The sequence below is a fragment of the Heterodontus francisci genome, chromosome 2 (assembly GCF_036365525.1).
Source record: "Heterodontus francisci isolate sHetFra1 chromosome 2, sHetFra1.hap1, whole genome shotgun sequence".
Classification (NCBI taxonomy): domain Eukaryota; kingdom Metazoa; phylum Chordata; class Chondrichthyes; order Heterodontiformes; family Heterodontidae; genus Heterodontus; species Heterodontus francisci.
Genome location: NC_090372.1, coordinates 7311603 through 7455781, shown reverse-complemented (window position 1 = coordinate 7455781; position 144179 = coordinate 7311603). Strand labels below are relative to the sequence as shown.

Sequence of the window (144179 nt, the reverse complement as noted above, 5' to 3'; positions counted from 1 at the left end):
GTCACCCTCCTAGGGCTGCAAGTAACAACCACTGTTATGGCATCAGGAAGCAGCAATGTTGTGACTGTGTTAAGAAACCTGCTTTCTTATACAAAATTTAAGGGGTGACACCAGAGATTAGACATAGTGCAAAAACAGAGCATTAGTAAGTCATGGGTGCCTGCTGCACCCAGCAAACGGTGAGTGGGCTTGGGATGTCTCCAGATAAACCCCTCAGGTGCTAAGGCGAATATGTTGGAATAGTCACGTACGCAATATTTTTCTTTTCGAATGAAAGTCTTTATTTCTTCAGAGTACAGAGCCTACCCAACATACATTGGCTTGTGCAGAGGTTAGATGGCTACAGAATCACAGACACACAATCACCTATTTTTATACCTTTGCTGTGGATCTCAATCCATCAAACCCATTAACCAATCACTGGTTTACCACCAAAATCCCATCATCCAATCATAAAGATCTAAAAGTGCTTATATTTCAATTCAAATAACCCACTACACCATTTGTTTTGTCCATTTGGCCTATTTTATCGGTACAGCTATTTCTAGGCCACAGAACATATTTCCTTACCAAGAAATCATAACATCTCTAGCCCCTGAGAGGCACCTATTAACCTGTCTTCCAGGAGATAATGACCCTTCCTCATGTGTTTACCACATTCCATCCAATGGGCCTAACTTTGGTACCTGCTGCATTCATCACTTTCCTGTCTCTACCTTTGTGTGTTTACTGCCCATTTATTGCCCATCCCTAATTGCCCTTGAGAAGATGGTGGTGAGCTGCCTTCATGAACCATTGCAGTCCATTTCTACCTATGCAGTCCACTTATACAAGTGAATTTGGAATACACTGCCTGATGGATAGTGGATACAGATTCAGTTGTAGCTTTCAAAAGGGAATTGGATAAAGGATTGATGAGAAAAATTGTAGGGATATGGGGAAAGAATGGGGGAATGGGACTAACTGGATAGCTTTTCAAAAGAGCTGGTGCAGACTCGATGGGCTGAATGGCCTCCTTCTGTGCTGTACTGTTCTGTGATTCTAACATCTTACCATCAATACCCAGGAGACAACACAGTGCCCTTTATACTCCTAGATTTTAATCTGGAAGTTTCCATCACTTACGTGCAATTATCCTATAACTCTCAGATGGAGCCTTTTGACTTTGTACCTGCCCTAGTCAACACACCCATTGTAGATTTAATGAAATCATAGGACACCGATTTGCATGTATTAAAGGGATTTAGGGAGGGAATTCCTAAATTTCAGATGAAGCATTACTGAAGAAAGACTTGCATTTATATAGCCACTTTCTCAACACTTTCAGGACATCCCAAAGCACTTCACAGGTAATGAAGTGTAGTCACTGTTGTAATGTAGGAAATGCAGCAGCCAATTTGCACACAGCAAGATCCCACAAATAACAATGTGATAATGACCATATAATCTTTTTTTAGTAATGTTATTGAGAGATAAATATTGGCCAGGACACCAGGGATAACTCCCTTACTCTTCTCTGAAATAGCACAATGGGATATTTTGCACCCACCTGAAAGGCCAGACAAGGCCTTGCTTTAACAACAATGCGGCACTCATTCAGTGAGTATCATATTGGAATATCAGCCTAGATTGTTGTGCTCAAGTGTTTGGAGTGGGACTTGAACCTACAAAGATTCTGACTCATGCCTGGAAGGAGAAAAGAATATCTCTGTTTTCCACTCTTGATTGGTTTCCAGTGTGGCTTGCTGGACTCTATGCGGATGTCAGATAAGGGCATGATTGGGGATGCTGCCCACAGTTGAATAGTGAGACAAAAATCACTCTCTGGCTTCATGAAGAATTTGACTCGGTCATGGAGATTTTTCTGGACTGCTTCTGCACGATGAATATTGGAAACTAGGGCCGGTCAGAGCACGGCCCTGTAAAGGAACCCGTCTGATTTTCCTTCCATTTAAATTAAAGAAGGAAGATTGGGTGGGCTCCTTTACATGTGCTCTCTGACCCTGCCCCTTCCCCCATTGTCTGGTGTATACTGTCCCCGTGTGGTCTGATGTGCCCAGAACCATACCTAGGAAATTCTCTTCTATTATACTCATTTACACCCGCTGCAGATGTGTGTTTCCAAGGCATCAACAATTACTAATTTTCATTATGATTTTTATCAATCTCAGCACAACTGTAATTTTTGGATACATTTTTGATGTCGATTACTCATCATATCCAGGGTTAGGCATAGCTCAAGATTATTGCTGAAAATAGAGACATTCTGTTGAATCTTTTTGGCTTCCATTCATCAGGACAATTCGCTAGAATACCAATGTAAGGGAAACAATAAATTTATACTGTATGAGAAGAGAGTGCTGATTGATTGGCAAGTGGACTCTGCTCAAGATCTTGCCACCTTATTCTTCTCTCTACACCTTTTCAGTGAGGTTTTCTTATGCATGTAGTCCCACCATCTCAGCTTCATACTCATGTCTTTTTTCTCACTTTCACCTCCTCAGCAATATTCCTCACATGTCTCCCTGTCTGTGGTAATCCTCTCATCATAGCACACTCTGTCACTGCATTCAAGCACCCACCTATTGGTTACATCACTATTGCTTAGCTGGTTCCCAGTGCATTCCTTCATTAGAGTTTTCCAAACTATGAGGATGGAATGGGCGGGTTGTCTTACGAGGAAAGGTTGGACAGGCTAGGCTTGTATCCGCTGGAGTTTAGAAGAGTAAGAGGCAACTTGATTGAAACATAAGATCCTGAGGGCTCTTGACAGGGTGAATGTGGAAAGGATGTTTCCCCTTGTGGGAGAATTTCGAACTAGGGAGTCAGCGTTTAAAAATAAGGGGTCGCCCATTTAAGACAGAGATGAGGAGAAATTTTTTCTCTCAGAGGATCGTGAGTCTTTGGAATTCTCTTCCTCAAAAGGCAGTGGAAGCAGAGTCTTTGAACATTTTTAAGGCAGAGGTAGATAGATTCTTGATAAGCAAGGGGGTGAAAGGTTATTGGGGGTAGGCAGGAGTTGAGGTTACTATCAGATCAGCCATGATCTTATTGAATGGGGGAGCAGGCTCGAAGGGCTGAGTGGCCTACTCCTGCTCCTAATTTGTATGTTCGTATGTATTTCATCCACAGTTTTTGCCTTTTTTGATTCACTGTTTTTTTTGTTCTATTCTATTCTGGTTGAGCCACAACTGAAGCTTGAGGTTCATCTTTCCTCTGCTGTCCCCACAAAGGAAATGATGAAGGGTCACTGACCTGAAACATTAACTCTGCTCCTCTCTCCACAGATGCTGCCAGACCCGCTGAGCATTTCCAGCATTTCTTGTTTTTATTTCAGATTTCCAGCATCTGCAGTATTTGGCTTTTTAATTAAAAATCTTAATTGGAATGGGCGTCTTCTGCTCGTTTAGCTTTTTCCTGGTGGGAAAGCCATTGCGACCTCCCAGCTCAGCCCAGGGTTTGAACCGTGGTCTAGGCTCGATGATGTCATCAGACCCCAACCTCCCTATTTAAAGAAGGACCAGGCCAGCTTTGGGCAAGTACCTTTGGCGCTAGCTCAGAACAAAAACGACAATTTGTATTTATATAGCACCTTTAACATAATAAATCATCCCAAGGTGCTTCACAGGAGCGTTCTAAAAATTTGACACCGAGACACATAAGGAGATATTAGGTCAGATGACCAAAAGCTTGGTCAAAGAGGTAAGTTTTAAGGAGCATCTTAAAGGATGAAAGCGAGGTAGAAATACGGAGAAGTTTAAGGAGGGAATTGCAGAGCTCGGGCCTCAGCAATTAAAGGCGCGGCCACCAATGGTAGAGCGATTAAAATTGGGGATCAAAAGAGGCCAAAATTAGAGGAGTGCAGATATTTGGAACAAAGGAACAAAGTGTTGTTTTCCAGTAAATCTGTTTAAAGATAGTGTCAAGTTACATATTTGTATATTTTGCTGATATTCTTGTTTCTCTGTGTGGTTTTGTTGGAAGTCAATATTTCAATATTCTGGATGCAGATACCTTTTATTTTTCTAGAGGTCTGTTATAAATCATCATTAGTTGAAACCTTCCTTTGATTATTAAGGTTCAGTCTGGATGCTAGGACAGGAGCATTTTTATGAAAAAAATGAGTTTTTTTCATATCAGTTTGACAGATTTAGCCCAAGTGCTGTAGATATTATAACTGGCGTGAAATCTTGCTGTCAGTATCCATTTGCTTGCAGGGAATTGGAAAACAGTCGATTGATGTCTAATAGTGATGTTTTTTTATGGCTGGAGGATAAATGCACTTACTATCAAATATTACAAATACGCATTGACTCAGTGGCATCAGTCTTGTCATTGAACTGGGTTGTGGGTTCAAACCATACACAATCCAGGATACAAGCACTTAATCAAGGCTACCACTCCAGTGCAGCGCTGCAGGAAGGCTGCACTGTCTGAGGTGCCGTCTTTCAGCTGAGATGTTAAACCAAACCCATATTTGCCTTTTCAGGTGGATGTAAAAGGGTAGTAGGGTTTTTTGGAACCTCAGGTGATGGTCATCTCTGCCCTTTAGCGAGTTTCCCCAGGCCCAAGTAAGGGTCTCACACTCAGGGTTATGAGCCGTGGCCAATGGCGGAACCACTGAATATTCGGTGGTGATGGCAGAAGAGCTGGAACCTCAAGGGACAATGGTTGCTTACAGGTGGAGGATCCTTTGGGAAGAGGACTTGTGTGTTCTTTAAAGCACACATGAGGAAGGCAACAGGAAACCATCTCATGTACTTCTTTCTGAGTCAGATTACTCATTTCTCATAGGAGTTAAAAAATGGGAGACTCTTAAGGAGCAACTGAAGAGGAAAGCGCAGGACCGTGAGGTGTGGAGAAATGAGCAGAGGGCCTGCCTAAACAGTGATTACACCTTAAAAGTAATTCATCTCTTATGAAGTACTTTGAGATGTCTCAAGGACATAAACGGTGCTATATAAATACAAGTTGTTTCTTACTACGGGTTCACAGAATTATTGAGATATTCATAGTTCTATCATGCACCTTTACTTTTGCAACTAAATGAGTTTGCTATATCCAGTTTATTGGTCATTAACTGCTAATTGTCAGCTATGGCTCAGTTGGTACCACTCTTGCCTCTACCTCAGAGGTTTGTGGGTTCAAGTCTCACTCCACAGACTTGAGCACAAAAATCTAAGCTGATGCTCCTGTGTAGTACTGAGGGAGTGCTGCACTGTTGAAGGTGCCATCTTTTAGTTGAGACATTAAACTGAGGTCCTGCCTGCTCTCTCAGATCGGTGTAAAAGATCCCAAAACACTATTTTGAAGAAGAGCAGAGGGCTTATTTCTGGTGGCCTGACCAACTTTTATCCCCCATTCAATACCCCTAAAAGAGGTTATCTGGTCATTGTCACTTTGCTGTTTGTTGGAGCTTGCTCCGCGCAAATTGGCTGTCAGGTTTCCGACATTATAACAGTGACTACGGCTGGAATTTTACAACACCCCAATGAGTGGCTGGATCCATGGAAAACCCCTGGAACTGTATCTGGAAAATCTTTGTTTGCTGTAAGATGTATATGGCATGAAAAATGAAATGGAAGGGTGGTGAGGCAACTCACTCCTGTATTGAAGGAAACTGATCTCCTTTGCACTCTTTGTATTTTTTGACTTGACGCTGTTTGGAACTGTTTTGTAATGTATTTTTTTACAGATTCTTATTAATAAAGTATATTTTGGAAAAAAAAATAAGTGGGATGGTGACGGGGGGAGGGGGTGCGGGAGGTGGCGCTCTATGTAGCTGGAGGCTCCGGGAGGCTTTCCTGACCCACTCCCGTCTCCACAGCCCTTTAAGTAGGGTGGGGGGGGGGGGGGGGAGGTGAGGAGGGGTGCAAAAAACAGCCCGCCTGCCCCAGGCCAATCAAGGCCCTTAAGTGGCCACTTAAGGGCTTTCACCCGCCTCCTTGTGGATTTTATGCGTGGCAAGCAGGCTTTCTGGAGCCGGGAAAAGCCGCCTGGGAAAACTAGGCGGCTGCCGATCGTCCCAGGGGGTGAGGTCCCTGCTCATCAGGCACAGGGTGCCCGATGGAGGGCTTCCCCCCACTACCCCAACCATCCCCAGCATCCAACACGCCCCCCCTTCCCCGCAACCGATCACCCTTGCCTCGCCAGGGCCTGACCGATTACCCCCGGTGAGGCAACCAAAACTTGCCTTTCCTCCCGGCTTCATCTCTTCGTCTATCTTTGGCTAGGCTGCTGTCCCAGCAGTGGCCACCGCTCTCAGTGGCGCTGCTGGGACTAAGAACTGCCGACCCGCTGATAGGTCGGCAGTTCAATGAGGCGGGACTTCCTACCTCAAGCGGGTGGAAGTCCCGCCTTGGCACAATTAAAGCCTGGGGACCCGTAAAATATGGAACGGATCCCCAGGCGAGGCGGAAGCGGGTTCGCCATCGACCGGCTCCTGTCCGCCCACCATAAAATTCCGGCCTACACTTCAAAAGTACTTCATTAGCTGTGGAGTGCTTTGAAACATCCTGAGGTAGTGAAAGGCACTATATAAATGTAGTCTTCCTTTCAATTAGTTGTCTGCAGGCATGGCTGCCTGATGACCTTGTGGTTAAAGGCACTATTTGATGTTTTAAGAATAGGTTTTGGGTGTCGACTCTCAGCCCATGTTGAGTTAGTTGCGTGCACTGCTGACCTCAGTATCCCTGAGTTAAGGAGGGGGACAAATCAGGTAAGGTTCTTGTCCCAGAATGCTAGGCAGTGATCTTTGTTGGATAATGTGCACACAAAAGTGCTGGTGAATACAAGTTGAGCTTGACTATGACTTCCTCCGTCCTGGAGTAATGTACCAATGCTCACCACGTTGCCTCACTCATCAGTGACTACTTGCTTGAGAAACTTGAGGACTGGAAATGCCCCATGGACGAGAATCTAAAGGAAGGCCACTAATCTCAGGGGCGGTGGGGGGGGGGGGGGGGAGCAAATTAGCCTTATAAGGATTGTTTTTGATTATTCATCTGTGTAAATGTCTTTAAATAGCTTGTTTATTGTCTCTTTTTTCAGAATAAGCAAAGCAATTAATTCTATTATTTTTGGACAGTTCTGTTGCACTTACTGGTTTTACTCTGGTATAATTCTGAGAGTTGTGAGCTGGCAGCATTGTTTCATAAATGATTGTCCGCAAACATGGAAAATGTGAGTTTAAAATGGTGGCTTTCCACTTGTTGGCAGTTAGACTGCAGCCAATGTGAAGCCGAGGCTGTGCAAGATGCAGCCTTACAATTGGTGCCAAATCCTTGGCTGCTCGTCACTTTTGGCTGCAGTTACACTTCACATCACTGACTCTGATTTGCAGCACTGCCAGTTTTACAGAAAGCTGCCCTGTTACAGATGGTCAATTAAGCTCCAATAAAACTGGCCAAGAAAATAACACAAATAAGCAGAACTACCTCTTAATAATATACTTTCCTCAATGAGGAAATGAAATTATGTACGACTCTCTGAGGCTAACCATTCCCTACTGGAATTAGCGATATGCATGAATAAGTAAAGACATTTCCAATATGATTATAATGGGTATCTGCAGTGTTTTTTTTTTCTGAAATTGGAAACAGAGAATTGATTGCGGTGCAGTCAAGTACTTTAATCCGCTTGAGGTCCAGCACAGCATCATTAAAAATGCTGGAATGCTCGACATTCTCATTAGTATGGAGGAAGATCAGAAACCAATACTGCTGGATGAAGAATATGCTGCTTTTGATTTGTTATGTTCCTTCCAGGAATGCAGATGTTTGCTTTGCATTAATACCTACTGTTCTGCTAAATACATACCTCCTTATAATAATTAATCATATTCCAGCATAAAATGTGTGAACTGGTGATAATTAGCACAAACTGATTTGTTATGTTACTGATAGAGTTATGAGTAATCCCTCAATTTCTTTAGCAGGGGGAAGAGAAAGGGCATGAACACAAATGGGGTGTAACCATGAATCATGACATGAGCGAAAATGGAAAATCTGTTTCACTGGCTGATGGAGGATATGGAATAGAGTCATAGAGTCATTACAGGATAGAAGGAGGCCATTCAGCCCATTGAGTCCATGCCGACTCTCTGTAGAGCAATCCAGTCCGTTCCATTTCTCTGCTCGATCCCCGTAGCCCTGTAAGTTTATTTCCCTCAAGTGCCCATCTAATTTTCTTTTGAAATCATTCATCATCTTTGCTTTCGTCACCTTCATAGGCAGCGAGTTCCAAATCATTACCTTTCACTGTGTAAAAAAGTTCTTCCTCACATCCCCCTGTATCTCTTGCCTAAAACCTTAAATCTGCGTCCCCCAGTCCTTGTACAATCAGCTAATGAGAACAGCTTTTCTTTGTCTACCTTATCTAAACTTGCCATAATCTTGTACACCTCTATCAAATCTCCTGTCAATCTCCTTTGCTCCAAGGAGAACAACCCCAGCTTCTCCAACCTAATATTGTAGCTAAAATCTATCATCCCTGGAACCATTCTGGTAAATCTCCTCTGTACCCTCATAAGATCCTTACCTTCTTCCGAAGGTGTGGTGACTAGAAGTGGAAGCAATACTTTAGTTGTACCTTAACCAGCACTTTAAAAAAGTCCAGCACAGCTTCTCTGCTTTTGTACTCAACACCTCTATTTATGAAGCTCAAGATTCCATAAGCTTTGCCAACTACTCTCTCAATATGTACTTCCACCTTCAAAACCCAATGCACATGAACCCTCAGATCTCTCTGTCCTTGCACACACTTAAGGGCCATAATTATCCTGAGGCAGGTGGGCCGATTGTCACCTCCCCCACTGCTCGTAAAATTGCAGTGGGGGAGGGAAAGTGATGGGAACAGCACCCCCTGCCTCCCATTCTTTATTCCGCCCCCCCCCCACCCCCACTCCCACTTCCAACCTTCTCCCAGGGGGATGTAAAATGCCGGCCACGGGGTCAGGTTCCATATGTGCACTGACAATACCCAGCTCTACCTCTGCGCCACCTGTTTCAGCTCCATCACTGCACCTGTGCTGTCAGATTGCTTGTTTGACATTCAGTCCTCAAGTTAAACATTAGGAAAACTGCAGCCTCTATCTGTGCCTGCCGCCACAAACCTTATACCTTGCCATTGATTCGATCTTGTCCCCAGCCACTGTCACAAGTTCAAACAGACTGTTTGCAACCTTGCCATCCCATTTGATCCTACGTTAAAATTCAAACCCTATATTGTCTCCACCACAAAGACCATCAACATCCATAACAGCACCTACCTCCATCCCTACCTCAGTCGTCCTGCTGCTGTAACCCTCAACTATGTAGTTGTCCGCTCGATGGACTATTCCAATGCCCTCCTGGCCAGCCTCCAACCTTTGACCTGTTATTAACTTCAACTCACCCAGAAACCTGCTATCCATATTCTATTATGTTAGGAACTCTGGACTTTGTAGCATAATTATGTTTTAAAAACTGTGATTTTTAATGCAGTTTAAGATGGATTCAGAAAATCAGGTGACCTCACATCAACACTGCTTAAAGACTAGACAAGGATCTTGGTCACCAGGCCAACAAAGAATGCAAATCAAAGACCTTTATGAAAAGCAGGGACTGCAGGGTATAACACCTGAAGAACAATGGGTTTCACCCTCCAATGGAAAGCCTGGGTAGCTCTGCTGTAGCCAGACGTATGGACTTTGCATATTGGAAAAGACAATTGGTTATTGACTTCTGCTTCTGGATAAATTAAACAAATTTTCAAAAGTCAGGCAAACTGTATGGAAGACCGGAAGAAGACCAGCAGTGGCAGCCTTGGAGAGGAGCAAGAGAGGAACACCTGCCCTCAGAAAACAGATACAGTGAAAGGCTGCGAAGAGTTGAACCTGTTTTGAATGTTGAGTAAAAGAGCAACAGGATCAACAGAGATCACCTTATTCATAGAGGTCCAGGTCAAAAGTGCTCGGAGAAGTGAGTGAAGAGGACATTGATTTTGAGAAAGGTCTGAGAGATCCAACCTATTGCAACTGGGAGGAGTTTGGGATTTTTAGCTGCAAATATGAAGGAGGACTGTGTGACATATAAGTATGGTGTGAGGATTTCAAGTGTTTTAATAAGTGAAGAAATGCCTTTCTTTGTAATTTGGAGTCAGCTATTTACTAAGTACTATTTAATTAATGGGGATTTTCTATAATTTATTTGTAATAATAAAAGTCTTAAAACATGAAATCTTGTCATGTAATCTTTAAATTGGTCTGGGGAGTTCATATCTCGTGTTTTAATGTTAACGGTCTCACTGAGGTTGTAACAATACCACATCAAATCCTGCTCACCTGTCACTCCTGTCATGGCTGAGCAACATTGGCTCCAATATAAAATTCTTCAATTGTGTTAAAACCTGTCCAAAACTCTCCATTTCCCCAGTTCTGCATCTTGTATATCCCATCTTTCCCCCCAGCATTGGTGGCCGTGCTTTCCGCTAACTAAAGTCTCTGGAATTTCCTGCTTTGTTGCCTCTTTGTCCTCCTTGAAGACCCTCTTTAAAACCCACCTCTTTCCCAAGTTTCTTGTCATCCTTCTTAATATCTCTTTCTTAGGCCTCAATGAAGCACCTTGAAGGTTTTCTTACATTAAGTGCATTGAATAAATACAAATTGTTGTTTTTATTGTTGTTGTTGAGTTGACTGTATGTGCAATAGCTATTCCATATTCTTACCAATGACAGGACCTAACTTGTTCTCCTCATAAGTTCAAGTTGACTTTCTCCTTTTTAAATGGTTCAAGATAATTAAGTACCTCATTTCCCCCAAACAATTGGCAGTGCTTCATCAATTTTAATTAATGTCAGCTAAATTCAAAAGAAACTGAAGCTATGTACATAATTGAACACATTACAGTTGTTTGTGCTTGAATTATATGGTTTGGCTCCTCGTAACAAACCCAACAACCTCGGACACAACTGAACTACCCTTACAGCGTTTTTGTTGGTCTGGGCTGGGTCAAGATTCTGAACGCAGTTCCTTTTATTTAATTGTGACTGAGTTAAAAGGCATGCAATGGAATAAGCTGAATGGTGTGTGAATGTTGCATTTTGTGGGCGAGATAGTCTTTTCTTGAACTTTTTGCCTTACTAAGCTAAAAATGGGTAAAAATGATTCATTTTGTCACAAAGTTATATGGTGAGGAATTAAACCACTTTCTGCCAGTCCAGCTACAATAATCCGTTGTCTAATCCACACCGAGATCAAAATTGATGGCAAAATTGATGGGGCAAACATTTTGATCCTGTTTCATAGCAATCCATGATTTTCAGAGGGAGTGTCTCTGAAAAAACATTTTAAATTTAAAACACTAAAATTGGCTTACTACAAGTTTTATTAAAACCATGACAGAAATTCTATTTTTTTTGTTGTCAGATTCATTGTACTTATGGACTTGACCTAAAAATAGAATGCATTTCTCCACTGAAGGAACAGCATAGCTTCGGGAAGATTTGTGTATCATTGTACCAGATTCAATTGGGTACCGTAATTGCTTCAGGCAAAAAGGTAAAGCCTCCATCACAATATATTTGACAAATGCCTTTTGCGTGTTTGCCAGCCGGCAATATGATGGAATTTGATGTTGGAGCACAATGTATTGGGAACACAGTAATGTTATAGCAAGAAAAATGACGCGTGGCTTGTCTGACTTTTCTGACTCCCAATTTTCGACAGCCAGCTTTATGTTTTTCAGTTGAGACATGGGAGGCTGGAACTTGGAAATCACCCCATGTTCTTTAAACTCTTCCTACTTTTGTTCATGATGTTTTTATATGTAGCGACCAGAGGAAATGATTCTGACCACTCCATAATAAATAACACATGCAGTTATGTAGTGCTGTACCATGCCATAATGGCTTATGGTACTTTGAACAACAGTTTGCACTTTTGAAGTAGAGCGACTATATGAGAAATAGGAGCAGGTGTAGGCCATTTGGCCCCTCAAGCCTGCTCTTACATTCAGTCAGATCATGGCTGATCTGACCTTGGCCTCAACTCCACTTTCCTGTCTATTCCATATAACCCTTGACTCCCCTATAATTGAAGACTCAGCTTTGAATATATTTAATGACTCGGCCTCCACAGCTCTCTGACTCTTGTATGGAAGCAAATATGGCAGACATTATACACCAGAAACAGCCTCCAATAGCAGCAAATATAAATGGCCAGTTATCTTTTTATTGGTGGCTTTGTGAAAGGATAAATATTGGTCCATTGAGTCTCTGGTCATCTTACTGCCGAATATTTGTCACCTCTGTTAAACAGCTCACCTAATGTATGACACAACCAGCAGTGCAGCACTCCCTCAGCACTGCACAGCAATTTCAGCCTGGATTATATAAGCCAAACTCATAACTTTTTGATGTGGAGATGACAGTGGTACCAACTGATCCTATTGCTTGGTTGAAATAACGCAAAATAAAGAACTAAAGATTTGCATTTCTATAGCGTCTTTTACAATCTCAGGATGTCCCAAAGCACTTTGCAGCTAATGAAGTGCAGTCACTGTTGTAATGTAGGAAGCATGGCAGCCAATTTACACACAGCAAGCTCCCACAAACAACAGTGATAATGAGCAGATAATCTGCTTTTAGGTGCTGGTTGAGCAATAAGTATTGACCAGGACATCAAGGATAACTCCCCGGCTCTTCTTCAAAATAGTGCTCTGGGATCTTTCATGTCCAGTTGAGAGAACAGGCAGAGGCCTCAGGTCAGCATCTCACCTGAAAGACGGCCCCTCTGATGGTGCAGCACTCCCTCAGCATTGTACTGGAGTGTCAACCTAGATTAGGAGCTTAAGTCTGTGGACTGGGACTTGAACCCATGATTTTGTGACTCAGAAGTCAGTGTGTTACCTTCTGAGTCAAGGCTGACACCATAAGGGGCTAATCAATATGATATAGATCTCTGAAAAAAAGCACAACTAATTCTGGACAATTTTGACAAATTGTCTGGGCAGCTAGTTGCCCCTCCATTCACTCATTTTCTGAAAATTGTATTAAAATGTAATATCTGTCTGCATTTCTCATTTACTAGCGACGTTGCTTTTGTATTTAATCAATGTAACAGCCTTTTAATATTGCTGCAATTTAAATAGTGCTCTATTGCTTTTGTCAGGTCTTTGCTAGAAAAATCAGCTATTTGTGATTAAATTTGGATCCACGTTTAAAAATATGAAATGAAAGTGCATTAGCAGAAATTAGGTCCTCGCTCTGAGTCAGTAATGAGGATTTTGACAGATGGCAAAGAACACAAAATTTAATTTCAAAAAGAATAAGTAAGCAAGGGTAGCAAGTGGCAAGTGATCTATACTGACACACCCCACTTTGACAGCACACCAAAATAAGTGCTCTCATCAAAGTAGATAGCTATTGTTAAATTCTGAATCCTGACAAAACATTCATTTCCAGTTAGACAAGCCACTTCACCATTTTAGAACATAGAACATAGAACATAGAACAGCACAGCACAGTACAGGCCTTTCGGCCCACGATGTTGTGCCGACCCTTTAACCTACTCTAAAATCAAACTACCTACATACCCTTCATTCTACTATCAGCCATGTACCTATCCAAGAGTCGCTTAAATGTCCTTAATGTATCTGCTTCTACTACCACCGCTGGCAGCGCATTCCACGCACCCACCACTCTCTGTGTAAAGAACCTACCTCTGACATCTCCCCAGAACCTTCCTCCAATCACCTTAAAATTATGCCCCCTGGTGATAGCCCTTTCCGCCCTGGGAAAAAATCTCTGGCTATCCACTCTATCTATGCCTCTCATCATCTTGTACCCCTCTATCAGGTCCCCTCTCATCCTTCTTCGCTCCAATGAGAAAAGCCCCAGCTCCCTTAACCTTTCTTCATAAGACATGCCCTCCAGTCCAGGCAGCATCCTGGTAAATCTCCTCTGCACCCTCTCTAAAGCTTCCACATCCTTCCTATAATGAGGCGACCAGAACTGAACACAATATTCCAAATGTGGTCTAACCAGGGCTTTATAGAGCTGCAGCATAACCTCGCGGCTCTTAAACTCAATCCCCCTGTTAATGAAAGCCAACACACCATACGCCTTCTTAACAACCCTATCAACTTGGGTGGCAACTTTGAGGGATCTATGGACGTGGACCCCAAGATCCCTCTGTTCCTCCACACTGCCAAGAATCCTGTCTTTAAGCCTGTATTCTGCATTCAAATTCGACCTTCCAAAATGAATCACTTCACACTTTTCCAGGTTGAACTCCATCTGCCACTTCTCAGCCCAGCTCTGCATCCTGTCAATGTCCCATTGCAACCTACAACAGCCCTCCACACTATCCACAACTCCAGCAACCTTTGTGTCATCGGCAAACTTACTAACCCAGCCTTCCACTTCCTCATCCAAGTCATTTATAAAAATCACAAAGAGCAGAGATCCCAGAACAGATCCCTACGTAACACCACTGGTCACCGAGCTCCAGGCTGAATACTTTCCATCTACTACCACCCTCTGTCTTCTATGGGCCAGCCAATTCTGTATCCAGGCAGCCAAATTTCCCTGTATCCCATGCCTCCTTACTTTCTGAATGAGCCTACCATGGGGAACCTTATCAAACGCCTTGCTAAAATCCATATACACCACATCCACTGCTCTTCCATCAATATGTTTTGTCACATCCTCAAAGAATTCAATAAGGCTTGTGAGGCATGACCTGCCCCTCACAAAGCCATGCTGACTATCTCTAATCAAACTATGCTTTTCCAAATAATCATAAATCCTGTCTCTCAGAATCCTCTCCAATAATTTGCCCACCACTGACGTAAGACTGACTGGTCTGTAATTCCCAGGGTTATCCCTATTCCCTTTCTTGAACAAGGGAATAACATTTGCCACCCTCCAATCATCTGGTACTACTCCAGTGGACAGTGAGGACGCAAAGATCATCGCCAAAGGCGCGGCAATCTCTTCCCTTGATTCCCGTAATAACCTTGGGTATATCCCGTCTGGCCCCGGGGACTTATCTATCTTCATGTCTTTCAAAATTTCCAGCATATCCTCCTTCTTAACATCAACCTGTTTGAGCATATCAGCCTGTTTCACGCTGTCCTCACAAACGACAAGGTCCCTCTCACAAGTGCTCCCTAAACAACCTCCACATTTCTGTCGTGCATTTCCCTGAGAACATCTGTTCCCAGTTTAAGCTCCCCAGTTCCTGCTGAAGAGCATTGTAATTCCCCCTCCCCCAATTAAATATTTTCCCATCCCGTCTGCTCCTGTCCCTCTCCATGACTATAGTAACGGTCAGGGAGTTGTGATCACTATCACCGAAATGCTCTCCCACCGAGAGATCTGCCACCTGGCCTGGTTCGTTGCCAAGCACCAAATCCAATATAGCCTCCCCTCTAGTCGGCCTATCTACATATTGAGTCAGGAAACCTTCCTGGACACACCTGACAAAATCTGCTCCATCCAAACTATTTGCACTAAGGAGGTTCCAATCAATTTTAGGGAAGTTGAAGTCACCCATGACAACAACCCTGTTACTTCTGCACCTTTCCAAAATCTGCCTCTCAATCTGTTCCTCCGTGTCTCTGTTGCTACTGGGGGGTCTACAGAAAACTCCCAATAACGTGACTTCTCCTTTCCTGTTTCTGACTTCCACCCATAATGACTCAGTAGACAAACCCTCCTCGACGACCTCCCTTTCTGCAGCTGTGATACTATCCCTGATTAGCAATGCCACTTCCCCACCTCTTTTACCTCCCTCTCTATTCCTTTTGAAACATCTAAACCCCGGAACATCCAACATCCATTCCTGCCCCTGTGATATCCAAGTCTCCGTAATGGCCACAACATCGTAGCTCCAAGTACTGATCCATGCTCTAAGTTCATCACCCTTATTCCTGACACTTCTTGCGTTAAAATAGACACACTTCAACCCATCATACTGGCTGCAACTTTGCCCTGTCAACTGTCTAACCTTCCTCACAGGCTCTCTGCACTCTGTATCTGCCTGTTCAACAGCTACCCCATCCACTGATCCGTAGCTCTGGTTCCCATCCCCCTGCCAAACTAGTTTAAACCCTCCCGAAGAGCTCTAGCAAACCTCCCGCCCAGGATATTGGTGCCCCTCCAGTTCAGATGCAACCTGTCCTTCTTGTACAGGTCCGACCTTCCCCAGAAGGTATCCCAATGATCCACATATCTGAAGCCCTCCCTCCTACACCAGCTGTGTAGCCACGTGTTCAGCTGCACTCGCTCTCTGTTTCCAGCCTCACTAGCACGTAGCACCGGTATCAATCCTGAGATTACTACTCTGCTCGTCCTGTCTTTTAGCTTCCAACCTAACTCCCTATATTCGCTTTTCAGGTCCTCATCCCTTTTCCTAGCTATGTCATTGGCACCGATATGTACCACGACCTCTGGCTGCTCCCCCTCCCCCTTAAGAATCCCGTCGACTCGATCCGAGACATCCCTGACCCTGGCACTCGGGAGGGAACATACCATCCGGGAGTCTCGTTCGCGACCACAGAATCTCCTGTCTGTTCCTCTGACCATTGAATCTCCTATCACTATCGCTCTCCTATTCTCCCCCCTTCCCTTCTGAGCCACAGAGCCAGGCTCAGTGCCAGAGACCTGGCCGCTGTGGCTTTCCCCTGGTAGGTCGTTCCCCCCAACAGTATCCAAAATGGTATACTTATTATTGAGGGGAACGGCCACAGGGGATCCCTGCACAGTGCGCCTATTCCCTTTCCCTCCCCTGACGGTCACCCAGCTACCTTTATCCTGTAACTTAGGTGTCACAACTTCCCTATAACTGCTCTCTATCTCCCCCTCAGCCTCCCGAAAGATCCGAAGTTCATCCAACTCCAGCTCCAGTTCCCTAACGCGGTCTGTGAGGAGCTGGAGTTGGGTGCATTTCTCGCAGGTGAAGTCAGCAGGGACACAAGTGGTGACCCTTACCTCCCACTTCCTACAAGAGGAGCATGCAACTGCCCTAGCTCCATCCCCTCTGCTCTAAATTGACAAAAGAGGACCTCATGTATGCCTTTGTCTATTTATTCATGGGCTGTGGCCATCGCTGGCAAGGCCAGCATTTATTTCTCATCCCTAATTGCCTTTGAGAAGGTGGTGGTGAGCCACCTTCTTGAACACAACTGAGTGCCTTGCTAGGCCATTGCAGATGGCAGGTAAGAGTTAGCCACATTGCTGTGGCTCTAGAGTCACGTGTAGGCCAGACTGGGTAAGCACGGCAGATTTCCTTCCCTAAAGGACATGAGTGAACCAGATGGGTTTTTACAACAATCCAGTGGTGTTATGTGTAAGGCATTCTTTATGTTGTCTGCTGCAACATACATGAGATGCATGGAGCCCAGTTGGTTGAAGGGGCTCCTTTCCAAACCAGAACCACTGAGATCCTGGAGGATCTGTGACTCAATTCGAGTACCTTTGGCCTCTTCTGCTGTAATGGGTACCTTGGTGACCTCGTGGATAGTGATGATGTTCAGGTCTTTACACGCTGGTAGTCCTGCCACTGCTGGTCCGCTCGTGTCTACCAGATAGAATATTTGTGGTTTCCATGCCGACTTGCCATAGCTGCATTGCATTGTTAGTGTACCACTGCAAGGAATGGGTGACCCATTGTATGCAGATAATTTTGCATTTGTCGGTTGTATCATTGATTTTGAACGACCCCGGTACATATCCTTCAGGATTCGGACTGGTCGGATATTTGCACGAGCTCCAGTGTCAATCTTAACCCTGAGTGTATGTTTGCCAGCTTTCTTTGGGTACGTGATGTTAATAGTGGCGAAAGCTTACAGTTGTTTGACTTCATCAACATGATGTGTCAGGTTCACAATGTGGAACGCCTGATCGTCTTCTGACCGAGAATTACTTTTCACTGAGTCTTGTCTCAGGTCTGTTTTACTGTGGGCTTCGTGTATCGGCTTGCGTTTACACAGGTCTCTGGCGCTCTCCTTGCTGCTGTTGCCCTGTTGCTGTGCCTGTTGTCTGTTTGCTTGTGTCCTACTGTGACCTCTGACTGCGTCTTTGGAGCCAGATTTCTACCATCGGTGGGCACAGTGTCCTTTTGCACCGCACACCTTGCACAGGTCTTGAAATGTAGGACAACTTCGCGGTGAGTGGGACCAACCACACTTGCTACACAGCTTGCTTGCTCTTTTCGACCTGGTTATCATGCCAATATGATTGACTGTACCTAGTGCTTGCAGTTGTCCAGCTACAATGGCTTTGTATCTCCTGCCATCTTTTAGCAGCACATCAATGCCGCAACCTTTCTTTTTCTCCAAAAGTTCTTTCTGAAATGCTTCAATAGGTGTTGAGACGATTACCAGCTTCATTAGTCTCTCTGACAGCTCATTTTCTGAAAAATCACATTCATTGCCCTTACTACGGCATCTACTGATGAACTGATCTATTGATTCTTGTGGCTGTTGCCTGTGGGACTTCAATTCTAAGTGATGAATTTTAAAATTCACTCGTAATCGGAGTTCATCTTCTAGCAATTTCCATATCTTTGCAGGATCTGTCTGGTCTTGTTTAGATAAGCCAGAGGTATTGATTCTGTGTAATCCCTCATTTCCAACTGCTACAGCCTGTTTTTCTGGTTCTGCAATTACTTGGTCTGTGAAGAATAACTGCGTTCTTTGTTTGAAAAGTTGAAACTCAGGTAGAATATCCATGACCTTCCAGTTCATGCTGGAAAATTTGGTATCCACATTTCTGCTATTCTTTTGCTTAAAACTTGCTTTAAGACTTGTTCTATGAGTCTGCGCTGTTTCTCTTTTAAGGAGTGCTCTGCTGTTTAGACTAGCTGCTTTGATTGAGAGGAGCAGGTGTTTGACTGTGCTGTGTGTTTATCTTGCTTGTAGCATTTCAGCTCATCTGCTTACAAAGCTGTTCACAAGGCAGTTCAATTGCTTTGTTTTAAGAGTTTGTTTATGTTGTTTATGCTCGAGTCGTTAATGGTATTTTTATAGCTGTAGCCGTGAATTAAAGCTCTTCTTCATGCTCGAGTGATTTAATGGGCTTTTTAAACTTGGGCTGTGTGAATGAAGGCTCTGCAGCATTTGGGGTTTTCCCACGTTTTTGCAATCAGCTCCAACCTCAAGTAGCCTGGGAAAGGAGTCAGGTCTTGCCTGGTTTTTTATGGTGTCTTTGGAAAAATTCAGTCTTTTAAGCAGTTCAAAGCTTGTTTTTTTTAAACAATGACTCACCAGATTTACTTGCAGCCTATCATACTGTGCTCTGTCTGCTACAGGTGAAGGTAAGTCCTTTCTTCTGTCCACTTTTTGGGTGAGTATTTCTGTTGACTTTTCTCTCCGGTGGCTGTAGTAAAGGTCGTTTTTGGAGCTGATTGACCTGCGGCCTTCAACTTAGACTTTGTCTTCTCACCACAACTGCCACCATGTAATGAGTTCTTTATGTTGTCTGATGCAACATAAATGAGATGCGTGGAATGTTGTTGGTTGGAGATCTCAAACAAGTTTATTACAGCTAAATATTACATGTAGTACAGAGCCAACTATTTACAGAACCTTATTCTGGGTGTTTCAGTTACAGAGTGAGTCATATGACTACATCCTGGTACTTAGCTAATTAGCATACTAAGATCTTAAAGGGACATCACTCTTAAAGGCAATCATACAACATTATGTATGCCATTCCTGATACTAGCTTTTAATTCAAGATTTATTTAACTAACTGAATTTAATTTTCCCAGGTGCCATAATGAGATTTGAACTCATGCCTCCAGATCATTGGTCCAGGCCTCAAGATTAATAGTCTAGCAACGTAACCACTATGGTGCCATACCTCTAGAGCTAAAAGCACATGGGGCATGAATCTTCTTTTTGCAGCAAGGTGACTGATTCAATCCGTGCAGCTATTTTAGCTGCTGGTCCCTGCAAACTTATTTCTTTGCTCTTATTTCATCAGAGGTTTACCAGGAGAGAATAAATAGTGAACAGTATCAGGGGATGGACTGGCCATATGGCAAGTTGCAGAATCGGGGACGGAGTGGGGACCTTGGTAGTCTAGTACTGCTCAGTATGGCGTTGTAGGTGCCAGAGTTTGATCCACAATCTGTACTGGGTTTGTTCATTGCAGTTGGGTTGGCAACAGAAGTGCTTCAATTATCCTTAGCACACCTGATCTGGAGCAGGCTGCAGATCCCCTCTTGCCCGCTGCAAGAGAGTTAGCTGTGGCTCCGTGGGTATCACTCTATCTTCTGAGGCAGAAGGCTGTGGGTTCAGGCCCCACTCCAGTGACTGGAGTACAAAATGTAGGCTAACACTCCAGTGCAGTACTGAGGGAGTGCTGCACTGACGTAGGTGCTGCCTTTTGGATGAGATGTTAAACCAAAGCCCTGTCTGCGCTTTCAGGTAGATGTAAAAGATCCTATGATACTATTTCAAAGAAGAACAGGGGAGTTCTGCTTGGTGTCCTGGGCAATATTTGCCCCTTAATCAACATTGCTAAAAACCAGATGACTTGGTTATTGTCACATTGCTGTTCGTGAGAGCTTGCTGTGCACAAATTAGTTGCCTTGTTTCCTACACAGCATTTTTTTTAAAGTGTGGTGAATAGAAGATTTTTGATAGAAAACCATTGAATATGAAATGAATCTCATGAGGAAAACTGACTGAACAACTGATCAGAGCCTGTTCAATCTCTCTGATAAGTATAATCTCTCAGTTCTGGTGTCATTCTAATAAATCTGTTTTGCACATTCTCCGATGCCTCTATATCCCTTTTATAATACGGAGACCAGAACTGTTGACAGTTCTCCAAGCGTGGCCTAACCAAGGTTCTATACAAGTTTATTATAACTTCTCTGCTTTTCAATTCTCTCTAGAAATGAAGCCTAGAGCTTTGTTTCTTTTATGGCGTTAATAACTTGTGCTGCTACTTTCAGCGATCTGTGTATCTGTACCCCCAATCTCCTCCGTTCCTCTTCACAAATTAGACACTCATTTTCCAAGCAGAAATCCATTCTTCTCCCTGGCAGCAGTCTGAGATTAAGCCAGTCTGTTCACAACCTTGGTGTCACATTTATCCTTGAGGTGAGCTTCCAATCTCATATTTGTGCCATCACAAAGAACGCCTATTTCCACCTCCCTAACATCGCCTCACTTCACCCTTGTCTCAGCTCATCTCCTGCTGAATCCCTCATTCATGGCTTCATTGCCTTTAGACTTGACTATTCCAATGCACTCCTCGCTGGTCTCCCACATTCTATAATATTGAGGCCATCCAAAACTCTGCTGCCCATGTCTTAACTTGCACTCGGTCCTGTTCCCTTACCATCCCTGTGTTCACTGACCTACACTGGCTCTTGGTCCAGCAATGTCTTGATTTTAAAATTCTCATCTTTGTTTTCAACTGCCTCCATGACCTCACCCGCCCCTATCTGTGTAATCTCCTCCAGGCTCACAACCCTCAGAGATATTTGTGCTCCTTTAATTTTGGTCTCTTGTGCGTCCCTGATTTTAATCGCTCCACCATTGGTGGATGCGCCTGCAGTCGCCTAGACCCCAAGCTCTGGAAACACCCTCTCTAAATATTTCCACCTCACCAGCTGTCCACAGGAGCATCTTAAAGGAGGAAAAAGAAGTAAAGAGGTGGAGAGGTTTAGGGAGGGAATTCCAGAGCCTAGGGCCTCAGCAGCTGAAGGCACGGATGCACAAGAGGCCGGAATTGGAGGAGTGCAGGAATCTCAAATGGTCATGTCTACATCTTCATAGTCTGCACCATCATCTAAATTAACAATTGCTACATCGAAATGATTTACTTGTGAACTCATTCCTTCCCTTTGCTGAAGTTTTGTACAAAATTGATACCAACAACACTCCCTGGACACACATGAACTGAAAGTCATGGAATATTGATGCCCTGAAGGCAATGTGTGTTTGTGCCTACTTACAATACTTATCAATGACTTGGATGAATTGCTAAATTTGCTGATGACACAAAGATAGGTAGGAGAGGAAGTTGTGAAGAGGACATAAAGAATCTGCAAAGGGATATAGTTAGGTTAAGTGAGTGAGCAAAAATTTAGCAGATGAAGTAAAATGTGAACTTGTCCACTTTGGCAGGAAGAATAGAAAAGCAGTTTATTATTTAAATGAAGATTGCAGGACTCTGCGGGACGGAGGAATCTGGGTGTCCTGGTACGTGGTATGCAGGTACAGCAAGTGATTAGGAAGGCAAATGGAATATCATTTCTTGCAAGGGAAATGGAATATAAAAGTTTTGCTCCTGTTGTACAGGGTGTTGGTGAGACCACATCTGGAGTACTGTGTACAGTTTTGGTCTTCTTACTTTTGAAAGGATATAAATGCATTTCAGATAAGTTCAGAGAAGATTGACTCGACCAATTCCTGGCATGAGAGGGTTATCCTATGTGGAAAGGTTGGCCTGGTTGTGCCTCTATCCATTGGAGTTTAGAAGCATGAGAGGTGATCTTATTGAAACAGATAAGATCCTGAGAGAACTTGACAGGGTGGATGCTGAAAGGATGTTTCTCCGTATGGGTGAGAACAGAACTAGGGGACACAGTTTAAAAATAAGGGGTCTCCCATTTAAGAAGGAGATGAGGAGAGATTTTTTCTCTCAGAGGGTTGTTAGTCTGTGGAACTCTCTTCCTCAGAGAGCAGTGGAGGCAGGGTCATTGAATATTTTTAAGGCTGAATTCGATAGATTCTTGATTGACAAGGGAGTGAAAGGTTATGGGGGTCGACAGGAAAATACAGTTGAGGCCACAATCAGATCAGCCATGATCTTATCAAATGGCGGAGCAGGCACGAGGGGCCGAATGGCCGACTGCTACTCCTAATTTGTATGTTCATTTGTGCCCAGTTTTTAGCATCCTATTACTTCCTTTGATGACAGTGCATGTCTTGCATGCTGTAGACCGTAACAGCTTCTTCCAGGTGCTGCCTCCATGGCAGGGTTAAATAAGTTTTCTGGGTGCTGTGTGTTACGGAGACCATCTCATGATTGAGACTGTCCTTATACCTCCTTGAGTTGGATCATGAGATGTCCTAACTACCAGCTCTACCACATCCACAGTGACAGGGCCTGCTGGTCACGTTCAATCCTGGTACATCTACGGTTATTTGAGTGGGATGGCAGGAGAATCTGGATACCTTGCCATCCTGAGAAAAATAACTTTCATCCTTTTCACCTATATAGACGTACACCATCTACTGGCTTCACTATGACAACTGGTTCAATTTAACAGTGTCAGTGCATTGAATGCTAATATTAATGCATGGAAAATCAAGGACTGGGCATTGCCGGGATAAATTGGATTTTCAACTCTTACCTTCCACCTTTGCGAGGGGTGGGGGGGTTTCCAAGATACAGATTGGGTGAACCCCTTTGGAATTTCATAGCCCTGATCTGCAGAAATTGCTTTTTGGTCCCCAGTTTGAAAGTCAGTATTATCTGGAAAAGTCAGGATGAATTATGCCATGTTAATAGGGGTGATTGAATGTTCAGCAGTTGTAGTAAATTTGGTTGGCCTGAGCACATCATTATTCACATTGGAAAGCTCATATTTTAGCACAACTTTTCAGATTTGCATTTCCACAGCAGCTTTTATAATATCACCAGGTCCCAAAGTCCCAAAGTGCTCCACAACTGCTTACATTCTTTTGAAGTTTATTGATCTAATGGAACGCGGACGCAGAGGAGGCCATTCAGCCCTTGAACCTTCGACCATTTTAAATTTGATAATTCAATCCCATTGTCATTTCATAATGCATCAAATATTTTGCTTACAATTCTTTGTATATTGGGTGAAAATTGCACCTTTTTCACTTTCTTGCACTACAACAGTAACTACCCTTCAAAAGTACTTCATTAGTTGTAAAGTGCTTTGGGCATCCTGAGTTTGTGAAAGGCGCTATTGAAATGCAAGTTCTTCCTTTCTTTCATTTTTCTCCCCACTTCATACAAGAAAGAAACTTTTTCACAGTTTCATACAGATTCCCTTCTCTTCTATGATATGTTTCAACTGTTCTCATTGATGTGACCCTACAGTTTTTATCTTGTATTTCAATCTCTCCTGTGTATGCACAGGACTATTTGTTTATGAAATTATTTTAAAATACAAAGGCAAGCAGTCTGTTTAACATTGCACAAGAGAAGGTAAACCATTCGAAAATACTTTCTAACGTATCTTTTAACATTGGAGGTGGGAGTTGGAGCAGTCACTGTCGGGAGTCAAAGGGCCCAATTTTAACCCTGTGCAAGTGGTGAGTTTTGATTGAGTTAAAATCTTGCCCAAAGTCTGAGTCCAAGATAAATATTTCACGACATGTTTGCAAAAGGGATGTTGCTGGAAATTCTTTTCATCTTGCCTTAACAGTTCCTTGCCAAATGTGATCGAAAATTGGATTAAAGCAATTGGTGTCATTTAGCACTGACCTAAATTTAATTACTTTAAATTTTTCCACTTTCACTAAATGTTTGTAAAGTTTCAATTTTCAGTTTTTTCTTGAGAGCAGACCAGAAGACTCATTAACCTAAAACCACCAGATTCGCAAAGCTCAGTGGCATTTTTTCAGGACACAAAGTAAACTGAAGGAGATCCCCTTCCATCCACCACCATCCCACTAATGACGGTTCCCGAAGTCCGGGTTGCAGCTAGGCAGTCAAGTGAGAATCATAAGACACATGCCAGAAAAGAATTTTTTTTGAAGTTTTGTGCTTGTCTGGTGTTAAATGCCTTGGGGACAAAAGTCCCCTGATTTGTAGCAGCTCGATCATTGACGTTGTATTGCGATTGACTCAAATTAAGCAATTGCTGAATGAATGGATGGAACCAAGGTGTCTTTCTCAGTATAACAATGTTTCTTATTTTGATTCTTTGTGTAAAATGACTTTAGTTAGAGGTTGTGGATCAAAAACAATTGATTTTATTATAATGAGTCTGTGGCCAGCTGGGTCTCTTATTAATGTTACGCATCACACATGGAGGCAAACTAATAAAAATGTCGACATTTAATTCAAAGTCTGCACACCCTGTTTAGAGGCTAATTATTGTTGCATCAATGAGGGCAGCACATGTGAAATGATTTCACTACTTTGGGACCACATTGGCTACCTCTTCCTGCAACACAATGTAATCCAATACATTAGCCACTAGCTATATGAGGCTAATTGGAAAATGAACACTAGACAGCAATATACGGGGCAGGTGATCTCAATTCTCATATTCACATGCATGCCTACTTTAAACTTTTGTTTGGAATATGGTCAGATGAAAAGCAGAGTGTGCAAGCATTTTTTGACCATTGTGTGTGCTTTACTTCCTTGGCTGTTGCTTATTGTCGTTCTGTTACATGGAATTCAGCACCATAGAAACACCGGCAATAGTGAGGGCAGGTGTCACCTTGGTCAACTCGGCCAATCAGAATAACTGCTCCATGCCAGCTGAAGCCCAACAAATAATTGTTGTATGATTGCTTTAAGAGTGATGTCCCTTTAAGAATGCAGTATGCTAATGAGCTAAGTACCAGGATGTAGTCATGTGACTAGAAGCCATACTCACTCTGCTCTGCAACACTCTGGACAAAGATTTTGTCAATAGTTAGCTCTGTATTGTACACACTAGTTTAGCTGTTAATAAACCTTCAAGAGATCTTCAAGGAACTGGAATCCATGTACCTCATTGTGTTGCTTAAGATAACACAAAGAAACTCATGATAATAATGAGCAACTCCAATCAGGCAAGTCATGGCAAAGGACAAATAGCATCCAATCACATTCTGGATGGAGAACAGAGGGGTCAGGAGGGAGAGTGGGGAAGTTCGGATGGAAAGCATGGTGGGGTGGTGTGGTTTCTGGATAGGGAGTGGGGTCTGGACATTGATGCGTAAATACATAAATAAGAACATACTAATTAGGAGCAGGAGTAGGCCATTTGGCCCCTCAAGCCTGTTCTGCCATTTGATAAGATCCTGACTGATCTGATTGTGGCCTCAACTCCACTTTCTTGTCGACCCCCACAACCCTTGACGCCCTTGTCTATCAAAAATCTATCTAACTCAGCCTTAAAAATATTCAATGACCCTGCCTCCACTGCTCTCTGAGGAAGAGAATTCCACAGACGAGCAACACTCTGAGAGAAAAAAACTCCCCTCATCTCCTTCTTAAATGGGAGACCCCTTATTCTTAAACTGTGTCCCCTAGCTCTAGCCCCTCCCATGAGGGGAAACACCCTTTCAGCATCCACCCTGTAAAGTTCCCTCAGGATCTTATCTGTTTCAATAAGATCATCTGTCATTCTTCTAAACTCCATTGAATACAGACCCAACCGGGCCAACCTTTCCTCAAAATAACCCCCTTCATCCCAGGAATTGGTCGAATCAAACTTCTCTGAACTGCTAATGCAATTATATCCATTCTTAAGTGAGGAGACCAAAACTATACACAGTACTCCAGATGTGGTCCTACCAACACTCTGTACAAATGTTGCAAAACTTCCTTACTTTTATATTCCATTCCCCTTGCACTAAATGACAACATTCCATTTGCACCATCTGGATTGTGAGTGAGTGGTGGGTCTGGATTGAGAGTATGGGGGGTTCTGGATGGAGATCGGGGTGGGGAGGGTGGTCTGGATGGAGAGTGTGGGAGGTGAACTAGATGGAGAGCATGATGGGGGGGTGGGATAGTTTGACTGGAGTGTGACCATTGTCTGGATGTGCGAGTCAACATTCTCAGCAATCTTCTTGATAAAGTCAAAGAAGCAGCACTAAAATGTGGCATGTCTGATAAACCTGTGCGCAGAAATTCCAAACTTTGGTGAAAGAGAAAGGCTGCAGAGTTTTCCACTGAATTCTGGTGGATCTCTATGCAAATATACACATGGAGAACATCTGTCTGTATTGTGTCTGAGGTGTTTTCTACTAAAAGCAGTGCATGTGGCTCAAACAGTGTTTCTGTAGCAGATTTCCACATTGCAATTAAAGCATTTTTTTTATTTGTTTGTGGGATGTGGACATGCTAGCAAGGACAGCATTTATTGCCCATCCTTAATTGTCCTTGAGAAGGTGGTGGTGAGTGATTAAATTAGAATTAAAATCCTGGAAAGAATTCGCAGGCCTTGGAAACTAAATTTAATATGAACCATGTTGCAAGTGCAGCCAGTCTCCACTCCAACCCTTCAAGTTTTTCCCCTCCTGTGCTGAAGCTATTGATTCTCGCTGGGGAAAGGTTTCACACCGTCCTTTAGTAACTTCCTCAAGGACGCACTGTACATGTGTGAGTCTGAAGTGTGAGTTATCACAGGCTGCTACCCATTTTCCACAAAGACAGTTTTATGCATGAAATCCCAGAACCTCTGCTAAGCCAATGATTTACATAGAAATGTTTTACATTTGCCCGAATTTTGCAGTTGTAATGTCAGTGAAGCTGTCAGCGTTCACTATCATTACTTCACTGAAACTGATAGAACTTCAGGAGTTGGTTCATACACAGAATCACATGGAAATGCGGAAGTTGCTATCAGTGACTTTACGCTTCTCCATTGAGTACACTGTAGAGGTTCCCACAGACTGTTATCCCCATTGAACAAACAAAAAAACTTCCACTCTAATGCTGACAGTCTCACTAGAAAAAACCCAGAAAAAGTTACACCTTCTTGAATGAGATGTAACTGGATTTTAACGATGTACTAACTTTATAATTACTGTTAAACACCTTCACTGGCCCTGAAAAGCCAATTTTGTAATTGTGGAATGTCACAATGATTAAAGATTTCACGTATTTTCAAAAACATAAAAAAATTCCTTTTTTAAAATTCTATTTATCTTTAGTTTCTCTTAATGCAATCAAACATTTATGTCGCTATCTGAAAAATTAAAAAATTAAAGGTGAAGGATTTTAAATGCTTTTAACCTCCTGATACGTTGTGTGTGAATACTACACTTGATTGCTTGCTTATCTGCTTGCTGACATTGCTGCTGCTGGATGCCTGGAGATCCTTTTGACTTGGGATCAGATTTAAACTGCTGTCAGGACAGGGGAAATCCACGGTACAGAGATCACTAGATCTATGCGGGCAGCTTTCTTCAAAGTCAGCGGCGAGCACCTTTGCTTCACTGCTGACTGCAAAATCCAGGGCATTGATTTGAGAAGATTCGGAATTAAATCCTTGGGTTTCCTATCACCAGATCTACATCAGCCCGATGAAAAAATATTTTAATAGTGGGAGGAGGAGGAATCATAATTGAATCCTATCTTGTCCTTATTCAACATGCATACACAGACCCTCAGGCAGGGCCTATTGAATAGCAATTAAGAGCAGTGACAGGTTGATTTCCCCTTTGCTAGCAGGAGCACTGAGGTCAATTGTACTACTGTCATATTTGGTGTATGAGACCCCACCCCTGCATTCAGAGGTCATAAGTCATGAGAAACAAAAAATTTTTTTTATTTTAATTAATTTCAAGGAATTTCTCAAATTGTTTCTGATACATGTTTGATTTAGAGCAGTGCTACAATTAAACCCTGCCAGAGTGATGCGATGAAAGTCTCCTCTCTCTGCTGGTTACCAGGATCTCACATGAAATGATTTTAGGCAAGTTTCAACCTAGTTGCTAGCTGATGCGACTCTATCGCACTATTCTGCCCATAATGTGCTGCTAATTGGTACTAAAGCTGTCTTACCTGTTTGGCAAGGCCATGGAGATGACTGGTGCAAGCAATAAAAAATTCATACTGTTGCAGGATGGACTGCTGTTAGGTCTGAATTAAGATGCATGAATGATGCAGAGAAAAGGCAGGGGGATATTCTTTGCATCTGGTTGTAATCTTTATGACCTAGCCATGCACGCTACTGACAATTGACAGAAATAGTACGAGGAGTTCCATTCTATAGTGCTGACATTCTTCAACCTGATGAGCATAAAAAAAATTACCACTGCATCATTTATTATATTGTTACCTCTGAGAAGCTACTTTGATTATTCAGGTATATAAATATTAATGAATGTTCATAATATTACTCAAGTCTGACATATAGTGATATTGAAATAATCTGATGGGAGATCTGATTTATATTGTAACACTTTATATAATAATTTTTGCTTTGGCACCATTTGATATTTCTATAGTTTGAATATTTGATAGTCCAAATACATATGAATAAAAGATGCTTTGTAATAATAATCTCTATGTTATATATGGAACACGTTGTTGGTAGGGAGTATAGCAGATGGATCTCTTCCCCGTCAAATGATGAAGGATCTTGCTTATGAACAAAATCTTTTTTCAGCCAATACATTTCTCATTTGCAATTTGAACAGACTTATGGGTCTTAAAGAGAACTTTTAGGTACACCTGCTTCAGGGTTTTTATTTCATTTTCAATTTCCAGAGCAACATCCCAATTTATGTTACCAGAGACTTGGATTTTACTAAACAAAGTGGCCAGACAACAGAGTAAAGTTGAAGTTGCAGATGGAGCAGTGAGTGTGATCTATTGTAATGTAAATAGTAAGTCTGAGTGTGACTGGGTGGTTTTGTGAATTAGGCTATGGCCTGAATTTTCCGATAAAATAATGGTGTGGCGAGCAGTGCAAAGCGTTATTATAGAATAAATGGGACGGCAACTTCCAGTGGCCGCACATATGCAGTCAAATATGGAAGGTTCATGTACAGTTACCTCGTCGAGAGACTCGACATGGAAACATATGAAGGGTGTGGAGTTGCTGTACTTCCCCACTAGATACTCACTAAACACACCTAAAAGTTTGAGCTTGTCCATTCAAGTGGAAGTGGATATTTAACATGTGATAAATCTTAATTACTGCTTAGCTGCCTCTCTGGCCCTGAAAAGCTACAGTTTAGATTAGATTATAGAGAGATACAGCACTGAAACAGGCCCTTTGGCCCACTGAGTCTGTGCTGACCATCAACCACCCATTTATACTAATCCTACATTAATCCCATATTCCCTACCACATCCCCACAATTCTCCTACCACCTACCTACACTAGGGGCAATTTACAATGGCTAATTTACCTATCTTTACAAGTCTTTGTCTGTGGGAGGAAACCTGAGCACCTGGCAGAAACCCACACAGTCACAGGGAGAACTTACAAACTCCGCACAAGCAGTACCCAGAATTGAACCTAGGTCGCTGGAGCTGTGAAGCTGACCACTGCGCCACTGTGCCATTCCTTCAGAATTTGAATTATCGCTGGAGATTTAAAAAAATACATTTTCTTTCTGAATCTTTTATTTCTCACTCTTAATCTCATCTTTCTTTTTCTCTCTTTATTTCACTTTCTGCACATGATTTTACATTGAATTAAATATTCTAACTTTAATTCAGCACTGAACTGAAAATAATCTCCAGTAACTGTAAATTGTTACTCAAAATCCCATGAAAAGTCTGTGGGCAGCTGAAAACAGAATGAATGGTGAGTGCTGTTCCTTCATCATTGACCATGAAGTCCAGGCCATTGTTTTTGCACTTTTGGGACCTAAATTCAAATCAAGCCCACATTAATGGAATGGCTTGCATTATGATGAGGACAACAATGTGCATTTATATAGCACATTTAACTTAGTAAGGTGCTTCACAGGAGCATCATCAGACAAGCTTTGCACTGATCCATGTAAGGAGACATTAGGATAGGTGACCAAAAGTTTGGTTAAAGACGTAGATTTCAAGGAGCTTCTTGTCTTAAAGGAGGAGAGAGATGTAAAGATGGAAAGGAGTTTAGGGAGGGAATCCTAGAGCTTAGGATCTAATCAACTGAAGGCATGACTGCCAATAGTAGATTGAAGGAAATCGGGGATGCACAAGAGGCTAGAATTGGAGGAGTTCAGAGATCCTGGAGGGTTGTAAGGCTGCAGAAGATTATAGAGATATCTAAGTAACCTAACTGAAAGGAGTTTGTGCACTCTCAATCTAGTCCCAAGTGGTCCTGGTTTACAGAATAAAGTGACCTCTAATGTGGCACAAAATTGGCACCTCATGCAGAACTGTCAGACTAGATGATGCACTTCTGACAATGGAACCAAATAGCGGGAGCTTCATTCCGCAGTTAGGGTGGCAGCTGTGGTTCAGTTAGTAGCATTCTTGCCTTGGCGTCAGAAGATTGTGGTTTTAAGTCCCACCCAGGACTTGAGCACAATAATCAAGACTGACACTTGAGTGCAGTAGTGGGGGACTGCTGCACAGTCGGAGGTGCTGTCTTTCAGATGAGGCCCTGTCTGCCCCCTCAGGTGGACATAATAGATCCCATAGCACCATTTTGAAGAAGAGCAGTGGAGTTGTCCTGGCTGATGTTTATCCCTTAATCAATGTCTCTAAAACAGTTAGCTGGTCATTATCACATTGCTGTTTGTGGGTACTTGCTGTGTGCAAATTGGCTCTTATGTTCCCTACATTATAACAGTGACTACGCTTCTAAAGTGCTTCATTGGCTGCAAAGCACTTTGGGACAAGCTGAGGTTGTGAAAGATACTGTGTAAATGCAAGACTTTCTTTTTAATTTTACTCCATCTGAGCTGGAATGGGTGCCTAAAATGGGAGAGCATTTCATTCCCCAAGACTAACAGCCCTCACACTGATGAAAACAAAATTAATGAAAACAGGAGAGAAAAAAATAATCATGGAGTTTTTATGTCTGACAGTTTGAAATGAAGATGTCCTAGATAATGTTGCCAAAATAGTAATTTGTTTCAGCAAATGAAGTTCTCTAAAATGCTGCTTTTGCAGGTCATGTTACAATTTCCACCTTTATATGTGCTGATTGATTACAATATCCTCTAGGAGTCTAAGGTACCCCAAATATATTCAAGCTAATGGAGAAATGTATAGAACAATGATTATGAAGAAAACAAGCAGTTAATGAAAGTACTGGGGGGGAGGGGGGAGGGTTCGCAGTAACATCCAACCCTCATCCACACTGTTTATGTTTTTATTTGAATTTGGTTCCAGTTTGGTACATTTCAATCATTACTGTTTCTTAATGCTATGGAATAAAATCAGAAAGTGATTTCCAGTTGAAGAAGGGTGGCACCACACCAGCTACACAACTGAAGATCTGGGTGATAGGAAAATGTTTTCACACGGAGGCCATGTCTCCCCTGCAACATAACAAATATACTTTTACAGAGCAGCAAGCTGTATTTTTATTTGGTAGCCTCCATTAATCATGGAGCAGTATCATTATTTTGGACAGCATTTTCATAGCTTGCCTAACTTTGAAACTGACAGCTCTTCAACTCCACTATTGAGGTGCTTTTCTGAACAAACACCTATTAGGTTGTTGCTTGTTTTGTCATCACTGTGTTCCGAGGATACTGTGCAAGCATTGCCTATGAGGCATGCTCTCAATCATTTTAACAGAGAAGGGAAAATTGGGGAGAATTCCGTTTCAAAAGATAATGATGAGCCAGACAGTGTATTACAAAATTTCCTTGGCCCTTTGATATAACTCCAGCAAATTGAGATAATTTATTTGCATCAACATTACACTATGGTACACTATAAACTTGGTTTATTTTTAGCTTCCTTCATGTCCCCCTCTCCAATGGTGACAAATCTGTTCCAAAAGGGTGTTGATTTTAACTCCTTCTTCTGGACGGGAAATTGAATGACAGACTGTCCAATTTTCCTTGACTTTGATTGAAAGGAAACTCAGGCAGTGTGCAAAACAAGACCATTTCCTGCTCGACTGTGACAGTTAAATCTGATCCCCTTATATCAGAGTGTGAAACTCAATCAAAGCCCTGCATCCTGTTCTTTCGGGCAGTGTTGATTCCATGTAATAAAATCATGTTATTTCTGCTCCCTGCAGGTTAATCTTGGGTATAACCATCCCACTCACCTATTTATGAAGTAAGTAAAATTTGTAGTCAGATCTAAAACTTTGCTGCCAATGTATTCGGTCCAAATTCATAGTCACGATAAAAGACAGTGGACCATAGATTAATGTTATATATAATTAGCCTTCATCCATAAGGGTAATTTCTCCTTTATATATTTTAAATACTATGGGGTAGAATTTCTGTGGACTTTCTCAGCTGTCTTGCCGAAATATTGGCAGAGGTTTGCAGGAAACTCTGGAGAAGCGTAGTGTGTGGCTGTTTGTGTGCTAGTTTCAGTGTTCCAGCTGATCCACTGCTGTTACAGTGAGAGATGAGGAAAGAGAGAGATCAGGAGAAGTTCTTCAGAAATTACTGCACAGCAACTGAATGTCCAGCTCCTGCTTTTTGTTCCTGTTTCCACCACTTCGAGTTTCCTTGGGTGCAAAGTAATGACAGTAATGGCCAGAATTTGGAGCTTAAGACAGATTTGGTAATGTTCTAAAGTACACATTAAATTCCGATAGATTGGCTGCTGGCAGTAAACACACTCCCCCAAAAGTGTGTGCAAACTAAAGGAAAATGATGGCCAAAGCTGTTCTCCCGAAAACTCTGACATCAGAATTGCACCTGAGTTAAGTTGAGCATGTAGAAAAGGTCGCTAAGTTACCTGCATGACTTATCAAACCAGAAAGTTCACAGACTTTGAGCGTCCACAAACTTTGAAATATCAGCTTTGACAGGAACGATTAGCAAAACCTGTTCTCAGCTGTGTAACTAAAAAAAAAGATTGGACAAACTCCCTTTCAGCAGTTTCAAACAGGGAAAGTTTCCTATCTTGAGTCAGGAGCTTTTACCATGGGGTTCATTATAGAGATTCTCATATATGACTTTATGATGGAAGCAGGACTGAAGCATGAGGAAGAGGAAATGAGAGAAGAATGAAGGATAAAGCTACCCCTATGAAGACCAACCATGAGGTACCCTTCCACCAGAATCTATAAATCCTGTCACTCCCTCAATCATGACTCAGAAGAGGTTTGCTGAAGGAGGCAACAGTTCCGTATGTCGGCATAAAACGAGCTCTGTTTCCTCTTGTAAACTGACCTCTACACAAATACAAAAAACGATGAACTTCAGAACTTCCAGTATCAAAGTAGTTTTACTGTGCGCATATATATTTACAGCATGCTTCTTATTACCATGTGGCCTACTCCAGGTGATTCAGTACTGTTCTTAAACCTGTCCTGGTGCTATGCTGAGGTGATTAGAGGGCCAGGGACGCTGGTGGTGTTTGACTGTGCTGTCGCCGAATGAACCTCTTGGGTCTGAGCTGGTTCTTGTCTTTAGGCTCTGAGCTTTGGGAAGACTTGTCAGTGGACAGTGTTGGGCATCTATGTTCTGACATTTACCTGACCAGAATTTGAAGGAGCAGGCGAGGAAGGTCACATGAGCTGCCATTAAGAGGGAGAGTGGTTATATGAAGTCAAGCTCTAGTCATGCGATTGGACCTCGAATCTCAATAGCCACTTCTTGGCAGGAGGACAGACCTGATGATATCAGTTAGGTCTTGCAGACCCTGAGAGATAGTTCCCATAAGCTCTCGGAAGCCCCTTTTGATCAGTTTCTCCAAATAGTCCCCAAAGGCCCATGTGTAAAGCATTCATTTTGAATGCACTGACTAGTCTGAAGGGCGCTCTGCAAAAGAGAATGGATGTAGATGTCAGTGATACTGCTACCTCCTCTAGGTAGCACTGCAGTATGTCAAATCCTTCTCAGCTATTGGCACTGAGAATGGCTTTGGACATTGACATCTGTCTTCCCCAAGGTGGTCCTCAGTGTCTCCATATAAGCGTGACGCTCACCTAACAGTCTCCTTTTTAGAACAGGACTCCAGATATCTGAGTCCGCAGGCTCTGGAGGTAGGGATTGACCTCTGCTTCCCAATGTCAGATCCAACTTTCACCTTTGCCTCCTCTGGCACTATGAGCGTAAAGAATGAAAGAGTGCTGCACCTCTAAAGAGGCTGCAAGGAAGAGTTAGGTGAGCAGGTAGCTTACCTTGACTGCTCTGGTGAGGGTAATAAACTTCTTCCTGCACTGAAAATGATATCTTTGAGAAGGTGACAATCACTCATACAGCTACCTCACTCCACAAATTGCATGTTACATTGTTGGTGGGTGATCCTTGACCCCATGCTTCATGCTCCAGATCTCCATTACAAGTTCATGGCTTTGTGACATTTACCGATCTGTCACTCAAGTTGTCTGCTTCTTCCATTGCATTTTCTCTTCAAGCAGCAGCAAGTTTTATATCCTGCTGTTGCACCATGTCTCTGACTCATTTTCAGGAATTTTTCAGCCATGGCTCAGTGGGTATCTCTCTCGTCTCTGAGTCAGGTAGTTTTGAGTTCAAGACCCACTCCAATGATTTGAGCGCATTATCTAGGCTGACACTGTGCCAGTACCCAGTGAGTGTGGCACTGCTGGATAAGATGTTAAACTGAGGTCCTGTCTGCCCCTCTGACCCCATCAGAGTGGACATAAAAGATCCCACAGTACTCTTTGGAGAAGAGCAAGGGGGTTCTCCCTGGTTTATCTAATATTTATCCTTTAAACCAATATCACAGAAACAGGTTATCTGGCCATTTATTCCATTGCTATGTTTGTAGGAGCTTGTTGTGTGTGAACTGGCTACTGTGTCTCTTACATTTACACTTTTAAAGTAATTAATTGGCTGTAAAAAGCATTGGACATCCGGAGTTCATGAGCGGCGCTATATAAATGCAAGTTCCTTCTTTCAGTATAATTAGAGGCTCTGTAAATGGGCAATACAAGAAGTATACAGTGAGCTGGATGTCTCTAAATTGGGAGCACTTTGTCTCTCTGCCCTTCACCGTGATAACCTGGTGGGATTGTGACTATAATCTAAGGAATTGCAGCCATTCTGCGGTACATTCTCAGCACGTTTATCACAACAACATTGAGACATTTTAATGAGGAATAAGCAAGAGGGATGAAATATATACCAATGAGTGGCTGACAAACCCGACAATTGCAGTCAGGAAAGAAGCCATATATTCAACATTAGAAACAGCCATTCTGTCAAATCAAACCTCCATGACTGTATTTAAAAAAAATAGTGGTGTTTTTTTGGAAAACATCACAGATATTTTCACTGTTTTCCTGCATCTATGTAAAAGCCTTTGTGAGATACCAGCTTTATCTCACAGAAACAGCTACTGATTGAATCAAATGCAGAGTTCGGACAGAATGTGCCAGTGTCTTGATTTCTGCCAGCATTAAAGAAAAAACATTGAAAAATAAGTTTAGAAGCTGCCCTATTGTGAAGTCACATTTTAAAGAAACCAGTGGACCCCCTGCATAATTTTCATCTCTGATTGCAATTGTAATGCATTAGTGTGAACATTTTCAGGAGCGAGTGTAGGTCAACGAACATGGGGGGCGGGGGGGTGGTGGGGGGTACAGGAATTGGTGCAAGGTAGAATATGAGCTGCAGAATTTTGGATGAGCTCGACTTTAGAAGGAGAGAGGCCAGCCAGGAGAGCATTGGAATAGTCAAAACTAGAGCTCATTATAGCAATTGTTGACATTGGTGGTAACTGTTCACAGACAATTTCAACCTCTGACTCATATATAAGAATATTGGTTGTGGTTGTGGAGATTTGAAATCATTCGTAGTAATTGGCCACCTGTTGACCAGTTTAACCAATCAATATTGTCTGTGTAGTGCTGTTTTGCAGCAGGATTGTGCAATAGATTTGCCCTCATTGTTATGATGCTCTGATTTTTAGAATTTGTACTCTGTAATTGGGAACAGCTACAAATGTCTCATGTTTTGAGAAGAGGTTTGGTATAAGCTCTGCTACGCAGGTATTTATTAGTTGGGAGGCACGAGGACTCATTTGGAGCATGTTGCCTCTCTCAGTATTGAGACTCAGTCGCCAACTGCATTACACAAATGGAGCCAAGCAGACAAAGGATGGCCAAGTTTCATCCAGTTCATGCTAAGTTGGCTGACCTTAGAGGAGGCATTTGAGATGCTACCTATGGCATGAGAATGAGAACAAGGTTAGAGAGAGGGCAAATTAACAGCTGGTCTCACTCCTGATCACTGTGCAGTGGTCCTGTATTTATGTGCATGTATAGCTATTGCATAATAACAGGTAACAGTATGTTGGAATAGCCTGACACTGCCCATTCAGGCTCACATGTCAAAAATGGTCACTTGTGTAAAGTACTGACAGGTCCAAAGGTCTTTAACTCACTTAGAATCAGTGCCTTCAGAAAAGGTGTTAAAATAAGTATTCTATCAGCATGCGTTTTTGATCCTGATCTTGATTAATTATGGTAGCAGTTTCTGAAGTCCTGCCACAGCATTTATCAAATGGTACAGTCATCCTTCCATGTTACTCTCCATGATTTGAAGAGGCTGCAGTGAATGCTAATGATGCGCCTCTACTGTAGTATCACTAAAGAGGTCCTAATTAGCTGAAGAATTAATAGATTAATTCCATTTGTTCTTAATATTGTAGATCATTGAGCTGGCTGATAGTTAAGAATTCTCACTGATTCTTTGCAAAATGACAGAGAAAATGAATGTTTGCTAATTCCGACCATGTAAATGCCTCCGTCTGCTTAGAGATAAAAACAAGTTGTAGGGGAGATTTCCTTGAGTTTGTGTTCAGGTGCATTGGATTGGCAGCAAGTAGAAATTATTGAAAATCTGGGTGGATTGAAGCTGATGCCTGTGAAAGAAACAGATCAGGAAGGTTGGGTGAGAGGGTGGGAAGTAGCAGAGTCCAGAGTGGTGGGAGTGATGGTTGGGTGAGAGGGTGGGAAGTAGCAGAGTCCAGAGTGGTGGGAGTGATGGTTGGGCGAGAGGGTGGGAAGTAGCAGAGTCCAGAGTGGTGGGGGTGATGGTTGGGCGAGAGGGTAGGAAGTAGCAGAGTCCAGAGTGGTGGGGGTGATGGTTGGGCGAGAGGGTAGGAAGTAGCAGAGTCCAGAGTGGTGGGAGTGATGGTTGGGCGAGAGGGTGGGAAGTAGCAGAGTCCAGAGTGGTGGGAGTGATGGTTGGGTGAGAGGGTAGGAAGTAGCAGAGTCCAGAGTGGTGGGGGTGATGGTTGGGCGAGAGGGTAGGAAGTAGCAGAGTCCAGAGTGGTGGGAGTGATGGTTGGGCGAGAGGGTGGGAAGTAGCAGAGTCCAGAGTGGTGGGGATGATGCTTGGGTGAGAGGGTGGGAAGTAGCAGAGTCCAGAGTGGTGGGAGTGATGGTTGGGCGAGAGGGTAGGAAGTAGCAGAGTCCAGAGTGGTGGGAGTGATGGTTGGGCGAGAGGGTGGGAAGTAGCAGAGTCCAGAGTGGTGGGAGTGATGGTTGGGCGAGAGGGTGGGAAGTAGCAGAGTCCAGAGTGGTGGGAGTGATGGTTGGGCGAGAGGGTGGGAAGTAGCAGAGTCCAGAGTGGTGGGGGTGATGGTTGGGCAGGGTAAGAAGTAGTGGACAGGGAAACGTTGGAGTGGCTGTGAGGATGTGGTGGTGTCGGAGGGAGCTGGGGAGAGATTGCTGTCCGGTGGGGGTTGGTGGGTGGATGTGGGGAGAATGGTGTCCTGGGCATTGATGTTTGGGGGTGGGGGGTGGGGAGATTGTTCTTGCTCGGTGGCCAGGTGGGGAATGGTCTTTGTTCTTTTTAATGTAAAGTCAATTGTAGCATTTCTGCCCCTCCCGACTCCACGTTCGGGTAAGTATGGGGGCCATCCTGCCACTTAGCACTTAGTTTGATGTATATGGGGGCAAAAGTGGGAACAGATTACTGAGTTGGATGATCATAATGAATGGCGGAGCAGGCTCGAAGGGCCGAATGGCCTACTCCTGCTCCTATTTTCTATGTTTCTATGATTGAGTTCACTGGAGAGTGAAGAGTTAGTCTGTGCAAGGATCACACATGGGTCCTCAAACATGCACAAGACCCTCTGTTGAGTAAAAGATTCTGGCCATTAAATACTCCCGAACTGCTGCCAGCATAGCTACCTTATCCAATATGGTAGGTGATGCATTTCTGGTCGAAAATGAACAACTTGTATGACATAATAAGGGCTTAGCAGGCCAGTCAGTGCTTGAAAAATGGGCTTAACATGGCCAATATTCTGAGACCTTTATCATCCCTATAAGATTGAATTTTTCATTTTATATTGATTAGATTGCTAGGTTATCTACAGGGGGTGTTGAGTGTCGTAGAAAGAATGTAATTTATAACCTACCAGTGTTCATTAACACATGCCAGCTTCATTTATTTTTTATTCTATAAATTTTTTTCTGTGTTAGGTGTTAATTGGAGGAGAGTTTTTTTCTGCTTTGGGCGCCATGGACAATAGCGGAGCAAATTGCACTCATTTTCCGAATTGAAATTGCTTTCCTCAAGTTTCCACTCAAACTTATTTGCATAATCACAAATGCAAAATTGTTCTTGAACCAGCATTTCACAATATAATTGTTTACACTTTATTCTTGCATTAAAAATATTCCTTGATGTATTTGAGAGCGGTAATCTGGTGCAGTTTGATTAACGCAGTTGAAATTGGGTTTATCACCAACAACAAGCATTTTTAACACAGTCAGTCCACCGCCTGTCAGTAACTGGATTTTAAATAACTGAAAATGGCTTTAAAAGAACAGAAACATTTGCTAGTTATATTGGGGTACAGTAGTCAGTTTCTGAATAAATTAAATATCGTTTTAAAAGCTTTTATAATGTGCCAATTAGTGACCATGCAGCAAAAAAGAACTGCTTCATTTATGGAGCCACAAACGAGTAATTAGCGGAAACTCCCAATGGTGATTAATTCAATCTGGGGGCCTGGCCAGTTTTGTAGGAAGGGCAAACTTCTAATGTGACTGTTTTTAAATTAGCACGAGAGATTGAGGAAACACGATTTGCACTGGGCATAATTTGCATTTGAAATTCCATGGTTTGGTTTGGCCGATTTCAGGTGAGCGGAAGCTCTTCCCCCAGTGACTTCCTCCATCTTTGGATCTGCACTCAATTGGAGTAACTGAGTTTACAGACCTGAGAAAATGATGTGGTTCTGGATACTTGTTTTCTATGGTGGTTACTGCAGAGAACTGGTTATGTAAATTATATGAATATTCCCTGGGATTGTCATATTATTAGCACTTCTGAGTTCTGTACCCTAAACAGGCATGGACTCATTTAATCTGGATCAGAGTAAAGAAATAGAGACTAGCCATCAGGAAGTGAAGAGTCCCCTGTGAAGTCTTGTGACCTGCTGTGAGCAGTAGGTGTCCTGCCTTCACTATGGCAACAATTGGAGACATCTTCTGTTTAGATTGTACTGACTGAAGCCCAGTGCTGGAGAGTGGCCAAGGGACTGTCTCAATTCCCGCCAGTCAGCAGTTGCATTCCATCCACTTCCCACCCATGCAGGCAGGAAGGTCAGCTGACAGGGTGTTAACGAAGGCCTGCTGTTAAAATCACTGCAGCCTCCTGAAGTTGTGAGCAGGTGGGAATCTCTCAAAAACCCACTTGCTGTTAAATAGCTCCCCTTTGTTTTCTCCTGTATGTAGCAACGTTCTAACAACCTTTGAACCCTTTAGCTGATGTATCCAGATTGAGCTATTGATTACGCTAACACAGTAAATGACCGAGTAAAGTTTTTACCCCATTTTGTTTCCCCTTTCAGCTTCAGCTCATTATCATCTGTGACTAAACATGTCATCCGCCTGATAGAATGTGCTATTACATTCTGGGCTGAATGGTTTCTGTTAATGACTGTCATGTTTTGGGATTTCAGACAATGTCATCATCAGGAAATGGTTGTAATACATCTTTGAAATGCTACTATTGATAAACCTAGTACTTAAGTAGTTACATTCACAGAGCTACTGAGCTGACAGGTGTAGAATAGGTTTCAGTCCAGACATCAAGAGCAGCATCCTACGGAAAATGAAGGGTCATTCAACATTCATGCTGTTGTTTACACTCATTGCTCCTGCCGTCATTTGGACTCAGCAGGAAACATTGTCAAGTTAGACTGGTGCATTCTGCTCGGGGGATTGGGAGAGGGAGGTGGGCAGTCTGACTGGAAACTGATGCTGTAGTCAAGACGTTTTAGAAACAGAGTGTTCCGAAAACGTGGGAGGGAGCCCGGGCAGCAAAGGACCTGCAAGAAAAGATAGGAGCCTTCAGCAGGAGAAAATTCTGCTGGGACTTTAGGAAAAGGTTCAGAGGATCTATTGGCACTGAAATTCCCTGGGATTCTCCTAGTGTATTCCCATAATTTCAGTGATAGATTGGCAGAAAAATGGCATGAAGAGATGAAAGTATTCATTCACACAATTTCTCCAAATTCATCGCAAGAGATTGGAAGAATTCAGATGGAATGTTTAGTAGAAGTGAAGTTAAGCAGCACTATCAACTGAGATGGGGTGGTGTTATATTAGTAATGTCCTTACATCACCGAGTGCAATCAATCTTACTAATTGAAGTAAATACTGAACGTGATCATAATTGGGACTCTGTATGTTTACCTTACTGTGGAATACTGCGGTGTAATAATTCAAATCAGGGCTCACCATCGTTAACTCGGTCTGTCTTCAGTGAGATTGAAGAAATACACGTGCGAAAGATCATGGTTCAGATCACAAGCAGTTGCGACTATTGTGTTATCATACCAATCGATAAACGACAGTGAGTCACTGCCCCAAGCAGAGGACACAATTACAGCTTCTCAGAGTGAACAACACTGCTGAATCTGAGGAATTGTGTATAGCAGACCTGAATTTGTAACAAAATGAAAACAGAAAGCGCTGGAAATACTCAGCAGGTCTGACCGCATCTGTGGAGAGAGAAACAGAGTTAACGTTTCAGGTTCATCAGAAAGGTCACTGACCTGAAACGTTAACTCTGCTTCTCTCTCCACAGATGCTGTCAGACCTGCTGAGTACTTCAGCACTACCCAGTTTTATTTCAGATTTCCAGCATCCACAGTATTTTGCTTGAATTTATAACAGGCAGACTCTCTGATGTTCCCTCCCTCCCTTCATAAAGTGTGAGCACTGAAGGAATAGCATTCACTTGCTCTACATAGATTTACCTGCCTGAAACCAAATCTGATCTAAGCAGCAAACAAGTGCAACATTGATTTGTATTCTCATTAAGGAAATCAATTGTCCGAGTGCACAGAATTGATTCTATTCCTTGCATTGTCCAAGGGGAGGTATGCAGAGCTTCACTTCATTAGCTGAATAACATGGCAGAGTCTGAGATTGAATTGCCTGTGGGACATCCACAATCCAGGAAGATTAATAATGATCTAAAGTGACAGACTCCATTTTATATTATTGACCAAATTTAAGAGCAACACACAGACACATTTGATGCTCATAGCTGGAAACATTATGGTAGTAGAATTCGAGTGTGCCAGATTTCTCTGTTAATGCCATTAGGGTTAAGTACCTCGCTGGTGCAAGTGATGGATTTGTATGCGAGAGAGAGATTTGATTGCAATTAATTTTAATGTCTAAAGTTCTCTTGTAATGCCTAAATTAGCCCAGAATGATCCCTGCAAAGCAATACTCAGATAAATACACTGTCACAGCCAGTTGTTAGTGTACAGTGTCGATCTGAAGAAATTGTTGCATAACCGAACAAACTAGCAAATGCTGACATAGCTCCAGGAAAGCTGACGACTCAAGGAAAAACATTGACTCAAAACAGTCCTAAATAGAGATTTATGACCGGAACTATTGCTTTATTGAGACTGAATAAGTTAAGTTCTGGTTTTATGACATGGACTTGTCTGGTAGAGGATTACATTCCTCAAATTGACACATGTATGTTAAACTCTCTGATTTCCCAATGACCAATCAATCTTTGAGGGCAAGATGTGAACTACATTAATGTGCATTTTTACAGTGGAAATTTTAGATATTTCTGAAGGGGTTTATGACATCAGAGGTCATGTGACAATTTCTTGGGGTGGGGGTGGGGTGTGGTGGAAGGACAGAAAATTTTGAATTTTGCCGTTTTTGGTATGTTTGCTGGAATATTGGGGTTTACTGCAATTCTGCCTTTGAAGCTAAACATTATAAGATTGTTTAAATGTTACATTAAATACTAATATTTTAAATATTAAAAGAAAACAATAGATGTGTACGGACAATTTGTTTAAGTGTGTGGTCCCTTTACATTTTTTTGCACGTCCGTGCACGCATGGTAACTGCGTGACATTGTCACTGGACTAGTAACCCAGTGACCCAGGATATTGCTCTGGGGACATGGGTTCAAATCCCACCAAGGCAGAAGGTGGAATTTAAATTCAATTAATAAATCTGGAATTGAAAGCTAGTCTAATGATGGCTGTGAAACCATTGTTGTAAAAACCCATCTGGTTCACTGATGTCCTTTAGGGAGAGAAATCTGCTGTCCTTACCTGGTCTGGCTTACATGTGACACCAGACCCACAGCAATGTGGTTGAGTCTTGATGGCCTAGCAAGTCACTCAGTTGTATTAAGCCTGTGTGGGAATTTTTAGGATGCTGTGTAGCTATGCGGCCATGCAGCTTAGAGGGCATGTTAGTTATAAGTAGGAATTGACTCTCAACTTATTTCCATCAGAAGGTTGATTTTGGTGAGGCTGAGTTCCCACCAGACTCCCATTATAATTCCGAGAGAGTCTGGCAGAATGAGCTGGAATAATCCTGGGACCAGGGACACTCCAACTCCTGACCTTCATTGGGAAATCTTAGGCAGTCTTGTTTCTGGTGGAGCCCAGGTGGTCCCTCATTAGGGGCAGGGACTCCATACACCGGGAATTCCTGCTTCCATGACTCATAGGAGCCCAGTGTAACAGAAAGGAAAGAAGGACTTGCATTCATATAGAGCCTTTTGTAACCTCAGCACACCACAGAGTGATTTGTAACCAATGAAGTACCTTTCCAAGTGTGGTCTCTGTTCTAATGAAGGAAACACCACAGCTAATTTGTGCACAGCAAGCTCCCACAAACAGCAATGTGCTAATGACCATATAATCTGTTTTAGTGACATTGATTGAAGGATAAATATTGGCCAGGACACTGGGGAGAACTCCCCTGCTCTTCTTTGAAATTGTGGCATGGGATATTTTACATCCGCCTGAGAGACCAAACAGAGTATTGGTTTAACATCTCATCTGAAAGACGGCACCTCCAACAGTGCAGCACTCCCTGGCAGTGGTAGGGTCAGCCTAGATTATTGTGTTCAATTCTCTAGAATGGGGCTTGAACCCACTTTTTTTTATTTGTTCATGGGATGTGGGTGTCGCTGGTCAGGCCAGCATTTATTGCCCATCCCTAATTGCCCTCAGGAAGGTGGTGGTGAGCTGCCTTCTTGAACTGCTGCAGTACACTCACAGCTGTTAGGGAGGGAGTTCCAGAATTTCTGGCCCAGTGACGATGAAGGAATGGTGCGTGACCTGGACAGGAACTTGCAGCTGGTGGGTGTTCCCCGTGTGTCACAGCTTTCTGACTCAGAGGTCAGAGTGTTACCCACTGAGCCATAGCTGATATACTCACCGATATGAAGCATATTACCTTCCGGGAGGGCTAAAGTAGGTCATCAGGAAGTGGCCAGGATCACTAAAAAACCAAATAATTATTTAAATAATATTTTACTGATTGGCCGCTTTACACAGAGACCAGAGGAGGAGGAGGGGCTGTTTAGGCCCTTAACCAAACCCATTGCTGGAGATACAGTGGCTATGGTTGTGTTGGGTAAGAATGGAACCAAGTGAAAGTAGTCCTACTGAATGGGACAATGAAGGAGAGGTGATTAAGAGAAATGGTATAGTTGTTCATGTCATAGGCCAACATAGATGGTTCCATGAATCACTTGTCTATCCTTACTTGTACCATACAGCTGGAGAACATGACCAGGATAAAATCCAAAATTTGGCCATGCACTTTCATAGCTCCTTCAAGGGGAGGGGGGGGGGGGGGGCGGGCGGTCACGGGGGTAGGGGCGGAGTCATGGGGTAGGGGCGGAGTCACGGGGGGGTCACGGAGGCACAATCACAAACTTTATGAAATCAATGAAAACAATACAAGTGGTTTCCCTTTACACTTTCTGGCACTTGGAGTTCATATGGAACCTGATTTATACCTTCCTAATGAGAACAGAATACACAGTGTTCCTTCCTGATTATTCTGCCGACCTCTAAAACATCTGACTTATATGCCATGACATCCTAAAGAAAACTGATCTCGCTGATTTCTTGGGAGTTTTCAGGTTCACTAAAGTTTCCAATTTTGTGCATAGGAATAACAAGCTTTGGACCTTAAACAGTATCCCATTCACTAGCCTCAGAAAAGGTAGCTCAAAGGCATGTTGCTGGTTCCTAGTTCTGTACTGCAGGATCATCACAGCTTCTTCTACTCCATGGAGCAGCAGCCAAAAACTGACATGATGATTTTGCATTAAGAATAACGGTGAGGCTGTCAGCATTATTATGGACAAAAATGACTTCCAACATCTGCACATGCACAGGTAAACACAGAAATCAGGAAGTTGCTGACTGAGCTGGCTCCACAAATTTTACTATGGTGGTACCTTGTTGAGAGACTGGGCATTCACATATATGCCACAGCCTGAAGTTGTAATACTTACCCACTAGTTACCCACTAAACATGTCAGAAAAATTTAGGGCCGGTGAAGTGAGCTTTAATGGTGTGATAATGCTTAATTACTGATGAACAACCTCTCTGCCCCTGAAAAGTTACTTTTACATGTGTGGAGTCTCATTCCTTCAGATTTGAATTATTGTTGGAGATTTAAAAATATTTTTTCTTTGTTTCTTTTATCGTGCTCTCTTAACCCCATTTTTCTTTCACTCATTTCATTTCATTTTCTGTACATAATTTTACATTGAACTAAATGTTCTAAGTTATATTTCCTGGTTCAGACTCATGCCTTATTGAGATTCTATAATCCGATTGGTTGGGGAGATGCGTTGTTAGTAGCTCTGTTTATGCACAGTTTTCCTGTTGAGGGCATTGCACCAAAAAGGATCTCCAAATAGCATAAATTGCTACTCAAAAGCCCATGAAAAGTCTGTGGGCAGCTGTAAGTGTGATCAGCAGCAAGCAGCGTTCCTTCACCACTGACCACAAAATCCAGGTCAATGTATCATCTCCCCGATTGTGCATTGTCTCACTGAACAAATTTACATCTCGTTCTCCCAGATATTTCTTTTTTTTATTTAATTCATGGAATTTGGGTGTTGCTGGCAAGGCCAGAGTTTATTGGCGATCCCGATACAACTACGTTTAAGGGTCAACCACATTGCTGTGGGTCTGGTGCTACATATAGGCCAGACCTAAGCAGAAGCTTTGGCCAGTTGCTGCAGTGCATCTTGTAGATGGTGATGAGAAGAGCTACGGTGCATGGATTACAAATCACACCAATACAGCACGCCACATACGTATTTGGAATTTGCAGCCTTACTAAAATGCACCATGTTTAAGCCCAACTTGTTTTCAGTGAACAGCTACAGATGCTGCTCATCGCAATTTAATGCACAAATCGACATTTTCTGAGTGAATGTACATTGATGTTAAAGAACTGTGCCCCCCAAAAAATGTACTCCCTAAAATTTTAACACCAAGATAATCATCACCCTCTCCGTAAAACAAATGCAAAATACTGCAGATGCTGGAAATCCGATATAAAAGAAAATGCTGGAAACACTCAGCATGCCAGGCAGTATCTGTGGAGAGGGAAATATCTGTGGAGAGAGAGAGACAGAGGGAGCGAGTTTCTCACTCCACAGATACTGCTTGACCTGATGCGTTTTTCCAGCAATTTCTGTGGTTATTGTTGTTTCTGCATTGTATAATATGACTAGTCACCACTAGGCGGCAGTGAAACATAACACCTCAATTTTGAGATGAATCACAAACTGACATTTCTTCGTGATACATTGTTAGTGGTTTCACTCCTTTGTCAGTATAGGGATCTGTCTGAATATTTGTATGGGCACTGGGACTTCGGAAGGATATTATTGCTCAGGGAATATAATAATAGAAGAGCCCATTAAAAGGTTTCATTGTGGTTTGTGATGAATCACTATAGCTTGCTCTCTGATTCCAGTCTAAGTCTGAAATTAAGCATTGTTTTTAATGCCAAGCTTATTTACCCCTATATAAGCTTCAGGTGTCTAGGGCTTAAACTCTGGAATTCCTTCCCTGACCTTCTCCACCTCGCTCTCTCTCCTCCTTTAATACACTCCTTAAAACCCATCTCTTTGACCAAGCTTTCAGCCAGCTGTGTGAACATCTTGTTACATGGTTTGATGTCAAATTTTGTTTGATAACACTCCTGTGAAGTGCCTTGAGAGGTGTTAAGCTCATAAAGGTGGTATATAAATGCAAATTGTTGTTTATTGCTTCTAGTGTGTCCTAATAAATGCATCAAAATTGTTGAATTTACTGATTATGTACGTGAATAGGTGTGTGTGTGTGGATATGTGTGTGAATGTATGGGATGGATTTTATGCTCTGTTAGAAGGCAGGTTTTTTGGTGGTTGGTTGGGGGGATGCGGGGTTGGCGGAGAATCAGCGCGGAGTCGTCTGCCGCAGGAGCCGACGCAGTAATGCCGGTTTCCGATTTTCTCGGAGGCGGCGAAGTTCCGAGGCAGCACCTCTGTCACGACACAACGGGATCGTAATTTAAATCCGTTACATACTGTTTTCCATGAATTTGTATCTAATTCGCTGTGATCTTACCAGCCGTTCGCAATCTTCTGCATGACATGCGGCACTCATGTGCCTTCACTTTCCTGTCTTTGAAAAGCTGATACCACAGAGGCGAGAGTCCTCTGTGCCTGCAAAGGTTAGACAAGTTACCCGTTGTTATCCTGTGGAATTTTTTTTTTCACGTCTGACATTGCCGCTGAGCTCAATCTGCCAATGTGAGGGAAGGAGGGAATTCTGCAAGTTAACTCACAGAAGACAGAGAGTCAAGATTAATGGGTCTTTTTCAGGTTGGAAAGATGTAACTAGTGGAATGCCACAAGGATCAGTCCTAGGGCCTCAATTATTTACTATCTATATTAATGACTTGGAGGAGGGGGCAGAGTGTAATATATCCAAATTTGCTGATGATACAAAAATAGGTGGGAGGGCATGTTGTGATGAGGACATAAGGAATCTGCAAGGGGATAGAGATAGGTTGAGTGAATGGGCAAAAACTTGGCAGATGGAATTTAATGTAGGAAAGTGTGAGGTCATGCACTTTAGTAGGAAGAATCAAAAGGCAGATTATTATTTACATGGAGAGAGACTCCACAAAAGTGCAGCACAGAGGGATCTGGATGTTCTTGTGCATGAAACACAAAAAGTTAGCATGCAGGTGCAGCAAGTAATTAAGAAGGCAAATGGAATTTTGGCCTTTATTGCTAGGGGGTTGGAGTTTAAAAATAGGGAAGTCTTGTTACAACTATACACGGTGTTGGTGAGGCTGCACCTGGAGTAGTGTGTACAGTTTTGGTCCCCGTATTTAAGAAAGGATACACGGGCATTGGAGGCAGTTCAAAAAAGATTCACTGGACTGATTCCTGGGATGAAGGGGTTGATTTATCGCGAATGGCTAAACAAGTTAGGCCTTTATTCATTACAGTTTAGAAAAATGAGGGGTGATCTTATTGAAATGCACAAGATTCTGAGGAGGCTTGACAGGGTAGATGTTGAGAAGATGTTCCCACTAGTGGGGGAATTTCAAACTAGGGGACATAGTTACAGAATAAGGGGACATTCATTTAAAACTGAGATGCGAAGGAATTTCTTCTCTCAGAGGGTAGTGAATGTCTGGAATTCTCTACACCAGCGAGTTGTGAAGGCTAGATCACTGAAAGTATTTAAAGAGGTGGTAGGTAGATTTTTGAAATATCGGGGAGTTGAGGGTTATGAGATGAAAGAAGAGTTGAGGTCTGGGGCAGATCAGCCATGATCTTATTAAATGGTGGGGCAGGCTTGAGGGGCCGAATGGCCTACTCCTGCTCCGATTTCTTATGTTCTTATGAGCTTGACAGGCCCAATGGCCTCTTTCTGTGCTCTAGCGTATGATTCTATGACTCCGTAGCAACAGTGTGCTAGGAAGAGGCTTACTTATTATGTTTGCTCCCTAGGTTGTTGAGGTAACTGAAGTAATTAAAGAGTTGATGCATATATTACTTCAAATAATGTTTAAAAAAACTTCAACCTTGCAGAAGTGTAATGAGAAGCTTTTTGTGTTGTCTGATGTAACATAAATGAGATGCGTGGAGTTCAGTTGATTGAAGATCTCAAAACACGTTTGTTAAACAGCGAACAAGTATATACAGTGCACAGCTAACTATTTACAGGACTCGCCTCTTGATGTTACAGTAGCAGAGTGAATCTGGCAAATAGTCATGTGACTGCATCCTGACATGTAGCTCATTAGCATACTAGATCTTAAAGGCAATCACACAACAGATGTAGGATATTTCCCCTCTGATAGACACTCAACATTTCATCTCTGTGCTTGCGCCTTAAGCAACTCCAATAGCCTAGTTATACTTGGCTGATCTTTGTAATTCTTGGAACAACTCTATTCATCTTTATGACTGCCAATACTTTGGACTGACCTAGAAGTTAATTCAGAGATACCTGAGCTAGGGAATATCAGAACTGGCTGTGTTTAACGGTAGAATGAATTACCTCATATCTGAGACTTTCAGATACTGAGACCTTTGCCAGCTCTAGAAAATTATTTTATTTTACAAACTGCAGTTCTGCAGATTGAAACAATTTAAGAATCGACATTGCACAAACACGTTTAGGAAACAAGAAATAAATAGTAAGTAGATATTGACAAATCTCTTATCCGGCAATCTTGCAGACGTCGTGGTGCTGGAGGGTCCTGAATACAATAGACACATTCCTGGATGCCTTCACAGAATGGTTTCCTGACTTGGTAATTGGAATATGTCAGTTTGGAACTTCAAAGGTAGTTCAATTCCCTCCAGTAACCAAAGCTTCCTATTTCTCACTCACCTGTTATATGGTATTAGCATAGGAGTCAGAACCAGCCTAGTAACTGAGCCTAGAAAATGCTGGAAATACTCAGCAGGTCTGGCAACATTTATGGACAGAGAAACAGAGTTAACGTTTCATCAGAAATCAGAATTTTGATTCCCAATTCCACTGTTAGGTGTCCCTGATGGTCATTGTCAAGAGAGGCTCTTTGGACAAGGTTCTGACCTGAAATGAAAGGAAACTGACAAGGTGGAAATGGTTGATAGCCTTGGGTAATTGAGCCAAGGTGCTGAGTCAGAAATAAGACATTGACACAAAGCATGGGACCAGGTACCTGTGTCTGTTGCTAACACAGACTCTGTATCAAATACTGTGGTTATTAAGTTCATTGCTTCGGCATTGGGAAACATTATCCACGCATTCAGTCCGAAATAATTGACTCTGTGGTTTGAACAGCAGATGCTGGCAATGATTTTGCTCTTGCCATTTATAGCTCCTCTTGACCTACCTTTCACTTCACTTGCCCCATAACCATCTCCTTTTGCCTTGCACCATCGTCCTTTCTGTCATTTAATCTCTCCTGCCTTCCACCCACCCACGGATCTTCCATTTTGTTTGTTCCCTCCCTGCCATCCTTCCCCTTTCCTTCCCTCTGTACTTCCTTAAAACCCATTACATCTGGAACATTTTCCAGTTCTGACAGAAGGTTAACTCTGTTTCTTTCTCCACAGATGCTGCCTGACCTGTTCATTATTTCCAGCATTTTCTGTTCATACTTTCATGACCAGTAGAGCCACTTAATGAACTGGGATTGGTGGGTTGTGTGCAACAAACGCGTTCTGTATATAAATACTGTGGCTACAAGAGTAGGTCACAGATTGAGAATTCTGCAGCAAATAACTCACCTCCTGTCTCCCCAAAGATTGTCCACCATCTGCAAGGCACAAATCAGGAATGTGATGGAATACTCTCCAATTGCCTGGATGGGTGCAGCTCCAACAACACTCAAGAAGCTCGACACCAAAGCAGCTCACTTAATCAGCATCCCATTCACCACCTTCAACATTCATTCCCTCCACCATCGACACAGTGGCAGCAGTGTGTACCATCTACAAGATGTGCTGCAGCAACTCACCAGGGCTCCTTCAACAGCACCTTCCAAACCCGCGATCGCTACCACCTAGAAGGACAAGGGCAGCAGATGCATGGGAACACCACCACCTGCAAGTTCCCCTCCAATCCACACACCATCCTGATTTGGAACTATATCACCGTTCCTTCACTGTCGCTGGGTCAAAATCCTGGAACGCCCTTCCTAACAGCACTGTGGGTGTGCCTACACCACATGGACTGCAGCGGTTCAAGAAGGCAGCTCACCACCACCTTCTCGAAGGCAATTAGTAGAGCCCTATCAAATTCACAGTCAATTTTACAAATTTCATGTATTTAAATCGTAAATTTCAAGGTGTCGCAACAAAACACGAAAATGATCTATTTAAAACAAAAATAAGAGACAAATGAGGTTTCTGGTTTCAAGTGGCATTTATTGTACACTCAAAAGCTACTCTAAAAAGCTGACTATAAACAGGTCACATTCTTTACTCACTGAAGTCAGTGGTTGAATGTGAGCATGGAGAAACCTGCAACTGTCCCTTTCTTCATTCACTGTCTCTGCGCTGTGAACATCTGTCTGTGTTTAGCTACAGTTCTCTCTGCATCCACAGAGTTTGTTGGAATTGTCTGACAGCGCTGTGCTAGCATTGCAATGTGGGGGATTCTGCATTCCAGAGTTCTAAAACTGCAGCATGGGCAAAGTAGAATCTGCTTCTTTTGCAATGCTTTTATAAGCAGGAATCTTCAGTCTGCAGTTCTTGTCAAAGCCAGGAATTGCATCAAACAAATTTAAATCCACCATCGACAGGTGCATTTGTGCTGGGTCAAAGATACTGTCATGCAGACCCCCACCTGCCAAGAATGAGGCATATTAATTTTGTCATATGAACATTGATTTCAAACTGTTGCTGGAGTGAAGAAATGACTTGTTTGAAGATCACCAGACAGTGGGCTGGAAGGACATTTTCATACTAAGAGAGGCTGCTTGTGGAGACAAAGGACTATTCCCTGCTCCAATTAACCCAAATGGATTTTGATAACCAGACATTGAAGGTGTAAGGAAGCACATTCCAGAGACTGCTAAGGTAATATAATCCACATACCTCGCAGGAGAGACTGTTCCAAATAAGGATCTAGTCACATGACCAACCTACTGGGCAACCTGGGTTATTTTGAATTCTTCTTTTTCTTTTGGGCCTCCTTATCTCGAGAGACAATGGATACGCGCCTGGAGGTGGTCAGTGGTTTGTGAAGCAGCGCCTGGAGTGGCTATAAAGGCCAATTCTGGAGTGACAGGCTCTTCCACAGGTGCTGCAGAGAAATTTGTTTGTTGGGGCTGTTGCACAGTTGGCTCTCCCCTTGCGCCTCTGTCTTTTTTCCTGCCAACTACTAAGTCTCTTCGACTCGCCACAATTTAGCCCTGTCTTTATGGCTGCCCGCCAGCTCTGGCGAATGCTGGCAACTGACTCCCACGACTTGTGATCAATGTCACACGATTTCATGTCGCGTTTGCAGACGTCTTTATAACGGAGACATGGACGGCCGGTGGGTCTGATACCAGTGGCGAGCTCGCTGTACAATGTGTCTTTGGGGATCCTGCCATCTTCCATGCGGCTCACATGGCCAAGCCATCTCAAGCGCCGCTGACTCAGTAGTGTGTATAAGCTGGGGGTGTTGGCCGCTTCAAGGACTTCTGTGTTGGAGATATAGTCCTGCCACCTGATGCCAAGTATTCTCCGAAGGCAGCGAAGATGGAATGAATTGAGACGTCGCTCTTGGCTGGCATACGTTGTCCAGGCCTCGCTGCCGTAGAGCAAGGTACTGAGGACACAGGCCTGGTACACTCGGACTTTTGTGTTCCGTGTCAGTGCGCCATTTTCCCACACTCTCTTGGCCAGTCTGGACATAGCAGTGGAAGCCTTACCCATGCGCTTGTTGATTTCTGCATCTAGAGACAGGTTACTGGTGATAGTTGAGCCTAGGTAGGTGAACTCTTGAACCACTTCCAGAGCGTGGTCGCCAATATTGATGGATGGAGCATTTCTGACATCCTGCCCCATGATGTTCGTTTTCTTGAGGCTGATGGTTAGGCCAAATTCATTGCAGGCAGACGCAAACCTGTCGATGAGACTCTGCAGGCATTCTTCAGTGTGAGATGTTAAAGCAGCATCGTCAGCAAAGAGGAGTTCTCTGATGAGGACTTTCCGTACTTTGGACTTCGCTCTTAGACGGGCAAGGTTGAACAACCTGCCCCCTGATCTTGTGTGGAGGAAAATTCCTTCTTCAGAGGATTTGAACGCATGTGAAAGCAGCAGGGAGAAGAAAATCCCAAAAAGTGTGGGTGCGAGAACACAGCCCTGTTTCACACCACTCAGGATAGGAAAGGGCTCTGATGAGGAGCCACCATGTTGAATTGTGCCTTTCATATTGTCATGGAATGAGGTGATGATACTTAGTAGCTTTGGTGGACATCCGATCTTTTCTAGTAGTCTGAAGAGACCACGTCTGCTGACGAGGTCAAAGGCTTTGGTGAGATCAATGAAAGCAATGTAGAGGGGCATCTGTTGTTCACGGCATTTCTCCTGTATCTGACGAAGGGAGAACACAATTTTGAATTGTGCCACACGAAATTGAATAGAAGAAAGTGTGCAACTGAAGCTGGAACAAGGAAGCCTCTCTCTCTCTCTCGCTTTCTCCCAAACCACCAGACCCATGGAAGACACGTAAACCTCAAGAGAGAAAAGACTCCTACATTGGAACAAGTTGAATCGTGAACTGGGCTCCAACGAATTGCAAGACTTGACAGCAACCAAAACTTCAACATTGAATTTAAAAGACTGTAACTACCAGATTTGCCTCAAACTTTTCCCCTTTATTCCTACTACTTTTTCTGTCTCTATCTGCTTGTGTGTTTATCACGTATGCTTGCTAGTGTAGTCACGTTGCATATTCGTAGTCATTAACCGAATTAGAGTTTAAGATTAATAAGCTTCTACCTTTCTTGTTTAAATCTAAGGAAACCTGTTTGATTTCTTTGCCTTACAATTGAAGCAGTGAACAAGGATTCACTAAGGGGGAGCTAAAAACACAGTGCTTTAAAATGAAATCCTGTTATGGTTAAACCAGGCAAAGGCTTGAGAGGGAACCCCTAGACCCCTTCTCACCTGGTTGTAACAATATGCACAGCTTTCAGGAATGCCGCAGAAGTTTGTTGAAACCTCCAAGCTGCTTTTTCTTCACTGCTTATCTCTTCCCTGCAGCAGCAATATTGTTTGAGCTTCTTTGCCATGCAAGAAAACACCTGTTGAGCACAGACATTTAATTCAGCATCGTTTGAGTGTTGTTCGTTTGACTGTGATTCAGTCCAAAACATCCATTACTTTATTGTAAGCTTTGTGGATTGTGACGTGTCGAGATTCAAACCAAGTGATTAAATCTATCAGTCGTGTAGCATTCTTGGTAACAAACTGAACCTCCTCATTAAGCTGAGCATTGTTTAGAAAGGTTAAAATGTCTGTTAAAACCTGTGTTTTCTGTGTCAGTGTGAGCTCTTCTGAGATGAAGTCTGAGTAGTATTTCAGGTGAGCTGCATGATACTGTACTGCCCAAAACCAAGATTTCCAATGTATTATTACTGGCTCTGGAGGAAGAGAGATGTTTCGTTCCCCAATTTCAGCCATTTTAGCTGCATTTGCAATGTGTTGCCTGTATCGAAGTTTGCAGCATGGGTGGTGTTTGATGAAATAAAAATAGAAAGTGCTGGAAATACTCAGCAGGTCTGGCAGCATCTGTGGAAAGAGAAGCAGAGTTAATGTTTCAGGTCAGTGACCCTTCATCAGAACTGCAGTATTTTGCTTTTATTTTGATGTTTGATGATCTTTCTAATCTAGCTGACCAGTTTGTCGACTTGCCAAACTCACTTTTCCACAACCCACTGACAAGAGAAATTATATGCGCATTACATGTGATATGTACAGCGTTAGGCATTACACCTTGGAGCACAGATTTGAAAGATTTTGTCATATAAGTTGCATTGTCACTAATGAAAGCAGACACTGCACTGTATTTTGAAATGGTTTTAATTATCACTTGGGAAACTGTGGTGTAATTAACAGCTTCTAAGTGAACGCAGTCTGTGAGTTCTGTTGTTAGCTTTCCTGACTGTACATCTTCAGCCTTACCAGACACAAAATCAATCAAAACATGCAGCACATTGTTGTCTTGTTCATCGTTGAACTCATCACAAATAATTGCAAAAGACTCACATGCGCTAATCTGAGACTTCATCTGCTCACATTGTGTATCAAAAGCCTTGGGTAGCTAGTACTGTTATAGTTTATTTGCACTTGATAAGCAACCACCATTTTGGACATTTCATTGAATGAATTATCTGCAGCTTTGGGTGAGCAAGTTTTACCAATGATTTGTTGGCACTTGCAAAAGCATTCACAAGTTCCAATGTAACCAACTGACGATTTTCTGAGCTCTCTGTTGACTTCTTAAAAAGAGATGGAATCGTTGCTTGTTTTTTTTGTGTGTTTATTTTTCAGCAGTGTGTATCGGATAATCTCTTTCTGCTGCAATAGTTTAGGACACTAAGTGGTGTTGAACCGTTGCCCACCATGTGTGATCCAATGATACATTACAACTTGCACAAAACAGTATTCAACCATCAGCATGCAGAATGTGGCTTCCAAATTCTTTCACTCAATGTGCTGCAGTAATGGTTGTGGCCGCTTTTGATTTGCTTATTGTGGCATTCTCACCTGCCTGCTAATACTTGTGGCTGATTCTTTCAAAACAGCACTGGAAGCCCTCCCTCATCTACCAATCAGTGAGGTGAACCTTGTGTCAGTCAATAAAACGTGCAAAGTTCACAAAATGGCCGATTTCATGGAGAACCCGAGATTTCACCGTCTGTGATGCATTTTTCACGGCCATTAATTTGGTAGGGCCCTAACAATTAGGGATGGGCAGCAAATGCAGATCCATGAATGAATAAATAAAAACACCAACGTTCCCTTTAAGGTGCACGTGTGAATGGCAATCATAAAGGGACTGTGCAGTACAACAAACAGTCTACGCACAACAAAAAACAATTAGAGAGAACATTGCCGATGGATAACTTATCCAGTATTCTCCAATGAACCAGTTTAGGGGCTTGAAAAGAATGCTGAACTGAATCAGCTTTGGACCTAACAGGCTGTAGTGAAGACATATCTGCATGGAAGTAAGTAAAGCTGGTGGAATATGCTGTAGATAAAATGATAGAATTAATACCAGTGAGATTCCTTGTTGGTTTGTGCACTCACTAGGATCTCCTCATTGTGTGCAATAGTCACAGCTGTGCTCTGCATCTCTAAGGGAATGTGAACAGTTCACTTTTTCCCATTAAACTGGTTCATTATTTATATGGCACTGTTAATGTAGCAAAATGTCCCAAGGCATTTCTCAAGAGTGCTTAAAGCAAAATTTGACACCGAGCCATGCATAACATAGTAGTCTAGGCATGGTTTTAGGAGGTCCAGATTTGCCTGGCATCTGCACCCCCCCCCCACCCCCCCCACCCCCATTCTCAACCTTGTAGGCTGGTGTCCAGAGGAAAGACGAAAGCCCACACATCTGGGGCCTATTCGGTTGCAGGAGTTGCCAGAAGGTGCTAACTTGAGGGAAACGCCAACCGCCTAATGAGACTCCACTCCTGATTTTGTAGGGTTTCTCCCTTAGCCCTCGATGTTGTTAATGTTGAAGGTACCAACCGGCAGGGCCCAAGATCAGCACAAAAGTAGCTGTGATCTTGTCCTCCAGGTGTGTGAAGGGAGTAACTAAGGGTTGCTGCTTACCCACCTCCAGGTTGCCACCTCCATCCCCCAAACCCTCCAGCTACTGCGCCCTCAGGTGTTCAGTCTGAGATGACTGTAAGTCGCTTAGGAGTGACTTCAGCACAGGCGTGTAACTTTCTGGCCAGGAACAGGCTGAAGTGGAAGAACCAGTATAACCAATGGCCAGTCACAGGCTCAGCAGGAGATTGAAGTCTCTCAATCACAGCAGTGGCAGGGAAGGGCAGTAGACTGATCAAAGTTACTTTAAATATCACAACAGAGCAGCAATTCAGAGACAAGGTGGGTCTTACGTTATAACCACTGTAGTCAAGAGCAAAAGCATTTCTTGATGTTGAGATAGGTCCAAAAATTTAAAGCCAAGTTTCAAAGAAGATCTAGATCTAGATTTTTTCCAGATCTTTTCCGCAGCTCCCAGATCAGAAAAACAAAATAAAAATGGCAGCAGATTATCGATAGAAGCAGAGTCTTACATTTTTCTAATGTAGTCCAGCACAGAAGCATGATCTCGATGTCCAATGAAGCCAGATTTGAGAGAAAAACCACATCCAGTCTTATCCAGATCTTTACCAGAGCTCACAAGGTAAGGTTGGGGGATGGGGTTTGTACTATCAGACAGAGGCTGTTTAAACTAACAGTTAACTTGAAGTTTGGGCTAAAGATGCACCTACTGTTAGAATCAGGGAACTTAAAGAGCAGAAGAGAGGATTTAGTCAGGAGAAAGAGCAATGGATGGCAGCAGATGGCTGTGGATAGACGTGAACAGTGAGAAGATCCCAAGGGATCTGACTGCCCAGGCGCTATCTTAGTAGAACACCGAGCCACATAAGGAGATATTAAGACAGGTGACCAAAAGCTTGGTCAGAGAGATAGGCCACTGATATTAATGACTTCAGCGGTGGTTCTTCAAATTGTTGATGTATGTGTATCTTGGATGCTTTTGAGGCCCACGAAACAGTCATAAAGAACAGGCTTAGATTTTATAAATGAAGAATATACGGGACATTTTGCAGCTTCATAGCAGATCATGGAACATTGTAAGACTGAGGAGAAACTGACTTGTATATCATTATTAATATGTATGTGCTCTAAAATTTATTAGTCGGAAACAAATAACCTCATAATTGCCTCAATAATCCCCAAAATGAGCAAACTTGTGGATTCTCCAACAGCAAACTGATATTGTGTCACACTCAAATGTTTGACAACTCTATCCTGCGCCCTCCCCTCTGCCCACTTGTGGTTGAGAAGCAATGGAAAACACCACTGTCTGAGAAATAAATGAGGCTGTTACTAAGGCTGAGCCTGGAACAACTCTTGAGATTCTGGTCTTTATTGGTGGGCGTCTGCCAACAACAGGCAACAGCCCCTCTTTCATTCATGAGCTCAGCAATAAAGCAGGTAAAACAAATGCTTACATATCAACTTGTCCAAACAAAAACAAAGCACTGGGATAAACAGAAGAGGATGAGCACAATTGCACAATAATGACTGTGATATTTCTGGGGCGGGGAGGAGTGTGAGGATAGAGCAGACCAGGAAAACCCTGGAAATGCAGCTAACACAGAGTTCCCATAGAATTTAATGGCAAAACCTCGCTTGAATTTTTTTTCCTCCTTTTATCAGTGGAGAGGAGGGAGGGAGAGATTGTGGGGGATACAACACAATGGAGTAACATGTCTGCTGGGGCAGTGGGGTAGGGGGTTGTGGTTTTGTAACTGTTGCAGAAACCATAGAGAAACGATGCAAATAATAATTTATGCTCTTTCTTGGGGACTTCCGCTGAAGCTAACATGGTTTGGTTGAGAGAACCCCAGACCACATTCCCAGCGAGTAAATATTAACCCCAATCACCACTGACTTCCACATAAATTCATTACTGTTTAGCACTTGTTAATTCTTACCATGCATGTGAATATGCAATCTACCATGTACAATATTTGCAAATGATAAAATAATGTCCTTATTATGCATTTAAAGAAAACGCAACAGTAGATTTGATAAACTGCCAGGCTTTTATTTTTATATAGTTACATCTCATTAATTACTGACACAAATATTTGATAATTGAGATTATTGGATGAATGAGGCGCAATGCCCAGTCTTTGTCCATTCCATATTCATTTTTGTGCAAATTTGTAGATCCAGCCTCCAGATTTGAGACAATTTTCACAACAAGCTCATTTGATAAATGTCAAAGATGCTGCACTATCAGAGTAAAAACTGGATTTAATTAGCATTAATTTGTATTTTTGTGATTTTTCTGCCACTGGGTTGTTAAATCAGTGAAGAGTGAATCTGGTTTCATTCTGACAAATATGGTGGATATCACTGGATGCAAACTAAGAAGAGTGGGAATAAAATAGTGCAAATATTATACCATAAACTTTTACTTATGGATTTTAAGCACACAGAAAAAACACCTTTAATTTATTAATCTCATCTCTTAATACTTATTCAATAAATTCAAGAGGGAATTCAGGATAAACCTCTTTCCCCAATGCAGAAGCCTTTCAGTGATGTTTCTACTTGGAAGAAACGTGACATACTGAATGGATTTCTTATCAAAGACTCCACAGTACGACCTGAAGGATCAAATCATCTTTGCAAACAGTGGACAACCATCAGAACTGGTCATGGTAAATGCTGTCACCTTCTCCATTGATGGAAGATTAAAGCCCACCATGTAACTGCAGTGTTCTGGAAGCAATGACCTCGATCTGTGACTTAGATAATGATAATTGATTTGTTTTATGCTACTACACGAAAGAAGAAGAAATAATGGCTCTTCAGAGAGCTCATGCAAACAGGGAATAGTTTGTTACTGGCCTAACAATCCAGCAACATGAACCAACAATCCAGGGATAAAAGCAAAATACTGCAGATGCTGAAAATCTGAAATAAAAAACAAGAAATGCTGGGAATACTCAGCAGGTCTGGCAGCATCTGTGGAAAGAGAAGCAGAGTTAACGTTTCAGGTCAGTGACCCTTCATCAGAGTGTTAACTCTGCTTCTCTCTCCACAGGTGCTGCCAGACCTGCTGAGTATTTCCAGCCATTTCTAGTTTTTACAACAATCCAGGGATACGTGTTCAAATCTCATCGTGGCAACTGGGGAATTTAAATTTAATTAAATAAATCAGTAATGATTAAACTACGAGATTGCTGTAAAATCCCCATCAGGTTCAATAATATCCTTTGGGGAAGGAAATCTGCTGTTCTTACCCGGTCTGGCTCTATATTTGATTCCCAACTCTTAACTCCCCTGTGAAATGACCTTGCAAGCCACTCAGATAAGGGCAATTAAGGATGGATAATAATTTGTTTCAGCCTGTAAACAAACACTCTAGACAGTCAACCTACTAATTGATTAGTTTTGTTCAACCTACACTAATTTGCCCAGAAGTGAAGTGTTTCACACCAGAAGTAATCAAAAGAGTTTCGCTAAATATTAAAAACTGTGATCATTTTTGTGCCTGCTTAGAATTTATAAATCCTGCCCAAGTCTTGCAATTTCTTCAATCAGGAAGTCGACATCAGACGGGTTTGTAGCTGGATTCGAAAAGACCATTCGGAAGAAATTCACCTTGTCCCCTTGTGGTTGGTAACCAACCATTAACGATCCTTCCACCATCATCCGGGCTTTAATCTTTGGTGCCACCTGAATATTGATGAAGAAGAAAGTTCACGTTTTTTGTACACCAAATAAAAATTAGACATTTAAAAGGGAGATTATTGCTGCCCTGTGATGGGAATTCCAAATCAGCCAGCTCTGGAAGAGCAGAGCGCGGGGGCCACGGTTTTAACTGCAGCACCGACTTTGGTCGGTGAGTGGTGGTGGGAGCTCCACTGCTCCAAAGATGAGGCCCAGGGTATTTTACATTTTTGGGTCTCATTCAAATCCCAAATCATACCAACATCAGGGAAGAGGCTGCTTGGCCGTCTGGTGGGGAAATTCCTGTAATCGGGAGTGGGGGTGGGGCAGGGAGGGGCAAGATCACAGCCATTGTGGCCTAAGCTTTCCTGATGGGGCTTGGAGGAGCTGTCCTGCTCCTTCGGGCCCCAAAAGGAAAAGAAAACAAAAGATAATGTCCCAAAAATCTTTACCATTTTTGGGCCTCTTCTAGCCCCGATCTATTACAGTTGGGTTAGCCTGCAAGAGATACTCACGGCCACTTCCCATTCCCGGCTCTGGGCAAACATTTGCAGTTGGCTCTCACTAATGCTATGGAGATCCAATATGCTGATGTTAAAAAGAATCCCGACTTGTTTGGGGGTGTTGGGGGAAGTAGGAAGTCGGGCATATCCTCCCTGTCTGCTCAGTAGTGCAGACAAAAATCCAAACCTCTCAGCCTTCAGTGGCTCCAGGCCAGTTAAGTAATTTGGGAGATTTTAAATGCCCATATGCATGTTGGATAGAGTTAAAATTGCTCTCATAATGTGTTATTTTTAATGTCACACTTGATAACATTCCAGCAACAGATTAATGATTATTGTTTTGCAATCATGTGTTTAGAAAGAGATGAAATGGCTACACTTAATAATTTCTCCAAGCCCATTTAAAGGTTCCCCTCTTTTGCCTGTTACATCAATTAACTGACAAATTAGTCACTGTTTCCATGTGCTTTCCTGTGGGTTAAAAGAAAATAAAATGCAGGAATATCTGCTCATATTGCCAACAAAAAGTATATGCAAAGGAAATGGCGAAACATCCTGTGGACTGGTATGCACTACCATGACGACCAGTTGCGACAGCAGCTTGGCAACAGGCCCCAATGCCAAAAGCAACATCTCATAGTGTCACTTGGCAGCTTCACCTGTGGCACTTGTGGCAGAACCTTCACAGTCATCAGCAAAGGTGCACCAAGAGAAAACACCCCAACTAAATGGATTGTTTGCTGTGTGTCCATCGTCTTTCGTTGATGGAAGGATGCCAACATGTCCTTTTTAGCAGTGAAATCTTCTTAATTACTGCCAAACAACTTTTGTGGCACTGAAAATTAACTTTACAAGTGTAGAATCCGATTCCTTCAGATTTTAATTGTTGGAGGTTTTAAAGAATTTTTTTTTAACTTTTTATCTCCGTTATCTATCTCTCTCAATCCCATCTTTCTTTCCCTCTCTTTATTTAGCTTTCTGTATCTGATTTTACGTTGAATTAAATATTCTAAATGGAACTTGCTCGTTCAGACTCTGAATTGCTCATTAATGATTTCTCAATCTGAGAGGTTATAAGGGGATGAACAGTTGCTTGCCTGGTTCTCACGGGTCTCAGATGCCCCGTAGAGGGCACCACACTGTTTGACTCTCGAACGTAACTGCAACTTCCAGTACAAAATATCACAGAAATGAACTGGGTAAAGGAAAGTCTATATTTGCCCATTCGCCGGCTACGGTAAACTCTAGCCCAACAGAACTTGTGTTTTTTGAGAGAAAACACGCTATTCGGATTGGTGAGAAAAGCTCTCACAAAAAGCGTTTAATTGTGTTTAAAACAGATCTACTCTATTTAGTAAGAAAATTAGATATTGAAGTTTATAAATAATGTTTAAAAATAGCGATCAGCAAATGTAAAAATGCATTACTAAATCATAGAACATTAATCATTTTGGGAGTAGCGTACTATACTTTTCACTCCAAATTTTCTCTGACTTTCTTCACAATCTTTCCTCAACTGGAGGTAGAGCTTGATATTGGGGTACAATTCCCCAACTCTCTTAAATAGTCACTCTTGTAAGAGATTCAGAAGAAAATTGATGACATGTGGTGAGTATATTTTATTAATTTAACAGAACACACAGCAGTCTCAGTGTTAACAAACTAACTTACTAGCAAAGCACAATTGTCACCCTCAAGACAGGCCCACAACTTCAACAGGCTAAAGTGTTTAATACAACAGAAATGATGTTACCTGATCTTACTTGGATAAGAGTTGACTGCAGGACTCTCTCCTTTCTCTGCCTCAAGATTTGAAACTCCTTGTGTTCCTATAAAACTCACCTTATCTTGCGATTCAAATTTCTTGCAGTCTGTTAATTGTGGGAGATTGATGTCTGCCAGATCTAACTGAAGATTTCTTGGAAAAGCATGCTGGGATACTTAGCACTTAAGGTTGTTCACTGCCTTTATGTCACATTTGACTCCAAGAAGAGCTTCCAACCACATATTCATGCCATCACAAAGGCCACCTATTTCCACCTCCGTAACATTGCCTGACTTCATCCCTACCTCAGTTCATTGGCTGCTGAAACCCTCATTCATGCCTTTGTTACCTCTAGACTTGACTATTCCAAAGCACTCCTCCCCAGCCTCCCACATTCTACCCTCCGTAAACTTGAGGTCATCCTAAACTCTGCTGCCTGCGTCCTTACTTGCACCAAGTCCTGTTCACCTATCACCCCTTGGGCTCAGCATTGACTTTCGGTCAAGCAACACCTTGATGTTAAAATTCTCATTCCTGTTTTCAAATCCCTCCACATACCCGCCCCTCCCTATCTCTGTAATCTCCTCCAGACCCACAACCCTCTGAGATATCTGCACTCATCTAATTCTTGCCTCTTGAGTGTCCATGATTTTAAGTGAAAGCTGCTGCCTTCTTATTCTATCATGGGACGTGGGCGTCACTGGCAAGGCCAGCATTTGTTGCCCATCCCTAATTACCTTAAACTGAGTGGCTTGCTAGGCCATTTCAGAGGGCAGTTAAGAGTCAACCACATTGCTGTGGGTCTGGAGTCACATGTAGGCCAGACCAGATAAAGAAGGCAGATCTCCTTCCCCAAAGGACATTAGGACCCTAAGCTCTGGAATTCCCTCCCTAATCCTCTCCACCTCTGGCTCAATTTCCTTCTTTAAGATAATGGGCTGAATTTTACCGGCCCCTTAACACAGCGGGTCGCGGCGCAGGGGCTGGGAAAATGCTACAGGGAGAGGCCAGCCTCGACCAGCGACGTCGAGATGGGCCAACCGAATTTTACCGACGGCGGTGGAACCTCCGTGTGGCCCCCTGCCGCATGGCAGCGGCACCGCAGTTAGCATATGGTAATAATTACTTACCTATGCTGATTACATAGCCCGCCACCTCTCCATCTACACAGCCAGATTTTTCGTCGACCAGGCAGCTGTCACGTGCCGTCCCGTTCACGATCTGAAGAGCCGGCGGGTCCTCACTCTGCATTACGGAAGGGAGGAGGGAGTGGGGATATACAGGGGTCTCACTCTGCATTACGGAAGGGAGGAGGGAGTGGGGATATACAGGGGTCTCACTCTACATTACAGACGGGAGGAGGGAGTGGGGATACACAGGGGTCTCACTCTACATTACAGACGGGAGGAGGGAGTGGGGATATACAGGGGTCTCACTCTGCATTACGGAAGGGAGGAGGGAGTGGGGATATACAGGGGTCTCACTCTACATTACAGACGGGAGGAGGGAGTGGGGATATACAGAGGTCTCACTCTGCATTACGGAAGGGAGGAGGGAGTGGGGATAGACAGGGGTCGCACTCTGCATTATGGAAGGGAGGGGGGAGTGGGGAAATACAGGGGACTCACTCTGCATTACGGAAGGGAGGGGGGAGAGGCGGGGGATATACAGGGGTCTCACTCTGCATTACGGAAGGGAGGAGGGAGTGGGGATATACAGGGGTCTCACTCTGCATTACGGAAGGGAGGAGGGAGTGGGGATATACAGAGGTCTCACTCTGCATTACAGAAGGGAGGAGGGAGTGGGGAAATACAGGGGACTCACTCTGCATTACGGAAGGGAGGGGGGAGAGGCGGGGGATATACAGGGGTCTCACTCTGCATTACGGAAGGGAGGAGGGAGTGGGGATATACAGGGGTCTCACTCTGCATTACGGAAGGGAGGAGGGAGTGGGGATATACAGAGGTCTCACTCTGCATTACAGAAGGGAGGAGGGAGTGGGGATATACAGGGGACTCACTCTGCATTACGGAAGGGAGGGGGGAGTGGTGATATACAGGGGTCTCACTCTGCATTACGGAAGGGAGGGGGGAGGGGGGTATACACGGGTCTCACTCTGCATTCTGGAAGGGAGGAAGGAGTGGGGATATACAGGGGACTCACTCTGCATTACGGAAGGGAGGAGGGAGGGGGGATATACTGGGGACTCACTCTGCATTACGGAAGGGAGGAGGGAGAGGGGATATACATGGGTCTCACTCTGCATTACGGAAGGGAGGAGGGAGTTGGGGTATACAGAGGTCTCACTCTGCATTACGGAAGGGAGGAGGGAGTGGGGATATACAGGGGTCTCACTCTGCATTACGGAAGGGAGGGGGGAGGGGAGTATACACGGGTCTCACTCTGCATTCTGGAAGGGAGGAGGGAGTGGGGTTATACAGGGAACTCACTCTGCATTACGGAAGGGAGGAGGGAGTGGGGATGTACAGGGGTCTCACTCTACATTACAGAAGGGAGGAGGGAGTGGGGATATACAGGGGTCGCACTCTGCATTATGGAAGGGAGGGGGGAGTGGGGAAATACAGGGGACTCACTCTGCATGACGGAAGGAAGGAGGGAGTGGGGATATACAGGGGTCTCACTCTGCATTACAGAATGGAGGAGGGAGTGGGGATATACAGGGGACTCACTCTGTATTACGGAAGGGAGGGGGGAGGGGGGTATACACGGGTCTCACTCTGCATTCTGGAAGGGAGGAAGGAGTGGGGATATACAGGGGACTCACTCTGTATTACGGAAGGGAGGAGGGAGTGGGGATATACAGGGGTCTCACTCTGCATTACGGAAGGGAGGGGGGAGGGGGCATATACATGGGTCTCACTCTGCATTCTGGAAGGGAGGAGGGAGTGGGGATATACAGGGGACTCACTCTGCATGACGGAAGGAAGGAGGGAGTGGGGATATACAGGGGTCTCACTCTGCATTACAGAATGGAGGAGGGAGTGGGGATATACAGGGGACTCACTCTGTATTACGGAAGGGAGGGGGGAGGGGGGTATACACGGGTCTCACTCTGCATTCTGGAAGGGAGGAAGGAGTGGGGATATACAGGGGACTCACTCTGCATTACGGAAGGAAGGAGGGAGGGGGGATATACTGGGGACTCACTCTGCATTACGGAAGGGAGGAGGGAGTTGGGGTATACAGAGGTCTCACTCTGCATTACGGAAGGGAGGAGGGAGTGGGGATATACAGGGGTCTCACTCTGCATTACGGAAGGGAGGAGGGAGAGGGGATATACATGGGTCTCACTCTGCATTACGGAAGGGAGGAGGGAGTTGGGGTATACAGAGGTCTCACTCTGCATTACGGAAGGGAGGAGGGAGTGGGGATGTACAGGGGTCTCACTCTGCATTACGGAAGGGAGGGGGGAGGGGGGTATACACGGGTCTCACTCTGCATTACGGAAGGGAGGAGGGAGTGGGGATATACAGGGGACTCACTCTGCATTACGGAAGGGAGGAGGGAGTGGGGATATACCGGGGTCTCACTCCGCATTACGGAAGGGAGGAGGGAGTGGGGATATACAGGGGTCTCACTCTGCATTACAGAATGGAGGAGGGAGTGGGGATATACAGGGGACTCACTCTGTATTACGGAAGGGAGGAGGGAGTGGGGATATACAGGGGTCTCACTCTGCATTACGGAAGGGAGGGGGGAGGGGGCATATACATGGGTCTCACTCTGCATTCTGGAAGGGAGGAGGGAGTGGGGATATACAGGGGACTCACTCTGAATGACGGAAGGAAGGAGGGAGTGGGGATATACAGGGGTCTCACTCTGCATTACGGAATGGAGGGGGGTATACACGGGTCTCACTCTGCATTCTGGAAGGGAGGAGGGAGTGGGGATATACAGGGGTCTCACTCTGCATTCTGGAAGAGAGGAGGGAGTCGGGATATCCAGGGGTCTCACTCTGCATTATAGAAGGGAGGAGGGAGTTGGGATATACAGGGGTCTCACTCTGCATTCTGGAAGGGTGGAGGGAGTGGGGATATACAGGGGACTCACTCTGCATTACGGAAGGGAGGAGGGAGAGGGGATATACAGGGGTCTCACTCTGCATTATAGAAGGGAGGAGGGAATGGGGATATACAGGGGTCTCACTCTGCATTATAGAAGGGAGGAGGGAGTGGGGATATACAGGGGTCTCACTCTGCATTCTGGAAGAGAGGAGGAAGTGGGGATATACAGGGGTCTCACTCTGCATTCTGGAAGAGAGGAGGGAGTGGGGATATACAGGGGTCTCACTCTGCATTACGGAAGGGAGGAGGGAGCGGGGCTTTACAGGGGTCTCACTCTGCATTACTTAAGGGAGGGGGGATATACACGGGTCTCACTCTGCATTCTGGAAGAGAGGAGGGAGACGGGATATACAGGGGTCACTCTGCATTCTGGAAGAGAGGAGGGGGTCGGGATATACAGGGGTCTCACTCTGCATTCTGGAAGGGAGGAGGGAGTGGGGATATACAGGGGACTCACTCTGCATTACGGAAGGGAGGGGGGAGGGGGGTATACACGGGTCTCACTCTGCATTCTGGAAGGGAGGAGGGAGTGGGGATATACAGGGGTCTCACTCTGCATTACGGAAGGGAGGAGGGAGTGGGGATATACAGGGGACTCACTCTGCATTACGGAAGGGAGGGGGGAGTGGGGATATACAGGGGTCTCACTCTGCAGTACGGAAGGGAGGAGGGAGTGGGGATATACAGGGGACTCACAATGCATTACGGAAGGGAGGAGGGAGTGGGGATATACAGGGGTCTCACTCTGCATTACGGAAGGGAGGGGGGAGGGGGGATATACACGGGTCTCACTCTGCATTCTGGAAGGGAGGAGGGAGTGGGGATATACAGGGGTCTCACTCTGCATTACGGAATGGAGGGGGGAGGGGGGTATACACGGGTCTCACTCTGCTTTCTGGAAGGGAGGAGGGAGTGGGGATATACAGGGGACTCACTCTGCATTACGGAAGGGAGGAGGGAGAGGGGATATACAGGGGTCTCACTCTGCATTACGGAAGGGAGGAGGGAGAGGGGATATACAGGGGTCTCACTGCATTACGGAAGGGAGGAGGGAGTGGGGATATACAGGGGTCTCACTCTGCATTACGGAAGGGAGGAGGGAGTGGGGATATACAGGGGTCTCACTCTGCATTACGGAAGGGAGGAGGGAGTGGGGATATACAGGGGTCTCACTCTGCATTACGGAATGGAGGGGGGAGGGGGGTATACACGGGTCTCACTCTGCTTTCTGGAAGGGAGGAGGGAGTGGGGATATACAGGGGACTCACTCTGCATTACGGAAGGGAGGAGGGAGAGGGGATATACAGGGGTCTCACTCTGCATTACGGAAGGGAGGAGGGAGAGGGGATATACAGGGGTCTCACTGCATTACGGAAGGGAGGAGGGAGTGGGGTTATACAGGGGTCTCACTGCATTACGGAAGGGAGGAGGGAGAGGGGATACACAGGTCTAACTCTGCATTACGGAAGGGAGGAGGGAGTGGGGATACACAGGTCTAACTCTGCATTCTGGAAGGGAGGAGGGAGAGGGGATATACAGGGGTCTCACTCTGCATTACGGAAGGGAGGAGGGAGAGGGGATATACAGGGGTCTCACTCTGCATTACGGAAGGGAGGAGGGAGAGGGGATATACAGGGGTCTCACTCTGCATTACGGAAGGGAGGAGGGAGTGGGGATATACAGGGGTCTCACTCTGCATTACGGAAGGGAGCAGGGTGTGGGGATATACAGGGGACTCACTGCATTCTGGAAGGGAGGAGGGACTGGGGATATACAGGGGTCTCACTCTGCATTACGGAAGGGAGCAGGGAGTGGGGATATACAGGGGACTCACTCTGCATTCTGGAAGGGAGGAGGGAGTGGGGATATACAGGGGACGCACTCTGCATTCCGGAAGGGAGGAGGGAGTGGGGATATACAGGGGTCTCACTCTGCATTACGGAAGGGAGGAGGGAGAGGGGATATACAGGGGACTCACTCTGCATTACGGAAGGGAGGAGGGAGAGGGGATATACAGGGGACTCACTCTGCATTACGGAAGGGAGGAGGGAGTGGGGATACACAGGGGACTCACTCTGCATTACGGAAGGGAGGAGGGAGTGGGGATACACAGGTCTCACTCTGCATTCTGGAAGGGAGGAGGGAGCGGGGATATACAGGGGACTTACTCTGCATTACGGAAGGGAGGAGGGAGAGGGGATATACAGGGGACTCACTCTGCATTACGGAAGGGAGGAGGGAGTGGGGATACACAGGTCTAACTCTGCATTACGGAAGGGAGGATGGAGTGGGGATATACAGGGGTCTCACTCTGCATTCTGGAAGGGAGGAGGGAGTGGGGATATACAGGAGTCTCACTCTGCATTACGGAAGCGAGGAGGGAGAGGGGATATACAGGGGTCTCACTCTGCATTACGGAAGCGAGGAGGGAGAGGGGATATACAGGGGTCTCACTCTGCATTCTGGAAGGGAGTTGGGAGTGGGGATATACAGGGGACTCACACTGCATTCTGGAAGGGAGGAGGGAGTGGGGATATACAGGGGTCTTACTCTGCATTCTGGAAGAGAGGAGGGAGTGGGGATATACAGGGGTCTCATTCTGCATTCTGGAAGAGAGGAGGGAGTGGGGATATACAGGGGTCTCACTCTGCATTACGGAAGGGAGGAGGGAGCGGGGCTTTACAGGGGTCTCACTCTGCATTACTTAAGGGAGGGGGGATATACACGGTTCTCACTCTGCATTCTGGAAGAGAGGAGGGAGACGGGATATACAGGGGTCACTCTGCATTCTGGAAGAGAGGAGGGGGTCGGGATATACAGGGGTCTCACTCTGCATTCTGGAAGGGAGGAGGGAGTGGGGATATACAGGGGACTCACTCTGCATTACGGAAGGGAGGGGGGAGGGGGGTATACACGGGTCTCACTCTGCATTCTGGAAGGGAGGAGGGAGTGGGGATGTACAGGGGTCTCACTCTGCATTACGGAAGGGAGGAGGGAGTGGGGATATACAGGGGTCTCACTCTGCATTACGGAAGGGAGGAGGGAGTGGGGATATACAGGGGTCTCACTCTGCAGTACGGAAGGGAGGAGGGAGTGGGGATATACAGGGGACTCACTCTGCATTACGGAAGGGAGGAGGGAGTGGGGATATACAGGGGTCTCACTCTGCATTACGGAAGGGAGGGGGGAGGGGGGATATACACGGGTCTCACTCTGCATTACGGAAGGGAGGAGGGAGTGGGGATATACAGGGGTCTCACTCTGCATTACGGAATGGAGGGGGGAGGGGGGTATACACGGGTCTCACTCTGCTTTCTGGAAGGGAGGAGGGAGTGGGGATATACAGGGGACTCACTCTGCATTACGGAAGGGAGGAGGGAGAGGGGATATACAGGGGTCTCACTCTGCATTACGGAAGGGAGGAGGGAGAGGGGATATACAGGGGTCTCACTGCATTATGGAAGGGAGGAGGGAGTGGGGATATACAGGGGTCTCACTCTGCATTACGGAAGTGAGGAGGGAGAGGGGATACACAGGTCTAACTCTGCATTACGGAAGGGAGGAGGGAGTGGGGATACACAGGTCTAACTCTGCATTCTGGAAGGGAGGAGGGAGAGGGGATATACAGGGGTCTCACTCTGCATTACGGAAGGGAGGAGGGAGAGGGGATATACATGGGTCTCACTCTGCATTACGGAAGGGAGGAGGGAGTTGGGGTATACAGAGGTCTCACTCTGCATTACGGAAGGGAGGAGGGAGTGGGGATATACAGGGGTCTCACTCTGCATTACGGAAGGGAGGGGGGAGGGGAGTATACACGGGTCTCACTCTGCATTCTGGAAGGGAGGAGGGAGTGGGGTTATACAGGGAACTCACTCTGCATTAGGGAAGGGAGGAGGGAGTGGGGATGTACAGGGGTCTCACTCTGCATTACGGAAGGGAGGAGGGAGTGGGGATATACAGGGGACTCACTCTGCATTACGGAAGGGAGGAGGGAGTGGGGATATACAGGGGACTCACTCTGCATTACGGAAGGGAGGAGGGAGTGGGGATATACCGGGGTCTCACTCCGCATTACGGAAGGGAGGAGGGAGTGGGGATATACAGGGGTCTCACTCTGCATTACAGAATGGAGGAGGGAGTGGGGATATACAGGGGACTCACTCTGTATTACGGAAGGGAGGAGGGAGTGGGGATATACAGGGGTCTCACTCTGCATTACGGAAGGGAGGGGGGAGGGGGCATATACATGGGTCTCACTCTGCATTCTGGAAGGGAGGAGGGAGTGGGGATATACAGGGGACTCACTCTGCATGACGGAAGGAAGGAGGGAGTGGGGATATACAGGGGTCTCACTCTGCATTACAGAATGGAGGAGGGAGTGGGGATATACAGGGGACTCACTCTGTATTACGGAAGGGAGGGGGGAGGGGGGTATACACGGGTCTCACTCTGCATTCTGGAAGGGAGGAAGGAGTGGGGATATACAGGGGACTCACTCTGCATTACGGAAGGGAGGAGGGAGGGGGGATATACTGGGGACTCACTCTGCATTACGGAAGGGAGGAGGGAGAGGGGATATACATGGGTCTCACTCTGCATTACGGAAGGGAGGAGGGAGTTGGGGTATACAGAGGTCTCACTCTGCATTACGGAAGGGAGGAGGGAGTGGGGATATACAGGGGTCTCACTCTGCATTACGGAAGGGAGGGGGGAGGGGAGTATACACGGGTCTCACTCTGCATTCTGGAAGGGAGGAGGGAGTGGGGTTATACAGGGAACTCACTCTGCATTACGGAAGGGAGGAGGGAGTGGGGATGTACAGGGGTCTCACTCTGCATTACGGAAGGGAGGGGGGAGGGGGGTATACACGGGTCTCACTCTGCATTACGGAAGGGAGGAGGGAGTGGGGATATACAGGGGACTCACTCTGCATTACGGAAGGGAGGAGGGAGTGGGGATATACCGGGGTCTCACTCCGCATTACGGAAGGGAGGAGGGAGTGGGGATATACAGGGGTCTCACTCTGCATTACAGAATGGAGGAGGGAGTGGGGATATACAGGGGACTCACTCTGTATTACGGAAGGGAGGAGGGAGTGGGGATATACAGGGGTCTCACTCTGCATTACGGAAGGGAGGGGGGAGGGGGCATATACATGGGTCTCACTCTGCATTCTGGAAGGGAGGAGGGAGTGGGGATATACAGGGGACTCACTCTGCATGACGGAAGGAAGGAGGGAGTGGGGATATACAGGGGTCTCACTCTGCATTACGGAATGGAGGGGGGTATACACGGGTCTCACTCTGCATTCTGGAAGGGAGGAGGGAGTGGGGATATACAGGGGTCTCACTCTGCATTCTGGAAGAGAGGAGGGAGTCGGGATATACAGGGGACTCACTCTGCATTACGGAAGGGAGGAGGGAGTGGGGATATACCGGGGTCTCACTCCGCATTACGGAAGGGAGGAGGGAGTGGGGATATACAGGGGTCTCACTCTGCATTACAGAATGGAGGAGGGAGTGGGGATATACAGGGGACTCACTCTGTATTACGGAAGGGAGGAGGGAGTGGGGATATACAGGGGTCTCACTCTGCATTACGGAAGGGAGGGGGGAGGGGGCATATACATGGGTCTCACTCTGCATTCTGGAAGGGAGGAGGGAGTGGGGATATACAGGGGACTCACTCTGCATGACGGAAGGAAGGAGGGAGTGGGGATATACAGGGGTCTCACTCTGCATTACAGAATGGAGGAGGGAGTGGGGATATACAGGGGACTCACTCTGTATTACGGAAGGGAGGGGGGAGGGGGGTATACACGGGTCTCACTCTGCATTCTGGAAGGGAGGAAGGAGTGGGGATATACAGGGGACTCACTCTGCATTACGGAAGGGAGGGGGGAGGGGAGTATACACGGGTCTCACTCTGCATTCTGGAAGGGAGGAGGGAGTGGGGTTATACAGGGAACTCACTCTGCATTACGGAAGGGAGGAGGGAGTGGGGATGTACAGGGGTCTCACTCTGCATTACGGAAGGGAGGAGGGAGTGGGGATATACAGGGGACTCACTCTGCATTACGGAAGGGAGGAGGGAGTGGGGATATACAGGGGACTCACTCTGCATTACGGAAGGGAGGAGGGAGTGGGGATATACCGGGGTCTCACTCCGCATTACGGAAGGGAGGAGGGAGTGGGGATATACAGGGGTCTCACTCTGCATTACAGAATGGAGGAGGGAGTGGGGATATACAGGGGACTCACTCTGTATTACGGAAGGGAGGAGGGAGTGGGGATATACAGGGGTCTCACTCTGCATTACGGAAGGGAGGGGGGAGGGGGCATATACATGGGTCTCACTCTGCATTCTGGAAGGGAGGAGGGAGTGGGGATATACAGGGGACTCACTCTGCATTACGGAAGGGAGGAGGGAGGGGGGATATACTGGGGACTCACTCTGCATTACGGAAGGGAGGAGGGAGAGGGGATATACATGGGTCTCACTCTGCATTACGGAAGGGAGGAGGGAGTTGGGGTATACAGAGGTCTCACTCTGCATTACGGAAGGGAGGAGGGAGTGGGGATATACAGGGGTCTCACTCTGCATTACGGAAGGGAGGGGGGAGGGGAGTATACACGGGTCTCACTCTGCATTCTGGAAGGGAGGAGGGAGTGGGGTTATACAGGGAACTCACTCTGCATTACGGAAGGGAGGAGGGAGTGGGGATGTACAGGGGTCTCACTCTGCATTACGGAAGGGAGGGGGGAGGGGGGTATACACGGGTCTCACTCTGCATTACGGAAGGGAGGAGGGAGTGGGGATATACAGGGGACTCACTCTGCATTACGGAAGGGAGGAGGGAGTGGGGATATACCGGGGTCTCACTCCGCATTACGGAAGGGAGGAGGGAGTGGGGATATACAGGGGTCTCACTCTGCATTACAGAATGGAGGAGGGAGTGGGGATATACAGGGGACTCACTCTGTATTACGGAAGGGAGGAGGGAGTGGGGATATACAGGGGTCTCACTCTGCATTACGGAAGGGAGGGGGGAGGGGGCATATACATGGGTCTCACTCTGCATTCTGGAAGGGAGGAGGGAGTGGGGATATACAGGGGACTCACTCTGCATGACGGAAGGAAGGAGAGAGTGGGGATATACAGGGGTCTCACTCTGCATTACGGAATGGAGGGGGGTATACACGGGTCTCACTCTGCATTCTGGAAGGGAGGAGGGAGTGGGGATATACAGGGGTCTCACTCTGCATTCTGGAAGAGAGGAGGGAGTCGGGATATCCAGGGGTCTCACTCTGCATTATAGAAGGGAGGAGGGAGTTGGGATATACAGGGGTCTCACTCTGCATTCTGGAAGGGTGGAGGGAGTGGGGATATACAGGGGACTCACTCTGCATTACGGAAGGGAGGAGGGAGAGGGGATATACAGGGGTCTCACTCTGCATTATAGAAGGGAGGAGGGAATGGGGATATACAGGGGTCTCACTCTGCATTATAGAAGGGAGGAGGGAGTGGGGATATACAGGGGTCTCACTCTGCATTCTGGAAGAGAGGAGGAAGTGGGGATATACAGGGGTCTCACTCTGCATTCTGGAAGAGAGGAGGGAGTGGGGATATACAGGGGTCTCACTCTGCATTACGGAAGGGAGGAGGGAGCGGGGCTTTACAGGGGTCTCACTCTGCATTACTTAAGGGAGGGGGGATATACACGGGTCTCACTCTGCATTCTGGAAGAGAGGAGGGAGACGGGATATACAGGGGTCACTCTGCATTCTGGAAGAGAGGAGGGGGTCGGGATATACAGGGGTCTCACTCTGCATTCTGGAAGGGAGGAGGGAGTGGGGATATACAGGGGACTCACTCTGCATTACGGAAGGGAGGGGGGAGGGGGGTATACACGGGTCTCACTCTGCATTCTGGAAGGGAGGAGGGAGTGGGGATATACAGGGGTCTCACTCTGCATTACGGAAGGGAGGAGGGAGTGGGGATATACAGGGGACTCACTCTGCATTACGGAAGGGAGGGGGGAGTGGGGATATACAGGGGTCTCACTCTGCAGTACGGAAGGGAGGAGGGAGTGGGGATATACAGGGGACTCACTCTGCATTACGGAAGGGAGGAGGGAGTGGGGATATACAGGGGTCTCACTCTGCATTACGGAAGGGAGGGGGGAGGGGGGATATACACGGGTCTCACTCTGCATTCTGGAAGGGAGGAGGGAGTGGGGATATACAGGGGTCTCACTCTGCATTACGGAATGGAGGGGGGAGGGGGGTATACACGGGTCTCACTCTGCTTTCTGGAAGGGAGGAGGGAGTGGGGATATACAGGGGACTCACTCTGCATTACGGAAGGGAGGAGGGAGAGGGGATATACAGGGGTCTCACTCTGCATTACGGAAGGGAGGAGGGAGAGGGGATATACAGGGGTCTCACTGCATTACGGAAGGGAGGAGGGAGTGGGGATATACAGGGGTCTCACTCTGCATTACGGAAGGGAGGAGGGAGTGGGGATATACAGGGGTCTCACTCTGCATTACGGAAGGGAGGAGGGAGTGGGGATATACAGGGGTCTCACTCTGCATTACGGAATGGAGGGGGGAGGGGGGTATACACGGGTCTCACTCTGCTTTCTGGAAGGGAGGAGGGAGTGGGGATATACAGGGGACTCACTCTGCATTACGGAAGGGAGGAGGGAGAGGGGATATACAGGGGTCTCACTCTGCATTACGGAAGGGAGGAGGGAGAGGGGATATACAGGGGTCTCACTGCATTACGGAAGGGAGGAGGGAGTGGGGTTATACAGGGGTCTCACTCTGCATTACGGAAGGGAGGAGGGAGAGGGGATACACAGGTCTAACTCTGCATTACGGAAGGGAGGAGGGAGTGGGGATACACAGGTCTAACTCTGCATTCTGGAAGGGAGGAGGGAGAGGGGATATACAGGGGTCTCACTCTGCATTACGGAAGGGAGGAGGGAGAGGGGATATACAGGGGTCTCACTCTGCATTACGGAAGGGAGGAGGGAGAGGGGATATACAGGGGTCTCACTCTGCATTCTGGAAGGGAGGAGGGAGTGGGGATATACAGGGGTCTCACTCTGCATTACGGAAGGGAGCAGGGTGTGGGGATATACAGGGGACTCACTGCATTCTGGAAGGGAGGAGGGACTGGGGATATACAGGGGTCTCACTCTGCATTACGGAAGGGAGCAGGGAGTGGGGATATACAGGGGACTCACTCTGCATTCTGGAAGGGAGGAGGGAGTGGGGATATACAGGGGACTCACTCTGCATTCCGGAAGGGAGGAGGGAGTGGGGATATACAGGGGTCTCACTCTGCATTACGGAAGGGAGGAGGGAGAGGGGATATACAGGGGACTCACTCTGCATTACGGAAGGGAGGAGGGAGAGGGGATATACAGGGGACTCACTCTGCATTACGGAAGGAAGGAGGGAGTGGGGATACACAGGGGACTCACTCTGCATTACGGAAGGGAGGAGGGAGTGGGGATACACAGGTCTCACTCTGCATTCTGGAAGGGAGGAGGGAGCGGGGATATACAGGGGACTTACTCTGCATTACGGAAGGGAGGAGGGAGAGGGGATATACAGGGGACTCACTCTGCATTACGGAAGGGAGGAGGGAGTGGGGATACACAGGTCTAACTCTGCATTACGGAAGGGAGGATGGAGTGGGGATATACAGGGGTCTCACTCTGCATTCTGGAAGGGAGGAGGGAGTGGGGATATACAGGGGTCTCACTCTGCATTACGGAAGCGAGGAGGGAGAGGGGATATACAGGGGTCTCACTCTGCATTACGGAAGCAAGGAGGGAGAGGGGATATACAGGGGTCTCACTCTGCATTCTGGAAGGGAGTTGGGAGTGGGGATATACAGGGGACTCACTCTGCATTCTGGGAGGGAGGAGGGAGTGGGGATATACAGGGGTCTTACTCTGCATTCTGGAAGAGAGGAGGGAGTGGGGATATACAGGGGTCTCACTCTGCATTCTGGAAGAGAGGAGGGAGTGGGGATATACAGGGGTCTCACTCTGCATTACGGAAGGGAGGAGGGAGCGGGGCTTTACAGGGGTCTCACTCTGCATTACTTAAGGGAGGGGGGATATACACGGGTCTCACTCTGCATTCTGGAAGAGAGGAGGGAGACGGGATATACAGGGGTCACTCTGCATTCTGGAAGAGAGGAGGGGGTCGGGATATACAGGGGTCTCACTCTGCATTCTGGAAGGGAGGAGGGAGTGGGGATATACAGGGGACTCACTCTGCATTACGGAAGGGAGGGGGGAGGGGGGTATACACGGGTCTCACTCTGCATTCTGGAAGGGAGGAGGGAGTGGGGATATACAGGGGTCTCACTCTGCAGTACGGAAGGGAGGAGGGAGTGGGGATATACAGGGGACTCACTCTGCATTACGGAAGGGAGGAGGGAGTGGGGATATACAGGGGTCTCACTCTGCATTACGGAAGGGAGGGGGGAGGGGGGATATACACGGGTCTCACTCTGCATTACGGAAGGGAGGAGGGAGTGGGGATATACAGGGGTCTCACTCTGCATTACGGAATGGAGGGGGGAGGGGGGTATACACGGGTCTCACTCTGCTTTCTGGAAGGGAGGAGGGAGTGGGGATATACAGGGGACTCACTCTGCATTACGGAAGGGAGGAGGGAGAGGGGATATACAGGGGTCTCACTCTGCATTACGGAAGGGAGGAGGGAGAGGGGATATACAGGGGTCTCACTGCATTACGGAAGGGAGGAGGGAGTGGGGATATACAGGGGTCTCACTCTGCATTACGGAAGGGAGGAGGGAGAGGGGATACACAGGTCTAACTCTGCATTACGGAAGGGAGGAGGGAGTGGGGATACACAGGTCTAACTCTGCATTCTGGAAGGGAGGAGGGAGTGGGGATATACAGGGGTCTCACTCTGCATTACGGAAGGGAGGAGGGAGAGGGGATACACAGGTCTCACTCTGCATTACGGAAGGGAGGGGGGAGGGGGCATATACATGGGTCTCACTCTGCATTCTGGAAGGGAGGAGGGAGTGGGGATATACAGGGGACTCACTCTGCATGACGGTAGGAAGGAGAGAGTGGGGATATACAGGGGTCTCACTCTGCATTACGGAATGGAGGGGGGTATACACGGGTCTCACTCTGCATTCTGGAAGGGAGGAGGGAGTGGGGATATACAGGGGTCTCACTCTGCATTCTGGAAGAGAGGAGGGAGTCGGGATATCCAGGGGTCTCACTCTGCATTATAGAAGGGAGGAGGGAGTTGGGATATACAGGGGTCTCACTCTGCATTCTGGAAGGGTGGAGGGAGTGGGGATATACAGGGGACTCACTCTGCATTACGGAAGGGAGGAGGGAGAGGGGATATACAGGGGTCTCACTCTGCATTATAGAAGGGAGGAGGGAATGGGGATATACAGGGGTCTCACTCTGCATTATAGAAGGGAGGAGGGAGTGGGGATATACAGGGGTCTCACTCTGCATTCTGGAAGAGAGGAGGAAGTGGGGATATACAGGGGTCTCACTCTGCATTCTGGAAGAGAGGAGGGAGTGGGGATATACAGGGGTCTCACTCTGCATTACAGAAGGGAGGAGGGAGCGGGGCTTTACAGGGGTCTCACTCTGCATTACTTAAGGGAGGGGGGATATACACGGGTCTCACTCTGCATTCTGGAAGAGAGGAGGGAGACGGGATATACAGGGGTCACTCTGCATTCTGGAAGAGAGGAGGGGGTCGGGATATACAGGGGTCTCACTCTGCATTCTGGAAGGGAGGAGGGAGTGGGGATATACAGGGGACTCACTCTGCATTACGGAAGGGAGGGGGGAGGGGGGTATACACGGGTCTCACTCTGCATTCTGGAAGGGAGGAGGGAGTGGGGATATACAGGGGTCTCACTCTGCATTACGGAAGGGAGGAGGGAGTGGGGATATACAGGGGACTCACTCTGCATTACGGAAGGGAGGGGGGAGTGGGGATATACAGGGGTCTCACTCTGCAGTACGGAAGGGAGGAGGGAGTGGGGATATACAGGGGACTCACTCTGCATTACGGAAGGGAGGAGGGAGTGGGGATATACAGGGGTCTCACTCTGCATTACGGAAGGGAGGGGGGAGGGGGGATATACACGGGTCTCACTCTGCATTCTGGAAGGGAGGAGGGAGTGGGGATATACAGGGGTCTCACTCTGCATTACGGAATGGAGGGGGGAGGGGGGTATACACGGGTCTCACTCTGCTTTCTGGAAGGGAGGAGGGAGTGGGGATATACAGGGGACTCACTCTGCATTACGGAAGGGAGGAGGGAGAGGGGATATACAGGGGTCTCACTCTGCATTACGGAAGGGAGGAGGGAGAGGGGATATACAGGGGTCTCACTGCATTACGGAAGGGAGGAGGGAGTGGGGATATACAGGGGTCTCACTCTGCATTACGGAAGGGAGGAGGGAGTGGGGATATACAGGGGTCTCACTCTGCATTACGGAAGGGAGGAGGGAGTGGGGATATACAGGGGTCTCACTCTGCATTACGGAATGGAGGGGGGAGGGGGGTATACACGGGTCTCACTCTGCTTTCTGGAAGGGAGGAGGGAGTGGGGATATACAGGGGACTCACTCTGCATTACGGAAGGGAGGAGGGAGAGGGGATATACAGGGGTCTCACTCTGCATTACGGAAGGGAGGAGGGAGAGGGGATATACAGGGGTCTCACTGCATTACGGAAGGGAGGAGGGAGTGGGGTTATACAGGGGTCTCACTCTGCATTACGGAAGGGAGGAGGGAGAGGGGATACACAGGTCTAACTCTGCATTACGGAAGGGAGGAGGGAGTGGGGATACACAGGTCTAACTCTGCATTCTGGAAGGGAGGAGGGAGAGGGGATATACAGGGGTCTCACTCTGCATTACGGAAGGGAGGAGGGAGAGGGGATATACAGGGGTCTCACTCTGCATTACGGAAGGGAGGAGGGAGAGGGGATATACAGGGGTCTCACTCTGCATTCTGGAAGGGAGGAGGGAGTGGGGATATACAGGGGTCTCACTCTGCATTACGGAAGGGAGCAGGGTGTGGGGATATACAGGGGACTCACTGCATTCTGGAAGGGAGGAGGGACTGGGGATATACAGGGGTCTCACTCTGCATTACGGAAGGGAGCAGGGAGTGGGGATATACAGGGGACTCACTCTGCATTCTGGAAGGGAGGAGGGAGTGGGGATATACAGGGGACTCACTCTGCATTCCGGAAGGGAGGAGGGAGTGGGGATATACAGGGGTCTCACTCTGCATTACGGAAGGGAGGAGGGAGAGGGGATATACAGGGGACTCACTCTGCATTACGGAAGGGAGGAGGGAGAGGGGATATACAGGGGACTCACTCTGCATTACGGAAGGAAGGAGGGAGTGGGGATACACAGGGGACTCACTCTGCATTACGGAAGGGAGGAGGGAGTGGGGATACACAGGTCTCACTCTGCATTCTGGAAGGGAGGAGGGAGCGGGGATATACAGGGGACTTACTCTGCATTACGGAAGGGAGGAGGGAGAGGGGATATACAGGGGACTCACTCTGCATTACGGAAGGGAGGAGGGAGTGGGGATACACAGGTCTAACTCTGCATTACGGAAGGGAGGATGGAGTGGGGATATACAGGGGTCTCACTCTGCATTCTGGAAGGGAGGAGGGAGTGGGGATATACAGGGGTCTCACTCTGCATTACGGAAGCGAGGAGGGAGAGGGGATATACAGGGGTCTCACTCTGCATTACGGAAGCAAGGAGGGAGAGGGGATATACAGGGGTCTCACTCTGCATTCTGGAAGGGAGTTGGGAGTGGGGATATACAGGGGACTCACTCTGCATTCTGGGAGGGAGGAGGGAGTGGGGATATACAGGGGTCTTACTCTGCATTCTGGAAGAGAGGAGGGAGTGGGGATATACAGGGGTCTCACTCTGCATTCTGGAAGAGAGGAGGGAGTGGGGATATACAGGGGTCTCACTCTGCATTACGGAAGGGAGGAGGGAGCGGGGCTTTACAGGGGTCTCACTCTGCATTACTTAAGGGAGGGGGGATATACACGGGTCTCACTCTGCATTCTGGAAGAGAGGAGGGAGACGGGATATACAGGGGTCACTCTGCATTCTGGAAGAGAGGAGGGGGTCGGGATATACAGGGGTCTCACTCTGCATTCTGGAAGGGAGGAGGGAGTGGGGATATACAGGGGACTCACTCTGCATTACGGAAGGGAGGGGGGAGGGGGGTATACACGGGTCTCACTCTGCATTCTGGAAGGGAGGAGGGAGTGGGGATATACAGGGGTCTCACTCTGCAGTACGGAAGGGAGGAGGGAGTGGGGATATACAGGGGACTCACTCTGCATTACGGAAGGGAGGAGGGAGTGGGGATATACAGGGGTCTCACTCTGCATTACGGAAGGGAGGGGGGAGGGGGGATATACACGGGTCTCACTCTGCATTACGGAAGGGAGGAGGGAGTGGGGATATACAGGGGTCTCACTCTGCATTACGGAATGGAGGGGGGAGGGGGGTATACACGGGTCTCACTCTGCTTTCTGGAAGGGAGGAGGGAGTGGGGATATACAGGGGACTCACTCTGCATTACGGAAGGGAGGAGGGAGAGGGGATATACAGGGGTCTCACTCTGCATTACGGAAGGGAGGAGGGAGAGGGGATATACAGGGGTCTCACTGCATTACGGAAGGGAGGAGGGAGTGGGGATATACAGGGGTCTCACTCTGCATTACGGAAGGGAGGAGGGAGAGGGGATACACAGGTCTAACTCTGCATTACGGAAGGGAGGAGGGAGTGGGGATACACAGGTCTAACTCTGCATTCTGGAAGGGAGGAGGGAGAGGGGATATACAGGGGTCTCACTCTGCATTACGGAAGGGAGGAGGGAGAGGGGATATACAGGGGTCTCACTCTGCATTACGGAAGGGAGGAGGGAGAGGGGATATACAGGGGTCTCACTCTGCATTACGGAAGGGAGGAGGGAGTGGGGATATACAGGGGTCTCACTCTGCATTACGGAAGGGAGCAGGGTGTGGGGATATACAGGGGACTCACTGCATTCTGGAAGGGAGGAGGGAGTGGGGATATACAGGGGTCTCACTCTGCATTACGGAAGGGAGCAGGGAGTGGGGATATACAGGGGACTCACTCTGCATTCTGGAAGGGAGGAGGGAGTGGGGATATACAGGGGTCTCACTGCATTCTGGAAGGGAGGAGGGAGTGGGGATATACAGGGGTCTCACTCTGCATTACGGAAGGGAGGAGGGAGTGGGGATATACAGGGGACTCACTCTGCATTCCGGAAGGGAGGAGGGAGTGGGGATATACAGGGGTCTCACTCTGCATTACGGAAGGGAGGAGGGAGAGGGGATATACAGGGGACTCACTCTGCATTACGGAAGGGAGGATTGAGTGGGGATATACAGGGGTCTCACTCTGCATTACGGAAGGGAGGAGGGAGTGGGGATATACAGGGGACTCACTCTGCATTACGGAAGGGAGGAGGGAGTGGGGATACACAGGTCTAACTCTGCATTACGGAAGGGAGGATGGAGTGGGGATATACAGGGGTCTCACTCTGCATTCTGGAAGGGAGGAGGGAGTGGGGATATACAGGGGTCTCACTCTGCATTACGGAAGCGAGGAGGGAGAGGGGATATACAGGGGTCTCACTCTGCATTACGGAAGCGAGGAGGGAGAGGGGATATACAGGGGTCTCACTCTGCATTCTGGAAGGGAGTTGGGAGTGGGGATATACAGGGGACTCACTCTGCATTCTGGAAGGGAGGAGGGAGTGGGGATATACAGGGGTCTTACTCTGCATTCTGGAAGGGAGGAGGGAGTTGGGATATACAGGGGTCTCACTCTGCATTCTGGAAGGGAGGAGGGAGAGGGGATATACAGGGGTCTCTGCATTCTGGAAGGGAGGAGGGAGTTGGGATATACAGGGGTCTCACTCTGCATTCTGGAAGGGAGGAGGTAGAGGGGATATACAGGGGTCTCTGCATTCTGGAAGGGAGGAGGGAGAGGGGATATACAGGGGTCTCTGCATTCTGGAAGGGAGGAGGGAGTGGGGATATACCGGGATCTCACTCTGCATCCTGGAAGGGAGGAGGGAGTGGGGATATACAGGGGTCTCACTCTGCATTCTGGAAGGGAGGAGGGAGTGGGGATATACAGGGGACTCACTCTGCATTACGGAAGGGAGGGGGGATACAGAGGTCTCACTCTGCATTCTGGAAGGAAGGGGGTTTGGGATTACTGGAGGGAAAACTGTGCTGGCATGAAGTGGGGTACCATGTACCTTTCCTGTCAATAGTGTGCGCTCTGCGTATTTGAGGGGGCAATGGCACACTAGACACCCTGTGTGTGGGGAGGGTGCCAGAAAGGGCAGGAGCATTAAGGTTTTATGGATGGTGGGGGCAATCGATTCAGTTGGTAGGATCTTGATGTGGTCATGCTGTGCCACTCTGAGTGGTGGTCAAGATGGGCAATGCCATGGCACACCACATCGTTGATCCGGGAAAGCAGCTGATGTACCCAACATCAATCCCTGCCCTGTTAGGAACCTTTGAATACATGCAGGGTTCAACTTTATTTCTCACAGATAGTAAATATTGCTATCTGAAAATAAACAGTTTTTTAAAATCTCAGTTTAAAAACATATTTTTGAGATTTGGTAATATTCCAATTTTTAATAAACTTATTCCGTATCAGGCACCTTGAATTGGTCTCATTGCTGTCATAGCTGTAACTGATTGTTCTGCCAGTTAATTCATTAAAGAAAACATTAAAGGGGCGTTGTCGCCTCTGAAACTTATTGAGTCATTTCATCTCTTTTTAAACATACAATGCAACAACATTGCAAAACATTAATCACATTAGAAAATTATAATAGGCGAGATACTAGGAGGAGTGCTTTAGTGATCATTTTTGTACAAAATATATTCTTTTGGATATAACCACCACTCGACAGGGCACAGAATAATTGAATATCACATCAGAATAATAAACCATGGCCCAGATTTTTGTGGTGCTAATAACGATGAAACTGTCAGAGTTCGCTGTCTTTATTCCTCTGAAACAGACACCAACTTCTAGCGTTGGCGCGTGCTCAGTTAAAAGCAGAAATCCAGAGGTTGCAGTCGGTGATTGTACACTTTCTCAGTGGGTGCACTGTTGAGATCCCCCCCAGACAAGTAGAAATCATTGAACTGATGAGAACATCTATTCTTTCTCAGTTAGTCTCGCTGTAACAACTCTTGACAAACTTTGTTGAATGAGATGTAACTGGGTTTAACAGTGCATTAAGTTCATAATTATTGCTGGAAAACCTCTCTGGCCCTGAAAAACTTATTATATATTTGTGGAATGTCAAATTTCTCCGTTATGATAAAATTCACATTTCTAAATTGATATATATATTTTTAAGTTTGTATTTCAGCTTTTACATTAATCCCATGTATATGTCATTTATTTTGCACCTTGTAAAATTGAATTAGAAGTGAAGGGATTCAGTGCATTTTACTTCCTGGTTTGCTATCTGTGAGTATACTTCAATGCGATTGGCTGTTTACTCTGCTTGATGATATCACTGCTGGTGGATGCCTGGAGATTCCTTTGACTTGGCACTAGATTCAAACTGATGTCATGAAAGGGGCTCACCACCACCTTCTCAAAGGAAATTAGGGATGGGCTACAAATGCTGGCCTTGCCAGCAACACTCGCATCCCATGTACGAATAGAAAAGCAAAAGTACTTGTTATACAGTACAAATACAATCAATAATTAGTTTTTGGTTATTGTTGGGTATTATTTATTTATTTTTTTATTTCGAGATACAGCACTGAAACAGGCCCTTCGGCCCACCAAGTCTGTGCCGACCATCAACCACCCATTTATATTAATCCTACACTAATTCCATATTCCTACCACATCCCCACCTGTCCCTATATTTTCCCTACCACCTACCTATACTAGGGGCAATTTATAATGGCCAATTTACCTATCAACCTGCAAGTCTTTGGCATGTGGGAGGAAACTGGAGCACCTGGAGGAAACCCATGCAGACACAGGGAGAACTTGCAAACTCCACACAGGCAGTACCCAGAATTGAACCCGAGTCGCTGGAGCTGTGAGGCTGCGGTGCTAACCACTGCGCCACTGTGCCACCCCATTATTGCAACAATGGCTGATGGATATCCTTTATCTTTCATATTTTTAGTAGGAGTGAAATATATTCCTGAACTGATATTTAGTAGTTCAAAGAGTTAATTAAAAAAAAGCGTTGCTGTCAAAGCAAATAAAAACACTACAACAAATTGAAGCCTTACCCTTATATATTCATCCAGTACCGTGATCTCAGTTTCTTACCAACTGGTGATCGTGCCTTCAGCTATCTAGTCTCACATCCCGTAATTCCCACCCTGAGTCCCTCCGTCTCTCTACCTTCCTCTGCTCCTTTCACACCCTCCTTAGAACCTAGTGCTTTGATCAAGTTCCCAACATTTCCTCCTTTGGTTTGGTGTGAATTTTTGTCTGATGAAATCTCTGAGATGTTTGCTATGTTAAAGCTGCTACATAAGTGTGAGCTGTTGTTGTCACACTCCCTTGTATCTAAAATATTGGCGGTTTTATGTGGGCTTCATTCCTGCACACATCCTTCCTGCCTTGAGAACATTCAATACTTCATATCTCAGTCATAAACTGCATGGATTGTTTGGATACAAATCCTGTTACATTTTTTCCTTACAAATCTTGAAACGTTGTTCTCAGAAATGGCTTTTTAATTAAAGGTCCAAGAGTATTGTGAAGTATCAGATTAACTAATTTCATAATATAAATATAAGAATAGAAATTGTGATGTTCCACTGTTGGCCCAGAGCCTCCTGAGGTGTGAGGACAAATTATAGATGGAGCAACACCACTGCAACCCAGTCCTGACTGTCTCACTCACATCTAGCAATGAAGGAGAGGAAAAATCAGGTAAGCCATAAAACAGGCGGACAATCCCATACTGCCTGCTTTCCCTCCCCCTTCTTTCCTGTAGACTATGCAAGTTCCACCCAGTATGGGTTATGAACCTTTGGAATTCTCTAGCCCAAAGAGCTGTGGATGATCTGTCATTGAGTGTATTCAAAACTGAGATCGATACATTTTTGGATGCCAAGGGAACCAAGGAATATGGGGATTGGGCGGGAAAGTGGAGCTGAGGCAGAAAATCAGCCCTGATCTTAATGGATGGCAAAGTAGGCCACGGGGACCAAATGGCCTACTCCTGCTCCTATTTCTTATGTTCTTATGTAAGAGGCTAAAACCTAAGGCTGCACCTAGCACTTCTCCTTAGTAAATCTATCAGCTCGAGTTAGGCAAGCTGGTTATATGGAATGCACAACTTGGGAGTTTCTAAAACAAACTTGATGGATTGTCTAAAATTTTAGTTGTTTCATTGGCATAGAATCATATCATTCAATGCCCAAAATCCTAGCCATTGTCAAGTATTGGCAATCAGTTCAATCTTGATCCAATGCGATTAGGAAAGATATAGCCTTATACTTTTGCTTCAGAAAGGGGTTTGGATCATAATTTCGGTGGTTGAGTGGTTTAATGAACCAGGTCAGGTTGAAGTTACAACAAGTAATGCTCTGTTATGAGTTTAAGGGATTCTCACGATTGCCAGGCAAAAGTCAAACGAAGATGAACGGAAACATTCAAGAAAAGATCCCATTTATTTAATTGCTCCGGGTTTCCGCTGACCCTCTGCTGTTCCGAATGAGAGGTTCAGGGAAAATTGGGACCTTGTTTTGTTTGAATTGCACCTCCTGCCGGGTGCTTAAACTGTCTGCGGCCGTGGAGAATAACACAGGCCAGTGTATCCAGCTTGCTCTTGCACATCGGCTAACAGTCAACAATTTAGTGAATAACACTAGATTGAAGCATACCTGATGGAGCTTCCCATCCCGCTCTGCACTCTCGGGCACTCCTTGGAGACTTGGTGGAATGTACCAGAAACACACATTGGTGTGCTCGGGCTGAGTGGGAACAGAAACATAAAATAGATAAAACGCATGCTGTTATTCAAAGGTAGTTATGGAAAAACGCTGATTAATGTGTTAGAATTATTATTTTCTTGCCATTCTGAGGACTAAAGCTTTGCCAAACTCTCGGTCAACAATGTATCAATTCAAATCGCAAAAGAATGTGACCGAATGCGCAAGTTTGACACTGTGGTTGGGGAAATTGCTCTTTGGTGAAAGTGTGAAGTGGACGATTGCCAACTGGCAGCTTGTTTTATACTTCACCCTTTCTTTTGCCATTGACTTCAAGATACAAAGGCAAGGCAAAATCTGTGTTGCCTTGAAAGCTTTTATCTAATAGTAATATTGAATGGAAAAGAGGCCTCATTTTGTATTGTGTAATATCAGTGATTCATCAGTGATGATCTTTTGTAGACTATCTGAATAGCTCAGGTGTGGAATATGGAGTAGTGACTATTCACAGGGAGATCTGATTCAATACAAAGTTTGGATTGCACTGGCCCAACAACTTCCAGCAGTGCTTTCCTACCGTACAATGGATATATTTACTTCCATACTACACCCTGATGAAGGAATGTCAGATAGAAGGCTTGTTTGTATTATGGTCTCATGCGCAACGGTATCTGGGTCAAACCTAAGAAACCATTTCATTTGGTCAGTATTGAACAAACTAATTCCGCATTTACATTGTTGAATAGACCAGAATATTCTGAAGCCCAAGTGGCATTTTAGAATCAAAACCAATTCTAGCCAGATGCAGAGGCAGGCTACAACCCGTTGCCAGTTTCAGGTGCACAGCAGTATAAACTAGAGAAACCTATAGTTGAATCCTCACATGATGCCTGTTGAACCTATACCATTCTGCTGGCCACCTGTTTGGGTAAAAGTTCCAATGCAATGTACCACTGAATAACAGAACAACGTGGATTCATGCCTACAGCTGTGCATACAGATTTCAATTGGGAAGCTGTGGGAAAGAGCTGAGTGGAAGCCAGACATATTCCCCACAGAGTGTGATGGAAAATGTAACAGAGAGTTACTGCAGATACACACACACACTTCCCAGTGGCACTGGTGAAAGCCTAAATAAAGGCCTTCAGACTATTCTCTCAGCTGAAAAGGTGAATAGTACAGAGAGATACAGGACAGGCGAAGATTAAGACAAAAATTATTTTCAAAAATTGTCACACAACCGAAATACCCAGGAGTAAAATTACAATCAAAAAGTTTATGCCCTGATTGAAAGCCAACGTTTAAAGTAACACAGTCTTTACACTCGTGGACTGATAGTACATATGCATTCTCCCAGTGGTGAAAAATCAGAAAATTGTAACAGGACGAATGACGAGGGTCTGATCCTCATAGTTTGCTGGCTTTAGTTTTATTGGATAAAGGATCATTCTGATGTGTGTTCCTGGAGAGTAGAGCTCGCCGCTGGGACTCTGTATTCATAACATTGTCCCTTTAAGATGACATCAGTTTCAGAACAAAGAAAACAAGGGGTAATTTTTAACTTTTGCAATCCCTTTAGCAAACTGCCGGATTTTCTGTTCACTACTTTAAATGGATAGAAAATGGGGCAGGTTGCATAATGGACATTCCAGTATTCCAATATGTGCTCATAGAGCCTGATCCTTATTGTTGGAGTGGCAAAAGTGGAAAATTTACCCTTTAATCCAGGTTCCCAAGGTGGGGAAAGGTACTGTTCCAATGTTCTTATACACTACATACTATATAAAAGCAGACTGCTTGGTAACTTACTTTATCATCAAACACCAGCTTAAAATCATTCCTTCCTTTGAGTTTACCATGGAGATACTCTGCAAGTTCTAGACATCTATTGATTTGCTTCTCAAACCCTGATGTGCCCTGTAAAGGACAATAAAATAAGTTGATGTATACCACATTGTGCTGTGATGTCAGATGCAATCATAGCAAATCAAGTGATCAAAAGAAGTACAAAGGTCAGTTCTTTGACTACTCGTTTGAAAGAATGACTTAGATTTCTATAGCAACTTTCACAATCTCAGAATGTCCTAAAGTGCTTTACAGCCAACAAAGTACATTTGCAGTATATTCAGTGTTGTAATGTAGGAAACGCATTAGCCAATATGCACACAGCAAGATCCAACAAACAGCAATGTAATAATGACCAGATAATCTGTTTGTGTGATGTTGATTGAGTGATAAATATTGTCCAGGACACTTGGGGAAACTCCCCTGTTCTTCAAAATAGCACCATGTTTTTTTTTTGCATCCAGTTGAGAGAGCAGATGCAGCTGCATCTGGGAGTGGGTGCAGGCTCTTGTGGAGCATAAACACTAGCATAGACATGTTGAGCTGAATGAACTCTTTCTCTGCTGTACATTCTACGCAATTCAATGTAACTATTCCAAGCCTTGAGTGATGGTGATCAACAAACCAGGCTACCTTTGATGTTTCTTTAGAAATCTGGACATTTTCAAACAGTAAGAACAATCATTCTTTTGATTTCTTTTAGCAAATAAATTATGCTGGCACAGAACAAATAAATAAATATCGCTCAGAAGGAAGTCTGAAGATATGCAGTAACTGGCCTGACAGGCACTTTTGGGTTGCTCTGCATAGGAAACGCTGCTGGCGAAACAGCAGGATGATGATGTATAAACATTTGCCTGAAATTCCACTGAACTATATTTGCAGAAGTATTGACACTTTTTCTTTTGAGCTGGTTAATTCCTCAGTTAAAAAAAAATTGGCCTTTGATTATGGTGCCACATAAGAGACTCATGACAAAGGTTGGGTGGGGTGGGATGAGTGGGTTTGGAGTCAAGGGAACAGGAAGACTCAGGATATGCACAAATTGCAGGTGGATTTTAATATCCTTTATAATGGTCATAGTCATTATTCAAATGGACCAGTTGGGCTGAATTGATTTGAATAATGACCTGGCTCATCGTAAAGGATATTAAAATGGACCTGCGGTTTGTGAATGTTCTGAGTTTAGTCCGTTACCTTTGAACCTCTATTTCAGCATGTGTTGAATGGTTCCAGTATGGATCCCTGTGGAGCACCACGTTCCACTTTCTGTGAATTGTTATCCATATACATAAATGATTTGGACTCAGAAATTGCAGCTTTGGAATCATTTGTGGAAGACTGCACCAAAAGACAGGAAGGTGTAAATGGGTTTGAAGAGTGGCTGGATAAATAGCAAATTAAATTCCAATATAGCAAAGTGTGAGCTGAATTATTTTGGTAAATGGAATGAGGATATGTTAATTCCTCAAAAGCTAAGAACTGAATAGGGTAGAGGAGCAAAGAGATCTGGGAATACAGATACATAAACCACTAAATGTAGCAATACAGGTTGATAAGACCTTAATTAGTGCAAACAAAGTTGATTTCCAGAGGAATGGAATACAGAAACAGGGAAGTAATGCTAAATGTATATTGATCCTTATTAGATCACACTGGGAGTACTATGCACAGTTTTAGTTTCCACTCCACAAAAAGGATATTGAAGCACTGGAGAAAGCAGAGGAAATGGTTTACAAGGATGATTACCAGAATTGAGAAGATGCAGCTTTCAGGAAAAACTGAAAAGATTGGGGCTTTGTTTCTCTGGAAAAGAGGAGACCTGACACAGGCATATCTAACTATGAAGGGATTCAGTAGGGTAGGTGTGGAGAAACTGTTTCCAATTGTAGGTGAGTGCAGAACAAGGGGAAATAAATATAAGATAGTCACTAACTGATCAGATAAAGCGTTTCAGAGGCATTTCTATACACAAAGTGTTGAGAATGTGTAACTTGCTGCTGCATGGAGTGGTTGTAGCAGACAGGATTGATGCATTTAAGGGGAGGGTTGATGTATAGATGAGGAGAAAGGGAATGGGGGATATTAGTGAAGGGTGGAAAGAGGTAATTTGAGTGGGAGGAATTTTGTGTGGACTATTAACACCAGCATTGATCAATTAGGCTAAAGGCTGGGCTGGATCTAGTTCTCCTCCAGGCGTCGGGGTTTGTGGCCGATGGACGGGCCTGAAGATGCCTCTGGGGGAGGACTGCCATTCACCTTGATGTCAGGAGGGTTGGCCTGATATTGTTGGCGTCAGAGAGGCCTCTTGGCGACCTCCCACACCCCCCACCCCGCTCAGCGGTGGGACCTCCATTTGCATATTTAAATAATTGAAAATTAATGCATTAATTATACTTATGTCTCCGCCTGAGTTCCTGCTCCCATCTTCGGTCCGGTGGCCAGCACTCCCGCACCTTCGGGTCCCCGCCCGGGGAAACCAGGTGCCACAGTGGTAGGGAGGGGGGAGGAGGTAAGTTTCTCAGTGCCGGGGGGCGGATGGTGGAGGGTGGGAAACGGGGTCAAAGTAACATCATTGGTGTAGGGGATAGTGGGAAGAGTTAAAGTTTATACACTTCGTTGGGGGGAAGGTCAGGTGGACAAGCTAAGTATTTTGCGGGGGGAGAAGGCAAGTCATTAATTTAATGGGGGGGGGGTGGTGGGAGAGGGGCAGAAGAAACATCTTTATTTATTTTTATTTACGTGTGCTTTAAATATTTAAATTTAATGGTGGGGCTCAAAGCCCTTTAAAAATGGCGTCAGCGCCTGCGTACAGGCGGCTGACGCCATTGCCGGGGATGGACAGCCCAGCCCCCTCCGTGAGATTGGGGGAGGGGCGGCAGCCTGCTCCGGCTATTTAAATGAGCTGCCACACAGAAGACTGCGCGCGGCTCCGTGACACGCAGCCGGTGCGGGCGGGACGTCATTTTTTATCGCCTGCCGCTGGCACAGAAGATTCAGCCCTGTGTAAATCCCTGAGAATTGTAGATGAGAATATTAAATGTTCACATATTAACATCTCACAGTATAATTTCAGAAGTAATCTTCTTCACTTTCTGCCAATCTTCATTACCTTTGCTTTCCACATCAACCAGAATTTGAAGGCATCCACATGGCGACCACATTGAATTGTTTTATCTCCTGTATCATAGGACACATCATACAGCTTGTCATTCTGAAACAGGTACTGTGCACATATTTGATTGCAGTTCAGGAGCAAACCCTGTCAAAGATCATAACAGTTGCTAGAACACCAAGGCAATATTTTCTTTAATCCTATGCAATGACTTGCTAGATGCTCCTTTTTGCCTTACAGTTATTCACTTTTACTTAATGTGCACATCATAGGTTTTGCTTGTATCTCCACTGTTATCTTGCCCTGAGGTTCCCGGGCCCTATGGACTGGATATTATGGGCCCCCCCGAGGCGGGGTCAGAGGTGGAGGGGCCCATAGAATTGCGACGCGTGGCCTGGGAGTGGGGGGGCCCGTCGTCACCTTGGAGAAGGAACCTCCCCCCAATGCGTGGCCCATGGAGGGCTCTGGCCAGGAAACAATGCACCTCCCAGGACCCCTGTCCCTTGGACTTTACGACCACCCCCACCCCCGCCAGTCCCTTTTCCATTTCTGAACATCCTCTGTTCCTGCGATACGAGCACTTTGAGAGTTCGTACAACAATAGACTACTCACAGCAATTTCCAAACTAGAATTTCTTCTTTCCTGTCCACTTGAATGAAAATTGGTTTCAGTGGATGGAAGTTTACACTTTCTCATAGTGACCCAATGGAATGCGTAAGCTGTGAATTTCGAGGGGGCTTTCTCTGAACATCTGTCGTAACTTTGGTTCAGACTCTTGAAACCCTGCTCCTCCAGGGTTCGCAGGCATAATTTGATACAAACCTTTGGCCCAGTCTCTTTTGCCTCATTGCCTGTGGAACTGATTGGTGCCTGCACTGCACAGTTAATAGACCCACAGCACCTGCCTGTTTCAGGCAATAGGCAATAAGCCTGAAACAGGCAGGCCCTTTGGACACCTGGTGGTAAGCCCCTTTCAAAACGGAGTTGGCTGCATCACTGGTGTTAATGGGGCAGAAAGGCAACCGACTCCAGTTTCAGCTGGTAACCATCAATGCCATGTGACAGTCACTCAAAACCGAGCCCCTTAACTTGTGAATTGAACCTTAGGGGAATATTAATCAAAAAAGGGTGGGTTTGAGTTGGGTGGGGGATTACATTCTTAAAAATCAGATTCCACATCACAACCCAACCTCTAACTCGCCCACTTCCAGCTTTAATTGAAATGGAAGGCAGGTGGGTGACCTGTTTGATCCAGGTGAGTGTCTTAAACGTACCTCCTGGATCCAGCTTGTCTGCTTAGGGAACCCCTGTGATCTGGCATGTCCCACCTTACCTTCCCCGCAAGGCCTGCAGTCCCCTCCCTTTCCCTGGGGCCTACGGTCCTATCCCACCAAGACCTCGGATTTACCCACATGCCTTAAATCCTCCCCACCAAGGCCTCTGATCTCCCTCTCACGCCACTGATTTCCCCCCCAACAGGCCTTCGATTTTCTCTCCCCTCCCTGAGCTTCCCCCACCAAGCCTCTGATTTCCCCTGCCCAGGTCCCGATCTTTCCCACCTGAGCCTCCAATTCTCCCCCCAAAGCCTGTGATTATCCCTCATCCTCCCCTCCTTAGGCTTCCGATTCCCCACCCAGGCCGCTGATCCATCCCCTATGACCCTGGGATTGACAGTCCCCATGGGATTTCACTCCCTGCTCCCATCGTGCCCCAACCAAGATCAACCTCCCCTTTAACCTTCCGAGATCGACACACATCTCCTCCCCCCTCCCCCCCCTCACCCCACCAGCAAGTCCAAGATACTCTCAACCTGGATGCAGCTTGCCCTGCTGTCTTCACTGACTGGTTAATAATAAAAGCAAAATACTGCGGATGCTGGAAATCTGAAATAAAAACAAGAAATGCTGGAAGCACTCAGCAGGTCTGGCAGCATCTGAGGAAAGAGAAGCAGAGTTAACGTTTCGGGTCAGTGACCCTTCTTCGGAACTCACTGACTGGTTCCCTGTCCGACTAGAAGTCACCCTGTCGATCAGCCTGGTTTCCCACCGGGGAACCGATCAGTGATGTCATGCACACACTGTGGAGTTAAAATTCCACAACGTGAGGGGGGATTCCCGACTTCTGGGTTCTCTGTGACTTTCTGACTCTACCTCCCACTCCTGGCAGGTCAGGTAATTAAAATCCAGCCTTCATCTTTTTCCCCCCGACTGTTGATTTTGGTAACAACACATTTAAATACCTTCTCACGAATTAGAATTGCAGAACACTGCAGCGGAACACCCATCATCTTGTGTGGATTCCAGGTAATTGAGTTGGCTCTAGTACAAAGAACAGTCTTACAGTAGCATGCAAAAAATAACTTGCCAGATGTATATTTTATAAGTATAATGATATTTATTGGCGGTGCTACAAAAAGAGCAGAAATATACCTTGCAATCCCACTTAACTTATAACGATGCTTCTGTGACATTAATAGTCCACTGCCCCAAGCTGCCTGTTAAAAGAAATTACAAAGATTACTTTAATATGAAAGGACAATGTTTCTCATCAAAAGTACCAGGGAAATTCATTATATCTAAAGCTGTTATGGATTTTAAGCTGCATTCTCAGAAAGCTCAAATTACACACAGCTGGAAATATTTGCATCTTAAAAGTGTCAGCTATGACTCAGTGGTGATAATTAATCTTTGTTAATTGAACACTAGAGGGTACCCTGAAGGGAGTAGCATGGTGTAGCAGAGGGGCTGAAAGTAAAACCGGTCACCTATTACCACACCAATTTGAGTGTTTGGTTAAGTCGGACTCTCACCTCTGCGTCAGAAGGGCGTTGACTCTATTTTAACTCTGGGTGGGTGATTGATGAGATGAGTTAGAAACCCACCAACTGCAGTGGGAAACTGACCCAGAGTATTGTAGCTCCCAGGCCTCATTAACATGCCACCAGACAGGTGGGAAGTGGCTGCTACCCTGTAGAAAATTGAGCAGCACACGTCCGCCGGTAACATTAAAAATAGATGCAGGGAAGGCGACTATGGGAAAAGAAAACGGAAAGGAAGACTTGCATTTATTTTATTTTATTTAGAGAAACAACACTGAAACAGGCCCTTCGGCCTACCGAGTCTGTGCCGACCATCAACCACCCATTTATACTAATCCTACACTAATCCCATATTCCTACCACATCCCCACCTTCCCTATATCCCCCTACCACCTACTTATTCTAGGGGCAATTTATAATGGCCAATTTACCTATCAACCTGCAAGTCTTTGGCTGTGGGAGGAAACCGGAGCACCCGGTGAAAACCCACGCGGTCACAGGAAGAACTTGCAAACTCCGCACAGGCAGTACCCAGAATCGAACCTGGGTCCCTGGAGCTGTGAGGCTGCGGTGCTAACCACTTTATATAGCGCCTTTCGCAATCTCAGGACTTCCCAAAGTGCTTTACAATCAATTAAGTACTTTTGAAGTGTAGTCACAGTTGTAATGTAGGAAACGCACAGCAAGATCCCACAAACAGCAAACTGATAAACACCAGATAACTTGTTTTAGTGAAGTTGAGGGATAAATCTTAGCCAGGATGTTGGGGAGAACTTCCCTTCTCCTCTTCAAAATAGTGGCATGGATCTTTGAGGCCCAGCCAAGAGGGCAGATGGGGCTTTGGTTTAATGTTTCATCCGAAAGACGAAATATTGTGTCGAATGGATCTTTTTTTGAGGGGAGGGGCCAGTGTAGTGTACTGATACTCCTCCTGAGCCCACAGGAATGTCAGAAAAACTTAGCTTCAGTGGCCTCTTCTGGTCTCATTTGACTTTACCTGATGGGATAGCTGCAGTTGGTTTCCCCAAAAAAGTGTGAAAATGGGCATTTAAGAACAACATGGCAATATTATTGGGTGATTTTAGTTATCTCAAGATATAATGGAATGAAAGTAATGCATGTGGTCAAGGTGAGGACTGCTTCCTAGATCAGTATGGTTCTATGATGCACAATTTTACACACAATCTTACGGACTGAGAAAAGCCTGCCAGAATTAATTTCCAAAAAATTAATGGATTATTAAAAATTTATAATTATGGAAAACATGTTTTACAACAAAAATTTATTGCAAAGATTCCAAAGAAAGGCCATTTCATGGAGTCCCTGCAATCATCATGGGAGTTCCCAGGCTTCCATTGCAAATGAAAACACAAAATATTAAAGTATTAAAGGGGGCATCTGCAGGGACTGGGTACAAGCACCTCACTAAAAATACAACAGGGCTGAATTCCAGGCCAAAAGGAAATTGTTCTCCAGCATTCCCTCTGTGCCTGTCTCCTAGCTGGAGAAACCAAGCTTCAATCAGGGAACAGCTTTCTCTCAACCTTGAATTTTCTTATGTTCTTCTCATTTTCTCATACTGCCTTTCAGTATTGTGATGTTGTGAGTGTTGTGGTATTGCTAAAAAGGGTGTATCTGAAACGTCTGTGCATCACATCCAGTCTGGCGATGGAAAGCTGTTTCAGATGTGCCCCTTAAAGCAATACGGCAACACATAAATCAATACCAAGAACCTGCTGGAAGCAGCCACAGGACAATACATGGAAAATCACCTTCCCAGTATTGCTGTATAAGTTGGTATCTTCAAGAAAAGGACCCACCGTTTAGATTCACCGATCGTGTCCATGTGATTCTCAGAATGCAACAGTGAGCATTCACCATCTAGTGAGAACCAGTCCTACAGCTGAATTCGCCTCGTAAGGCATACACGTGTGGGAGTCCCAATCAAAACTAAAAGTGAAACCATGGGCAGGATTTTTGCCCCAAAAAGGGGGCGAGTATGGAGGCGGGCGGGCGGAGATATTCCCACCGCTGGCCAACGTGGCAGTTGCTGGTACCATCCCACCCATGGGCCACTTTCCTGGAAGCAGAATTGGCAGCTGATGGGCTACTCACCTGCAAACAGTGGGTAGTCAATTAAGTGGGGTTAAAGGCCAATTAAGGCCAATCGTCTGATTGTATTGTTGGTCCCGCTGAGGCGTTGGGAACCAGGCCAACTGCCTGGAGGCAGCCTCCCAGTGCCAACTGGAGGGGAATGAGGGGCCAGCACTACAGGCAGGCTCTGAGGCCGTCCCTACCACAGGCCACCCTGTGCAGAAAATTCCCCTCCACAAACAGTGGCCTGGCTGCTGAGGCCACTTTTTAATTTGAACCATTTAAAATGTGTTGGAGGATAGAACTGGGCTTCAGTGAACAATCATAGTTGCCAGCAATCACTGTCACATTCACATATGGGTATCAGCTGTGGTTCTCTGGGTAGCATTCTCATCTCTGACTCAGAAGGTTGTGGGTTCAAGTCCTGGTCTTGAGACTCAAATGCTGACACTCCAGTGCAGTACTGAGGGAGTGCTGCATTGGTGGAAGTATTATTGCTTGAATGTAATGTTAAACTGAGACCCTGCCTATCCTCTAAGGTTGTAGGGCACTATTTCTAAGAAGGGCAGGGAGTTCTCCCCAGTGTCCTGGCTAATATTTATCTCTCAATCAACATCACAAAAACAGATTATCTGACCATTATCACATTGCTGGTTGCAGGAGCTCACTGAGTGAAAATTGACTACAGCAATTCCGACAACAGTGACTATGCTTCAAAAGTACTTTAGTGCCTGTAAAATGCTTTGGTGCATCCTGTGGTCGCAAAAGGTGCTTTCTAAATGCAAGTCTTTCCATTATGGGAAACGGCCGCTTGTAGGGAAGCACTGGAATGCTGCCAAGCCTTGTGGAACCTTACCTCAGCTTGAGTCACTGCTTTCTGTTTGCTTTCCAATACAAGAGCGTTTCTGCTTTTTTTCTCTATATGTTAACAGCGAGCGGATTATGTTATTAAATCTTCAAACCGACATGATTCATCCTATTGAATTCGAATGATCCTTACGTCAACATGCATCCAAAGGCTGTGCTTTTTACATATGTCTGCAATGTCATTGAGAGGATCAAAGGCTCCATACACAGTGGTTCCAGCTGTTGCGTTGACATACAAAGGAACAAAGCCCTGTAATCAGAAACTCCTATTAGCTCCTTGCTTTATGTATACATGTTACCGATACTTTTAAAACAGATGGTTGCTCCTGTATATAAAAGCAAAATACTGCAGATGCTGGAAATCTGAAATAAAAACAAGAAATACTGGAACCACTCAGCAGGTCTGGCAGCATCTGTGGAAAGAGAAGCAGAGTTAACGTTTTGGGTCAGTGACCCTTCTTCGGAACCGTTCAGGTTTTATTTCAGGTTGCTCCTGTATGATTGGAAGAATAGTTTTGTTGTGGATTTAGTCAGACCTTCATTTTAGATTAGTCTCTAGTTGTTGCATATAGAATTATCACATTGATTAGACAAATTTGATGCAAATTTATTGGGAATAAAACAGGTACAACAAGAACAAATTTCAGGGACCAACATCCTGGGCCCCATGGTCACCTAAAAAAAAAAGACCTAAATTTTCCAGACTGTTTGAAGTAGGCACGAGGTTAATTACACATGGAAATGAAGGATCTAATATCTGTGTTAGGCCCCCTTCCAGAAATTGAATATTGCAGAGTGGAGCAGGCGTCACCGAGGCAGCGGCCTCCATCAAAAAGACAAAATTACTTTTTTTTAAACAGTTTAGAAAACGTTGCCGTGGAGCTGGGATTGCTTGCTTGACTCCAGTGTAACCCAATCAGCCCCTTCCCCTCCCCCATACCACCTCCCAGTGCTTGACTTTCAGGCTGCTGGTGATGAGACCAATGAGCGGATAAACTTTTCCTCGACTGGGTGAATGTGGAGACAATGATAGGTTCAGGCAGTTCGCTCGCTCAATTGATATCGCTGAGACCCAGTTTCAGGCAGGACTTGGGCCTCCTGGTTTGGACAAGTCTTTTGGCCACATTACCACCTTCATATCTGACCCTGGACCCCCACCCAATGAATTGTTATCCACATAAGCTTAGGAAAAAGAAACCGAAACAGCAGAAGCCAAATTTGTTAGAAAATGCAAACCTCCAGCAGGGCTCTCTTGCACTCTATTTTATGTTTGTTCTGGGATTTGAGCATCCCTGGAATAGCCAGCATTTATTGCCCATCCCGAATTGCCCTTGAGCAGGTGGTGGTGAGCTGCCTACAACTGAGTGGCTTGCTAGGCCATTTCAGAGGGTAGTTAAGAGTTAACCACATTGCTGTGGGTCTGAAGTCACACGTAGGCCAGAGTGGGTCAGGGTAGCAGATTTCCTTCCCTAAAGGACATGAGTGAACCAGAAGGGTTTTTATGGAAATCCGGTAGGTTCATCATCATTATTAATGAGACTAGCATTTTTATTCAAGATATATTTAATTAATTGAATTTAAATTCCTCCAGCTGTCATGGTGGGATTTAAATCCATGTCTCCAGAGCATTAGCCTGGGCCTTTCGATTACTAATCCAGTAACATTACCTCTATGCTACCATCCCCGTGAGTCAAAGGCTACAAGGCAGGAGACATCTGAGAGGTTTGCAGTCCCCATCAATTCTAAATGACCCAATGCAAAAATCTAACCAAAAATGATAAACCCATCCAAAAAGGTCCACAGTTGTGGTGGGAACATTGACTCACTAATCTTGTATGTCCAGCAGAACTTTGTTATTTTATTATAGATTGTGCTGTGGTATAAAGTGGAGAAAATGTCATGTTAGTTTGTTGTAAGTGCACTGGCTCTCATTCTTCTACAGTTCCAAAGAGGAGTGGCCTTCATTGTTAAATAAAGTGGAACTTTTTGGTGAAGGGCAGTGAGATCTCCTGATGTGGCCTATATTCTCTGTAGTTCAGCAGGATGAATGGTGATTTCATTGACATGTATAAGATTCTTAGAGGGTTTGGCAGGGTAGATGCTGAGAGAATGTTTCCCATGGCTGGAACAAGGGATCATAGTCTTAGGTTAAGGGTTGGTTATTTAGAAACGAGATGAGGAGAAATTTCTTCACTCGGAGGGTTATGAATCATTGGAATTCCCTAGCCCAGAGAGCTGTGGATGCTCTGTTATTGAGTATATTCAATACAGAGGCTGGTAATGTTTTGGTTAATAAGGGAATCATGTGGGAAAGTGGAGTTGAGGCAAAAGATCAGCCATAATTGAATGACAGGGCAGACTGGAGGGGTCATATGGCCTACTCCTGCTTTTATCTCTTATATTTTAATGTGCCCTAGAGAACAACAGCAACAACAACAGCTTGCATTTATATAGAACCTTCAACATAGTAAAACTTCCCAAGGTGCTTCACAGCGTTATCAAACAAAAATTTGACACCGAGTTACATGCGGAAATATTCCGGCAGCTTAACAAAATTTGGTCAAAGTAGTAGGTTTTATGTAACGTCTTAAAGGAGGAAAGAGAGGTAGAAAGGCAGAGAAGTTTAGGGCGGGGACTCCAGAGCTCCAGAACTGAAGGCATGGCCAGCAACTGTGGTGCGATTAAAATCGGGGATGCTCAAGAGGACAGAATTGGAGGAGTGCAGAGTTCTCGGAGGGTTGTGGGACTGGAGGAGATTACAGAGATAGGGAGGGCAGAGGCCATGCAGGGATTTGAAAACAAGAATGAGAATTCCTCTCCCAACCAACACCATAAAAAAACAGATTAACAAGCGCATGATCTCATTGCAGTTTGTGGGACCTTGATGTAGACAAAATCACCACCACATTAACAACAGTCACTACACTTTGAAGTAATTAATTAAATGGTAATTACATTGATGTACTTTTAAGAGACATGGTAAATAGCTTCTTCTTTGTGTTTTATTGTAAACAATCTGTCTTTGTTCCTGTCTGCCTTTAACTCTAATGTTGAAGTGGACATGCTAACATTGTTTAATTTACAGTAACCACGATTGCTTTTGCTTCAATTCACTCTTCAAAGACTTAGAAGTAATTCTATTTTCAGAAAAATAATGAGCTTCTAGTTTTGTTGTACCTGTGTGAATTATAAAGCCGTTACAGTATTGTCAAAATATCAACAATTTTCTTTCCAAATGGCAATAAAAGATAATACAAATTGTTCAGACAGTGAAACATCATGAGAAAGATCTGTTCCAATTTTTTCTGAGTTTTGTATTATTGGGGCCTCTCATAAGGGACCTCACATCCCCTACAGTCTGGAGTGCACCTTTGCTGCCAAAATCTTTTGCTCTGTATACTATGTACGCTAATATCTCGCATGCCATCAGATGCATTCTCCTCTCATTACTGAAGACAGATTGAAAGCTATTCTGAGAGACGAGACCTGATTGTAAATCAATAATTTTTTTTAACGTAAGATAAAGAAATTAATGAGTAAATTTTTCATAGCAATGCCCATTAATTTCCCATTATTCCTCATTCTAGGAAGAACAGCAAAACTGCAAGTATACCACCATTCTTAGTGAAAATCAATTTACAAATGAACTGTTGCTAAACACACTGGCTCTATCGTCTCTGTATTAGAGCATGCACTCATATTCCCAGCCAGGAGTCTTTGGTCAGAGAATGAGAGATCCCTTTCTCTTACTTAGGTTTGCAAATCAATAAAAGCCTTTTTGTTATTTTTTGAATTCTTTCATGGATGTGGGCATCACCAGCATTTGTTGCCAATCCCTGATTAAAGCAGCTGAGTGACCTGTGAGGCCATTTCAGAGGGTAGTTAAGAGTCAACCACCCTGCTGTGCATCTGGAGTCACATCCAGGCCAGATCAGGTAACAACAGCAGATTTCCTTCCCTAAAGGACATTACTGAACCAGATGGGTTTGACAATAGTTTCATGGCACTATTAGTGACCACCAGTCACCCCATAGCACTTTACAGTCAATGAAGTACTTTTGAAGTGTAGTCACTGTTGTAATGCAGGAAACACAGCTGCCAATTTGTGCACAGCAAGCTCCCACAAGCAGCAATGTGATAATAACCAGATAAGCTGCTTTTTTTTTAGTGTTGTTGATTGAGGGATAAATATTGGCCAGGACACTGGGGATTGCCCCCCTGCTGTTCTTCAAAATAGTGCCATGGGATCTTTTACATCCACCTGAGAGGGCAGACTGAGCCTTGCTTTAACGTATCATTCAAATGACAGCACCTCCGACAGTGCAGCACTCCCTCAGTACTGCACAAAAGTGTCAGCCTTGATTTTTATGCTCAAGTCCCGGAGTGGGACTTAAACCCACAACCTTCTGACTAAGGTTGGAATGTGAGGACAGAAGAGACCCTAACATGGGTGAGTGAAAAGGTAAGGGGTGTGAGCAGGAAAATTGGAAATGAAGTGTACACAGACAGGGCCCCTATCAAACCAATCATCCTCCACCATTTCATGATCACACTACCGATTTACATCTTCTCCTCTACCCCTGTCCTAAGTTCCTCTTTTATATCAGCTCAAAGAATGAAACCTTAAATGCTATTTGCCTTTTTTTTGGCTCTATCTGCTGCACTTGCACTTTCAGCAACTGATGCAATTGGACTGTTGGATCCATCCATACCCTTCAGTACTTTTTCCATACTTTCATTCCCTAATTTTCATCCCAAATGGTATTACTTCGCATTAAATTGCATCTGCCTATTTTGATAACCCACCTTTCTGAAGTCTTTTACATCCTCCCTACTGCTTGCCAAACTCCTGCTTTTTGCATTATCAGCAAATTTCCTGCTCGTCTTTTCCAGGGCAAATCCCTGTGAAATGGAAGTGGATCTAACACTAATCCGCATGCACCACCTCCAACCCTTCTCCAACTGAACAATAGCTATTTACCCTCACTCTGTCAATCAACTTGCTGGCCATGCTATTACATTTCCTCTAATACTGCCTGTTATCAAAATCAAGTTATTTACATGGGCATCATTTAATCCATTGAGTTTTTGGTAACTCAGGAATGGAGGGTATCCTGTTTCCTGAGGAACAATATCTCCCTAAATTGGGAAAACATAATCCCTTGTTGTCTTGTGGGAGAATTGCCATTTTATATATTTGAATTTGAACCATGTATACTCCAGGGATTGATTACAGAGAAACGAATTGAAAATTATAAACGGATCATTATTTTTTCTCTCAGATTACTTAATTTGTATCGCACAAACACATATGCAACCAAATTAAACACACCTACCATTTTGATTTGGGTCCATTAACATAATTAAAATCAGGCCAATTAAGCCTTCATTCACAAAATGACGAAGAAGTAACTAAACAGAAAAATATTAGTTTGAAGTTCAGTTTTTCATACTTTCATTAGTAAAGAAGGTAATAAAAGCAAAAATAAGTATTGGATATTAATTCACTTTTATAAAAGTCACTAACCTTTTCTTTAGCTTCAATAATCTTTGCTTCTAATTCAGCTGAAATCATCTTCCCTCTGCGAGCATAATTAGAGAAATATAAGTTTTCAACTGAAAAGCTTATGTTAGTTCATATTTATACTGATCAATAAAACTATAGAATTTTCCTGTGTGTTATGGCATGGGAATATTCAGTTATAGTCTGATCTCATCTCAGAGCTCACAATAACTTGCACTTATATAGTGTTTTTAATCTAGTAAAATGTCCCAAGGTGCTTCACAGGAGCATTGTCAAACCAAGAAAAGACAAAGTTCTTATTTATCGACCAGTAGACAAAGATCTGCAGAGGAGATGGCAAACTAAAATAAATTGGGGGCAAATAAATAATAATCTATGGGCAAATATATTAAACTCTTTTCATCCAAAGGCATTTGGATATTCCTGGAAATGGTTCCTGAAGACTATCATGGTGCAAAACTTTGGAATAGCTAAGCAGGGGCAATCTGAAAAAGATTAACTGGCGAACTGGAGGAACAACTGCATCCTTGGTCTGTTGACAAGTTCCACGAGAAGGAAATCCAGTAAGATTATAATTAAGATTACAAGTCACTTCAGCCATTTAAATTTAATAGTTCAACTCTCCCTTAGAAATGCAGCATGACCTGGACAATATCCAGGCTTGGGCTGATAAGTGGCAAGTAACATTCATGCCACACAAGTGCCAGGCAATGACCATCTCCAACAAGAGAGAATCTAACCATCGCCCCTTGACATTCAATGGCATTACCATCGCTGAATCCCCCACTATCAACATCCTAAGGGCTACCACTGACCAGAAACTGAACTGGAGTAGCCATATAAATACTGTGGCTACAAGAGCAGGTCAGAGGCTAGGAATCCTGCGGGCGAGTAACTCACCTCCTGACTCCCCAAAGCCTGTCCACCATCTACAAGACTCAAGTCAGGAGTGTGATGGAATTCTCTCCACTTGCCTGGATGGGTGCAGCTTCAACAATACTCAGGAAGCTCAACACCATCCAGGACAAAGCAGCCCGCTTGATTGGCACCCCATCTACAAACATTCACTCCCTCCACCACCGACGCACAGTGGCAGCAGTGTGTACCATCTACAAGATTAGAGATACAGCACTGAAACAGGCCCTTCGGCCCACCGAGTCTGTGCCGAACATCAACCACCCATTTTATACTAATCCTACACTAATCCCATATTCCTACCAAACATCCCCACCTGTCCCTATATTTCCCTACCACCTACCTATACTAGTGACAATTTATAATGGCCAATTTACCTATCAACCTGCAAGTCTTTTGGCTTGTGGGAGGAAACCGGAGCACCCGGAGAAAACCCACGCAGACACAGGGAGAACTTGCAAACTCCACACAGGCAGTACCCGGAATCGAACCCGGGTCCCTGGAGCTGTGAGGCTGCGGTGCTAACCACTGCGCCACTGTGCCGCCCTGATGCACTGCAGCAACGCACCAAGGCTCCTTAGACACGCCTTTCAAACCCACGACCTCTACCAACTAGAACGACAAGGGCAGCAAATGCATGGGAACACCACCACCTGAAAGTTCCCCTCCAAGTCACACACCATCCTGACTTGGAACTATATTGCCGTTCCTTCACTGTCGCTGGGTCAAAATCCTGGAACTCCCTTCCTAACAGCACTGCTGGAGTACCTACCCCACATGGACTGCTGCAGTTCAAGAAGGCAGCTCACCACCACCTTCTCCAGTAATCCAGAGACATGGGGCTGGATTTTCCCTCCGGGGCAGGAAACATTGGTTGAGATGGTTTCCGGGTCCCGGCCCTGCCCCTGGGGGGAAGCAGTCATTCATAGTGATTTTCACAGGGGCAGCCCCTTAATTGGCATGGAGACAGGCTTGCAATCCAATTAAGGGTGTCAGTGGCTCCCAGAGCTGGAGGGACAATTTGAGGCCTTCCAGCCTGATAGGAGCAGCAGGATACCAGTAAGGTAAGTAAGAAAGAGAGCACTTCAACATGGAGGCATCTTCTCTCCAACATTTTTACATTTAAATAAAAAAATGGCTTTTGCAGCCAGGCCACCACTGGAGGTGTGGGGTTGGGGGGGGGGGTGGGGAGGGTTGGGGGTGAGGGAAGGGGGAGCCCCCCTACAGGGTGATCTGTGGCTGCTCCTGCACCCAGGCGGGCAGGGAGGACCTCTATGCCTGTCTGGCGTGCTGGACCCCCTGACATGTCACCGGGAGGTTGCCTGCAGGTACCTAGACAAGGCCCCGCAGCCTAAGGCAGCCTGGAGGCTGACTGGAAAATCCCAGTGGACCTCCTTTAATTGGACTTACGTGGCCCTTAATGAGCTGTGTCGGCTACCCACTGCTTTTGGGTGGGTTGCCCATCAATGCTGCCACAGCAAAAATGGCCTGGAGACGGGATGGAGCCAGGGAACGGGCACGGTGGTCAGTGGGGATATTTTTAGCTCCCTCCTGCCTCTGAACCCGGTCCTGGCAGGGGCTGAAAATCCAGTTCATCAGTTCAAATCCAACCATGGCAGCTGGGGAATTTAAATTTAGTTAGTAAATAAATAAATCTGGAATAAAAAGTAAATATGAATAATGGTTACCATGAAACTACTGGATTATTGTAAAACTCATTGGGTTTACCAATCTCCTTTAGCAAAGATAATCTGCAATTCTTACTTGGCCCGTCTTATATGTGTCTCAAGGCCCAAAGCTATATGGTTGGCTCTTAACTTCTCTCTGAAATGGCCTAGAAAACCACTCAGATAAGGACAATTAAGAATTGGCAATAAATGCTGGCCTTGACAGCTATGCCCACATCCTGTGAATACAATAAATGGGTCATTTTAGTTATATTTTCTATACTCCGGACTGGTAAGGATGCTTTAACATGTAATAGCTTGCACTATGTCTAATGAAGCAAAAGTAATTTCCCATCAGCTTGAGTCAAGGTTTTAAATGTAATTAAATAAGCTATATATATTCTATAGATCCGATTTACCTCTAAACTTGACTATTCCACTGCACTCCTGGCCAGCCTCCCATAGTCTACTTTTTTTTTTGTTCATTCATGGGATGTGGGCGTCGCTGGCCAAACCAGCATATGTTGCCCATCCCTAATTGCCCTTGAGAAGGTGGTGATGAGCTGCCTCCTTGAACCACTGCAGTCCATGTGGGGTAGATCATCCAGCCCTTGTCTTAACTCGCATCAAGCCCCGTTCCCCCATCACCCTTGTGCTTTCTGACCTACATTGATTCCCAGTCAAGAAACATCTTAATTTAAAAATTCCCATCCTTGTTTTCAAATCCCTTCATGATCTCCCCCCTCCCTATCTCTGTAATCTCCTCCAGCCCCACAACCCTCCGAGATATCTGTGCTCCTCTAATTCTGGCTTCTTGTGCATCCTTGATTTTAATCACTCACCATTGGTGGCTGCACCTTTAGTTGCCCAGGACCCAAGCTCTGGAATACCTTCCCTACACCTCTCTGCCTCTCCACTCACTTTTCTTCTTCAAGACACTCCTTAAAACCTACCTGTTTGACTAAGCTTTTGGTCATCTGACCTAATATCTCCTTGTAGTGGGAGGGTCGCGCTGTCTCCTTGTCAGCTTCTGTGAACCAACGAAAAAGTTTTTCCTTGGAGCTTGGAGCAGCTTCTGTTTCATCGGATATTCTCCTCAGGGTGCGCATCTCCGGGCCAGTGGGTGGTGGCGGAGAACACTGGGTTAGGGCAGTTTTTGGCACCCAGAAGTCTTCCAGAGCAGGAGCAATGTCTTTGGTGGGCTGAAGGGTGGAGCCAGGGAGCCGTGGGCAGCAGGGAAAAAGGGGGTAGGAGCAGAAAGAGCCGGAGGGGGCATCCTAAGGTCTGCATTGGTGATTGGGAAACGGTGTCGGCAAGGGGGAGTTGGGTTGTGCGTCCAGCTACCAAGGGCCATGGTGGACTAGCTAGGGAGCACGGAAGCCCCAGAGATCGAGAAGACCTGAGATGCTGAAGAGGCCTCTGGTGATCTGGATATCAAAGTAATTTTGACACACGGGTTCAAGTGGAACTAACAACAGGAGGGTCAGAAGTGCCCTACTTTGTTCTTGCTGTGGTTCAAGCACAGTATTTAAGTCTAAAGCCCCCTTGTGAAGAATGGGGATAAGTGGTCGAGAGAGAAAGGTTCAGGATCACAAACCTGTCATTCTGCTGAATGCGAGGCATTCTTGCATCCCATTGTTTAACAATCAAGTCTGCAGCACTGCTGACTTGAAACAAAGAGTTAACCTCTCAATGGTTCTCTTGCTTTGGGGTGGCCAGCAATAGCCATCCACTGTAATGAGTTTGTTTCTTTAAGATAAGTTTTTTTTCACAAATGTACTTTCATGTTTGGTGTCAGTGAAATAAAGAGACACTGAGCTGGAAGTTTTACACGTTCAGTGTGCTCTTTCCTGTGTTTACATCCTTTTGTGGTACGATGTCATTATTTTATAATGTGAAGCATCTTGGAATGTTTTAGTACATTAAAGGTGCTAATTAAACATAAGTTGTTGTTGATTTAGGAACTGTGATTATGGACTGTATTTGGAATCATTCATTGTTGGACTATATTAAGAATTAACCAACAGCATCATACCTAACAATTCTTAGCGTCAAGAACATATTCACATTCAGGTTCTGAGAGTGGAGTTAATGAAGATGTCACATACAACACTCAACTACAAGATAATTGTCAGTCTAGACTTATGAGTCAAGAGAAAAGAATTGACAATTCCAGATCTCAGCAAAGTTTCACCAGATCAGATGGGGTCAGCTGACAACCTGTACGCTTCAGACACACTTGAATAATTAATGTGTGAGTCCATATATGTGTAAATACTGTTCACAGTAATCCTTTTGCAATATGTACATGGCTTATCCCCACTTCTCTTCCTCTCTTTCTCTTTTAAGACACTCCTTAATACCTATCTCTTTGATCAAACTTTTGGTCATCTGACCTAATATCTCCTCTCGTGGCTCAATGTAAAATTTGGTTTGATAACTTCCCTGTGAAGCATCTTGTGACATTTTACAACACTAAAAATGTCATATAAATGTAAATTATTATAGTTGTGGTTTTAAATTGCTTTGAGAAAGTTCATACTATAGCAGTTTAGCGCCAGAGTCTGTGAACTTCCTGCAGTTGCCAACATGGCTAGTTTGTACTGGTACAATAAAAGCAAAATACTGCAGATACTGGAAATCTGAAATAAACAGAAAGTGCTGGAAATACTCAGGTCTGGCAGCATCTGTGGAGAGAGAAGCAGAGTTAACGTTTCAGGTCTGTGACTTTTCATCAGTTTGTACTGGTGTAAGCTCTTTCAGAAATTGATGATGCCTCTCCAAGGTTTCAAGTGATGAAAAGAAAAATATGGTAATTATTGAACATTTTATCATTTTAAGCTGAGTTGGTACCAGTGCGTAATAGTTATTACCTCCCATTGCATTTTACCCGAATCACATTGTCTGTACCAAACCCGAGTACAACAGCAGCTTTCGTGATTGAATAATGGCTCTAAGGAAAATCAGAAAAAAGTTATTATTTCATCTGAAAAAAAAAACTAACATAAGAAATAAGAACATCTGTGACCAATGCGAACCACAGACGTGTTATATGGTCATTGACAACTAACTTCTTGATATTTCAAGTAACAGTGGGACTTCTCATTTCAGCCGTAAGCCTCTAAATGCCTCCTTTAATCATCACTATCTTCTTTCGGCCTCTGCAGGGCAAGCTCAGGAAAGGAGCAGGTTCTGCTGGATGTGTTGACGCCCATCCTTTCTTATTCAAACAGGATGGAGATACATAATAGAATCGATCTGCTGACCTTGGTAAACCATCGTCAATATACGTAACATGGATCTCCAAGTTAATAAGAACAGGTGTTAGATTTGTGTCCAAATTGTAATCACTATAATGCTTGTTTGTGGATTAACAGGGTGAAATGTTTTTATTGTTGATAAGGTCACCAAGAGAATTCCCAATTGTTACTCACACCTGTTAATGTTAGTTTTGATGATCAAACGCAAACCTCTTCTGCTGTTTGTCAAGTTCCTTCAGAACAGTTTAAAGGGGAGGTGCATTTTCTATTAGGAATTGAAAGCAACATTACTGTGAAGCCGCAGGCAGCATGAATGCACAACTTCGAACAGAAAGTACGCTAGTTCTGATCAGTTTAAGGTGTGAACGCCGCAAGTGACTGCCAGAAAAGATGACTCCTAAAGCTTCATCCAGCTCTACCTGACAGCAGTTGAGGATCCCTTAAATATTGTTAGAAATGGCCAGACCTTGACTTGTATCTCCCATGGTTCGTGTGTGGGATCAGGAACTGATGTAGTCAGGTGAAGAGAGACCAATGTGCATTGGGGTTTAAGTGCTATCACTTGACCTCTGTTTGCTAGAATGAATAAGGGTCCTTTTCCAATAAACTTCTAGTTCAAAACACTTACGAGTTCTGAAGTAAATATAACCATCCTGGGCAGGCTCACTACACCTTGAGTCTTCACTTCAGGAAAGCGTTTGTAACGAGCAACCAAAATGCTGTACAAGTTGGAAATGGCTGCCCCTATAAAACAGAGATTGAAACATGTTTACAGTCTATTATCATTGCTTTTGATGCCAACATTGCCAGGAATTCACCACAGTTTTCCCTCTCTGGATCACCTCAACTATCTTTCTCATACCAACAGAAAAATAAATTCCCAACTTTTTTTTCTGCTTCCAAAAGTAAAGGTACTTTCTCCACTAGAGATGCCTTTGAATGCGCAGTTGTTGAGCATATTCAAGACTGAGATCGATAGATTTTTGGACACTGTGAATAAAAGGATATGGATACAGGGCAGGAAAGTGGAGTTGAGGTAGATTTGCCATGATGTTCTCGAATGGTGGAGCAGTTTCGAGGGGCCTGCTCCTATTTCTTGTGTTTCTATTTCCCTTTGAAGAGTTTCCCCAACACTGCATTTGCCTTCCCAAAGTCCGGGAATCTACTCCAAGACTCTATCATTACTGTTTGTTGACAATGTGAATGCCATGGGGGTCATTGATTATCCAGCTTCTCATACAGAGAAGTACCTGTGAAAAATAAAACACAGACACAAATCCATGTCTTAACACCCCACCAGGTGATACATAAATAAAAAATACCATGTACCTTCGCAAAGAAAGTAGATGTAATTAATCTATTAGAATTCTGTTGGATATTGTCAACATGGCACTCTTTTTCACTTTGTTTTTATGGTTGCATTACACTCATTGATATGATGTGATACATTTTAGGAAAATAATTATTTAAAATATTTCTGGTTGTAATTTAGTTATGGCATATTTAAAATAAATGATGACATCTCACTTTCAAGCATATGCTTGAACTCAACTTTATCTTTTTTTCTCCAGTGGTTAAGCTTTAACTAAGACAGATTCCAGTGACACAGTTTGGGATTTTTAGCCACATGTTGCTCAAGCAGGATTTGGACATGTGTTATGCCACAATGTTCCATTTTCGCAAAAACCTGCCTGAAAGGCATTAACTTCAGTAGACTGACAAATGAGAACGAAGGTGATTCTCACAGATGCCCAAATAATGGATAATATGTTTGCCATCTCTGGTTATTTAGCAAGTCATTACACACATCGGTTTTGGAAAACAGGAGAGCAGCAAAACAAACAGCAGAGGCAATGAAACCCTGTGCTGAACAGGGTCCAGAGAGATCGTGCTTTTCAGTAGGGAAAAAAGACTTGCATTTATATGGCATCCTCAAAACCACAGGACATCCCAAAGCACTTTACAGCCAATGAAGTACCTTTGAAATGATTCACTGTTGCAATATATAAAACACAGCAGCCAATTTGTTCCCAACAATGCGATAATGACCAGGTAATCTGTTTTAGTGATGTTGATTCAGTAATAATTATTGGCCAGGACACCAAAGATAGCTCCTCTACTCTTTTAGTAGCCGTGGGTTCTTTTACATCCATCTGAGAGGGCAGACGGGGCCTCAGTTTAACATGTTATCCGAAAGACGGCACCTCTGACAGAGCAGCACTCCCTCAGTACTGCACTGCAGTGTCAGCCTTGATTTTTGTGCTGAAGTCCTGGAGTGGGACTTGAACCTACACCTTCTGGCGAGAGTTGGATAACTGACCAGAGTGTTCTTTATTTTTGTGTTAGTATGTGAACAGAAGCTATACCGTGTAAAGAAACTGATCAAGCTCATTGCTCTGTGTGTGTTTCACCTACTGTGGATTAAAACCAAACTCTGTGTCAATTCAGACTACTTTGGAAACATTGATGGAAAATATTTGCATAAAGCATGGAAACCTGGTCCAGAGTGAAAGGGAGTTCCATTGTTACACTCTTGAGTCTCTCTAAAGCACATGTGGATATAGGACAGTGGGAGTCAACTTCAATAAAAGTAAGCACTAAAACTGCATAAGGAAGTGACTCACAGCCAAGTAGATAGTTAATGTAGTCCTGAATTCATCATGGCCAGGAAAGGAACAGTTGAAGTTTAAGTCTGGGTCTTGCCTATGAGGCAAATTTACTATAAATGTTCTTGATTAAATGCATTTTGGAAATACTAGCTCTAAGTCAACACCACTTGCCCGTCAAACAATGGGATTGTGAAATAAAAACACAAAGTGCTGGAAATACTCAGCAGGTCAGACAGCATCTGTGGAGAGAGAAGCAGAGTTAATGTTCTCTCTCCACAGATGCTGCCAGACCTGCTGAGTATTTCCAGCACTTTGTGTTTTTATTTCAGATTTCCAGCATCTGCAGTACTTTGCTTTTATTAAACAATGGAATTGACTCTAAAATATCAAAATGATAATTCCATTTACTCTTCAGCTGCCTCATAAGTTATTGGAAGGCAGTTAAATATGCTCAGGTAGGTACATCCTTTTTTCAGACAGGGACTGTAAATCAATGCAGGCAGTGGGTAAGTTCAGACAGTGATATCCCACTGGGAAAATCCCGATAGTAATTGTAGGCCTTGTGATGCTTCTGGCAAATACAAACATATGAACTAGGAGCAGGAGTAGGCCATTCAGCCCCTCGAGCTTGCTCCACCATTCTATAAGAGCATGGCTGATCTGTTTGTGGACACAACTCCACTTTCCTGCCTCCCCCCGATACCCTTTGACTCCCTTGTTTGTCAAGAATGTGTTTACCTCTGCCTTAAAAACATTCAATGATCCTGCCTCCACAGCTCTCTGGGGAAGAGAATTCCACAAACTCACAACTCTCACAGAAAAAAATTTCTCCTCATCTCTGTCTTAAATGAGAGACCCCTTATTTTTAAACTGTGCCCCTTAATTTTAGTCTCTCCCACAAGGGGAAACATCCTTTCAACATCCACCCTCTCAAGTCCCCTCAGGATCTTAAATGTTTCAATAAGATTACCTCACATTCTTCTAACCTCCAATGAATACAAACCCAACCTGTCCAACCTTTCCTCATAAGATAACACTCTCAGTCTAATGAACCTTCTCTGAATTGCTTCCAATACAATTATATCCTTTCTTAAGTAAGGAGACCAAAACTGTATGCAATACTCTAGATGTCGTCTAGATGGCGGCACAGTGGCGCAGTGGTTAGCACCGCAGCCTCACAGCTCCAGCAACCCGGGTTCAATTCTGGGTATTGCCTGTGTGGAGTTTGCAAGTTCTCCCTGTGTCTGCGTGGGTTTCCTCCGGGTGCTCCGGTTTCCTCCCACATGCCAAAAGACTTGCAGGTTGATAGGTTAGTTGGCCATTATAAATTGCCCCGAGTATAGGTAGGTGGTAGGGAAATATAGGGACAGGTGGGGATGTGGTAGGAATATGGGATTAGTGTAGGATTAGTATAAATGGGTGGTTGATGGTCGGCACAGACACGATGGGCAGAAGGGCCTGTTTCAGTGCTGTATCTCTAAACTAAACTAAAATAAATGCCCCGCACAAATGTAGCAAAACATCTCTACTTTTATATTCCACTCCCCTTGCAATAAATTACAACATTGCATTTGCTTTCTTAATCACTGACTGTACCTGCATACTAACTTTTTGTGTTTCATGTACGAGGACACCCAGATCCCTCTGCATCTCAGAGTTCTGCAATCTCTCTCCATATAAATAATATGTTGCTTTTCTATTTTTCTGGCCAAAGTGGACAAGTTAACACTTCCCCACATTATACTCCATCTGCCAAATCTTTGCCCACTCACTTAACCTATCTATATCCCTTTGCAGACTCTTTGGACTGAAATTTATGAGCGCATCGCAGATCAGGGCAGCACACTGTTATCTCCGCGGTCTTCCAACACGGATATTACATTGCTGAGATCCCGCGATATTTTGCGCGGGGGCTCATTTAAATAGAGGGGGTGGAGTAGCCACCCCCGTGATGTAGAGGCTGATCCATAACCGGCAACAGCTTCTGGTGCCACCGCGTAGGTGCTGGCGCCATTTTTAAAGGGTTTGTTTTTAGAGATACAGCACTGAAACAGGCCCTTCGGCCCACCGAGTCTGTGCCGACCATCAACCACCCATTTATACTAATCCTACACTAATCCCCATATTCCTACCACATCCCCACCTGTCCCTATATTCCCCTACCACCTACCTATACCAGGGGCAATTTATAATGGCCAATTTACCTATCAACCTGCAAGTCTTTTGGCTTGTGGGAGGAAATGGAGCACCTGGAGAAAACCCACGCAGACACAGGGAGAACTTGCAAACTCCACACAGGCAGTACCCAGAATTGAACCCGGGTCGCTGGAGCTGTGAGGCTGCGGTGCTAACCACTGCGCCACTGTGCCGCCCAGGCTCTTCGTCTGAATTTACATTTTTAAAGATAAATTTGTTTGACATAATTTTAAAAAACTCAATAAAAACTGAAAGCCCCTCTACCGCCCCCCCCAATGACCACATATTTTATTTTTGGGCCTTGCCTACCAAAAAAAAAACTTCTCAAACATTCCCAATCCGAACCTTCCCCCCGAACTTAGTCACCTTTGCCCTTCAACCCCTTCCCACCATCCCCTCATCCAATGGAAACATTTTTCTCTGCTTCCCCCACCATCCCACCCTGAAAATTACCCTCCTCCCCCCACCCCTCCAGTGTCTCGCCTTGAATCCCCAAATGGGGATTGGAAGGCATGGGACGTCCGATCACCGGCTGAAATTTTTACAACATTACAGCGCAGTACAGGCCCTTCGGCCCTCGATGTTGCGCCGACCTGTGAAACCATCTGACCTACACTATTCCATTTTCATCCATATGTCTATCCAATGACCACTTAAATGCCCTTAAAGTTGGCGAGTCTACTACTGTTGCAGGCAGGGCGTTCCACGCCTCTACTACTCTCTGAGTAAAGAAACTACCTCTAACATCTGTCCTATATCTATCACCCCTCAACTTAAAGCTATGTCCCCTCGTGTTTGCCATCACCATCCGAGGAAAATGACTCTCACTATCCACCCTATCTAACCCTCTGATTATCTTATATGTCTCTATTAAGTCACCTCTCCTCCTCCTTCTCTCCAACGAAAACAACCTCAAGTCCCTCAGCCTTTCCTCGTAAGACCTTCCCTCCATACCAGGCAACATCCTAGTAAATCTCCTCTGCACCCTTTCCAAAGCTTCCACATCCTTCCTATAATGCGGTGACCAGAACTGCACGCAATACTCCAGGTGCGGCCTCACCAGAGTTTTGTACAGCTGCAGCACGACCTCGTGGCTCCGAAACCCGATCCCCTACTAATAAAAGCTAACACACCATATGCCTTCTTAACAGCCCTATTAACCTGGGTAGCAACTTTCAGGGATTTATGTACCTGGACACCAAGATCTCTCTGCTCATCTACACTACCAAGAATCTTCCCATTAGCCCAGTACTCTGCATTCCTGTTACTCCTTCCAAAGTGAATCACCTCGCACTTTTCCGCATTAAACTCCATTTGCCATCTCTCAGCCCAGCTCTGCAGCCTATCTATGTCCCTCTGTACCCTACAACATCCTTCGGCACTATCCACAACTCCACCGACCTTAGTGTCATCCGCAAATTTACTAATCCACCCTTCTGCACCCTCATCCAGGTCATTTAGAAAAATGACAAACAGCAGTGGCCCCAAAACAGATCCTTGCGGTACACCACTAGTAACTAAACTCCAGGATGAACATTTGCCATCAACCACCACCCTCTGTCTTCTTTCAGCTAGCCAATTTCTGATCCAAAGCTCTAAATCACCTTCAACCCCATACTTCCGTATTTTCTGCAATAGCCTACCGTGGGGAACCTTATCAAATGCCTTACTGAAATCCATATACACCACATCCACTGCTTTACCCTCATCCACCTGTTTGGTCACCTTCTCAAAAAACTCAATAAGGTTTGTGAGGCACGATCTACCCTTCACAAAACCGTGCTGAATATCGCTAATGAACTTATTCTTTTCAAGATGATTATAAATCCTATCTCTTATAACCTTTTCCAACATTTTACCCACAACCGAAGTAAGGCTCACAGGTCTATAATTACCAGGGCTGTCTCTACTCCCCTTCTTGAACAAGGGGACAACATTTGCTATCCTCCAGTCTTCCGGCACTATTCCTGTCGACAATGACGACATAAAGATCAAGGACAAAGGCTCTGCAATCTCCTCCCTAGCTTCCCAGAGAATCCTAGGATAAATCCCATCTGGCCCAGGGGACTTATCTATTTTCACACTTTCCAAAATTGCTAACACCTCCTCCTTGTGAACCTCAATCCCATCTAGCCTAGTCGTCTGAATCTCAGTATTCTCCTCGACAACATTTTCTTTCTCTACTGTAAATACTGACGAAAAATATTCATTAAACGTTTCCCCTATCTCCTCTGATTCCACACACAACTTCCCACTACTATCCTTGATTGGCCCTAATCTAACTGTAGTCATTCTTTTATTCCTGATATACCTATAGAAAGCCTTAAGGTTTTCCTTGATCCTATCCGCCAATGACTTCTCGTGTCCTCTCCTTGCTCTTCTTAGCTCTCCCTTTAGATCCTTCCTGGCTAGCTTGTAACTCTCAAGCGCCCTAACTGAGCCTTCACGTCTCATCCTAACATAAGCCTTCTTCTTCCTCTTGACAAGCGCTTCAACTTCTTTAGTAAACCACGGCTCCCTCGCTCGACAACTTCCTCCCTGCCTGACAGGTACATACTTATCAAGGACACGCAGTAGCTGCTCCTTGAATAAGCTCCACATTTCAATTGTGCCCATCCCCTGCAGTTTCCTTCCCCATCCTACGCATCCTAAATCTTGCCTAATCGCATCATAATTTCCTTTCCCCCAGCTATAATTCTTGCCCTGCGATATATACCTGTCCCTGCCCATCGCTAAGGTAAACCTAACCGAATTGTGATCACTATCACCAAAGTGCTCACCTACATCTAAATCTAACACCTGGCCGGGTTCATTATCCAGTACCAAATCCAATGTGGCATCGCCCCTGTCTACATACTGTGTCAGAAAACCCTCCTGCACACACTGGACAAAAACAGACCCATCTAAAGTACTCGAACTATAGTATTTCCAGTTAATATTTGGAAAGTTAAAGTTAATATCGGCATGGACGGCCGTCCCGTCCAGGTAAGTTAATTATCGTGTATTTGCAAGTTTTTTATTAGACAAATGAAGGCCCCGGCCGCCGCTGGTAAAATGCGATGAGGCATTCTCGGTGTCAGGCGTGGCGGGCCTTTCCCAGAAGAATTTTCCGGGCCTCCGTGCAACAACACCCGACGCCAGCGGCCTCATAAAATACAGCCCTTTATGTCCTCTTCACAACTTACTTTCCCACCTATCTTTGTGTCATCAGTAAATTTAGCAACCATACATTCTGTCCCTTCATCCAAGTCATTGATATAAATTGTAAATAGTTGAGGCAGCAACACTGATCCCTGTGGCACTCCACTGGTTACAGCTTGCCCACATAAAAACGATCCATTTCTGCTGACTCTCTGTTTTCTATTAGATAACCAATCCTCTATCCATGCTAATATGTTACCCCCTATACCATGGGCTCTTATCTACCAGGTGAAAAAATGCCATCGGCTTCATTATGCGACCATCCAATCATTGTAAACATTTTCTTCAAAAGGACTTCTTCCATGATGATGAACACTGGAGCGATTTCATATGTGAACCTATGTCAAAGTATAAAAGTTAACAATGAGACAATGAGGCAATAAATTACAAAAAAACTCAACCAAGTAAATGCACAGGAGATTCAGCAGGCAAAGTTAATCTGATGACCAAGAGGAATCATATCTGATAATGAGTTGCAAGCAATAACAAAATCCCCAAAATATATCTCTTATAAAAAGGTGATACTTTGATATATGATGTTGATTTGGAACTGTGTTGTCATTCCTTCACTGCTGCTGCGACAAAATCCTGGAACTCCCTTCCTAACAGCACTGTGGCTGTACCGACACCAGATGGACTAAAGCAATTCAAGAAGGCAGCTCACCACCACCTTCTCAAGGGCAGTTTGAAATGGACAATAAATTCTGGCCTCCCCATTGATGTCACATTCCATGAACAAATGAAAATTATGTATTTTATTCTGTTCTAGGCCTAAAACTGATACTGGGGTCCTGGAAGTTAAAATCTCCTGGTCCTCATGTTGTGGAGGTTTGGATGATTTGCCACTTGGCTCAGCCCCAATCTACTACAAGAGCAGGTCAGAGGCTGGGAATTCTGCGGCGAGTAACTCACCTCCTGACTCCCCATAATCTGTCCACCATCTGCAAGGTACAAGTCAGGAGTGTGATGGAATTCTCTCCACTTGCCTGGATGGGTGCAGCTCCAACAACACTCAAGAAGCTCGACATCATCCAGGACGAAGCAGCCCGCTTGATTGGCACCCCATCCACAAACATTCACTCCCTCCACCACCGACACACAGTGGCAGCAATGTGCACCAGATACAAGATGCACTACAGCAACACACCAAGGCTCCTTAGACTGCACCTTTCAAACCTGCGATCTCTACCAACTAGAAGGACAAGGGTAGCAGATGCATGGGAACACCACCCTCCAAGGTCCTCTCCAAGTCAGTACATTTTTGACTTGGAAATATATCACCATTCCTTCACTGTTGCTTGGTCAAAATCCCGGAACTCCCTCCCTAACAGTATTGTGGGTGTCCCTACACTGCAAAGACTGCAACAGTTCAAGAAGGCAGCTCACCACCATCTTCTCAAGGGCAATTAGGGATGGGCAACAATTGCTGGCTTAGCCAGCGACGCCCACATACCATGAATGAATTAAACAAACAAACATCTTGTTCAGAAATAGGAAAAGATGCAAAAACAGATATGGAAGCAATATTAAAGTTTTGGATGCACTTGACCTTTATAGAGAGTTTAAAGATGTTCTGAGGAAGAGAGGTGTTTATTGTGTAAAAAGAGCTCCAAAACTGAGGGGATGTGCGAGTTTCACTTGTGTTGGACGAAATAGTGAGGGCAAGAATGATGATAAACAAAAGAAGTCTAAGGGTGAAGCCATTAATACCTTTGTTTGCAATTTCTATGCGGACGACTGCAAAGCGACAATAAGGCATTTTCACAAAAGCAAAACCTTGTAGACGCTGGAAATGTGAAATAAAAACAGAAAGTGCTGAAAATACTCAACAGGTCTGGCAGTATCTGTGGAGAAAGAAACAGAGCTAACATTTCAGGTCATCTAACAATAAGTTTGATTTTCTCTGCCTGACCTGTTGATTATTTCCAGCACTTTCTGTTTTTATTAGTAAGGTATTTTCGCTCCTTTTTTCAATCTGATTTTGCATAAACAGGCACTTACATGTTGGTATTGGCAACAGAAGTTAGCCATTCTCCTGCCAACCCAATAATGTCCAGACCACTGGAGAGCTGATTGAAAAAGCGGGGGTGACCTGTTGAAGGAAAGTATATATATCACAAACCTTACTCTACTATTGTGGAAATGTTTGCCTTAGTTTCTTTCCTGAGGGAAGTATTTCATTTTCTACCACTGTTTAACTCTTCTTTAGTAGGTACAATGGGAATGAGTCGAAGAGACTTAGTAGTTGGCAGGAAAAAAGACAGAGGCGCAAGGGGAGAGCCAACTGTGCAACAGCCCCAACAAACAAATTTCTCTGCAGCACCTGTGGAAGAGCCTGTTACTCCAGAATTGGCCTTTATAGCCACTCCAGGCGCTGCTTCACAAACCACTGACCACCTCCAGGCGCGTATCCATTGTCTCTCGAGATAAGGAGGCCCAAAAGAAAAAAGAAACTCTACTATTGTGGAAATGTTTGCCTTAGTTTCTTTCCTGAGGGAAGTATTTCATTTTCTACCACTGTTTAACTCTTCTTTAGTAGGTACAATGGGAATGAACTTCCACAAGGGTGACCTGTTTTTCTGGCTCAACTCCAGAAGAAGAGCTTCAGAAATCTTTGGGAGATGATGTAACCGGTTATTCTGCCAGGGATTCCATGGGTCCTGAAGTCACCCTCGGGTGATCGGGAGAACTTCCGTGGAAATTCTCCCCTTATAGTTTTTTAAAAAAGGAAATCTGGTAATGTTATTTCCCTGCTGTTGAAAGCTTACACCGAGGTATGGTCGGCCACTGTCTCTTCGGCACACTCATTACGTCTATGTAAAGAATGGACCACATGGGACTGATTCCGCTTGGAATGGTCAAGGCTGGACATGTGTATTGCACACTGCATTGGAATGTTGCCCTAAAATTCTGAATTGATTCACACTGGGTCAGAATTTTCCAGGATTTATCCAAATTAGGTCTGTGAGGATTGTTTGGGAATCCGTAATTTAATTTGGTGTTGCCAAACAGATTTTCCTGGTTTTTTTTTAAAGAAGTGCTTACTTCTATATTTAAAATGTATTTACTGAGACAGATATCCTCTGGAATTAGAAGGTCCTTTGTACTGGAGCACCTTTTCACTGTCATTGTTGCTGTCCTGAACCGTGTTCATTGTATCCGCCCAGCCTCACCTCCTTGGTGCTTACTTTAAAATGGCAACTTATGCAATGCAGTTAATTGGTTAAAGGCACTGATCTGAGATTTATTGTAAGTACCTTGTTGTGCAGTTTTATCCGTGCTGTATTTCATAACATAGAAATAATTGTGAAGCTGTGAATTTATAATCTGCCTGCTCATTTGTGGTGACGCCATTTGTTGAAGAGGGGTCATGGATGGTATTTAATGCATCACATTGGGCTGGATTTTGCATCCACTGCCTCCCCACCCCGAAGTTGGGGGTCGTGGTGGGGGCTGGAAAATGCCTCCGGCAGAGACCCGCCATGGGCCTCGATGCCAGGAAGGCCTGGCCGATATTGCCGGCAGCGGTGAGGATTCGTGGCAGCACCCTCTGCCACTCAGCGACAGAAAGCAAATTCAAATATGCAAAAAAATTTTAATGAAAGAATTAATCACTTACCCACTCCCGCCGTTGGTTCCAGAGTGATAGTGCTGCCGATGGCTGGCACTCCCCGCACCTTTGGATACCCATCCGGGGATCCGCTGCGGGATACTGGTGGGGAGCGTGGAGCAGCTATGTATTTGAGTGTGGGAGGGGTGGGAGCGGCATCAGAGTGATTTGATTGGTGGGAAGGATTAAAGATTAAAGTTTGTGAACTTTGATGGCGGCGGGGGGAGGGGGATGTCAGGTGCACAAGGTAAGTATTTTGGGGGGAGAGGGGAAGGAATGAATTGTTTGGTTATTGGGGTGTGAGAGGGGCTAGAAACATTTAATTAATTTTTGAATAAATTTTAACTCACTATTTCTTTAAAAATTCAAATTAGATGTAAGGGCTCGAAGTCCTTTAAAAATGGTGTCGGCACCTGTGCAATGGTACCTGACGCCGTTGCTGGGGATGGAACACCCGCCCCCTCCACGTCACTGGGGAATGCGAGGGGTGCGGGGTGCGAGTGGTTATCCGTCCCGGCCATTTAGTTGATCGCGGACGTGTAAAATTCAGCCCATTGAGTTTAAACATCATATCGACCTTGGTCATCATGGTGCATGACATTCTATACTGAGTAGCATACCAGTAACATATTGCCACAATTTGTAATAGATTAAAAATGTGCACATGGACTCCTGACTCCTGATAGAAATGTACATTGGTCTTAATGTTGGTCGTGCAAATTATTACTTGGTCTTTCTGCACCAGAGACCATGGACTGAATTTTACCTTAGGCGGACGGGAATTCGCCACCAACTTTTATCCACTTCCGCCTAGCCCGGCGATCCATCCTGCATTTTACGGGTCCCCGGGCTTTAATTGTCCCAAGGTGGGACTGCCACCCACTTGAGGGAGGAAGTCCCACCTCAGTGAGCTGCCGGCGAATCAGCGGGCTGGCAGCTCTTAGTCCCGGCAGCGCCACTGGGAGTGGTGGCCACTGCTGGGACTGCAACCCAGCCAAACAGATGGAGCCAGGAGACGAGGTAAGTTGGGCATGCCCCGCCAGGGAGATCGGTCCTTCCCTAGTGAGGCTGGAGTGGTCGTTTGGGGGGAGGGGGGGGTTGCGTCTTGGGTCCCGGGGGTGGGCTAGGACACGGGGGTGGCCCACAATCGGGCACCCTGTGCCTGACTGCCATGGCCCACCTCCCCCCAGAGCGTGGAAAAGCCGGCAGCTATCGCTGGGCAGCCTTTCACATCCCCAGCATAACCGCTTGCCATGGGTAAAACCCCTGTGGAGGCAGGCAAAGGCCTTTGCCACTGCCCCCCCACCCCCACCCGATCACCGTAAAGTTGACCGGAGGCGAGAGCAGGGCAGGTAGGCCTCCTGGAGCCTCTCGTTCAATTTTACGCCGCCCCCATGCCACCATCCGACTCGCTGGGGTGGCATAAAATTCAGCTCCATATGTCACTTGAGGAATATGGGCTGAAGTTCATACAGGCGGCAGCAGTCCTGATTCTGAGTCAGAAGGGTGAGGGGAGTCCTGCCTCAGCTGTTTTGGGGACCCCTGGCACTTAGGCAGTTAACTGCCTGGTGTGGAGATTCCTGTCCCTTTAAGGAAATGGATTTGGTCCCCAAGAGCTGGCAGAGGGAGCGGTGATCATGGAAAGGACTGCAATCAGCTCGAAATGGCAACATGGACGCCGGCCTGGGAAGCAGATAAGTGGGGTTTGCGGGGGCCAGTCAGGCAGGCCCTGGCGAGAGATGGGGGGTGGGGGGCAACAGTTGGTGAGAGCAGTTGGCTGGGTCATTGGCACAGGGGTGGCCTTTGCTGCTGGAGGGTCCTCTGTCGACCACGTATTGCCCAAGTAGGAGGGCCCCCACCCCCACCACAGCTTGCAGGTAGGCCGCCTGGTTCTACTGGGTGGTCTCCACACTTGGTGGGGTTCCAACCAGCAGCTGGTAAAATACCAGTGGCAGTGGGAAGAGGCTGTTAAGTAGCCATTAATTGGCCACTTTAGGGCCTCAATTGGCCTCTGGCTGGGAAGGCTGTCCTCGACCTTCCCCACTGCTGACAAAATTCAATGGTGCCAGGGAGGGAAAGGACACTCCGTCCCCGCCTTCACTTTCCATTTTATGATTCTCCCCATCTCTCTGCCCGTCCCTGGACAGCTGATAAAATACAGCCCAATGTCAGGAGAACAAACCAGAAATCCACATCTATGTCGCAATGCACAACTCTACATTGCTGGATAAAACAGAGTACAGAGTGTCGGAGTGTTGATGCATTAGAATATTTTCAGGATAGTTTCTTAGAACAGCACATTTTGGAGCCAACCAGAGAGCAGACTATACTCAACCTGGTATTGTGCAATGAGATAGGATTAATTAATGACTTCATAGTGAAGGCGCGCCTAGGTAGCAGTGATCATAATATGATTGAATTGTACAGTCAGTTTGAGGGAGAGAAGAGTGGGTCTATGACTGGTATATTAAACTTAAATAAGGGCAATTATTAGGGCATGAAAATGGAGCTAGCTAAAGTGAACTGGCAAAGTAGGTTAAGGAATAGGTCAATAGAGATACAGCGGCAGACATTTAAGGCGATATTTTAGAATACACAGAATAGATACATTCCATTGAAAAAGAAAAATTCCGAGGGGAGGACTCACCATCTGTGGTTAACTAAAAATGTTAAAGATAGTACCAATCTTAAAGAAAAAGCATATAATTGCGCAAAGATGGGAGGCAGGTCAGAAGATTGGACAGAATATAAAAAACAGCAAAGAATGACTAAAATATTAATCAGGAAGGGAAAACTAGAATACAATAGAAAGCTAGCTAGAAGTATAAAACAGATATCAAGAGTTTCTATAGATATTTCCTAAAGAAAGTGAGTCTGGGGAATTAATAAGGGAAAATAAGGAGATGACAGATGAATTGAACAGGTATTTTTCATTAGTCTTCACTATTGAGGATACAAGTAACATCCCAGTATTAGCTGTAAATCAGGAAATGGAAGGGAGGGAGGAACTCAAGAAAATTACAATTACCAGGGAAGTGGTACTGAGCAAATTGTTGGAGCTGCAGCCTGACAAGTCCCTGGGTCCTGAGGGTTAGGGTTTAAAAGAAGTGGCTAGTGAGATAGTTGGTATGTTGGTTTTAATTTTCCAAAATACCCTAGATACAGGGAAGGTTCCATTAGATTGGAAAATAGCGAATGTAACTCCTTTATTCAAAAAGGGAGGGAGACAGAAAGCAGGAAGCTACAGGTCAGTTAACTTAACATCTGTCATAGGCAAAATGTTAGAAGTTATTATTAAAGACGTTACAGCAGAGCACTTAGAAAAATTCAAGGTAATCAGGCAGAGTCAACATGATTTTGTGAAAGGGAAATCACGTTTAACAAATTTATTGGAGTTCTTTGAAGAAGTAACATGTGCTGTGGATAAAGGGGAACCTGTGGATGTACTGTACTTAGATTTCAAGAAGGCATTTGATAAAGTGCCACATAAAAGGTTATTGTGGAAAATAAAAGCTCATGGTGTAGGGGGTAACATTTTGGCATGGATAGAAGATTGGCTAGCTAACAGGAAACAGAGAGTAGGCATAAATGGGCAAGATATAACGAGTGATGTGCCACAGGGATCAGTGCTGGGGCCTCAATGTTTTACAATTTATATAAATGACTTGGATGAAGGGACTGAAGGTATGGTTGCTAAATTTGCTACTGACACTAAAAAATAGGTAGGAAAGTAAGTTGTGAAAAGGACATAAGGAGGCTACAAAGGGATATAGATAAGTTAAGTGAGTGGGCAAAGATCTGGCAAATGGAGTATAATGTGGGAAAATGTGAAAGTATCCATTTTGGCAGGAAGAATAAAAAAGAAGCATATTATCTAAATGGTGAGAGATTGCAGAGCTCTGAGATACAGAGGGATCTGGTTGACCTGGTGCATGAATCACAAGAGGTTATTATGCAAGTTCAGCAAGTAATTAGGAAAGCTAAGAGAATGTTATTGTTCATTGTGAGGGGAATTTAATATAAAAGTAGGGAGGTTATGTTTCAGAATACTGGGCATTAGTGAGACCACATCTGGAGTACTGAGTACAGTATTGGCCTCCTTATTTAAGGAAGGATGTAAATGCATTGGAAGCAGTTCAGAGAAAGTTTACTAGACTAATACCTGGAATGGGCGGGTTGTCTTCTGAGGAAAGGTTGGACAGGCTTAGCTTGTATCCACTGGAGTTTAGAAGAGTAAGAGGCGACTTGTTTGAAACATAAGATCTTGAGGGGTCTTGACAGGCTGAATGTGGAAAGGATGTTTCCTCTCATGGGGTAATGACCAGATAATCTCTTTTTAAAAATTCATTCATGGGATGTGGGCATCGCTGGCCAGGCCAGCATTTATTGCCCATCCCTAACTGAGTGGCTTGCTAGGCCATTTCAGAGGGCATGTAAGAGTCAACCACATTGCTGTGGCTCTGGAGTCACATGTAGGCCAGACCAGGTAAGGATGGCAGGTTTCCTTCCCGAAAGGACATTAGTGAACCAGATGGGTTTTTACAACAATCGACAATGGTTTCATGGCCATCATTAGACTAGCTTTTTGATTCCAGATTTATTAATTGAATTCAAATTCCACCTTCTGCTGTGGTGGGATTTGAACCCATGTCCCCAGAACAATACCCTGTCTCCGGGTTACCAGTCTAGTGACAATACCACTACGCCACCGCCTCCCCTTTTGTGATGTTGATTGAGAGACTGGGGATAACTACCCACTTTTCTTCAAAATAGTGCCATGGGATCTTTTACATCCACCTAAGAGAGCAAATGGGACATTGGTTTAACATCTCATCCAAAAGACAGCACCTCCAACAGTGCAGCACTCCTTCAGTACTGCACTGGGTGTCAGCCTTAATATATGTGCACAAGCCCTGGAGTAGGAACTTGAACCCAGAACCTTGTGACTCAGATGTGAGAGTGCTACCAACTGAGTCGCAACTGAAACACAAACAGTATGTAAAAGCTGAGAAAAGCCATACCAGTGCTAACTCAATAAAACCTTTGTGATAGACTTAGTTTTTAATGAGAAAATCAGTTTGGTCATTCTTGTTGTTATTGAAAACAGGGTTCTTTGATGTCCAGCACATATCTTTCTCACTCTAGTTGAAGGCTATTATCTGGAACATGATTGTGTTTACCTGTTTTGACTCCATACTTCAACGTATCACTGCAGTCAACAAGAACTTGTTCAAGCGATTCTGGTTGGTCAGATAATTCCAGGTTGAAACCCTCCATTCCTTCAAGAAGCTGGTGGGGATAGTGGAAATCCAGAACCTTTGATGTTCTATTGAATGTTTTTCTGACATAATTCAGCAGAACTTCAAAAACACCTGTTAAAAACTGCACGGTTTGTTCTTCACCGTTTTTAGCTGGCAGTAAATCTATAAACAAATTATAAAATTATAAAAATTATCATAAAAACAATTATTCCTTTACACCAAAGGAGTGAAAAAGAATTCCATAAGGCTAGTAAGTGTAAGTGTAGAATTTAGATTTTTTTTTAGATTTAGATTTAGATATACAGCACTGAAACAGGCCCTTCGGCCCACCGGGTCTGTGCCGACCATTAACCACCCATTTATACTAATCCTACACTAATCCCATATTCCTACCACATCCTCACCTGTCCCTATATTTCCCTACCACCTACCTATACTAGTGACAATTTATAATGGCCAATTTACCTATCAACCTGCAAGTCTTTTGGCTGTGGGAGGAAACCGGAGCACCCGGAGAAAACCCACGCAGACACAGGGAGAACTTGCAAACTCCACACAGGCAGTACCCAGAATTGAACCCGGGTCGCTGGAGCTGTGAGGCTGCGGTGCTAACCACTGTGCCACTGTGCCGCCCCAAAATTTAGTAATTTGCTTTGTCATTTAAAAAGTCACTTAGTTTATTTTGAAAATCCATAACCTGAAAATGAATAAGTGTCATCTCTGGAGAGACTAATCTTGCAGAACAGTGCATTCAGCACAAGGGATTGATTTTACGATATTTTGTTCTCCATGGTTGAGATTCTCCTCTTCGGGATGGGACTTCTGCCCATTCCCTGCTATCCCCTCCAACTCATCCCATTTCCCTAGGTTGTGGTTCATCCTGTAGGCGCAATGAGTTTCTGATGGGAATCTTGCCAATGAGAGGGAGTCTGCCAGTGTTAATAGAAGACTTATGATGGTGGTGTAGCAGGAACACAACTGCAGCACCAGAAGAGATGGCAACGGAACTTAAAAAGGTGTAGAGATGGTCCAAAAATCAGAATCACAGTCCTAAACTTGAGACCTTCATTTCATGCCTATCATTTCAATCATTATTTTCCACGCCCATTAGGGCGGCACAGTGGTTAGCACCGCAGCCTCACAGCTCCAGAGACCCGGGTTCGATTCCGGGTACTGCCTCTGTGGAGTTTGCAAGTTCTCCCTGTGTCTGCGTGGGTTTTCTCCGGGTGCTCCGGTTCCCTCCCACAAGCCAAATGATAGGTAAATTGGCCATTATAAATTGTCACTCGTATAGGTAGGTGGTAGGGAAATATAGGGACAGGTGGGGATGTTTGGTAGGAATATGGGATTAGTGTAGGATTAGTATAAATGGGTGGCTGATGTTCGGCACAGACTCGGTGGGCCGAAGGGCCTGTTTCAGTGCTGTATCTCTAATCTAATCTAATCATTGCTCCCTCTGATACAGCAACAGCCTCTGCTCTAATTTGGAGAGAAGTGAACTCGAAAATTTTGAATTTAAGCTGACCTAGTCATCAGGTCGTCTAGAATTTCTGTCCATCCGGCCCCGGGGAAAAGCAAGTGCGACAGAGAACTCTTAAAAATTCATAAGACCTAAATGCATTTTACTTTATAGCCGCTATCCCTTTTTGAATGTGTGTGTATAACAAAAAAAAGAACAAAGACAAAGAACAAAGATAATTACAGCACAGGAACAGGCCCTTCGGCCCTCCAAGCCTGCGCCGATCCAGATCCTCTCTCTAAACATGTCGCCTATTTTCTAAGGTTCTGTATCTCTTTTCTTCCTGCCCATTCATGTATCTGTCTAGATACATCTTAAAAGAATCCATCGTGCCCGCATCTACCACCTCCGCTGGCAATGCGTTCCAGGTGCCCACCACCCTCTGCGTAAAGAACTTTCCACGCATATCCCCCCTAAACTTTTCCCCTTTCACTTTGAACTCGTGTCCTCTAGTAATTGAAACCCCCACTCTGGGAAAAAGCCTCTTGCTATCCACCCTGTCTATACCTCTCATGATTTTGTACACTAAATCTGTATGAGTGTGAGAGTGGGTTGTCATGAAACCCCGAATTGCAAAAAGGGAAATTTTACTTTCATTGGTTGGAGCCATACATTAGACTTTTAATGGGAATCCTACAAGTTAACTTTTAAAAAACTGGCAGCCAAGATGTCCACTGCAATTTACATTTGAAATACCAGAAGATTAAACTGGAGACAAAAAGTCTTACCAAGCCTAGCCAGAACAATAGCTCGCTCTCAGTGATTGAATTATCTAGAATAGCTTTTATCAACATGGTTCTCAAGGTTATCTACACCCATCGACTTTGAAAGAGTCAATCCCCTCCATGGGGACTGGACATGTAGCACCTTCAATCTCAGTGAAGATCTCAGAAAAAAAACTCATTAAAAACAAAGGGGCTTGATAGAGTTATCAGACCCTGTGCAGCTCTGATGGAACTGTCAGCTTTGTCATACAGACAGCAAACAGTAGTAACTGAAAAACCATCAATGAAGCAGGCTCTCTCTCCCTGTCTCTTCCCACAAAATAACAACAGAAGATCCGGCTGCGACTGGGAACCCCCTCAAGCCTACAGACTGCTTCAGTCAGCAACCAAGGGATGAGAATCAACCCTGTATTCTGCCTTCAGGAGCCATGAGCAAAGCAAGCCCACCACCGCACACATGGCCCAGCGAGGTCTTCAGGAATACAATTTCATCTGAGGACTATTGGACTCACATACTGTATTTAAATTCCATTTATTCCAGACTTTAATCCAACCACCAAATCTGTTTTCCCTCTATAATCAGTGTGTGCGTGACACTCGTGTAAATGTTTGTGTGAATGTGTAGTGTATTTTTAACTGGGCTAGAGTGTTAAGTATAATAAACATACTTCTTTGTTGTTTAAACTCAAGAAAACCTGTCTGAAAAGCAAATCTAAATTAAAGCACTCGGGTTAAAACAGTTTTTCAAAACGCATGCTGTCTTCGGTCAGTCGAGAGATTGAAAAGGGGAGCCATCCCTATCATCTCTCATCTGTCTGCAACACCCACTATTATGTCAGAAACTTGTTACAGTAAAACATAAAAAGGTTGTACCTTGTGCAAAAATGGTGGAAAAATCTGGAACTTCCCGTTTAGTAACAGAGTTTCTGTTCTGACTATTCTGACACACAGAGTGGGCACTGGAAGCTGGGGATATCTTCAGACAGGTTGGATTCATGCTATTATCTCCATCTCTGGAAGTTCTTTCCAGATCACCTGCAACATTACAAATTGTAACTGAAGCTCAGTGCTTAATTTTCAGCTTTAAAACGAATTAAAAATGTGCTTTTAAACCTCGGGACATCGCGAAGCAATTTACAGCCAATGAAATACTTTTGAGGTGCAGTCACTGTTTTAATGAAGGAAATGTGGCAGCTAATTTGCACACAGCAAGCTCCCACAAACAACAATGTGATAGTGACCAGGTAATCGTTTTTTTACCGATGTTGATTGAAGGATAATTATTGGCCAGGACACCGGGGGAGAACTCCCCTGCTCTTCTTTGAAATAGTGCCATGGGATCTTTTACGTCCACCTTCAAGAGCAGATGGGGCCTCGTTTATCATCTTTTACCCGGGGTCACAGTTTCAGAATAATGAATTGGTCATTTAGGATTGAGATGAGGAGGAATTTCTTCACTCAAAGAGTTGTGAATCTTTGGAATTCTCTGCCCCAGAGAGCAGTGGATGCTCAGTCATTGAGTAAATTCAAGACAGAGGTCGGTAGAGTTTTGGATACTAAGGGTATTAAGGGATATGGGGATAGTGTGGGATGGTGGAGTTGAGATCGATCAGCCTTGATCTTATTGAATGGCGGAACAGGCTTGAATGGCCAAGTGGCCTACTCCAGCTTCAATATCTTATGTTCTTAAGTAAACAAATATTAGTTCATATTTGGCGGCACAGTGGAGCAGTGGTTAGCACTGCAGCCTCACAGCTCCAGGGACCCGGGTTCAATTCTGGGTACTGCCTGTGTGGAGTTTGCAAGTTCTCCCTGTGACCGTGTGGGTTCTTACTGTGTGCTCCGGTTTCCTCCCACCGCCAACGACTTGCAGGTGATTGGTAAATTGGCCATTGTAAATTGCCCCTAGTGTAGGTAGGTGGTAGGGTATATAGGATTACTGTAGGGTTAGTATAAATGGGTGGTTGTTGGTTGGCACAGACTCGGTGGGACGAAGGGCCTGTTTCAGTGCTGTATCTCTAAATAAAAATAAAACATTCAAAGGTTTATCTCTTGTACAATTTCCAAGTCTTCGTATGAAAAATTTTCTTGCATTTCAATCATGGTTCAGCAGGGAAAGTTTATTTAAACTGAATTTTCAATGTTAATAAAGAGGTAACTAACTAATCTAGTAATAAATTACTAGACCTCTGGGTTGCTGGCCCGGTACCTTAGTCACCAGGTTACTGCAGCCATAATGTTTATATTGCTCACAACACAATTGTTCTCATAATCTATTCTTGACATGCAATTTGTTTTACTTTCTATCTGTTGACAAATAAAACATATCTGTTGTAATTACAGGTGTTGTCAGTTTGTGAACAGTTCACAATGAAAGAGCTGCTTTTGTTAATCCTGTTCATCCTGTATGCCCAGTTTCTTTCAAAGACTTTTAAAAGCAAAGAAACTGATGAATCCTCACTGCATATGGGGACACACCCTTCCAGAATACTGGTACGTTCTCCAAACTACATATGCTTAGAATGCAAAGTTTAGGGTGAAAGCTCTGTTTCTGTTGTTGAGGGGTTTAAAAACAAATCTAGTCTGGAGAGGCTGAGGCTCTTAAATTAAAAATGTTAGTGAAAGGTAATTCATTGGGTACAGTTAATCATGTTATTTTAACATATGCATATTGTCATGCTCACGCATGGAGAAATTATGAACTATATAATACTTATTAAACAAACCCAAAAATGGACACATCCTGAAAAACAAGATGGAGTCAAGAGGTCAGGTGATCTTATCCTGTGGTGCTAATACACACAGAAACTACAAGAACCCTGAGTCAATCTTCATGTCTGGACCAGCCTTGGAGAAGGCATTAGAATGTAAATGACCCATTCTGTGTTAATGGTTACCTCGCTTCAACAAATTGGGTTAACAATGGCATGGCAGACATGGTGTTTCCCAATTCAAACCCAAATGAATGGGTGTGGAAAAACTCCACTTTATCAAAATGAACTGAAGATGGGTGACACCCAGACCCCATTGTCTAACAATAGCACCACCATCAGACACCATTTATAAGGACAATGGTAAAGAGAAACAATGGTCTCATGACAAAAACCAAGGGTCTGACAAGGAGCTTAATAAAAGTATATGCTGGGCAGACAAAGGCAGAAGCAGAGAGAGAGAGATCCCATCTGCTCCAGTGGAAGAAAAAGGACCCTGTCTAATGATACCATCTTTAAAATACAAGTAGGCAGTGACTGGAAGTGACCTTGAACTCCATACCTGAGAAATTGTACCAGGGTTTTTGACATTGAACTGTGACTGAGAGAGAGCAAAACAAAATCTGCAACAACACATTTGCCATCCTGAAACTTTCTAAGTTTTGTCTTCAGTCAATCAGGAAAAAGGAAAAAAAAAGCCTGCACTGTTTTTAAGACTTCAACCCCCTCCCCTGGAGTTTACAGTGAACTCTTTTAAAAACCATTAGACCTAAATGCATGTTATCTTCTAATCTCTATCTTTTCTTGTGTATATGTGTGGCTTTGTATGCATGTGAGTGAGTGAAGTTGCGAATATTTTTGGGTGCTGTATAATAAACATTTATCCTTTTTTAAACCTATTAGAAGACATGTCATTTGTCTGATTGTTGACCAAACACATTTTTAACAAAAACGCTGTCTTTTGGTCAGTTGAAAGGTGAAAAAGGGAAATCACCCCCATCATTTCCCACCTGTCCATAACAATAGATTTTTTGTTGTGGAAACATTATTTTGGACAAAATGAATTTTCATTGTTAGAAAAAATGGCAATATATTTTTTTCAGAAAGCATTTTGAGCGATTCAATTTGGCAAAAAGTAACTCAAAATCGTGACACAAGATGTGAGGATTGCAAACAGGAAGTGCAGGCAATGGCAAGGTTTTTGGTAGGAATGTTTGTAACAGTGTTTTATGAGTGAACAATCCGTTAATTTTTGCAAAAATATTTGTTCTTGCGATTTGTGGGTAACAGCTATTTATTGCTGATTCCGAAGTGCTCGGAGGGTAAAGAGAGCCAATCACGCAGTGTGGAACTAGAGTCACACAATAGGCCAGACCAGGTAGGGGTGACTGAATTGCCTCGCTGAAGGGCATTCTTAAAACTGTTGGGTTTTTATGACAATCCAGCAGCTTTCACACACATTTTCTGCAACTCGCTCAGTACCAGCTACTGCACCCACTGTGCTTATGTTGCTCACACCACAAGCAATTGAATAAACATGATTGTTCCTCTTTCTTGGTGAGGAATGGTGAGGCCAGTTGTAGGAATTCTGTCTGCATTGACATAAATCAACCAGTGCAACATAGATCAGGGATTGAACCTGAATTCTTTCTGGTCTCAACGGCTCAGTACCACACTGGGTAGTGTATTTATCAACTGCTGACAGGAAAAGCAAATCTAAATGTTTTTCCTAAGTATAAGCCCTCTGTCTGCAGAGGCGTTGGTGGTGGAAACACTAGGGTTGGCACACCAGGTTACCACTGAGGTAACAAATTCCTGCGCTGGAGGCTCTCCTGATCATCCACTGTAACTTCAACAGAAACCCTGGAGAAATGGCGGAAAGAGGAGGAGATGCGAAAGGAGCAGAGACAGGGAACAGAGAGGAAGAGTGATGGGGTGGGAAGGAGGAATGGGGATATGGACAGGAGGAGCAAAGACAGGGAAACTACCAGAAACGGGAAAGGGAGGCAAGTAAACTCTCCGAACAGGAAGGGGATCCGATCCCTTTCTCTTCACCAGGGGAATTGGGATGGTGTGAGCAATGGCAAGGAAGCTGCTTCAGCAGCAAGGTTGGGTGTCACCCTTCTCTCTTACAGGGTCATGATTTTCCTCTCAATCACTCTGCTACATATTTCCTTCTCAATAGCAGAGTGCGGAGAGGTGGAAAAGGGATAAGTTGGGGTCCATTTTGCTTCTCAGAAGGAAGCAAGGAGCAATTTCATTCTCAAAGGTGCCAATGACCTTTGTGATTCTGCAGGAGGGGTACTCAGTTGTACCTGTTCAGCTGCTGAGTGGATGGCACTAGCCATGCTGCATTCGGCACTTGAGAGTGGATTTAGCTTTACTTGTTACATTGCTCAGTCAGAATGGTCATCAATGGCCTTCATTTACGATGTTGATTGAAAGGGGCCATTGGTTGCTTCGAGGCTGAATGGAACATAGGAGCCAGAAAAGGCCATTCAGCCCTTTGAGCCAGTAATTACTGTTTCTTGGGGTTTTGGGGCTGGGGAATGAGGTTTGGAAGGTCTACTTAGTTTGATGGTTCAAAGAAACTGATTTAACACTATAAACAGGACTATTAACCCAAAGCGATTTGGTGATCTTATAATTTCAACTGTGTTAGCTTAGCTTTCTTATTCTGTGTAACATTTGAATTGTAAAATTTCATAACCCTCCTGCAAACTCATGATATTAACTGGGTCCCCTCCAGACAATGTTACCATTGCTTAAACAAAAATATCAACAGAAACATAAACAACTACAAGAAAATGAAACATAATTAATTTTAGCTGGTTAATTTTTTAAACATATTTCATTTCAAAGGCTAATATTCTTGAAAAGAGGGAGACAGTGCCTTGATCTATTGAAGATAACACACACCATTTATCAATTAACACTTTCAATCAAAAATGTAGGAAACACTCACTTGTGTCGATATTTGCAGCCTGTCTCTTCATGTTTGGATGTTCACTTTCTTCCATTGGAAGGTATTTTAAATGCGATCAGGGAACTGCTTTGAAAGCTTTCTGCTCATCCCTTTATGTGTCAGCTGTGTGGTTTTATCCTCTCAGCCAAAGTCCCTTTATCTTGTGTTAGCAACTATTTGGGTGGAGACAAACAAAGGTAAATTTCTACGATTAGGTTCTAACTCCACTCTGTTGCCTCTATTCTGTTTTAAAATAATTGAGAACGCGGACAAATGGTGAATGTATATTTCCCCTGATGGCTCAGTGTGATAAGGTGCCACCAGTAGCACTAAACCATGCAGACTGGATAGTTCCACATTCAACTCCCTAAAGCTAAGTTTAGGCTTAACAAAACTCAGGTAAGGGAAGTGGGAGAAATATCACCTGGGATTCCTGCTCTTGATCGCCAGTCAATAACCCTTGTTGGAATGTTTGTAGCATGTGTGTCTATTTCTAGTTTGAGTTCTGATGAAACGTCATCAACCTGAAACGTTAACTCTGTTTCTCTCTCTACAGATGCTGCCTTACCTGCTGAGTATTTCCAGAATTTTCTATTTTTATTACACCATGTCTAGGATGGTATTCAATTCTTAAATTTGGTTCACTTGACTCATCAACCATTGACTGGTTCAAATTATATTTACACAGCAGGCCAGTACATAACTGAATGAATTAATTAATCAAGAGAAAGTCAAGGGGATGTTTTATCCTGGCGGTGGGGGTCTTGACCTCTGGAGAAACCGAAATCGACACTGAAATCTCCGTGTTGCCTCTTCTATGGAAGGCCCACTGAATTTAGTCCCAATCAGGCACACACCTGGACAGCAGAGGCTTTCCGTGGGATCAAGGACCCATGTGCCGGAAGTCCTGCCCTTGCAGAGCAGCTGGCCAATCAGAGGTCGGCAGTTGCCGCGCCACCATAGAGGGGGTGGCTGCTGCTGCAAGTGCACCTGCCAGAGGCTGAGGACAGTCGCTGGAACCAGGCCTCAGGTAAGTCAGGGTAGGAGGGGTCTCATGGGGTGGGGTCATGGGGGAGGGGGGTCGGTGGCAAGGGCAGGGTTTGGCGCTCAGCAGCATCACCCCCCCACCCCACACTTCCCAATGCCGGGTCCCTCATTCAGCCACTAATTGCCTTTTAATGAGGGACCCAACCCCAGAGCCGGGAGGCAGACCACACAGTTTTCTGTGGTGTGCTTCCCTTGCGGAGAGAGGGCCACCTGTTGCAGGGCTAATTGTGGCTACGGCGGGAAGAGGCCCTTAATTGGACGTTAATTGCCCAGTTAAGGGCTTCAATTAGTGATGGCTGCATTTACAGCTCTTCCTGCCCCGGACTAAATTTTGGTGGAGGTGGGATGGTGGCGAGAACCCACCCTGGGACACCAGTCCACCCAATTTTATGCTCTCCCCACCTCCAAACCCGCCACGGGGGGAGAACATAAAATTCCCCCCTCAGTCAATGAAATTGTAAACTAGTATTTCTTTATTAACACACTTATGCTAATACAATTAGCAGCATTTTAATATGAACTAATAAAAGTGCTCAATGCACTTAGGTTGATGTTGTCAACAGATGGAATTAACATCTGTGGTTACAAATAATTCAAGTTTATCACAGAAACTCAACATCAGTGAGCTCTGTTTAGTTTAGTTTAGAGATACAGCACTGAAACAGGCCCACCGAGTCTGTACCGACCATCAACCACCCATTTTATACTAATCCTACACTAATCCCATATTCCTACCACATCCCCAACTGTCCCTATATTTCCCTACCACCTACCTATACTAGTGACAATTTATAATGGCCAATTTACTTATCAACCTGCAAGTCTTTTGGCTGTGGGAGGAAACCGGAGCACCCGGAGAAAACCCACGCAGTCACAGGGAGAACTTGCAAACTCCACACAGGCGACACCCAGAATTGAACCCGGGTCGCTGGAGCTGTGAGGCTGCGGTGCTAACCACTGCGCCACTGTGCATTACAAAATGATGTCAAGCTCAATGTCTAAAATTGACATCAAATGGCAAGGCTAGTTTAGATTACATTCTCTGTATAACTGACACATGATCAGCATATCCATTGGATATATTAGGGCAGGATCTTAACTCACTCAAAACTCAAGTCTATTTCGCTAAGCCTGAAAAGAAAGATTTGGTGCATTTATAGTGCCCCAAACATGGAGAAAATTAGACTCACAATTTCTGCATGTGCGGAGTCTTCATGAGCTGTCTGGATCTGTTTTAGGTTCACTTTCGGAACCACACCCCTTCCAGTGTTGACTAACAGCACCGTGAGCAATCTTCCACAGCACAGAGCAATCAAACACAACAGGCTGGATTTTGTGTGGCTCCCTGAAGCAGGATCGGAAGTTGGGTGGTGGTGGGGGAGGGGGGGGGGGTGGGTAGGTGCGGAGCGGAGGGCCCATTGCCTCCACATCACCAGCGATCTTCCTGGGGGTGGGATAGGCTGATGATGGCCTTCCCGCCCAAAGGACAATTGAGGCACTAAAGTGGCCAATTAAAGGCCTCTTCCCGGCGCTGTTGGGATCTTGCCAGCAGTGGGCCAGGCCTCTGCCACACATGGAAGACCCATTATAACACGAGGTGCCCTCCCTACGGGCTTGTGGGATGGGGGGGGTCCCTTCTCCGTGGGCAATTTGTGGCCCACGGAGGATCCTCACCAGGAACCCATTCACCCCCCAAGACGCCACCCCCCCCCCCCCACCGGACTGCAAGACCACCCCCCAGCCACCCCCCACCTTGCCAGGCCTTCTGGACAGGCCCCAGTGACCCCACCTCACCTACCTCTTGCCCGGGGTTCCAGCGCTGGGCCTGGGTACGAGGCCTCTGCAGTACTGGCAGTGACACCGCTCTCGGTGGTGCTGCTGATACAGCTGAGCTGCTGGCCCTCTGATTGGCGAGCAGCTCATGGAAGTGAGATCTCTGTTTTTAAAGGGACGGACTTCCTGTTTCCTGAAACTTTGATTTAAAAATACCGGAGGATTGTTCCGGGGAGGTGCGGAAAGGCAGGGGCATGGTTTCCCCCCGGCTTTATGGCCTAGTGCCAGGAGCCCCACCTCCAGCACAAAATCCAGCCCAACATCTTTCATAACCTCAGTCCTTGCAGCCAATGAAGTACTTTTGAAGTGTAGTGACTGTTTTAATGTAGGGAACACAGCAGCCAATTTGCACACAGCAAGCTCCCACAAACAGCAATGTGATAATGACCAGATAATCTGTTTTACTGATGTTGATTGAGAAATAAATATTGGCCAGGACACCAGAAATAACTCTCATTGTAGTATATTGTAATAGTTGAAAGCATTTTATTATACTGCCCTCTCTGCTGCCCTCTCTGTCGGGGAGATGTAAATAAAGTTCAGTTCAATAATGGCTGCTTACTGTGAAACCTCCTGGCAGCCTCACTCAGTGAAATACACAACAGAAAGATGGCAACGAGATGGGATTGAATTCTTTTTTACATTTGAGAAATTATGATCTGAAGAACATTGTGACACACTTTTTGGAAGTCCCAAAGTTGATTTTGAGGAGATTTGGGGTGATTTGATATATTGCTTTGTGCCTGTACATCGTGTTCAGGTTCAACTCAATGAGTCAGCACGGTACATAATTGAAAAAAAGGCACTGAAGACATACTTCAGGACAATGGGGGGAATGCAACTCTAACAAAGAGGGCTAGTGTAATTACGAACCAAGGTTACACATTTGGCTGAAAACAAATAAAATAGGAGTTGAGGATAAAACAAACGTTTTCCTCACCATGATGGGGCCATATGCTTTTGCGGTGGTGTCTAACCAGAGTTGCCCCCGAGACTCCTGTGCTATGGACTCTACTGAAATTAATAAGATTCTGGCCTCATATTATGGCACAACTAAAAATGCAAATGCACCTTGAGTTGCATTCCTTAAAAGGAAGCTGTTGCCAAGTGAGACTATTACAGATTATATTCTCAAATGAAAGAAACTCTCGTCACTGTGGGTATGGCGCAAACTTAGAAATCAACCTTAGAGACATGTTCGTTGGAGGTCTAAGCTTTTGAATAAAGGCAATAAGCTGATGTGGAAGGAGGTCTGCGATGAGGCCACAGCCATGGAAAAGGCAGGAAGAGATAGTTGCAAATTGCAAGGAAGTTCCTTTCCTGAGAAAGCAGGGGAGGTCCTGTGGATTTCAGCGGGAACCAGGCCAGGGCAGCCAAGTTCACAGAGTCAGAAATTTAGATGCTAACATTGCCATGGTAGCCACCAACCATCTAAATGCCCCCATTTCCAGTCAAAGTGCTATGCCTGTGGGAAAGTTGGTCATATCCGGACAGCTTGCTGGAGTAGAGAAAACAGTAAGTCTCCAGATACCAGCAATGTACCAGGTCGAGATCGTGGTATTCCTAAAGCTAGTTCAGGAGCCTGGAAGTCCTCGAATACACATATGATGGATATGGAAGCTGATGCTATCGAGCAGGATGATCAAGGGTTGTACTCAGTCGGAGACAAGAGAAACAGTACGTGAAAGATGAGAGTAAAAGGGATGAGGATATAATTTCAGCACTCACAGAAAAAATTAAAGTTGGAGATTCACAGCTTACTTTCACTGATACAGCTGTAGCAGTATCTGTTATCTCAGGAGAGTACAAGAATTCCCTAAGTCACATTCCCTTATGCAAAACTGGTATGAAGCCAACTAGTTATTCCAATAACAGTATTCCGGTGTTGTGTGAAGTTAGTGTTAGGGTGGAATAAAATATGGTGATACATCCTGTTACTTGCCAATAGTAGTAGTGGGAGAGAACAAAGTCTCCCTGATGGGGAGGAATTGCCTTAAGAAAATACGGTTAAACTGGGCCAAGTTATTTACAGTCTGACATTGAGGAAGTGCGAAGAGAGGACCAAGTGTTCATTGAGTAAGGTGGACCAAATGATCCAACCAAGGTTCTTTTCATTCCATGGTCAAACACAAGAAAACCGTGGGAATGAGTACCTGTCAAATTCTTTGAAGTGAACGCGAAAGAGTATCTTGTTTTGGTCAATTATTGTAGCAAGGGGATAAATGTTGAGTCTATGGCCAATACCACAAGTGCCAAAACTATTGAGGTTTTGAGAAGTTGATTTGCAATTTATAGGTTGCCAGAAGTGTTGCTGTCAGTTTAGGAAAGAAGAGTTTGAAATATTTCTGAGTAAGAATGGAGTCAAACAGATTAATATCACACAAGCATTGAATGGTGCTGCAGAAAATAGTGTGCAAATTGTGAAGAGTCTAAAGGTGATAAAGGACATGGGTGAGGATTTCGGCAGCTGAGACAGAGGTGGAGTTGGACAATGCTACAGAGGTGGAAGTAGGTGGTCTTGATGATGGAGTGATTGTGGTGTTAGCAGCTCAGTGCAGGGTCTGATAAGACTGCTAGTTTTGTAATGGTAATGTTCACTGAAGGTGGGAACTTAGTTGAAATAATAAAGAACAGTGAAATAATGAGGTTAGCAAACAAGAGCAGGAGTTGTCAGACTGCCAATGGAGTGGACTGAGTGGGAATCTCAGTCTAATGTAGGAACTAAGGGATTAACAATTACCATGTTTACTCTGTAGTTACTATACTACTTGAATGAACTTGTGCAGGTTAAGGCCTGCTGCAGTTTACATGAGGTGCTACATTTTTAAAGTAACTTTTAAGAAATGTTGTGATTATGCTCAGAAAGTTATACTTTGTGTATCAATGCATTATATTAGGGTTAAGTTGTGTACCTTGTGTCTGGAGTCATGTTATTATATGAAATGTATATTTTGTATGCTTGACTGGAAAGATGGTGAAAGACAGTGTCTACTGTAGCGACAATAGCAGAAATGGTTTTTAGATGAGACAGGATGTCTTGAAGACTGTCCTTCTCCATTTCAATTAAAACAAGACTCAAAGTAACAATAAGTGATAGACTTGCAGGCCTCATGGAGATGGAAATGTGAATAAAGGTATTTGGAAGCCATTTATGATGGGAATATTGATGGAGATAGTGAACATGCCCCATTGTGTGACAATTACTTAGGCCATCAAACCATCTGTAGAGACAATGTATGGAAGTGAGGTCATACCTGACCAATGGAAAAGGTTAAGTTGGAATGTAACCTCATATGGCGATAAAGAAAAGGTGCTGAGAGACATCGGGGTGAACAGATTTGAAGAAGAGATCATACAGTCAACACAACATTTATAGAGAAGACTGTGACACAACGGCTCAAGAAGCAAGAACTGAGGGCACTCTGCTGTATAACTACTGCCATTGGTTAAGTATTGCATTGTAAATTCTTGCTGTGCTTAATAAACTCTTCTATCCTGATTTAAGAATACCAGAGTCTGTACCTTGTGGGTCAAAGGCTAGTCAACATCCTCCCCAAAAATACAAAAATCTAACAAATTGGCACCCCAGCATTATGACTAGTTAAAACCAGACTCCTGGTCTTTGTTGAGATCGAGACTCTTAGTCATTTGCTTGGTCAGTTGTTGATCTAAGAGGGGGAACCTGTAACTGGGGCATGCCAGTACACTTTATTGATTGCCAGTAGTTGTTTTCTCTCTCAAACATATAATCATGACAGACAGACCAGTGTTTAAGGCTTCTCAAGCCAAGATAGATCATAAAGTTAAAACAAAGGACCTGCAGGCCCTGCTTGCAGAATGTTTATATAAAACTAAAGATAGTGTTCTGTTTGAGGATGTAGTTAAGTTTATTCAAGAATGGGTTGCATGAGAAGAAGTTGAAGATAGATAGAGCCTTCAAGTTCATCTCTTATGCGGTATCATGTTGTGTGCAGGACAATGACCAGTTAGTCCAGGAAAAGGACAAATTAGTACAGGATCAAAAGTGTCAGATTGACGCGTTACAGCAGCAGCTGGCTAGTGCATCAGCAGTAATTAAACAGTCGTGCATTACTGCTGTACAGACAGGGAGTATGATGCAGTCTCTCAAAATTGCTAAGTGAAACTTGGATATTATGAGTCAGGAAAATAAGGAACTTAGCTGGCAGTTAGAAGATGCGCATAGTACTCTGAGGGAAGCCCTTCAGCAACCCCAGTGGGAGACAGACCACCAACAGTGCCATCTGAAAATCCAGGAGTTAGAGAGTAAATTGGGAAAATAGCAAGTGCTTATGTCTGCTGTCACCCGAGGTGATCCAGAGTATGTTGATTCCTCAGAGGTAGATTGGGGTTCCTTAGAGGAGGAAGCCTCCAAGTACCACTGGGGTGAAGACCCGTGGGGTCCGGGACCTCCTCCCTCTGATCCTCCTGTTAATGTTGTGGTGAAGACCTATATTTTAATCAAGCTTGCATCCATGAGATAGGCACTATTAAAATGGGGACTCAGTGTGAATTGAGAATTTCAGAACAGGAAAGTAGATGGTGCAGGAGGGAGAATGGCTAAAATAAAAAGAAATTAAGATAGCCCACCGTAAAGGTTAGGATGGTGTGCGAGTGACTGGACTGGCTGTGAAAAGAAGTTTAAACTGAACATAGAGCTGAGATCCAGCCCAGCCCCCGTGTCGGGAGAAATTTTAAACAAAGAGTAACTCTGTCTGTGGGTTCCCTTGTGTTGAGCTCAGTATTCTGTGTCACTGGAATTATAGACTAATTAACCTTCTGTGTTCTGGTCTAGCATGTTGTTTTCAGGTTGTTGGTTTTTTAATGTGTGTACTGTATACATTTGTATCAAAGTTGGTTTAAGCGGGAAGAAGGATAAGTTATGTTGAGAAAAAACTTGGCTCGGTGATTTTCTTTTTGGGCTAAGAATGTTAAGGGTTTTCTTTTGTTGTTTGCGGAATCAACTCTTTCTTTAGTTTTCAATTACAGGTATTTGTAAAGATACCCTTTTAAAGAAAAAGCATATACTATTCTGTTCTGTGTTCAGTGATAAGGTAGTTTTAAATTATTAAGGTTGAAAAGATCCAGATTGGCTGCAGGGTGCGTGAGAGGAAGCTTCCTAACTGGTGAAAGAAATACCTTTTCTCAGTTTGGGTGTGTGTGATTCTTTTATTTGAATGTTTTCTTTTTGTGTCATCTTTGGCTCTGAACTGAGAGCTGTTTTACACTTTGTGGTCTGGAGTGGAAGTTGTTTTAAGTTGTCTGTTTAATGTGTGTGTTTTTGTAATATTTAATTCTTATTCCTGGAAATCATAACCTGGTGATGTGGCACTTTGTGTTAAATATGAGAATTCTAAGCACAGTCTAAAACGAGTCTAAAGAGTTAATAAAGCAAACCTTTTTAAGTTGTGAAAACTAGAATTTCATTGGTGGGCACAGTGACATTCTAGTTACTATGATAAAATAGGTGGGAATTTTAATTCGGATACAAATTAACACATATAAGAGTGAGGCAGTTTTTAGTGTTTGATAGTGTAAATTGGAATTTGGGATGTTTGCAGTGATTGAACAATCACCTGTGTTGGAATTTTTTTTCGGTCTTTGCAAAGATAAGAGTTTTGGGAACAATTGGGAGTTTAAAATGTTGAAATCCATTTTGCTTTATGGATTTTGTAACCAGTTGAACTAGTGTGTGTTCCATCGTATGTTTGTTTATTCCAACTCAGGGATAGGCACTGACATGTTGCACCATCGATGTTTCACAAAATTATTGACTCAGCCACTGGCATGGGTGTAATTAATCTGAATATATAATGTATAGCCAATCAAATGCCATAGTCCAATTTAAAACACATTTTTGTCTACAGATACAGTAGCTAAGCATACAAACATAAATGGAGAGCAGCACAACTGTATTAGCTAGCTAACAAGCAAAATAGTATGCAATGCCAATGTGAATTACTTTTGTTGACAGAATAGAGCATGTCTCCATATCAGTAGCTACACCATATCATGGGGTGATAGATAGAACTTATTGGATAATCTCTGTTGATTCATACTGTGTCAGGAGTGCAAATTAATCCAATAAACCATGACACTCAAGGAGAGGATTGGTATTTTGGTTATGGAGGTGAGGCCGTAGAAAAATTAGCAATAGGAAGATGGACCATTTCTCACTCTGCTATTGTCACAAGAAAATTCAGCCCATGATGGTCAATGTCAGTAAAACTTCTCCACCTGCTAGTAATATGTGTCGGAAGATAGGGCAGCCAACAAAAGGGTAGTGATCTCCAAATCAGGAGAATTTTATGGGATGGAGCAAGTAGTACTTCAGAAGAGTCATGTAAAACAAAAAAGCAGAATGGGACAGGAAGGGACAGAGAGATTAACGGTAGGTAGCCAAGACTCGTTTCTTCATCTTGACAGGCTCTTAAGCTAGGTCCTGGATTCTAAAATACAGAAACAACAGAATCTCTCATGGATAAAATGCCAACTCACCAACACTAGTGACAAAATTAGATAAAGACAATTACTAATAAAGAGCACGTTTCAATTCCTCCAACAAAGCAATTCTCTTAAATTCACTTATGTCTATATCTCAGTCTATCACTGTTGATTCTGATTCAGCTCTGACAAGATAATTAACAAAAAGCTCTGCTGCAAAGAGTTGAGTAGTTGTTACTGCATGTATTATTCAGTACAAAATGTTTAGTCACTATCTGTAAAATTGTACTAACCAGACTAACCAATATCTGTCCAAGCCAAATCTCTTACCTGTTGGCAAAGGTGGACTTTTAACATACTGTAATTACATGATACAGACAACTTTCAAATGACATTGGTCAGTCAGGTTATCTGCCATCAAACTGGATAGTAAATGATGCATATTGCAATTACTGATTTTTGACATTATTTTAATACTTGTCCTTTAATCCAATTCACAGCAAAGAAAATCAGTTAATAACTGTCTCTAACCTGGTCATTGAACCATAAATTTTCACTATGTCTTCCCTGGCAGTTTTTAAAAATGCAAATGCAGCATGGATTTTGCTAAGGAATCATAAACAGTTCATCATAGATTAAGGTTTATTAAAGCTAGCTGTTACATTGTATTTACTTACTATTGTATATGGGTGAGCAGCATCCTGTTTTGGCTAGTATTACTCAACCCCATTACACCATACTCTTGTATTTATGAAGACCTTACATTGCTGACATCAAGAGATTCCTTGGATTTTCTTGCTTATATTCCCCTTAATACAAGTTCTGGAACAATGCGATTCCAAATGGATAGCACCAAAATTGCAATATTTATATAGAAGTCAAGGTCCATTCACTTTCAACATGACACAGAGTTTGTGTCCCAAATGAAAGCAATGCATGTCAGAGTGTAGAAATCGAGGCATTCTCTAAGTGACTTT

The 144179-nt window shown here is 44.7% G+C and overlaps 1 protein-coding gene across 1 annotated transcript; it reads right to left on the bottom strand.

The window, feature by feature from the left end:
• Positions 1-60369: 60369 nt before the first annotated feature.
• Positions 60370-133915, bottom strand: LOC137379128 (glutamate decarboxylase 1-like). The gene is made up of 15 exons (XM_068049846.1): positions 133861-133915; positions 129058-129219; positions 125860-126102; positions 119071-119161; positions 117295-117407; positions 109692-109807; positions 108677-108756; positions 103225-103279; positions 97831-97947; positions 94348-94412; positions 94158-94236; positions 91915-92064; positions 88767-88874; positions 86910-86999; positions 60370-60543 (listed from the first exon to the last, which is right to left on the bottom strand). Exons 1-15 carry the CDS (start codon positions 133913-133915, stop codon positions 60370-60372), a joined length of 1698 nt encoding a protein of 565 aa, XP_067905947.1.
• Between the last annotated feature and the right edge of the window lie 10264 nt (positions 133916-144179).

Bases quoted from the DNA above. Each gene is read 5' to 3' on its own strand.
- LOC137379128 (XM_068049846.1), bottom strand. From the start codon at position 133,915: ATGGAAGAAAGTGAACATCCAAACATGAAGAGACAGGCTGCAAATATC. The intron at 109,808-117,294 runs GTAGATAAGAGC...TCTGTTTTATAG, and splicing joins CGATGGCATTTTTTCACCTG to GGGCAGCCATTTCCAACTTG. The intron at 60,544-86,909 runs GTATGCTTCAAT...ATCAATATTCAG, and splicing joins GGGATGGGAAGCTCCATCAG to GTGGCACCAAAGATTAAAGC.